The following is a 121896-nucleotide window of genomic DNA, read 5'->3' on the forward strand; positions in this document are numbered from 1 at the left end:
CTACGTCGTAGTCCCCAGACGATACACGGGAATCTAATCCAATGGACATGTCTGTCCTTAGTTACGGTGTACCTATAGTCCATGATCCATCTAATATCCTAGAGACCGTATACCGGGTATGGTGCTGTAAGACCTATACAGTTTTTAGTCGAGTCTCGCTCTAATTGGATTCTCCCGGAGAACTCTTTCTCTCTCAATCCGAATAACCCTAGCCAGGGATTTGTTTGAGCAAAAACACATGGGATATTCCTCTCACGACGTTGAGAGCGAATGATCCTCTATCGACACTCAATAACCCTAGTAAAGTCGACTACTACTCTCAATGATCGGTTGTACTAAATTTGGAACATCCAAACGAATAAGTCCGGTATCAAAGAATAGAGCACTCATACAGGACGTCCTTGGTGTCTCAAGTCTAAGGACCAGATACACCACTGGGACTACGAAATCACTGTCTGACAATAATGCATCATCAACCATCCAACATTCCCTAAGCAGATCAATCAGTGAACTCATTCTCTAATGAGCACTTGTACTATATCCCCAGTGTCCCCACATGAGCAGCTATGAGACCAGCTACATCCATCATATGGACGGGTATACAACACACTAGTCTGTCCAAGTATCTCGATGTCCCTCTCGAGTAACTTATGACCAAGATTATTTAGGATCTGTATTTAAAGGTGAATCAGTCTCATTATCGTGATCTCATCATGACCCGATTTCCATTGCATAGATCCAAGGACGTCACAATATATATATATATGCAATAGTCAATATAAAATGATAAATGCCAAAATATAATAAGCAAAAATATTTTATGTCAAGTCACACGTACCATCACTCACGTGATTGGTTTGCTGGGCACCTATGACTAGCATGTTCGTCGCTCGTTTTCAATCTAATCAACTTTCTGTTTTATAGGTCTTTAGGGACTTGTACGAGGTTGCAACTAGGCTAACTCTTTACGGACACATATGTTGCAAAGGTGCCTCATGACTTAGGCAATCTCGGCTAAATTCAAAGAGTTGGCACATGGGTGCTTCACGACTTAGGTAGATCCAACTAAGTCCGCGATTTTGTTGCAAGGGTGCCTCGCGACTTAGACAATTCTGGCTAAGTTCGTGACATTGGGGTATCAAGCCCTTAATCATGATACTTTATGGTTAGATTTGAATGCATTGGACATACATGATACTTCATGGCTAGATTAAACTACGTCAGAAGTTAAAGATGTTTCATGACTAGATTCGATCGCATCGGAGAATACATAATAGTTGATAACCGGATTTAACCAGTAACATATACTACTTTTCCTTGTCGAAATATGATGCAACCATGCATCTGTAGCTCTCTATGAGGCCATTCAATTCTATGTGAACTATGATCCCTGTCGTGATTAAATTATTGAAGGATAATTTATTTATTTTATCACTTACTGATTTTTATCGAATAATATCTTTCTATTTAAAATTTAATCAGGTACATCTTGCAATAAATAAATAAATAAATGTGTCCTTGTTCTTTCTAGTTTGTTGGGTGAGTTGTGTCAAATGGAATGAGTAAATTGGATCAAGATATTTCATTTCTCGGGTCATTTATTCTCGCTTATTTATTATTATTATTATTATTATTTTATTATTTTTTTCTACCATCATCTTTTTTTTCTTTTTTTTGGGGGATAAAATGCCAATTAATCAGCCTATAAGTCTCAATCTTGATGCTATTGGAACAAGGCCGCGTGTGTCGTTGCTTTTACGTTCACATCGGATATCGATAAAAACATAAATTAAAAGTATACATTTATTACCTTATAATTTAGTATTTTGAGCTAATGGTTTAGAGTTTTATTAAGTTAAGGAGAACATAAATTAAAGAGTTTTTTTTAAGTATTTCGAGCAAAGTATTATGGCAAAAGACACGTCAAACTCTTTTCCCTCTCTAAAATTCAACCACGATAATTCATTCCTTGTTTTTATTCATAATAATCAAACACACATGAATCATAACTTGTGAATCATATGATCTCATATAAGTAGCAATTTAGTGCATTGTTTTAGACTTGTTAGAAGTTGACGTTGGAGGAGTACGTGGCCCCTGGTCTCCAACCCGCGGGGATGACGTTGGTGGCAACGATGGTCTTCCTCGACACGGCGGAGGTCAGCCGGATCGAAGCTGGACCATGCACTGGCGCGTTCAGCTTCCAAACGGCGCCATACGAAGACTGCATGGGCGTCCACGAGCTCCCCTGCCCCACTTCGGCGGCCGAGATTTCGCCGTCCCCATTAACGAACTCGGGGAGCACGGCGAAGTAGTTTGGGTTGGATCCGTTGTCCACCCTGAAGGTGACGTGAAAGCCCGGGTAGCTGCAGGGCACTCTACGAAGCCACAGGAGAGTATGTTAGGATAAGGGTGTTCGAGTGGCAGTTGAGTTCCGGGTTGGGGTTGTCACCTGGCGTATTGTATGTGAATGGAGCCCGCGCTGCGAAGCGCAGCGGCTTGGCCAGGCTTCGCCATGGCCCCGAAGGCAGCCCCGCTGAGGTCAAAATGGACGGCGTCGGAAGCACACGGGCCGCCGGGGCACTGGTCCGTGATGACCACGGTCACCGGCCTCCCGGAGCATGCAGGGTTCGCCGTGCACGCAACCTGATCCGATCAGTGCCATCATCAATCTGTCTCCCAGCATTATCTACGTTGCAAATGAGACAATCTAGCTAGCTGGCTAAGGCGTGTATACCTGATAGCAAGCACCACATCCCTTGCCTGATTTGTACAGCGAAGTACCACCTGCTGCTATCTTGGAATCGAACGGAGCCTTGGCAACCCCATCACCATATCCGCATGCGCCACCTGTATATATTATACACATACATGCTGATCCACTATTTCACGTATGCTCTCATGCATACTTCAGAACGTAACGCAGGAACATTGTAGACATTACCAGTACTTCCAGGGCCTTCGGCTTCCCCGTACCAGGTGGCTACAGCCGGCGACATGGCCAAGTCAGTGTCGGACGAGTTCATGCGGTTGTAGCAAGCGCAGGGGCGGAGCAGGGAAAGGAAACCAACGAAAACAAGAAGAGAAGAGAGACGACGAAAGGAGGAGGCCATGGCTGCAAAGACTTCCATTGCCTGAATCTAACTTTTCCTACGGTATCTTATAAGGAGACTATTTTGATGGTATTATGCTGTCTCGTTGGTGCCATCCTATTTATATTTAACTTTGAGAATATTTACATAAGGAAAATATTCAAACAAAATCCGTTTCTTATTTGCTTATTGCTTTGGTTATTTTGTATCAAAATTTGTGAATCCAGGAGGGAGACGAATTTGATATTTCTATTAAATCATGATTTGGTACGTCATTTGGAAAAGTTGTTTTTTTTATTTGAAAACACGGTAAAAAATAAAAGCTACTGTATTTCATTTGAGGACTTTCCTTTTGAAGCATTTCTTCCTTTTTCCTATCGATTGGGATTTCATTTCTTCCTCTACGACAAACTAGTTATTTGAGACAAAAATTCATATTCCAAAAGTAAGCTTGTCTCACGCTTAGGTTAGTATTTTTTTTTTAAATAATAAAAAAATCATAGAGTTTAGAGAACTCTACGTAAATTAAAATACTTGAGTCATATCAATGACTTTGGTAATTGTCATGAAATCTACGATAATAATTTCAAACGATTATCGAATATTACTTGGATACGAGAAGTCGCTTAAATCGTTGAACATTAAATCATCAAATATTACTTGTATATCATTCGTCAAGGTCTAACATGAAGGACACTTTATGTTCAAATTCAATCTCATCACAGATAATGGATACTTCATGAATTGATTAAACTAATAGCAACTAAGATTTCCCATGATAGCGACTAAGATTTTTCCAACTATATAAGAAAATATTGTTGCTCTGTCGAGGAAAATCCTCTCTCCTAATGTGTATAAATAGAGAGCACCATATTAAACACAGAGATATCTTCTTCATTTCATTCTTAACATGGTATCAGAGCCACTCTTGCCTTAGCAAGATTTCCTCGGCAACGGCAACTCTGATCTTGCAACCATTGCTGCTTCTGTGACACCCTCTCTCTTTCTTATTGTCTAACGTCACCCCGCTACCAGTTTTCTCCTCCTTATGTCAGTCGTTGAACAATCATCATAAGTTTGCACGTTAACTTGATGGGAACTTACCTTCGTACCTAGCACCCGGTGAGCAGTTATTTGTGGACTTGCAACTGTTTGTTCTACCTTCTAAAATCATTGTTTTCTCCTTTCTCTCTTTTCTCTCTTGCACTCAAGGTACTCGTTGAATTGCTTATAAAGCTTCCCTCTTCACGAGATGTTGGGACTCGTTCTATTGGGAAATCTTGGGGGTGACATCACATGTGTAACGGAAGAACAAAAAAATAAAATCCTCAATTTCCCAAAAAGATGTTCGTCGTCGTGCGAATATTGGTGCATAAAAATCCGCAAAACAAACTGCGTATAAAATAGATTATGTTACCGAGGGAGATTGTATATCCCTGTTTCCAAAGCAGATCTCTAGGAGAGGGTGAATGAGGTCAAGCGTCCTCCTCTCTAGCGGTGATCCACACAACAGGGTTGCAATGACGCTCCTCAAAACTCCAGGCCTGCTCTGAGATGGAGAGGGGGAGGAGAATAGGAGAGGCAAGCAAAGGCTCTAGCCTATGAACCATTGAATCCCTCCTATTTATAGAGGTCCCGTGTCAAACCCTAATGGATCCTCCACTATTGGGTATTAGATCTACATCCAACTATCCAAGCCTATTAGATTAGTGGATCTCTATCCAATAATCTCTTATGGGCTCTTATTGGATCTCATCCATATGATCCAATAATTTAGGAGCTTATTAGATATCCAATAAGTCAGGGGCTCTGATGGATATCTCATATCTGAATCAGTACTCATCGCAATACCTACCATATGTGTGTGACCCTCTAGGCCCAATATCGAGCTGGCCATGAGTCATACCTGTTAGAACATCGTTTGGCTCAATGAATTATTATCTCTATAATAATTCACTTGACTCATCGACTATGGACGTATTAGGCTACCACGCCGTAGTCCCCAAATGATACAGGGGAATCCAATCCATTGGACCTGTCTGTCCTCAGTTACTGTATACCTATAGTCTCTTATCCATCTAATATCCCAGAGACCGTATACCGGGTATGGTGCTGTCAGACCCACACGGTTTCTAGTCAAGTCTCGCTCTAATCGGATTCTCCCGGAGAACTCTTTCTCTCTCAATCCAAATGACTCTGGCCAGGGATTTGTCTGAGCAAGAATACATGTAATATTCCTCTCATGACGCCTGTTGAATCTCGGATTTTGATGATATAATCAATTGGTGGGTTAATTGATCTAATCCATATTATTGAGTTAAGTGTGCAGGATTAACTACGATAACCAGAAAACATAAAGCAAGGATACCGGAGTCAAGTTTGATGGACGTTTAAGAGTCCGAAGAATCGTCGGAGATGTTGCCGGAACCAACCGAGAAGAAATCGGGAACCTGTCGGAATTTTCGGAAGTTCGCCGAAGAGATTGTCGGAGGTTCATGGAGATCACCGAGAAGGCTCGGCTACTCGCTAAAGTCATCACAAGTTCGGGAGCTTGATGGGAGTCCGTCGGAGGAAGTTCGTCGGAAAGCTCGCCGGAACAAGACTCGACGTTCGCGGTTGAAAACTTGCTTAGGATGTGTTTTGTTATGTAGTTCACTTATAATTAGGATTAGGATTAAGAGATAATCCTATATCCTGGTTAGGGGCCAATTGGGCCCAAAGTCAAATTTGGTTTGGGCTAAAATTAAGCCAAACCAGTGAACCGGAGAGCCAGGCGGTGGCACCGCCCAGCACCCGAGAGTTGGGCGGTGACACCTCCTGGGCTGGGCGGTTGCTCCGTCCAGCACCCGAGCGCTGGGCGGTGGCACCGCTTGGCTGGGCGGTGGCACCGCCAGCATCGGGAACATAAGAGAATTCAAATTTTTTGGAGCCCAAATTTGAATCCTCTTGAGGCCTATAAATACCCCTCAAGTCTCAGCTGAGAATACAACTCTTTGAGCAGCAAGTGATTAAGAGAAAAGTCTTAGAAGAGTCTTTGCCTTTCTTGTTTTCAATTTGCTAGAGAGTTCTCCTCCTTCTTTCTTGCTGAAAATTTGTAAGAGGTTGAACTGCTTGTAAAAGGTTATAAGAGGGGTATTTGCCCTTCCATTTCAAGAGATTTGCTAGTGGAAGGTGGGAGCCTCATCAAAGAGGGGCCTCGCAAGTGGATGTAAGTCATTTGACCGAACCACTCTAAAATCGGCGTGATCTCTGGTTTGCATTTCATTATTGCTATACATTACTGCAAACCTTCTTACATGCTTTAGTTCCTTATTACCTTTGCTGCGCAACTTTAAGAATACGCTTTCAAGTTAAGCTTTTCAAGTTCCGTTCTTATCGTACGAAAGATTTGTCGAAACCAACGTTTTAATCCGCTACACTAATTCACCCCCCCCCCCCCCCCTCTTAGTGCCGCTCCGATCCTAACAACGCCGAGAGTGGATGATCATTTATCGACACTCAATAGCCCTCGTAAGGTCGACTGCCACTCCCAATGACCGGCTATACTAGATCTGAGACATCCAAACCTATAAGTCTGGTATCAAAGAATGAAGCACTCATACAAGACATCCTTAGTGTCTCAAGTCTAAGGACCAGATACACCATTGGGACTAAGAAATCACTGTCTAATAATAAGGTATCATCAACCATCCAGAATTCCATAAGCGGATCAATTAGTGAACTCATTCTTCAATGAGCACCTGTACTGTATCCCTAATGTCCCCACACGAGCAGCTATGAGACCAGTTGCATCCATCATATGGACGGTTATACAGCATACCAGTCTGTCCGATTATCTCGATGTCCCTCTCGAGTAACATATGACCATGATTATTTAGGATATGTGTTTAAATCTTATGTTCCTGTACACACAAGGCTCATCTTCGTTCTTAACAAAGTCATAAGATCTTATTGAATCATCAAATCTTATGTTCCAACTTCGGGAAGCTTGCTTTAGTCCATAAATGGATCTAAACAACCTGCACACCTTATATGGGCAGTCCTTGGATACGAATCCCTCGGGTTGTATCATATACACCTCATCCTCGAGGTTCCCATTGAAGAATGCAGTTTTCACATCCATCTGCCAGATCTCATAATCATAGTGTGCTGCAATAGCTAATAGAATTTATATGTATTTTAGTATTGCTACGGGTGAGAAGGTTTCGTCATAGTCAACATCTTACCTTTGACGATACCTCTTAGCCACTAGCCTTGCTTTATAAGTCTTTACCTTTCCATCTACTTCGATCTTTTTCTTAAAGATCCACTTGCAATCGATGGGTACAATACCTTCAGGCGCATTAACTAGGTTCCAAACCTTATTGGAGTACATAAAATTCATCTCAGAATTCATGGCTTCTTGCTACTTCCCGGAGTCTATACTCATAATAGCCTTCTCATAAGTTTGAAGATCAATATTCTCAACATCCTCTCTTCTAATATGTCCCACATATCTCTCAGGAGGATGTGATACTCTGCCGGACCTACGTAAAGTTGGAACTTGTGTATTTGGTACTTTAATAGACTCGGGCTGTAGAGTGGTGCTTGAGCTAAGTTCTCCAACCTCGCTCAACTCTATCATGCTCCCACTGTCTCCGCCAAGAATGTGTTCCTTCTCAAGGAACATTGCTCTCTTGGCTATAAAGACCTTTTGGCCCTCGAGATGATAGAAATAATACCCACAAGTTTCCTTAGGGTATCCCACGAACTTGCACTACTCTGTCATTGATTCCAATTTATCGGGGTTGTGTCTTTTAACGTGGGCAGAGCAGTCCCAAATCTTAACAACCTTAAGATCGGGTTTCTTTCCTTTCCATATCTCATATGATATAGACACTATTGACTTAGTTAGAACTCTATTCAAAAAGTAAGCTACGGTCTCTATGGCATATCCTCAGAATGAGATGAGTAAGTCAGCGAAACTCATCATGGACCATATCATATTTAATAGGGTACGATTTCTCCTTTCAGACATACCATTGAGCTGAGATGTATAAGGAGGTGTCCAGTGGGATAATATCCCATGGTCCTTGAGGAACTGAGTAAACTTTGTACTTAAGTACTCACCTCCTCGATCTAATCGAAGAGTCTTGATACTCTTTCCAATCTGGTTCTCCACTTTATTCTTATACTCTTTGAATTTCTCAAATGTCTCGAACTTGTACTTCTTTAAATACACATAATTATACCTTAAGAAATCATTAGTAAAGGTAATGAAGTAGGAGTAACCACCAATGACATGAGTTGACATGGGTCCACATACATCACTATGTATGAGTTCTAATAGCTTAGTGGCTCTCTCTCCAGTTCCACTAAATAGAGAGTTGGTCAGTTTTCCACGAAGGCAAGGCTCGCAAGTTGCATATGACTCATAGTCGAATGGATCTAGATATCCATCATTTAGCAACTTTTGAATCCTTCCCTCATTGATTCTTAGACACACTTACATTCATGATATGTAGAGTAGTGTCTAGCATAAACAAACCATTATGCAATGTTCCTTTCGTGATGATCTCATCATCTAATAATATTGAACAATCATTATTCTCAAAAACTAATTTATATCTACTAACTGTCAAACATAAAATGAAGATAATGTTTTTGATAATAGAAGGAACAAAATAACATGCATCTAATGCAATAATAGCTCCACTAGATAGATGTAGGGCGACCTCACCAACAGCTAGCTACTACAATAACTTTTGCTCCATTGCCCATCTTGAGGTCCATCTCGCCTCTCTTCAGTCTCCTTGGCCTTGCCAGAACCTGCAACGAATTGCATATATGATAAGCACTACCGGTATTCAATACCCATGTGTTATCATAAGAGTCTGACAAATTGAGATTGATCATGAATGTACCTGAAGCTTCTCCAAACTTCTGTTTAGCCCTCTTTGCAAGGTACTCTTTGCAGTTCCTCTTCCAGTACCCATCTTTGCCATAATGGAAGCACTGGCCTTTGTCCTTTGTCGGGTCTTTCTTAACAACCTTTGCTTTACCTGGTTTGCCCTTGCCCTTGCCCTTCTTAAGGGACTTTTCTCCTTTCCTTTTCTTTCTGGTCTTCCTAGTGTAGAGAACTGTCTTCTCCTTTTTGATAGTGCTCTTTGCCTCCCTCAACATATTGAGGAGCTATGGGAGAGTCACCTCAAGCTTGTTCATATTAAAATTCATTATGAAATGTGAAAAAGAATCTGGTAGGGACTGAAGCACAATGTCCATACATAAGTTATCCTCTAGGACCATTCATAGACCTATGAGTTTCTCTATCCACTCAATCATTTTTAAGACATGGTTCTGAACCGGTGTCCCCTTAGTCATTCTTGCGTGAAAGAGACTCTTAGATATCTCATATCGCTGAGTCCTTCCTTGTTCCTTAGACAGTTTGCGGACTTGTAGGAGAATGGATCTGGCATCCATCTTTTCATGTTATCTCTGCAACTCAGGAGTCATAGAGCCCAACATGTAACACTAAGCAAGAGTGGAATCATCAATGTACTTCATGTAGCGAGTGATCGCATCCTCACTTACCCCTTCCTCGGGCGTAGGCATCACTATATCAAGGACGTACACGATTTTCTCCGCTGTGAGAACAATTCTCAAGTTGCAGAGTCAATCCGTATAATTTGGACTAGTGAGGCGGTTGACATCAAGTATGCTAGGATTTGAAAGTGACATTTTCTAAAAATAAAAATGCACCAGAAATAAATAACATACAAATTTTGTAAGAAATAAACAGATATGAACTTCTATCTTAATATGCTCCCATTATTTTACTAGCGAGTCACGCGACACCCTTAGCACGTGAAACGAAAGTCTCCGACAAACTTCTAGTGGGGATCAAGATCCAATCAACATCTTAGTGTAACTTCGAGGGACTCGACCAATCACACTAAGCCCAAAAGGTAGGCAACTCTTGCCGATCACAACTCCTTGTGATTCTCATCCTGTTCGGCCTCCAAATCACCATAGTCTCGAGGGACTCGACCAACCATGATGTTCGGTTAAGTCAACATCATCGTTACAAGATGAGTCTGATTCGATGATATACCCTCGAAGGACTCGACCAAGTATACCATGTCCTCAGGTCACCGGTGACATCTCTATGTCATAGGCAAGATAGCGAATCACGATATAGGTGAGCCTCGAGGGACTCGACCAACTCAATATACACCGGGAATCGGTCCCTACCTATAACGATAGAAGGCCACATAGGTCAATCTAATTGCCTCACGTTTACCGACTTAATATTATCGAGAGAGGAGTTTCTATGATTTGGTCTCCTAATATGACATGTCACACATATACATATTTAATATATATTTACATCGCATGCTATATATATATATATATATATATATATATATATATATATATATATATAGTAGGTATATAAGTAATCACACCAAATGATCATGGACCACAGCCTAATGTGATCAGGCCCGAGCTAGTGGGCCTAATCACTCACAACAAGATCTATGTGTGCGACGGTGCATCTCCATACCTCGTCGGTTCCGTCGATATCTCGATGCATCTCCATGCATCGCGATCGTCCGTCTCATGGGTCCCGTTATCGCTTCCACGCTCCCACTACGCCTCCTCGTGTGATTACAACTTAATCATAGGCACGCAGGCCCGACAATAAACGAGAAATAACAATGGAGGTTCGTAGGATTTAATAATAATAATCACAAGTACACACATCACACGGTCCATGATCATATGTCCACTTTTCATGCATCACATGTATAAAACATCATCATGTAGGACTACTAGATAATAAAATAATAATTATTAATTAAAATTTTTAATTAATTAATATTTTCTAAAATCAGAGACATGCAATGAATTTTCTAAATTCTGAGGGGTATTTTCGTAATTTGGACAAAAATCAAAAGAACTATAATTTCTGAAATTCCTAGGGGCAAAATTGTCTTTTGCCATAAGATGCCCTAATGCCCTCTCCTCTGCTGCTACCGCCGCCGTCGCCATTTGGCCGGCGGCAACCTATGCGATGGGGGGTGGGGGGTGGGGGGCAGGGGCGCTGCCCTCGCCTACGGGCAGCTCGCCCGCAGGCGGCGCTGCCCCTGCAGGTAGGCACTCCCGCGGGCGTCGTCGCCTCCATGGGCGGTTCTGCCCGAGGGGCAGCGCCTGCAAGCGGTGCTGCCCCGCCGGGCGGCCGCCCCTGCGAGGGGGTTTTGCCCGCGGGAGCAGCGATCGCAGGCGTCGTTGCCCTGCGGGAGAAGCGGCCGCAGGCGCCTCTGCCCGCGGGCTGCCAGCCCCGCCGGCCGTAGGCCTACTCGCCGGCCGGCTGCTGTAGGTGCAGCGCTTGCGCATGCGCCGGCGCTGTGCTGCCGGGCTGCGGCTGCCACTGCAGGCATGCAGATCGAGGGCAGCAAATGATGCTACCCTTCCTTCTTATGCGTCAACGATTTTGACGTCAAAAGTTTATCCAAAACACAACACATGCAATTCAAAACCAATCTATCGCACGAACAACATGGCTCTGATACCACTGTTGGGAAATCTTGAGGGCGACATCACATGCGCAGCGGAAGAACAAAAAAATAAAATTTCCAATTTCCCAAAAAGATGTTCGTCGTCATGCGAAGATTGGTGCGCAAAAATCCGTGAAACAAACTACGTATATAATAGATTGTGTTACATAGGGAGAACTATGTATAGAATAGATTGTGTTACATTGGGAGATCGTATATCCCTGTTTCCTTGTAGATATCTAGGAGAGGGTAAAGGAGTTCAAACGTTCCTTTGGCTGAGGTGAAGAGGGAGAGGAGAATATGAGAGGCAAGCAAATGCTTTAACCTATGAACCACTGAATCCCTCCTATTTATAGAGGTCACATGTCAAACCCTAATGGATCCTCCCCTATTGGGTATTAGATCTGCATCCAACTACCCAAGCCTCTTAGATTAGTGGATCTCTATTCAATAATCTCTTATGGGCTCTTATTGGATCTCATCCATATGATCTAATAATTCAGAGGTTTATTGGATATCCAATAAGTTAGGGGCTCCAACATATATTTCATATCTGAACCTCTACTCATCGCAATGCCTACCATATGTGTGTGACCCTCTAGGCCCAATATCGAGCTGGCCGTGAGTCATACCTGTCAGAGCTCCTTCTGGCTCAGTGAATTATTATCTCCATAATAATTCACTCGACTCATCGACTATGGACGTACTACGCCACTACGTCGTAGTCCCTAGACGATACAGGGAAATCCAATCCAATGAACCTATCTGTCCTCAGTTACCGTGTACCTATAGTCCCTTATCCATCTAATATCCCAGAGACCGTCTACCGAGTATGGTACTGTCAGACCCATACAGTTTCTAATCGAGCCTCGCTAGGGATTTGTTTGAGCCGAAGAACTTAGTACCATACTCGCTAGGGATTTGTTTGAGCCTCGCTAGGGATTTCTAATCGAGTCTGCTCGTGACTCTACTATGACATCCTACCTTGTAAAGGCAAGCCAATGTTTCACATCGTTCAAATTCCTAGAAAAAACAATATGATAATATACACTCTTTTCATACCACAAGAGGATATCCTATCATTCAGAGGAATAACTTGGAAAGTCATAACTCAAAGCAGCATCCATATAGATCAACTGATTTAAAGGCCACTCGGATGGAAAACATTATGAGATATCTAAAGATTGAGGCTCTTCCCGACAAGACAACTGAAGCAAGAAAAGTACGTAGGCAACAAATGGGATGAGGTGCTTTATAAATGGTTCCCCATCGCATTCCTTAGTGTTTTGCTTCCACTCTACCAATGCCAACCTTCAAGCATGATACCAAGAAGTACGCCCAATGCTGTGATAGATGTCAGCATAATGTCAGATTCTAGAGACTACATGCAGTAGAGTAACTTCCGTCGATACGGCATGACCCTTTGCATTGTGAAGATTGAATATTCTAAGACTCTTCTCACCTATTATAGGATAGCGAAAATACATAATACTCAAAGTGGATTGTCTCATTAAATGGGTTGAGACCGAATTAGCGACAACCATAAAATGACAAGTCGAAGGATTTATGTGGAAAAGCATCATTTTTTTTATTTGGAGTGCCACAAGTACTAATCACAGGTAATATAGTTCGACAACACAAATTTAAAAAAATTCTATGATTCCTTCATAATCTACCTAAGATTCAAGTCAGTGATGCATCCATGAGCTAACGATCAGATTAAAATAACTAATCAAGCTATATTAGATGGATTAAGAAAAAGAGTCTTGAAAAACAAGGGAGTATGGGTGGATAAACTCCTAGCATATTATGGGGGTATCAAACTATGCTAAAAGTTTTCACCGGTGATCCCCTTTCTACTTGGCATATGGAATCGAAGCTCTACTCTCTCCCAAGATGGCATTATTGATTGTCCATACTTACACTTTATCAAGGGAAAAATAGAGGTCCAGCTTTGAGCAAATCTAAACCGAAGTTAAAGCCCAAGTGCATCTTCGGAACTTAGCACACAAAAGGATGGTGGCTAAAACCTTTAACACTAGAGTTCATCTTCCTTGACTTGAGGAAGAAGACTTGGTCTTAAGATGAATTAAAGTGAGTGACCCAACATAAGCCAAAAGTAAGCTGGTACCAAAGTGAGAAGGTCCTTATCAAATTACAAAAGAAACTTAAGTAAAAACTTATCGACTCTATGATACTCGTTGGGTCGAATATTTTCATGATTTGACATATCTCAAATCTTAGAAAATACTACCTTTGCTGTTGTTGCACTCTTTAACACACTCGTAGAAGAATTTATAATTTTCCCAAATGTGTGGCAAGATCTAAAGATATAATTTTCTTTGATTATAATAAAACTTATTTATAAAATAAGTTTTTATTCATGAAAACTTATTTATAATAAACATAAATTAAAAGTATATTATTATTAGTATCTTACAATCAAGTATTTTGAGCTAATGATTTAGAGTTTTTATTAAGTTAAAAAGAACATAAATTAAAGTTTTTTATTAAGTATTTTGAGGAAAGCATTATGGCAAAAGACATATCAAACTCTTTTCCCTCTCTAAATCTTCACCACGATCTTTTGTAATTATAATAGAACCATCAACCGTAAAATCAACCACGATATTATTCCTTATTTTTATTCAGAATAATCAAAGACCACAACTTGCGAAACATATGATCGATGCAGTCGACTTCTCTTGGATCAACAGTAGCAGTGACAGTAGTGTAATCCGGCGCGAACATTGCATTCTCCTCCCCGGCAGTCTGACATGCACCAAGTGTTGCAGGCGTCGTTGTCGGCGGCTCCCAAGCAATGCTCGGTACCATTCCATTTATGGTGATCCTTACAGCATAGATCCTGCGCAGTAGAATAATCTTGCATCCAATACAAAAACCTCATCAGTCTCTGCAAGTCTTGTATTCAATTGAACGAGGAAAAAAAATACAGACTCAAAAGAATAACATCTTACTGGAAGCAGCGATCAGCAAACATAGGATGAGAAAGGAAGCCACTCCAGCACGAGACATGGTTGATTGTATGATGGTAATAATAATAGGTTGCTTTGACTTAGCTCACTCCGAAAGAGATTATTTTGATGGTATTATGTTGTCTCGTTGGTGCCATCCTATTTATATTTTATTTTGAGACTATTTACATAAGGAAAATATTCAAACTGAATCCGTTTCGTATCTGCTTATTGCTTTCGTTATTATGCATCTTCCTAATAAGAAAATTTGCGAATCCAATTGGGAGAAGAACTTGTTATTTCTATAAAATCATTATTTGGTATGCAATCAAGGAAAGTTTTTATTTATTTGAGGACTTTCCTTTGGAAGCATTTCTTCGTTTCGGTTGGAATTTCATTTCTTCATCTATGACAAGCTATTTGGGACGGAAATTCATATGCCAAATAAGTTTATCTCACGCTTAGGTCAGTAATTTTAAAAAATAATAATGTAAAATTCAGAGAATTTAGAGAGCTCTAGATAAATTAAAATACATGAGTCGAAGGACTTTGTTAATCATCATGAAATCCACTAGAATAGTTTTGTGGGGGTGAGAAGTCATTTGAATCGTTAGACATTATAAGAAGTCGCTTGAATCATCTAGGCCTAATATGAAGGATATTTTGTGTTCAAATTTAATCTCGTCGAAGATAATATATACTTCATGATTGAATTCAATTATGTCAGGATATGAGATGCTTTATGGTTATATTTAATTGCATTGGATATACATTGGATACGATTATATTAGAGGTTAAAAATACCTCCTAGATTCGATCACATCAAAGGATACATGCCTCACCAATTAAGCCACATCACCTCACCAAGCAGCTAGCTGATGTGCTACTAGTCGACCATGCCACTTTGCTGTTTCCTATTTGCCAAGCACGAGACATTTTCCTTGAATGCTAAGCTTTGCTTGGTCTCATCGAAGCATAACGAGTAAATGTTGCAATCTGATGTGCAATCTTAATAGGAATATTCTCAAAAGGAATATCCATAGAAGAGTAGAATTTGGGTTGATTACGAACCAACTGCTAGTCATAGGTGTCCTGCAAGCCAATCATGTGAGTGATGACATATGTGAAATGATACACATTCTTTTTATTTATTTGATACTTTATCACTTTATATTGCTAGTTGCATGAATATATTGTGATGTTCATTCATCTGTGCAATGAGAATCATATCCTTATGAGATCACGATAATGAGACCGATTGGTCTTTAAACACAGACTCTAAATAATCTCGGTCATATGTTACTTGAGAGGGATATCGAGATAACCGGATAGATTGGTGTACTATATACACGTCCATATGATGAGGTAATTTAGCTGCTCATGTGAGGACTAGGGATACAGTGCAGGTGTTCATTAGAGAATGAGTTCACTGATTGATCTGCTCACGGAATGCTGGATGGTTGATGACACCTTATTGTCATACAACAATTATATAGTATTAATGGTGTATCTGGTCCTTAGACTTGAGATACCAACTTTTTGATACCTATGTATTATTTTTTAAAATTATTGACCTAAGCATGAGATAAACTTATTTGGCATAGATCAAAGTATAGTATCCACTTTTTGATACCAGACTTATAGATCTGGAAGTTTCAGATCGAGCATAGTCGGTCGTCGAGAGTAGCAGCAAACTTTACGATGGCTATTGAGTGTCGATAGAGGATCATCTGCATAGATCTGCCCTTAATGTCATGAGAAGAATATTTCATGTGTTTTTGCTTAGACAAATCTCTGGCCAGAGTCATTCAGATTGAGAGAAAAAGAGTTCTTCGGGAGAATATGATTAGAGCGAGACTCGAGTTGAAACTGTATGAGTATGACAACACCTTGCCCGGTATACAGTCTCTAGGATATTAGATGGATGAAGGACTATAGATACATGATAATTGAGAACAGACATGTCTAATGAATTGGATTCCCCTATATCGTCTCGGGTCTACAGTGTAGCGGCCGAATACGTTTACAATCGATGAGTCGAGTGAATTATTATGGAGATAATAATTTATTGATTCAAAATGAGTTCTGATAGGTATGACTCACGGCCAGCTCGATATTGAGCCTAGAGGGTCATACACATATGGTAGGTGTTACGATGAGTAGAGGTTCGGATACGAGATATTCGTTGAAGCTCCTATCTTATTGGTTATCCAATAAATCTCTGAATTATTTGATGTTATGGATGAGATCCAATAAGAGCCAATAAGAGATTATTTAGTAGAGATCCACTAATCTAAGAGGCTCGAGTAGTTGGATGGAGATCCAATACCCAATATGATAAGATCCATTATGGTTAAGTTGACAAGGGGCCTCTATAAATAAGAGGGAACCAAAGGGTCTAGGCTAGGTTTTTTTTAGCTACCTCCTCATATTCTTCTCTCTCCCTCTCCTCCTTATACTATAGCCCTTGAATGGACAACCCCTTCTTGATTGTGTGGTAGGAAGAGTTTTGGCCAGCGATTTGATGAGCGTCTTCACTGCCCATGTCATGTAGATCGTAATTCTCTTATGCATAATTTTTCAGTTTCGTGGGTTTTTGCGCATCAATTTTTACATGACGATAAAACCTTCTTTTTTGCAGGAAATTCTAGGATTTTGTTTTCTATTTTTTCATTGCGCATATGATGTCGCCCCAGATTTCCTAACACTAACCCCCTTAAGGAATATTCATAGAATATGTTGGTTTCTCGACTATCAGATCGAACTCAACTAGAATGTGATAGGCTTCCTAAAGAATCTCCAAGTTGGAGGCCTTTAATGTCAAGTCTAAGTTGAATGACTCTATACACATGAATATTTTCAAAAGGAATATTCTTAGAAGATTAGAATTTGGGTTGGTTCTGAACCAACCCCCTCGAGAAATATTCATAGGAATATTCATAGAAGATGTCAATTACTTGATCATATCAAACTCAATCGAAATGTGATAGGTTTCTTGAAAAATCTCGAAGTCGGAGGCAAACAATTACAACGATATTCTTTATATATTTATTTATATAATAATATTTTGTGTCAGAAGAATAAAAAGATAAATAAGTTGAACCAGAAAATAAAATGGTAAATTAAAAATAAAAAACAAGTTAAAATCTACACTCAAATCGACATATCCATTGTGGTATTTTTGTGTCACCATCTGAATGACACTATATAATTTTTGCCTTGCCAATACCACAAGCGTACACGCTATGACACGTCAAGTCAAAAAAGAGTAAATAAGTCAAGGTAGAAGGATAAAAGGGTAAATGAAAAAGAATAGGATTCAGTAAGCACACGTCCTGCCATTGGGTGGCCTCGAGGGAGATAGGAACGAGGAGAGGGAGAAACCCCCCCTCCCAATCGATGTGAGACGAGTGGAAGTGGAAAATTGAGTCTATGATTGCGAGAATTTGAGTTTTCCATCTTGCAAATTCAGCACTGAAGATTATGATTGGGGATATTAACTTGTTTGTGATTTATTGGTTTCAATGGTTTCATTTGTGGACTGTGTCTGCAGCTTGACTTGTCTATGATGGGCTTATTTCTTTTAGATTTTTTGTAGGGTCTAATTATGCTTATGTGAGACGTATGTGTTCAATATTTTCATGATCAGAAACCTTTAAATGTTGTATTTCTTTAGTTTAAGGTGTTTGTATTATTGGACATATAGACATGTCGGTGGCTTACTGTGGAGAGTTTGATGCCGATAAGGTGTTTGTTGATTTGCCTGAGCTAAACCATCATATTTGGATGTTTCGAAGTTTTTGCCTTGGTATTTCAATCTTGTTCTTCTGGCCTCGTGAAAACTCTGTAATTAGCTGAATATATGATACCTTGGCGATGCATGATAGATATCTTAGGAGTTGTTTCTCTTGTGCTGGCCGTTAGCGAACAAATATGCCATGGTTGATGAGTCAGTCCGGTTAGGTCCGTGGGTCGATGTCGGGAGCTTCATGTAAAGTGAGCTGGATGATGAGATGGTTGCGCCCTTGGGAAGGAGTGCGGGTGGGCATTGGTAGGGATTCGGGTCGGTTGACTACTCTTCTTTGCACAGTGGATGGCGTTCCCTGGGTTGAGACGCTCGTCGCTCGCGGATGGTCGCTTGCATGTAAAAACGATCTTCGTCGGGTGATTCCCGACTTTGGCCCATCCGACGAGCAAGTTAGTAAAGGATTTAATTGCCTTCTTTTTTTCTTCTCTCCTGGCCAGACGTTGGCCAGGGGCTTTTATACTATTGTGATAGGGTTGGTTGCACGTCGGTTCAGTGTGGTCGCTGACCCTTGTGGGATGGGACGACATTTCTGACCCGCTGGCGTCTTGGGGAATGTCTGAGCGGCATCAGACGACACCGCCCCAAGCTCCTGAGATTGTCGCGTCACATAGTGTCTTGATACGGAACCCGACTTAGCGTGTGTCGTAGGGTTCTGACGACGTGTGACATCGATTGTGACTTGACGTGTGTCGTCAACGGTGACTTATTTGGGGTCCAAAATAAACCCTATCATTGGCCGTCATTATTTTCTACCTCACTAGGTGAGGCTGGAGAGTATCATAAAAATCGAATGAGAACGCTGCAAGAGTTACTAAAAGATTGCTTCTTTTGATGAGCAAAATTATCACTGGTGTTTCCCGGAGCGTGCACGCAAATGAACTCGAATGGACAAGACTCCAGCCGAGAGATATCATGCGATCCGAGCAGTAGCGATCCTCAATCATAGTCCCGCAGAATGGTCAGCATACAAGATGTGATGGATCAGTGGCGATGACGCTGACGGCAGCGTCGGCAAGGGGCAGAACTCGATCGTCTCTTCCGGGCAATGCTGGTCCTGTTCCTGTGGACGGCAAGGCGAGTGGCTTTCACAAGCATGGCACGCTCTCGACACCTTGGCCACACCGAGCAAAGGCGGATTCCTTCTCCTGATCCCGAGTGCGACACACGCGGTTCGCCAGTGCTGCTGCTGAACCAATCAACGGAAGCATGGGAAGAACCGGTCACGTCAACCCTGCCCGGCTGTTGCAGCGCTGGTGGACCTGCACTGAACAGTGACTGCCGTCACAGGGATGTGTCCGTTCTCTCTTTCGTCGAGGTATGGGTGGTGGGGCATCGTGTCCTTGTGCGGGGCTACTGTGGAGCTGGGAGGAAGTCCGCGAGCGAGTGTGCAGTCTGTCGACAGGCGGGCATGGCGTCGCATTCCCCGCCGCCCCGCAACGCAGCCATCGATCGCCTGCGTGCATGTCGACTGATCCACGAAAAGACAAGCGAGAGAGAGATAGGACGATTCTGCTTCTCGTACGTCCACGCGTCCCGGTAATTAAAGGGGGGGGAATGATTCCACCGACAAAGCACGGTCGTCAGTAGTTGACTGCACTGTGCACACCACTACCTGATCAAATTACACTCAACAAAGGCTGTTTTTATCATTGCATTTACAGTAATCTTAAGCTCAGTTCAATCACGCACTATGCGACAGCAGTCCAACTCTGGTTGCATGTCTAAATCCAAATCACTGATCTCCTCATACAAAAGCTGTGAAGGAGAAGAAAAGTATCCACTTAGAAAGCTGGATTAGGTGGGTGTGCGTGTAAATAGAATTTTACTTTGTTCGTTATCACTTGGGAAAGCACGTAGTTTGGTTGGTGCCACGCCAAACATCAATCACCTCAGTATGGCATGCATTGCACAAAGAGAGAAGCTTCCTCCTCCCTGTCGCTCTCCGACTAGACAAATGGGCACTCGGGCTCGCCACCACCTCCTTATCCACCTGACGCGCTTGCTATATCTATACCGGTCTCATACCCCCGCATACGCTTCACCTGGACATGTTGAATGATCAAAGGCATCGCATCAACGCTGTTACTCCCACTACTATTACAGCAGCACCAGCGGATGATGATGATGATCATGAAGGCCCCAGCGACAACGACGAATTCCGCGACATCTATCCACTAGCTACCCCCTCCTACACCAGCCGAGGCCGCCGGAGGGAGATCTGGGACGGCGGCAGCAACCCATCGTCCTCCCTCTCGGTCAGGAGTGACGCCGCCGTCGTTGAGAACTTCACTACTATGAGCAGGGAGTTCAGCGCCATGGTCGTCGCCGGCTCCACCATGCATAACGACAGCAACAGTAGCAGCAGCAACAACAACAACGTCGATGGCGGGCAGAACCAGCTGGTGAGGATAGGGGAAGACGCTCTGGAGGAGACCAACCCCCTGGCTATCGTCCCCGACAGCAATCCCATCCCGTCCCCCCGCCGCCCGCCGCCGGGTGGAGACTCCGCAGCGGCCGATTCCGTTGACGAGCTCGCAGTGCACCTGGTAATGAAGGAGGAGGTGGAGTCAAGGATATCGGCGTGGCAGACCGCGGAGGTGGCCAAGATCAACAACCGGTGCAAGCGCCAGGAGGTGATCATCAACGGGTGGGAGAGCGAGCAGGTCGAGAAAGCCAGTGCTTGGTTGAAGAAAGTCGAGGTACCATCCATCATCAACGATATACCATATGATGTGAATGATATGATGCAGCTCTCAGCTGTTCTTGTGCATGCTTGCTTCGTTTTCATGAGCAGAGGAAGCTGGATGAGCAGCGGGCGAAGGCGATCGAGAAGATGCAGAACGATGTGGCGAATGCGCACAAGAAGGCGGCGGAGAAGAAGGCGTCGGCGGAGGCAAAGAGGGGAACCAAGGTGGCCAGGGTGTTCGAGCTGGCGAACTTTATGAGAGCTGTGGGCAGAGCTCCTTCCAAACGCTCCTTCTTCTAGTTCCACATACTTCAGGTTCAATATGCTGCACCACCTTTTACTCACTACTTCCTCTTGTTTGTGATAGGATTGTGAGGTTTGTGTGAAATTTCAGATGCAGACTGCTGTTCTTTATATGTGAGAATTTGCAAGTCTGAATGCTCGTTTGTGTTGTAATATAATGTCATATACTTTGTGAAATAAGACCAGTGCAGTCAGTTTCCACATTGTATCTATTTTCTTCATCAAACAGCTGTTCCTTGTTACTCTGCAATGTCTTTGCTGCTGATGTGAAAAGGATGCTGCTCTTACGATGACCAAGATCGCTGTGATTGCATTACGATTCGTGTTCCCAGTGTCGATAAGTCCTGCCACTCCGAGTCAACTTCTTAAAGAGCAAGGGACGTCATAGCCGTCCGATACAGATACATGACCATCCTGAAGATGATTGCTTTTTACAGCCGTCCGATACATACGCCGCCACTCCTGACCGTGCCAGTGCTGCACTCCGTCCACCGCCTTCCTCTCCATCTCCCCATTCTTGGCTTCTTGCTCCCGATTCTCCGGCGCCAATACCTACTAGGGCTTCCCTCGGCCGGCTCTCAAGGACGAAGCGAGAAGGTAACAATCTTGATTACCATCCCCCACTTCGTTTACTTCTCGAATCCAATCGCAATCTCGCGATTTCTTGCCGAAATCATCACCCCCTTCTCGTCTTGGATGCAACGCTTCCAAGCAAAACAACGAGATTTAGTGAAGTAACCCCTGATGAGAAGCGTGATTTCTTGTGCCGGACGATCTATTTTGTGGTTAGCAATCTCGGATTTTTCCTTTCTCTGTCTTTCGGTTTCTTTTTCTTGAGAAGAGACATGGTAGATCGATTGATTCTGTGTAGAAATCGCGCTGCTTTCCGGGCTTTTGTGGACATGGTGGACACGGACTTGAAGGGCGATACGATCAGCGAGCTTCCGGATGCCGTCCTCCACCAAATCTTGTCGTTTCTCTCGACGAGAGAGGCCGCGAGGACCAGCGTCCTGTCGACGCGGTGGCGGCCCCTGTGGTCTGCCGTCCCCTCTCTGCACTTCTACCAAGAGGAGTTCCCCCGGCGGGAATCGTTGCTGGAGCTCGTGGAAGGGGCATGGGCCGCCCGTGACGCCGACGTTACCATAAGCACCTTCCGTCTCGTGGTGTCGGAGAACATCGACCGTTGCTATGTCCGCAGATGGCTGGAGAACGCCGCAGAGAGGAACGTGGAGGAGGTCGAGATCGAGGTGTCCGTCGGCAGTGGCGACGATGGCAGCGGCATCGTGCCGGACTCCCTCTTCCGATGCCAGTCGCTCCGCAGCGTGAAACTGGTGTTGCCGCTATGGAAGGTGGTATTTGACGACGGTGCCGTCGGTCCTGGCAGCCTGACGACCATGCACCTGAAGGGGATCCAGTCTTGCAAGTCCTCCTTGGGCACGCTGATCTCCAGCTGCCCGGTACTTCAGGAGCTGCGCTTGGAAGATTGCTACTTTGACTTGCTGAAGATTACTGCAAACGAGCTCAAGTGGCTGACGGTGTCTCGCTGCATCTTCGACGCCTACAACGAGGTCGTGATCTCAACTCCAAAGCTTCTATCGTTCCACTACACTTCCGGGAAAGCACAGGGATGCTTCATTCGCGACATGGCCAATTTAGTCGATGCAAGCATCGTTCTTTTCAATCTGAGTCTTCAGAATTCAAGTGTTCGAGCATGGAGTGTCAGTGAGATCTTCAAGGGTCTTTCACATGCAAGCTCCCTAACGATTACATATCTGGGGAATCAGGTAGCTTTGCTTGGTGATTCATCCTCGAATCATATGCCTGACTGACTTCAATCTGTTTCCTAATGACAACCTTTGATCCATTGTTTGTCCAGCAGCTCTCTGTGGAGGAACACCTACAATATTTGCCTATATTTCTTAACCTCAAGTACCTCAGATTAAACATCTTGTTCTCCAGGGAGTGCATGGAAGCCATCGCCTACATGCTGAAGCACATGCCTGATCTGGAGATTTTGGTGGTACACAATGAGCTGGTAATGTCATGTCATGAAACTCTTAGCAATCAGTTTAACAGTTTCAGATACCTGGTTTTTGTTTGAATTTAATTACATGAACAGGCATTTCACATCGATTGTCCTGATACAGGTGTGGTACTCCATAATTGAAGAACACATATGGTGGACATCAAAAGAGCTTACCGGTGGAATGCTGAATCGACTCAAGGAAATCCAGCTAGGGAACTTTGGATCGAGCAACCATGAGACTGAGTTCATTGAATTTTTGGTGAAGAATGGAAGGATAGCACAAGATCACGATGGATCATCACTCCATCAAAAGTAATAGCCAGCTTAGTCCTGTTTCGGGCAAGCTGATACACATTGCCTGATTAATTAAACGTGGTTGGATGAATTTAGTCTTGTCAATGTTTCTCATCCTATATTTTCCAAATTCGTGAAAACAGTGACTCCTTTTTCTCTTTTGGAGTAAAAGAGGAGAAAATAACAGCTTACCGTGAGCTCTGCTGTTCTTGGCTATCTCACAGTACAAGCAGCGCCCGGGTCTCTACTGCAGCGATGAATTCTTGGATGCTCCTGTCATCTTCTCGTAGAGGGAGCTGTGAACAGGACGAGCTTTGTCGTTGCAGTGGGTGGAGTAATGCCCTTGTGCGAGTTTGGAGTGACTTTTTGACAAGCGTGTGGAGTGGTATGCTTTGTCTGTTTTCTAAAAAGTGATCGAAGTATTTGAGCTTTATATTTATCTGATGTTACCTCTCAATTATTGTTGTAATATCTCAATCTTTCTCAAATTGGGCGAAAGTTATGATCTTGATTAATATAATGAGGTCTACTCCAAATTTATGTTAATCATTTCATTTTCTCGCTTTGCAATGTCTCTTTGAGCTTTGATTCTCTTTGTCGTGGATTTGAGCGTAATCTTTGCTCCTCGTCTTCACTCGATGGAATCCGAAGCCAAGGAGTACAAGGACTCCAGAAAGAAAGAAAGCATGTTTGAGTGGTTTTGTCGTGGATGAGCTTCCATTAGTCTGAGAATGAGGATGGAGAAGCTCAAAGGGGAGAGAACATTATTTGCAGGTGTTACCTGCAACAATGCTGATATGAAGCTCTTTCTCGTCTCCCTTGTCCTTTTCTGCTCTTTGGTTATACTCATCGTGCAATTTCTTCCTTCTGAGATTACCATCTGCTCTTCCACTACATACAAGTGGTCATGGCCCCAATCACCACCTCATAACGTTTCTTCTGCCATTCGTAGCTTGATGAAGGAAGAGCTGACCTCTGATTCCGTGGTGAAGAGAGCTCTTAACGCTGTCGGATCCGCTGCTTACCTCTTCATACAGATGGGCGCATACCGCGGCGGCCCGAACAGCTTCGCGGTCGTCGGCCTCGCCTCGAAGCCCCTCCATGTTTTCGCCAAGCCTCGGTTCATCTGCGAGTGGCTCCCTCTTACCTTCCATGGCGACGACAACAGCTCTGTCACTGCCTCCGGTCACACCATCCTCCCCGACTGGGGCTACGGCCGCGTCTACACCGTCGTCGTCGTGAACTGCACGTTCGCGGTTGATGTCGGGGCCGATGGCACCGGAGGGTGCCTCGTGCTCCGTGCCACCACCGGCGGTGGTAGTGACCGGGCTGCGGAGACGGAAGAGAGGTTCATTGCGATGGAGGAAACTCCCGGAAGCGTCAACGTGACGATGTTTTCAACACCGCCGAAGTACGATTGCCTCTACTGCGGATCTCCGCTCTATGGCGACCTTAGCCCGCAGCGGGTGAGGGAATGGATCGCCTATCACGCGAATCTCTTCGGCTTGAAGTCGCACTTCGTGATCCATGACGCCGGCGGAGTCCACCGGGACGTGATGGAGGTGTTGAGGCCGTGGATGGAGAAGGGCCTCCTGACCTTGCAGGACGTCAGGGAGCAGGAAAGGTTCGATGGTTACTACCATAACCAGTTCCTGGTGCTCAACGATTGCTTGCATAGGTACAAGTTCATGGCGAAGTGGATCTTCGTCTTCGACATGGATGAGTTCATCTACCTGCCATCGGAAACCAAACTGGAACCACTGCTCGAATCGTTCTCCGGCTATACGCAGTTCACGATCGAGCAAATGCCAATGTCGAACACGCTCTGCCAATTCAAAGATTACGGGAAGACTTCGAGGTAGCCGCCATTTCATTCTGGTCCATATCAATTCTTGTTGCTTGCTTTATTCCTGCCACGTTATTAGACGTACACTACAACGGAGTACTCGCTATCTTCTCCCTCCTCGTATGCTGATTCCAATGGCTTTCGTGTGTGCTGCACGCAGGATGTGGGGCATTGAGAAGCTGGTGTACCGGGACGCGCGGAGGAAGGTGAGGAGGGATCACAAGTACGCGATCCAGCCGCGGAGCGCGTCCGCCACCGGCGTGCACCTCTCGCAGAACGTAGCGGGGCCGAGCCTTTCCGAAACAGGGGGTAGGATCAAGTACTTCCACTACCACGGCACCCTTGCCATGCGCCGTGACCCGTGCAGGGAGCTCCTGAACGCCACCAAGATCTTCTTCGACAACACGCCCTACGTCCTCGACGAGACACTGCGGTCGGTCGCCGGAGAAGTCAGGATGTTCGAGCTCAAGATGATCGGACCCCGTCTGGCTCACACACGAGAATGAATCATCAGACAAACACTTGGAAATAAAGATGTGCTTCGCTGTAAGATTGAAGAACAATTACATCAAAGAAGTAACTGGGAAGCCGGGGATTACTTGAAGTTACGTAGATAGATTGGAGAACTTGCACTGAAAAGGATTTACCAATGTTTTAGAGTGCACGAAAATGAAGATTGGTTAATACACTAAATGGGGTATTTGTATACATATAACCAGAGATAAAGGAATGTTTCATAAGGTTACAGATGAGATACAGGCAATCTTCATAAGAATGTTTACTTCATCTGCATCAACATGCACACCTGCGCTCGAAGCTATGCGCTCTGTGCCTCCAAGAGCGCGTTGAACTCCTCTCTCGCCTTCTGCAACCGCGGCGTGATGCAGGTAGAGGATGGCGATGCTGGATAAGAGATGGGCCCCGACGTTGAGAATCTCACGTGGCGGTTCGACGACGACGCCTGCGACTTACTCGAGCCGAACCTCGACGAGCTCTTCTTCAGAACTCCCTTGCGATCCCTGTCGAACACGAAGGCCGCACTGACAGGCGAGTCGGTGTCGTTGTGGCCGCTTCTGATCAACTCCAGTGGCAAGTCGAAGCAGGAGTGAACACCGTCATCAACATCACCGCCCAAAGCGGGCGACAACGACGACGTCCAAGACCCGCAGTCGAATTTCTCGAGAGAAACCGCCCGTGGGACAGTGCTAATCCTGCCCTTATCGATAGCCTCTTCTTCTTCGTCTTCTCGGGTGGCCTCCAATTTCTGCACCTGTTCGGCCTTGGGTTCCGCTTGGTAGGCCTGCAAGGTGACTTGTTTCTTCTTGTGGGATAAACCAGGCAAGAACAAGCATCCACACTTCACACTCTCCTCGCCTTGACGACGACGCAGTTCTCTGGGATCCTCAAAGCTGCTGTTCTCGTCTCTGGGCTCATCGACGACGCAATCTTCATTACCGGAATGCTCAGTGCTCGATCTTGTCGACAAAATGTCGATGAGGTCATCGGATGGCGCGGAGGATCTCCCCTCCCCGCACGACTTGCTCCTTCGCAGGGACATCCTCTGTTCCATGGCGAACCGAGAGAGGGCGGCCGAGTGCTGGCGAGCTAGATTGCTCCATTTCTTGGAACTCTTGTGGAACTTCGGCGAGGAGAGCGCAGAACCAGGAAGGCTGCAGCTCACAAACTTGGGCCGCGCGAGCGGCGGCAGAGACGGCAGATGCGTCATCAGATCGGCGGCAGCAGCGCCTGCCTTCACCATTTGCATCAACGATAGCGGATCCACCGATATCTGCTTCTCCGTCCCCATGGGGGAACTGAGCTTGCTGGAATCGGAATGCTCTTCGACGCAGGAATCATAGTCTGCTTCTGAGTCTGCACTCATCTGTTCTATGTGGTAAGCCGGCATGGTGCGCGTCGAAGGGATGCTACAACAGCAACAGAGGTCTCATCGGGCAAGGGATGCTTTCACGTATTTGAAGCTGCAAGGATTGACTTCAGCAGAATGGTGCAAGCACGTTGAGGTAGTGTTGTGCATGTCCTCGCCTGTTCTGGAACAGTTGACCCAATGATGCTCCAGGCAACAATGGTTATCCGTCATCTGCTTCATATTTTATATTGAGATCCAACCTGCACAGAGAACCTTGCAGCATCTCTAAGAAATGTCACCAAGAATGAGAAGAAAGGTGGACGCAGTTACATAAAATAATTCGATTGACATGCACAAATACTTCGATCATTCTCCACAATGATGACTTTAAAAGATGACACAGAGTTATTGTTTGCTAATTGAACGAAAGTACCAATTATCCTATCGATAATTTTTTGCAAAAACAGATATTAAAGTCTTGGAAGTATTTCTCCGACATTATAGACAAACAAAGAGTCACCTGGCAATATCTCAGATACATAACAGAACTGAGGATGTTGGATAAACTGGGTTATATACAATAATTAAGAATTTTGTTTCCTATAACAATTATAAAGAATAGACTTCAATTCTATCTCAAAGTATACAATCATTGTAACTCAACATCAGGTATTTATTACCATCAATTCTTAAGATATACCATATTGGTTAAAATATATATTCCTGGATACCATAAAACTGGAAGTCAATTCCAATTTTATTTATTTATTATTATAATTATTATTATCAAGGGAATGAGGATTGATTTTAATACTCGACTCAACTGGTCAATTGTCGGGATAAATAGGTATTACTCTTGTAATTAGACTAGTTTAGTATTTCGATTATTAGATTTAAAAAATTTAAATTAAGATCTCTATAGTTATGAAATTGAAACATTTAATCTTATTTACCAAACATTATCGACTTTACCGATATAAGATATAGCATGTGACAACCCGTGTACGAATAACATACAAATGATGAGCAAAAAGATAATTTAAACGATAGTAGTGGGCTAATTATATATTATTTCTGTAGTTGGGCCTCTTTAATATATTGGTTCCTAGACTTAAAAATTTTATATTGAAATCCTTATAGTGAACTATAAGTGAAACATTTAACTATATATACCCTAACACTATCGGCTTTATCAATGGAAGATACATCACGTGCATGAATGACATGAAAACGATAGATAAATATGTAATTTCAATTATGGTAGCAAATGGTGGTGCCATGGGTGGCTATTATGGTGATGGTCGATGATAACAACGTAATAGTTGACCTTGTCGATATCGATCCGAACATCGACGACGATGAGGAAGAGGAGATAAAGTAGATATGATAAGTTGATCTCAAAACCCTAGCCAAAAGGTCAATTCCCAATCTGAAAGCTAAGCACAATATGACGATTTGCTATTTCTTCGTCGTCTCGCTCGTCATATCCATCATTTCCATCATTCTTATACTGTTCCTAACCACCATAATGTCGGAGATGAGTGGAAAGGAGGATGAGGGTTTGTTATCTCTCATATTATTGGATCTATACCCTTTGAGCTTCTATTTTATGCGATGATCAGTTCTTGTCGTCCGATCAAATCCCCTTCGATCGCGAGTGGAGTTAATGTGGAAGTAGGTCAGCAACCATGCCATTGTGATCGAGGCATATGCATCATTTGTGTGCTAGCTAAAGCTCGAGAGCTTGAAGCAAGTGTGTATCTTTGTCGAGTTCGCTCGCAACCTCTCTTTCCTCACCACCCATTACCCCTTCCCAATTTTACTATGCCATCGGATGAAGTGATCATTTGAAATTTAAGCACGATATCTATGCAAATGCCTCACATACCTCCTCTTCCTCCTTCGATATTAATATAGATATAAAGTGGCACCAAAGGAGGCATAGTAGTGTGGCATCGATGTAGATACCTCACCACTCTACCTCCTGTTCCTCTTCGTCATTAATATTTGGATCGACATCAATAAGGTTGACAATCGCGTCATTGTCGTCAACCACCGCTACAACAATCACCCGCAACGCTATCGTTCATTACCACCATTGAAATTATTTTTTTGCCCATCATTTTTATGTTATTCATGCATATATTTTCACGTGTTGTATCTTCCATCGCCAAAACCGATGATACTAGAGTAAATAAGATTAAATATTTTATTTTATAATTATAAAAATTTTAATATAATTTTTTAAATCTAAAAACTAAAATGCTAAAGAGGTCTTACTATACGAAGCAATTTGTAATTAATCCGTTCTCATTATTGAAACTATCTTTTTGCTTGCACTATCTTCCGTTCATAAAATTAGAAAAGTCAGAAGAAATGAGATTAAATATTTTATTTTTATAATTATAAAATTTTTAATATAATTTTTTTAATTAAAAAATCTAAATGTAATGAGGTCTACGTACAGGAGAGAATAATCTATAATTAGCATGGAGAATAATCTAAATGTAATGACGTCTACGTAAAGGCGTCTCTCTTATTGTCCTCCAAAGTGAAAGAAGAGACAAAAAGTGACCCTTGTGGGCACCACATTTCATAAGCAGCTGCCTAAATGCCACATTAGCGGAGACGTAACCGGGTAGTCGTTTCTCTGTTTCGGACAATACCGTCTTTAAGTATACTGCTTTCCCTCGTTCGTTGTCGTCGTCCTCGTCGCCCCTGCGCCGCCGTCTCACGTGATTCGGTCTTTCTCGCAGGAGTCGTCCGTCCATCGATCATCGATCAAGAAAAAAGATACAGATGGAGAACGTCTTGGGGCTTCTACGGGTGCGGGTGCTGAGGGGCGTCAACCTCGCCTCGAGGGACGCCGGGGGCAGCGACGCCTACGTCGTCCTCCGCATGGGCGATCAGGTGATCTCACCTCCCCCCATTACTTTCTCATCTTCTAATTCTTTGATTTGCCTGCCACCACGGTGTTTGATTTGGCTCTGACCATGACACTTTTGTTGGTGTGGAGAGGGTTTCGAATTTTAGATTCTTTCTCCTTTTGGGGGTCCGCTGGTTAAGGTTGGTCTTTGATTATAGAGCTGCTGATGGTTTTCCTCGAATACAAAACAGCAAGATCCGTCTTTGGTGATCTATGGGAAAATTTTCCGGCTATGGGCACGACACTCGGCGCTGACCTGTTTGTGTCGTCAAGGTTCCTTCACCTGAATCAGGTGTAGCTGGATTTTGCATGACTAAAGTCTATTAATCCTTTTTTCGGTAGCTTTCTTTTAGGGCTGAAGATTAATTGGTTAAGTCTACTATGATTTAACCATAAAACTTGAAGAAAGAAAAAGAAAGCTATGGATAACATTATAGAATGTCAGTTTAAGTATGGTATTAACAGTCTAAGAGAGGAGACAAGTTCTCAAGATCACTTTCTTCTTCTTCCTTGATTGTGGCTGGTCAACTTCATGTTTGATTAAGTAATTTAGGGCATCCAAAACCGAGTATGGGCTCAACTTGGCCTTTTGTATTCCCTCTTGTACACTTTCGAGCAGGATTTTACAGTCATCGATTCTCTGGACCTCTGAATCACGTAGCCGGAGGAACATTTATATGCGAACAGGTCGAAACATTATGAAAAGTTCATGTGGCATAAAAAAAATTTGGAGAAAGTTAACTGTGCAATCAGTGAGATGCAAAAGTTGACAAAAGGAAAGGTTCTTTTCATGAGTTTTTTTTTAAAAAAAATCATGGACAGGCTAATTTTACGTAGTTTGGAATGAGGTGAACTGATACCCATGTTCTCCCTACTGTGTTAGATGACATATTCAGACTAATCTGAAAAGGCAAGCGAGAGAGTGAAATGTACAAAACTTGGCTATTGCTCATGCAAGCCATGGTTTATGAAGTTAGCCATGTAAAGTTGTTCTCTATAACTTTGTCATATTTTATGGAAACTTATTGTGGATAATGGTGTTAGTACCACTTGATAAAGTTTTGAGGTAGCAACATCTTCAATTGACAGTAAAAAGCCATTTATCAATTTCTCTTTGCTTTAGTCGGTGTCGCATAATTGATTCATATGGAATATCTGATTTCATAAATCCAATATGTTGGTGCTCACTCCGTTTTGTATTATCTTTTATTTGAGTAGAAATTGAAGACCAGCGTAAAAAAGAATTGTCTAAATCCAGAGTGGAACGAAGACCTGACTCTTTGTGTCACAGATCCCATTCAACCACTTAAGCTTGTAAGCATCACTTCTCCGTTGATATGCTGCTATTCTATTATTTCTATATTTTGCTTTCTAGTGCTGAAGGGTTTGTTTGTGCAAGCCAAGCTTCTTGCTAGTTATTTTGTCAATATTGGATGAGCTGAAGTTACAGACAGCCATTATGCTGCGGGTATTAACTAAGCCATAATTATAATTTCATGGAGTGTTGAGGAAATGCTTAAAGAAGATCTGGTTCAAGCTTGAATCGAGTTTGGACTTGACCTCAGTTTAAATTAAGCACAAATATTTGTTAATAACAATTTGATGGTGTTAGGTTCCTGCTTAAATTTGGTCCAAATTATGCTTGACAAGACAACTATATGAATTTCAGATGGGCTGGGTATGAAGAGAAAGACAACTATATCGGCAATCAATATATATATATATATATATATATATATATATATATATCATAAAATGGTAGGTATTGAAATTTATTGCGAATCATATGATAATCCTAGGTCATTCAAGCTCACCTCCTTTACATCTTTACTTTTAGCCAGTTATGTGGTTTTTGCATATAAAACTGCAAGACAAGTAGACAGTCTGAGTCTTGCAGACAGATCGAGGGTACACAAAGGCACTCAAAAAAAGAAAAAGTGTGAGGTAGATACTGAATGTCTTCGGTTCAATGATGGGGTATGAATGTGTAGAACTGTGAACTTACAAAATTTACAACCATAATTTTCTATCTTGTTTTCTCTTAATAATCTTGAAGGACTGTGAAAGAAAACCATGTTTTATCTTTAGGATTTTCATTTTTAGTTTCAAAAGAAAATTTTCAATTTTTAGTTTCGTTTTTAATATCATGAAAGATACAATTTTCATTCAAATTGACTAGTGAAAGCTACTAATCATGAGTTATCAAGTCCTACAACTAGTTCTTACTTTGTTGTTGATGTGGATTTACAGGAAGTTTATGACAAAGACACATTTACACCAGATGATATAATGGGTGATGCGGAGCTTGACATCCAGCCGTTCATGGATGCTGTCAAGATGGATTTGGCAGGTATTCCAAATGTCACCATAATCACAACGGTGAGACCAAGTAGGCAAAACTGCTTAGTCGACGATAGTCATATTTCTCGGAAAGATGGTTCGGTTGCCCAAGATGTTGTCCTTCGGCTCCGAAATGTGGAGAGTGGTGAAGTGGAACTGCAACTACTGTGGGTTAACATTTCACGTGCTCAAGACATCTAGCAAAGCATCGTCATAGATCTGCCCTCCCTCTTGAGGAGTCTTGGTGAATTTGTCTAGTGGTGGTGCTTCTGATCTCGCATAGTATGAGCTCAGATCTTGGTGAACAGTCTGTTGAATCGTAAGTTTGACAAAACAAAAACTCAACCATGTATCTATTTCGTAATGTTATGTACTTGTGTTTGTTGTTGGTGCTTTATGCATCACCAGGGCTCAGATCTTGGTCATGGGTACCTGTTAAAGCATAGATTTTGACAGGAATAAAAGGTTCCAACATCAATCTTATTCATCTTTACGACTTCATTTGTATATTGCTTGAACCTCCTGCTTGAGGAGGTTAGACCGAGATGTCTACATGCACTGACAGGGTAAACTCGGTACAGGTTACTCGAAGCACTTCGCTTCTGGTAGAGCTTCTCCTTCGAAGGCATCTTCCTCCCCGATCATGGCGTTGACACTCTCCCTGTTTCCCTCGTCGGAAATGTCAACCTTGGTCCACTGGTACAACTTATTTCCTTGCTCCAATTCCCCTACCTTCTCCGCGACTTCTTCTTCCACCTTGGACCGAACAGGTTCTTGAGTCGGTTCTTCAGCTTCAGCTGGCTTCTTCTGAGACGGCACAGGTGGAACAGCGTCCGCCTGCTTCACCTCACCCAACACCTTGCGGAAGTTTGGCAGGTTGACCATGGTCCAGTAGTATCGCTCGACATGAGGGAATTCTGCAGTGAAGCTCTTGGTCATGATACAGAGGAATCCAAGATACAAGTTGCACGCCATGATAATATCAGACAAGGTCACCGAATGACCGACAAGGTAAGTTTTCGATGCGAGATGGGTGTTCAGAGCACGCAGTGCCCTCTTCAACGCACGCACTGCAGCTTCCTCAGCCTAGGAAATGGCACTCCCTCTTTTAGTGGTATCCATATATGTACAAGATTCATGGGAGTATACATGATCATGTCACTGACCGCAGCAAAGTAAGGCTTAAGCCCATGTCTTGGATAGAACCACTGTGCGATATTAGGATCGATTTCCGTGGATGCAAAGTCAATCCATTGCTCGATCAGGGCCTGTTACCATGATATCAAGCATGTATACTGTCGTGAGTCCATGAGAAGCTTATGACCATAGTAAGCTGGAAACTTACATATTCGAAGAGTGAAGAGCCATAAAGAGGGTTGTCAGCCTTCAAGCGAGCAACTGGAAGACTGAGAAACATTAGCTTTTAAGCTCTTACAACTTGGCATTATGCATGCAGCCAATTCGTACCATAACGAGCTATTGCATTGCTCTCGAAGATGGGACCGTCAGGTGTCTCCAACAAAGGAACCTACAGTAACATAAACCAATTAAGATTACCGAAGACATCGAATGCAGTGACATATGGTTTCGGGCTATCGTCTCTAATTTTAAGGCGATTTGAAGTGTTTTGCTTCCCAATTCTCAACCTTGCCTATAGGGTTCATTTTAAGGAACTCAGGAGTGGTGTTGGATACACCCATTTGGAAGTTCTTGGCCATCTCGATCTCAACCCCACTGTACTCAGCTGCAATGAGTGCTTTGATCCCGTTCTTGTTCGTTCTCGTGGCATGCAACACCTGGGAATAAATGTATCGGTGATGGTAATTAGACCTGCCATATAATCAACCCCAATTCTCAACCTTGCCTATAGGGTTCATTTTAAGGAACTCAGGAGTGGTGTTGGATACACCCATTTGGAAGTTCTTGGCCATCTCGATCTCAACCCCACTGTACTCAGCTGCAATGAGTGCTTTGATCCCGTTCTTGTTCGTTCTCGTGGCATGCAACACCTGGGAATAAATGTATCGGTGATGGTAATTAGACCTGCCATATAATCATTGTTGATCCTGTGTTGAATCCTCGAGTGGACTCACCAGCGCCATGCAAGAAGAAGGCTCCGGACCTAAAACAAAAACCACATCAAAGAAGACATATATATATATATACACGAACCAAGAAGAGCAAAAAGAGAAGGAAGAAGAACCCGGAGAGTGCGAGAGGCCATTCCCTCCCGTACGCCCTTATATAGGAACGAGATGAACAGTAGGTCGCACCAAAGAAGAAAGGAAGCGGTGGCTACTGACAATGAAGCACCGGTGCTCACTATCCTGAGTGCCTACAGTCCACGGATAGCGGAGAAAACGACGTCCATGGGGTCAACCGAGTGGGAGAAGGAACACACAGTAGCTTCATCGTTCTCTGGAACTGTTGATGATAAGGGTTTTGCCGAGTGGGAGAAAGGAGGAGCAGATCGTGATGATGAGAAGCGCGAATGCTTGTGATCCATTATCTAACACCACCGAAATGGATGGATAGGAAGGTTGGATGGAGTCAAAATTAATGGATCCGTTCCATTAATTGTGTCACTCAGATCACTCATGTTCGTGTGGTGGGCGGCTCAACAGGGGAAAAATTAGGTGCATGTTTGATGGTGGTGTGGAGATCCGAGAGCTTCTCAATGGGGAAAGATTCACCTTGCCACTTTAAATTACAACTGGACATTACCACAGCTTATTGCTGATACTGTTGTCGTTTCCTAGTGCCATGTTTCGTGGGTGAGAAGGATAAACGCTTGGAAAGAACATGAATGAAACATGCTGGCATCCCTTCTTCTACTCCGGCCATCGATCATTGTAGCTGCGGTCCCTCGCCGGCGACAGAAACTCACAGCGGAGCGCCACCCACAACAAGGACTCTCGACATTAATCCATAGAACCCCTTCGATTAGATGTTTCCAAGATAGATTAGGTAGATAGATAGATAGACGGTTTGGCTCCAATCAACTCAAGCAAAACTCTACATTAATATGCATTTGCATTCCTCTGTACCCTCCGAATCAATGGGTTCTGTGAACTCACAAACAAGTTTTCCTAAAATGTTGATAAACAAAATAGCCTTCTTGTGGAACCACAAGCCACCAAAATAAGAAGGATGAAACTTGTTATTCACAATCTGCTTGACCAACATTCTTTCTCTATAATTTCTACAACAAAACCTGAAGCAGGCTACTACGAGAACGACGACAATGACAACAACCTCCTATTCCTTAAGGAGAGGGTAAGGAAACAGGTAGCAGTAGCATAATCATCACAATGACTCCTTTTCCCTAATCAAACCAACCAAAAGGGAGAAGAAGTAATACAAAGAATAACATGTTCAAAGAACTGGTACATGACACAATCTTGAGGATTCAGGAGAGTAAGTTGGAACCACTCTCGGCGTTGTTGCGAGCTTCATGTGGCCGATAGTGCTTCGTCATTTGAACATCACGCCCAAACTGTGTCCGGGCTTTGGCATATGGAGCTTCCCTCGCTACAAGAGAACAAGGCCGATAAGTTAAGACAAGGTTAGAACAGGACGTCATGTGACGTCTTCTCTTTCGGAATTTATCGATCCACAACATTTACCAGCTGCAATCTTCCGGGCACGAAGGATGTTCTCCCGTCTTTTCCACCAGATCAGCACACAGAGGACCACTAGCAGCAATGCAAACAGGGCACCAAAAGCAATGCCAATTTTCACGGCAACCGAGAGATGGGGACCACATGTAGGTAATCCAGGAATTCCGCATAGACCTGCATTACCTGTAAAACTGCACATTCCACAATAAGGATCCCGATAATGTGGAGCACACATTAATCAGATAACAATTAAGGGAATTCCATATCTCATCAATAAATAAATAGCCGAATGTGTCTCAGTGGCTATGTAGAGCTTGTGGCAGCATATCAGTGTCGGAAACCAAACTACTTGTTCAGTCACTAGCTGCATGAGGCTGATCATGAGTGTAGCTGCATTTAGAGATGATTGCATCAATGCAAAATGGGAAGAGCTGTTTTTGTTCATTGTTGCAAGTCCGGTGCTTATCAAGTGGTCCATGTCACCCCTAACTATGTCTAACCATCACTAGTATTGTAAGGGATTATTCCAACAGGAATCATGCATAGTTGATTGATTGATGTGAAACAAAAAGGAAGAGAGGAGAAGGTGAGAAAAGAAGCGAGACATGGAAAGACAAAAAAAGAACCCTCTCTATTTCAAGAGATATTAAGAGCTAATAGCTCGAAACATAAAGGTTTGATAAGGTTTCAAAAACTAGAATGCCTCACTAATCTTCCTTCCTTCCCCTTGTACAGATCCCTTGTATATTGAATCCCTCAATTACCGAATCAATGAGTCACAATTTACTAAGAGTCAAGCACAAATTACAATACATTTTAATTTCATGGTGCATTATTATAATTATCTCCTGGAATCATTTTCTTAAAATTTGATAGGATTGAGCTTAGAATTTATTGTCTTGGAACTTGGGAGTATTTAATGCTCACCATGCATCATTGACCCACTTAGAAGGGTGTCTCATAGGTCATAATCAGTGCTAATTGTGAAATAAATTGAACATATTGATCATTGGTAATTCATGCAAATTAAATTTGACAAGCGCACTCTTCATATTAAAAGGCAATGGATCAGAAAGATCACAGTTCTAGGCCGACCAATCAATTAGTTTCCTCCATTTACAAAAATGTCTTTTTCACCAATAATCTTTCTTTTTTTTCCAATCAATCAATATTAGAGACATATAAACTAGAAGATTTCCGATTCCAAACTCAAGTGAAGTTGAAAATCACTATCATTGACCACTTAAAGGTATCCACATTTTTAGTCAGCATTTAGTAATCTACTTAAAGTTGGTGAGATGAAGAAATAAGTTTCCAGCTTCAAAAGGCACTGCACTTGAGGCACCAGTAATCAAACTATTTACAGAGTGACAGCCCTCTGCATCAGAACTAGAGAATCTTAATCATGACTTAGATAAGCAAATACCAATAACTATTGTCTTAAGAGATTGTTCTTACTTGAAGCTAGCCCTGTGAAGTGGCCGTCCTCCAAGGTTTGCTGGAACTCTTCCAGATAATAGATTTCCATTAAGATTCCTGTAAGGAAATTAAGAAGCAACCTCAACATTAAATAATTTGCATAAAATTAAAAAAGATCTGATTGCAGTAGTCAATCCTACAGTATTTGCAATTTCATCAACCGGCCAAGGCTCTGAGGAATTGATCCATTGAGTTGGTTGTAGGAGAGGTCCCTACAAGGAAGTACATATAATTAGCAACTAATGCATTTCTTTGTTTGTGAACGATGGACTCCTGCACCAAAAACAAAAAGCATCTACTGTTTCTTTCCACATTCTAGCCGATGGACCTATAAAACTAGAGTCCTAACCTGGTCAAGATTTACTTAATGCAGAAAGGAACCAACCACATTTCCTACTTTGTCCTTTTATAACTTTAACTTCATAATTTTGGAATCTGTGTAAGATAGGAATCAGCAATTACATAGATAAGCATAAAAGAATCATGTTTCTGAATAAATAATGTTGCAGCTAATTGAATCAAATTATTGAACATAGCCATAGTAGACTTGACTCAACCTGATTGGATTAAGATGCTTGATGCAAATGTTTGGAAAGTAATAAACTCATCAAGTTAATTATTACTATCATATATCTCATGGAAATATCATCTTTGCTTACAGGGTAGGGTTGAATATGTTGACCTTCCCTAGAACTCATGTTGATGGAAACCTTGTGCATTTGTCATCCTTTTTTATACCTCACAGCTGAGATTTGGAGACAACATGACGTTTGCAAATGCAGATACAATTTCACTAAGAATACAGAATAGGAACGTAACTGAAATAATTACAATATAGGCACCTCTCAGGAAACAAAAGGCTTTCTGATGTGTAAAGGAGAAATCAGAACAATTTTCCATATTAAAAAAGGACAATTCGTTGTCTCAGTTAACATTCTTATATATGTCATCAAAATAGCTCTAATCAGAGAGAAGATCAGAAATGAAGCTTCATAGGGTAGACCAGTTTTGAGACAGCAATTGAATAACTAAAGCCAAGATGAAGATGCAATCATTGTGTAAACTGTCAAGATTAAACACGCATCAGCTTGTAAAATACTACTAGTTGAAATATTAGAAATCTGAGTTGACCATCCATCAAAGCCTTGCCAATTAGATCCAATAGTAGACTGGATGAACAAGGAAAGAACAAAACCCCAATGGGACAAAGCTTTCAGAATAAATACAAGATAGCATTACAAGGTTGCACCTTGTGTTGACGACAGAGAGCAGAAACAGATTAACTTACAAAATTTGCAATCCAGCAATTGTGCCAAGAGAGGATGGAATGCCCCCATATAGGCTGTTATCACTAAAGTTTCTTCAGAAAAATAAGGAAAAAAGAAAACATGTTAAGTGACTGGTTATTTTGGTAACCTTTCAAAAATAGTAACACAAATGCAGACACAAGTTAGTAAGATTGAATGAATTTAACATGAAAAGAACTGTTACACCAGATACTCCTATCCTGCAGTAAAATGAAACAAATACCATAACAATGATCGAGGAAAATCATAATATAAGTTACTCAGAAACAGAATAAAGAAAATAAAAGAAGCAAGACTTTGTACCATAAACAATGACCTACATGCTTTGCAAGTGCTGCAGCTTAGCAATGTCATTTGGCAAGAAACCTTTTAAACCCTGGTTGTCTAGACCTCTGCAAAATGGAAACATATGTAGTCAGTACTATATAAACTGTACAGAAGCTTCTCATTCAAAAGTTATGCACACATGCCAATGCATACTTAAAAGTTTGGTTGCCCAAGTTACCACAAACAAAAGATGAATAGAAGTCTTCTTAAATCATATTCTGAGCATGATTATTCAATGTCAACTCCAGTTGTCATTTAACAAGTGATTAAAGCATGTGCTAGAACCTCTATTTGGTAGTAAAATGGATACATCATATTAACTAAGAGATTCTACTTATCCAAGCAAAAAAGAGTTTTGGGTAATTATAAGTGCTGAATCTAACAGTTAAATATTTCAGAAGTATTAAGTTAAATTTCTGGAAACACTAAGTTTTATCAGTTGGGAGAGAGTCTAATAGCTTTTATTCTAAGCATAAAGCTGCATAAAAAAATAAAATTTAGATTGAGAAAGTACAGTCCATCTATAACCCATTTGACAATTTTGCGGTCAAAGTGGCAATCAACTCCACTCCAAGGATGTTGTTGAGGAACACATGGATCACCATTCCAACCAAAACGACGTGGAAGTCCCAGTGAGGTCTTCAAATTTTGCAAAGCTTTCACTGCAAAAGGCCATTTGGAGATGAACAGATACATTGTGAAAAACAGGTCTGCAGGTTCTGTACAAGTAACATGCTACCAACTATACACTTGTAGGTAGAGAAATTATTGAACAAGCTTCTAGAGGAGAGCACGAAAACAATTAAAGATGTGAAAGTAAAATTTTAGCCAAGTTGCATTCAATATAATTACAAAAATTATCAAATAGCTGAGGCCACTATGTTTGAAGTCATCTAGCATTCACTAAAGAGTCGTGCACCACAAGTCTACATTCTGCGCTTCGACTGTTTTGTTAGTTTTGGCACGCCGATCAAAATTCAACATGGCTATAACATTTGGTGAACAATTAAAATGTAACGGACAAAGTCACACCGAGAGATGGTTAAGGAAGCAAGTAATTGATAGCTTATTAAAAGAAAATGAAAATAGAATGTCAAACAAATATATTAATATGATAGTGAGGGACAAAACTCACAAAACAAGGATCAAGTTGGCTGAGAAATTCAGTCAGTTAGCAAGAGAAAAGAGAGGCCAGGACATATACCTTCCTTTGCTAAAGTTCTGGACTCTGCTACAATAACCTCAAATACCTCAATTGCGTTTATGATCGCATGACTTCCAGGTTTAGTTCGAAAAGTAATTGTTAGGGTCCTCCCACTTGCCTCAATAGTAGAATTCAGCACAAGGGCTGCATAACTTCCTCCTGTCTTTCGAATAATGTCAACATTTTCAAATGCAATATCACCATTTAGCAATATGTCGAAAACTCTTTGGCCTTCACCAGTTATTTTGGAATCAATTTCAGAAAGATGAAACCACACAGAATATTTTTTGTTTGGATCCACCTCCATTTGGAATGATAAATCAGGCTGGTCGTCATCGCCAACAATTGCTGACTGATAAAGATTCTCCGGGTAGAAGTTTGGCGATATCGATGTCTGGCTAATATTATGTTCAGTTGATGTAGGTTGACCAGAGTCCGGAAAAGATGAAACACCTAACCAGAATCTGTCCCCACCCCAGTGGTTGCCACCATAATCTTCATCAAACGCCGACTTTCCAGAACCGCATGTCATTCTTTTGGCTGTCCTAAGCACTGTTCCTTTACCCCAGAGTGGTCCAAAATAATATGCATTGTCATCAATTTGAAGGATTTCAATTGAAAGGATGGATGGATCGCCATGACCAGTGCTATGGAAACAAGTGGTGAAAGAGCTATCAGTAACAAATACATATGCCTCAACAAACGACTGCTCATCAATGTTGCTCCAACCAGACTTCAAAGAATATATTTGGGTTCCATCTATGGAGATATCAAAAGTAGGCTCACTGTCGAAACTGGGGTCTGCAATTAGCGCAAAAAACAGCCTTACTTGATAGTGTCCTCGAGGAACATTGTTGATTTTATAACAATTCTGCAGTCCATCAGACAGGGGGAAGTAGCGAAGTGTTTTCAGTGGAGGCTCGATGAAACTAGGGACTGTTGCATTTGCAAACTTTCCACTAGTATAACCGAAATCTCTATACCATAAGGTATTGGTAGGCTTAGTACTAATGTCGTCTCGAGCTCCGCAGCTAATGCGCATGGCATATGGTTCTGCTAAAAACAGGTCCATCAGAACGAAAACAATAAAGCATATGAGGCAGATTACACGAATAAACTTAATTACAATTGTCTCAATAATCTCTTGGACAAAATGCAACAATCGATAAGATCATCCTCTTGTAAACTAAACTCAGTCCAAAAGCAGCCAATCATTAATTGAGCATAAAGACGCCAACCCATTGTGTCATTCTGAGATCTAACATCACTGGAAATAAATCTAGTTTGACAAATGCAACTGGCAACAGGGCAACATAAAGATTAATTCTTTGGTCCATTCGAGTGACATGAGTAAGTGTTATGTGCAGAATAAGAGCCAAAATTGTTTCATACCTACAAAACAAATCTTTAAGGAAACATACCAAAGACTAGAATCAACATTTCAGGCAAGAATAAACAAACCCTAGAAAAGTGCCAAATGGTAAAAAAAGGAAAAAGAAAAAGGAGATGAAGGAAATCCAGTGACATAACTAGCAGGAGAACGTAGGGGAAAAGCGAGAGAAAGCAAGAACAAGAACAAGATAGATGCCTTGGAAGTCCAGATTGGGAAAGAAAGCTTCTTGATTTTGGCAAGTCCGAGGAAAAGAAAGGGAGGACCGTAGTCAAGAAGCGTACCCTTGTTCCGAGCAGCAGCTGGAATCCACAGGGAGATGGCTGATAGAATGATGCACCGGAGAAGGGGGCGACGAACTGCACATGGGAGCAGCATTCCGGCGGCTTCCCTTCTCTCCCCGCCCCTCCAGGAGCACACCCCTCCCCTTTCTCTTTCCATCACTGACACGAGCCTTAAATATTCTGGAGGCGTGGGGTTAGTTAAGCGATCAGTGCGGGACACACCAGCAACGGAGGGGCTACGGCGAGTGACTGCCGAGACATGGAACCCATTAAAGCCATGGAAAGCGAAGGGCTACGGTAATTACAGTGCAGCTCACGAGTGTGAGTTGGAGATTCTTTTGAGAGAAGTGGGGACGAGAGACGGAATACAAAATGAGGAGAACGGTGATGATGACGACGCGAGTGGTTTGTCCTCTTCTTTGGTTCTCGGCCGAGACCCAGCAGAGAGACAGACCACAAGAGAGAGCGAGAGAGAGGCTGATATGAATGTGGAGCTTTGGATTGGAGATCACGGGAGGCGAAGGTGTAATCGCGTAGAAATGATGCTACGGTGGTCTAAAAATATTATATTATATTTATATTATATATATATATATATATATATTATTCCTTTCATATTTACACTAATCAAGTGTTCAAATGTAGAAAATGTCTGTATGTTCATCCTATATGTGATTGGTATTAATTTAACTAAATTAATATATATTTTTTATAGTTAATTTTTATTTTCTCTACTTTAAAATTACTATAGGACCCTTTTTCTTTTCAACAAATATGTTCTTTATCTTATCATGTTATTTAGTATAATTGAGTGTGAATAAATCATACGAGACCATTTTTTTTATATATATTCTTCTTTTTTTTCGTTCGTTAGTCGTAGATAAATCGTCACTCACCCATCGTATTTTTACCTTTTTTTATTTTCAAGAAGGAAGAGAAGATAAAAATAGATGAGGAAGAGACAAATGAGCGATTGAATTGACCCGAATGATTCGAATCAATTTAGTGATTCAGCCAAAAAAAAAAAGATAAAATTAAAATTTATAAAAAAAAAACACCCCTTGATAATTTCTCAATAGAGTTGTGTAAGGATTTTTTAGGTAAACTATTCAAAAAAAAAACTAATAATAATATATGGAATATGTTATACCAATCACATGATCAAGCGTAGATCCCAAATCATTTATATCAGCATCAATCAGTCCCTCTTTTAAATCGAACTCGAGTTGATCCGTGCTCGATTGGCGATCGAGTTGATCCGTCATGAGGCAAATCAACTGAAAATTATTCTGATGATGGATCCATGAGTAGGTCAAGTGGCAAATCATAGACGCGTAGAGGGACCGACAAGAAGAAAAGAAAGGATACTAAAGTGGTTTTGTAATCCAATGTATTAAAGTGTGTATCACTAGTCCAACGAGAAGTAATGTCATGAAATTATTTTTGTAAAAAATAATTGACATAAAATTTACATGGTTCGATATTTATTATCTAATCAAATAACAATAATAAAATTCTCTAATTTCCAATAAATTTCTTTTCATACCTGAATTAATTAACCTCAAATTGATGGTATTCTTTCTTCGAGCTATCTGAATCCTATCAGGTCTTCAAAAATACTGACCAACTCTAACACTAGTATATTTATTTAACATCAAGGAAGAATATTTACATGATTTATTGCTAAGATCTTTGTGGATGCTACAGGCAGCATACACTTATTGCTTGATCAACAACCCAAAACAAAAAAACAACACAATACAGCTATTATAAATAGCTACAAAAGCTTAGATCATCACACACACTCTCAAGAAGATTAGCATGATATTTTGTCAAGAATAAAAATAAAAATGGGTAAAAAGGAAGAAGAGAAGACAATGCCACAGGATAGATTACTTCGGTGGTGGTGGTATGTAGCATGAATGAACTGTTTTGGGTCTCATGTAACATTCATCCTGTATAGACAAGCACCTCACTTTCTCCATCCTCGTCTGCGAGCTCTGTTCTTGTCCATTTTGTGCGAACAGTGATAACTATGAGGGCGCAGGTCTGAGAGAAGAGGCCACAAATCAGACCCATCCATAGCCCCTGCAATAGATAGAAAGCCATCGTCGATACTTGTTGTGTTTGGTTACCATGTTGTTTTGCAGGAGAGGAGAGGAGATGCTCACCTTAGCTTGGAAACCCAATTTGTAGCCGAAAAGAAGTGCCAATGGCATGCCGATCACATAAAATGCCACTAGATTAGTCAGTGCCGCCAGGTGCTGCCAGCCGCAGCCTCTGGAGACTCCTGCAAATCCCATCGATCACATAAGTTCTTGGATAAGTACTAGATTTGCCATCTAAATGTTTTAGTACCTGATAGGACTCCCTGAGCTGAGTCCAGGAGAATGGATACTGTGAGCAGGGGAGTCATGTAGGCAAATGCCTTTATGATCTCCTGGCTGTTGCTGAAAAAGCTTGCCCATAGATCATGGCCAAAAGCCAGCAGAAGAACCACCGTCACCTCGAGAAACACAGCCAGCTTCAGTGTCATTGACACCGCATTCTTGGCCTTCTCTACGTTTCGAGCACCGATCTCATTCGACACGCGTGTGCTGCGCAGCAGATTCACAGTTCAATTTACAGACTTCGAATGGGAATTTTAGAGACTATGGCTCCGAAATGAGAAGCGAAAAAGGGTATGCGATTCACCTCACAGCCGCACTGAATCCATATGTGACATTGAACGCAATTGCTTCTGTGTTCACGCTGGAAAAGCGGAGAGCTTAGACATATTTTGATCCAACTGCGAACGATAACAGGGGGTTTAAAGAGGTGATGAAATCATACCACATCGCGACCAGCGAGGTACTCAGTTCCGAGTTCTGTAGGAGCCCTGCGAGCAAGACCAAGATCTCGAACGCCCAGTACTCGAGGCTGAAACAACGGAGGAGATCACACAAAGAAAAAGGATTATGCACGGATGACTCTCCTCGGCCCAAAGAGTTGGAAGTCACCGAGTACTAACCACACCATCACAGCCGAGGGAATAGCCAACTTCATGCAGGGAATTATATGGTGAAAGGCTTCTGCAGAAAACCCTTCCCAAGTGTGTCTGAACTTTTTGGAGCAGCTCACGTAGATTGCCAACATTATAAAGGATATCCACAGTGATATGGAAGCAGAGAGCGACGTGCCCACAAACCCAAGGCCGAAGACATGGACTGTAGCGTATGTCAACCCGACATGGACGAAGAGTGGAACCACTGAGCACACGACCAGAGGGATCACCACCGTCTGCGTCTGCAGAAACCTCAACATGCACTGCAGGGAGCCGAATGCAAAGACGCCCGGAATGAGATACTTGAGATAAAGAGCCGCCATTTTCGACACCTCGGGCTCTTGGTGCAGCCAGATCAATACGGGTTCTGAGTAGTACCACAGCAGGGAGACGAAGATGGAGAAGAAGGTGGATATGATGATGGATGATTGCAAGTATAGCCCGAGCATTCGGTACAGCTTTGCGCCGTATCCTTGACCGCAGAGCGTCTCGAGAGCCCCACTCAAGCCAGTCTGAGAGAGCAAGTGGCATTAGGGCGAGCACAAGAGGCATCTTTAGTTGAGGCCAAACGTTGCTGCATGGATAGGAGTGCGGTGACGTACCATGAGGGCTAACCCAGAGACAGTACCCCAGGAGTTGCCGAGAGTGGAGCCGGCGAGCTCGACGTCGCCGAGATGGCCGGCGAACATGACGGAGATGAGGGTGATGGCGTAGTAGGACACGTTGGTGAGGATCATGGGGAAGGCGAAGAAGAGCTGAGCCCTGGCCTCAGACACGTCGATGAGCCGCGTCCACCATGCCCGTCCCTTCTCCTTGCCACGCAGCAAGGGAAGCATTGAAGCCATGGCTCCAAGTGAGAAGACTGCAGCGCTGGAGACGAGGCCATGAAGAAGAAGACTTATAGGTCAGGAATCGAATAATCCGATATTTTCTTGGTAATTCTTGGGGATTTTTCGTGGTTTCGATGGCACCACGTGATTTGCTCGACACTGGTGATAAAGTGGAGGAGAAGACGGTCGAGAATGGCATCGGCCCTGTCGATCCCAACGTCTAGTCCGACCACGTGCGGTGCATGGGCGAGCTACTGCGCGAGGGATTCACCTCTCCAGCCATGAACGACCTCCCACTGTTCCTAAGTAATGCCTCACTTTATATCTTTATCTCTCTGCACGACTCATCTGACCGATGGGTCGCCGCTTCCCTACCACTGCATTGATTGCACTGAGCTGCAATCTCTCTCTCTCTCTCTCTCTCTGACAATTTTTTTGACTGTTGGTTTCTTTGTCATCCGGAGCCATGTGAAAAGGCATGGGAGAGAGATTGATGTAGTTGTCCTCCAGATGTGAGAAGAGGCTCGCTCACAAAGGGTCCTTCAACCAGTCCAACTTAATAATGATCTCAAGAAAGTTTTGACGCATCCAACTGGTGCTACTGATACTGACGAGGGAATGCGGGATTCAAAATACAAAACATTAGAAATATCCTACCTACGTCACTCCCACACAAACAAAACTTTGACCTGTGGGATTCAGATTAACGCCATCTCATCCATACCAAGAGTTCATTAAGCAACATGAATCCTGACAACACCCATTTCATGCGGAGTCTGGTAGGTGGTGGCTAAAAGTGAGAGTGACCACCTTTATCTCATGTCAAAGCCCCTCTCATATGCATCTATCGCAATTATTTGGCCAACTCTCCCTCTTTCACTCCTTTTATCTCTTCAAAACCCCCCAAATCTCAATTGTCCACTGTTATATGTTATCAATGCATGATTTAGCCGTGAGAATCTGAGAGAGAAGAATTGATCGGACTTTATAATTGGACTAAATATGGTCTAAGTCCTGCCTGATCTATTGACATCGCTATATAGGATGAGATCCCAAAAAAAATCTTCCACTAATCGGGAATATTTGATCAAGGCACCTAAAGAACACACAAATAAGTCTAACCATGAGCAGATGGAATGATTGGCTCACCATACCGCATGTTAATTATTGATGTCGTAGATGCCCTTTCAAGAATACTCCCTTCACTTTATATCACCTGCCAAGATGTGATCTCCTCAATGCTCAAGTCATTTCAAAATCTTATGCAATAGTCCAAAATAAAATTTTTGATCATGAACAGAACATAAGAAGCTCTATAAATATTTATTTATAGAGGAATGATAAAAAATATTCTAAAGAATATTTTCCTCTCCAACTTTAGGTATAACATGGATAATGATATGGACCAGTGGGAACTATTCACCGTATCAGTAACGCTATCGATAATATAAGAAAAATGATTTGCCTAATATAGGAATGCATGAAATTGCGGCAAAAGTTGAGTGTGGTCAGCACAAACATCCGACATATGTCTAAAAGCTCATCTAATTAGAATTCATATGAACTGTATGAATGTAAATATTCTTCTCTCCTAAGTACCAAAGAGAACATTATATCATAGATAGAAGCAACTTTACATTGTATATCTTCCAAAACCATCATCCTCGTCCTTCTCATTCACATCTTGCTAGGTAGCTTCTCCTTAATAACGTGTGTTAGATCCTCAAGCCCTGAATGCTTCTTGGCAAGGAATTTGGAGAAACGAGATCCTTTGCCTTCCTGGTCATTCTTCTCTGAGATGGACTGCTTTGATTGGGACGGGGGAGGTGCCAATGCCCAAACAGAGGACAGGAGATCATTCGGTTCGTCCAGGACTTTTAGCATCGACCAGTCGTGTTCATCTGTGCACAAACATTTCTGTTTATGAAGTGTTTCTGAAGCCACAAGCACTAAACATAAAGAAGATTTGCTAAACAGCTCTTAGACCAAGTAAGAGGTTTAATCGATAAGCCACCTGAGAACCTGAATATGGGCAACAAAGCCGCACACGGAATGCTAAAATTCAAATGTGGTATGGTTCTCCCACCCCCATGCTTGGCGTTGCTGCAAAAAGGAGAACAAGTTGGTGAGTACAAAACTGTCTTGGATATTGTTTCCTCATACACACTTCACAACCCACTATTACCGGGGAAGAGGCACCAAGAACTGGTCAACAGTGGCTTATGTTCATGCAGCATACCTCGCAGTGTAACTAGGTTTAAGAAGAATCAGCACTCTAGGGATAACTGACCATCAAAGATTTTCTCAAATTTCCTCCATACCCTTGTTGAGTTCATGTTTCGAGTAGTAGTAAAAAAGATTCTCACTAGAACTGTGATAGCAAAGAAGGTAAATATGGCAGATACACAACTGTGGATAACAAGATTTCATAAAGATGCAATTTGAGCACTCATCAGTCCAGCAAAACATTAATATATTTTTGCACTCACTCTTCCAGGTCGTGTTTCTTGTGCAAAGAAGTCTTAGTGTAGCTGAGAAGACAAAGTACCTTGTTATTAGACCAATCATATGGCCATCTGAATCAACCACAGCACCACCACTAGCTCCTGGATGGACTGCAGCGGTTGTTTGAAGCATCACAGGTACACTTCTTTTCTCAGTTTCCACTACGCCAGATTTTTCAATGTGGAGAGGCTCTGGAACTCTAACAACATGTGATACAATTCCAGTGGAAACTGATGGCCAGATGCCTGCAAAAAGAAAAAGGACAAATAGACAATAAAAGTTATTGATGCCGCAGAAGAATAAAGCGTACCACAAAAATCTAACCAATATGTTCAAAGAAAACATAGGCGATCTAATTGCTTCTCACCGGATCGAGGTCCAAGAAGACCATGCCCAATAACATGCACAGGTAGACCAATAGATGGGCAATGAAATTCAGGATTGATGGGACAAAGTTGACATGGAACATGATCAAGCTGCAACAGCGCAACATCGATTGGTCCATTTGAGACATAAACCACACTAGCATCACACCAAAACTGGCGTTCCATGTTGTCCAGACGAACCGAGATTTTCCTATAGTTTTTGTGGCTTCGATTGAGCAGTGAAGCATCATGGGCAATATCCCCATAGGCACTAGAGCTTCCCGATGCTGACAAAAAAAATCTCTGCCTCTTGTCTTCACTTCTTTTTTCCTCTTGCTCAGAGAAACTAACACTCAATTCAACAGAAAATCTAGTGCTTTTCTTTACAAGATTCACTAATGATTTTCTGCCAAATCTCCATGGTTCCAAAAGGTGAGCATTTGTTAGTATGAGACCCTTTTGGTTGAGTACAATTCCAGAAGCCCAAGTCCCATCACCTACTGTAACAAGAGCAACAGAAGACATAGCTTTTCTGAGTGAAGGGACGAGGTTAGGAAAATCAGAACCTTCAGGTAAACATCTGATGGGCCCCCTGGAATTAGCAAGGTTCAGAAGTACCCTCCTTTCTTTGTTGATGTACCTGCCTGCCACTTCTTGTTGGACATTTTGAGGTTCGTTCTGCAGCCCATTTCCCCAGGCAGTTGCTATTGCATTCCATGTAATTACAAGCTGTACCCAGAAACACGATTTGCAAAATTCTCCAAGGACCATTGAAGTGAAATATTTTAAAAACCTTTTACCTGAATTTCTGCATTGCTGCTTTTTTGTCTCAATGGACTTGTCAGCATGCCAACAAGACATGCATGTCTATCGAAAACAGGACCACCTTCCATTCCTGATTCAGCAGATGTCAAACTTGACTATTATAGTGTTTCCATATAAAGTACATCAACAAGAAGTCCTCATTACTATGCAAAGTAGACATAAATATATATTCCCATTAACATACCAGGAAGACAACGAATATCAGCAAGTAGTAATGAGTTTTTAACAGAACCAGCAGAACAACAGTTTGCCACAACTCCAGAAGATATGCTGATTAAAAAAGAAGAATCTATTTGAAAATTCAATCAGCAATAAGAGACTGGACAGAAAGCAGCAAATTTGTTATTTATTCAGGTCTATCTCATCATAATCGATTATATTCTTTGTTTTTTCTCTACGTATGTCACAAAATAAGCTTCCTAGGTTGTGTTGATAATCACTCAATAACCCACACAGACAACTCATATTGATGCCATCCTGTCCTGTGATATCATCTCTTTTAAATATCATATAATATTTCCAACAAAATGGATTTTCCAAGAACTAGCAATATTATAGGCATCATATTGGTTACTGCCTACACGGTTATTTTCCCAGGGGAAAGTTGATAAGTGAAGTTTTATAAATCACTGGAAACAACTAATTGATAGAATTTTGATTTGCTACCAAGGGAAAGTGAAAATCAGTTATTCTGTTAAATTGCATAACACCATTACCTGTTGAGAAAGTGCGACGGTGACAGGATTCCAAAAGGAGAACCCATAACTAAAAGCAGATCTCCTCTTTGTTGAACTTCAGAAATATCTACATGCAGCATGTTCTGAAAACCATTAGAAATAGTTATGCTCAGGAGTATTTTTACCTGATTGTATTGGCAATCCAGAACTAGAAAATGCTGAAGTCAAGAAGATTCATTTTTCTTCACTATGAAATTTAACAAGTTGTTAAACATTAAAGGATTGGCAGCAAAAAAGGTCTACCTTGAGTTCTACTTTTGGAATTCCAAGAATCGCAATTCTTGTGGCTGACTCGATCATCTGCGAGAGAGTACTTAAACTATCAGATGAATATTTAGTCTAAGACTCAAGAAAAATCTGATGTATTTTTCAACCTAGCAAAGATCATTGCCATCCATTTGGAGTTGAATAAAAAAATCATTTTTTCTAGGAACAGAAACAAAATTTTCAAGCAGGAAACAAACACCAGCTTCATGCCTTAGAAATACATGAAAGAAATGATTAACTCCAAACTCATTTTAGGGAAAGAGAAATGGCTTATTGAATCTACTATTTTCATTTCAGATGCAAGCTGAAGATTTTGTTTCTAGATTGATAAGTAACAACATCAATAGCATTAATAACAACAAATAACAACATTCATCCATAATGTCGCAACTATCCAGTGTCGGCCACAAAAAATCTTTTTCCATCACTGAGCTCTGTACTAATATCTATGCAGTCACTAACAAAATCTGCAAGATTTTTCAATAGCAAAATGTACTCAGTTACATTAAATTGTAGCAAATTACATTACACAAAGGAATGATACTTAACCTATGTAAACTTAAAGGATTATTTTATAATGAACCCCAGAATATTATTACAACACATCAAATAAGGAATTGAAAGATGTTATTAGACACTGATCTACAATGGATCATATAAGATGAGATACCTCCCCTTTTCCCTCCCTCAAAATAGTAGAAATTTGCTTGTGTTGAAATAAAACCACTTAGTTATATGATGTGACTGTTAGAGAATACCAGCATGTGGTGTCAACAGATTACTTTTAGTGTTATTATAAATTAGATATTTTTTGTTCAATCTTGATTGTCAACAATTCTGTCTTGTCTAGGAAATTATTATTTTCAGTCAGATTGTTTCATAAAAGGTCTACAGTGCCATATGAATGCTACTGCAGTTGACAATTTACCTACAGACACATTTTAACCATAGTCCTTTAGACATTGCTTTGTAATGTTACAACTTTATTTGTATAAAAACTGACTACAAGGAGGCTCTGAGTTATCAAGTTGCATATTACAACTACTCGAAATGACTTGCCTACTTTTGATATGGGGCCAATCTCAAGTACGATTTCAAGAGAATGTGCCAAATTATATACGTGCAGTAGGAGTTTTACATAGGACCAAGAGAAGTATGAGGACATGCAATCTAGTTCTTTCTTATGTGCTCTTCTATTTCTAAATCATACACAAGCTAACATGTAGGATTGATAATGAAATAGTCCAGAGCCAGGCTATCCAAGTTTGGACTCAGCCCATTACAGTTTGAAGGTCATCCAGAACTGGATCTAGCCTGGTTCCACAATAGCCCAGATTCGCTTATAATGGCTATCCTCCAAGGACATTGTCAGTAAAACTTGGAGCTGTAATCCATTGAGTCACAAATTTATGCAATCTTGATCTGGCCATGACATGTAGTTAAAGGCACTTTCTTTTATGATGTTATTTATAAGTTTTCTGAAGGTACATTTCAAAAAGTTTAGTGCGTAAATTTGAAGTTTCATGACTTCCTAAAAATCAGATACTTTTAAGAGGGCCTTCGAGAAACTCTTAAGAGATGGACCCATTAAAATTGGCATGGCCACCATATATGCCAATTTATACATCCTCATCAATGCTTGGCACATAGAACTCACACCTTCCAATCTATCAAGGAATCCTTATGAAGTTACAATTGGTAATGACAACCAATGAAAATTTTACCTATGTGATGGAATGCCTTTGTCTTACCTAAGGTAGTATATGCAGAAAACTCACTATAATGAAATTCATCAAAACTAATTGTAATAATTCATCAAAATTCATTAAAATGAAATTCATTTAGCCAGGTTCACCCAGATTGAGTTAGCTTGTTCCTTCATTGACAGTGATCTTTTACATGCAAAGTTGCAACTTTTATAACCATCAAATGAATAGATTTGTAGGTGTGAGATCTTCTCTCATATTTTGAAGCACGAATTTAAGTTAAATACTTCAACTAAGACATGAAATTTCAAGCTTAAAAGAAACAAATAACTTGTTAATAAACCACATTTACCCCTGCCTGAGTGTCACCTTCCCTAGCCGCCAAGGACCAACCCACTTCCCATGAAGAACTTTCTTGCAAGCCACTGTCACCTCCAAGCAATGATAGAAGAGCAACAGAAGATGCAGTAACATCGACCTGGTGCAAATTGGAAAATTCTGAAATGAGAAAGCTGTATGGAACTTGTACAGACTATGTAGAATTCTGTGAACAAGAAAGCACTTAAGCCAAAAGAAACATCAATGATGACATAGCTTCAAACTGTGATTTTCACTAGCAAAAGGTTGATATGACAGCATGCAAGAATATCTCAATAGGAGTTTTAGACTAAATATGATCATGATATTAGCTTGCGTATATGTCGAGATATATTGCAGTACAGTCAAAATATTGTTGATAATACAACAAAGTGATTGTTCAAAATGTCAAGAAGGTAAGCAACGGTGATTGAGACAGACGCTACTTTGGAGTATTGAGGATAATATACATTTTCCAAGCAAACACTCAACGATACAGGGGATGACAGAATATCTTTGATGTTCAGGGAATAAGCTGCTTGTTTAGTTCTTGACTTCTCTCGAGTTTCCAACTCATAAAATGAAGCTACCTTCTGAGGCTTTTTATATACTTGAGCTAGGATGAGGCACAAATAAATTCAATGGAATAGAATCCATCAAACGAAAAATATAATACCTGGAGAAGCAAAGCCACATTCTTACTCTTTTGAGCACATCAAACAAGTGTCAGTCGAGAAGGCATAAAGTTCGACCTTTGATTTTAGTAATGAGGAACTACTGTCCTCCACAAGGGTTTCTGGCCTTAGCATGTATCTAGTCCAACAGGGTTCAAGATCAAGATACAGAGGATCACCTTCAATGAGTTTATGTTACGGACCTTAATGTTATAGTCCTTTATTTCATATCCGCACCAGAACATAAGCTATTTTGTCTCAATATATTGCGGCTGATATATAGAAAAGTGTATTTGTAATCAACTATTTTCTTTATCAAACATGAAAAGCATGAGATACCAGTCCCATGAAAATAAAATCTCACATGAAAATTACATTGAGTAAACCTATACAAAACATGAAGAGGCACCTCAGAACATCAAATTTATCACTATCTGTATGTGCCATGAAACACTAACAGCAGAAAAAAGGTCTACCAATGCCATAAGTTTACAGTTACTCCAGCGAGGAATGGTAGCAGCCCCATTGCTGCTTGTTCCCTCCTCCTTGCCCTGCAAAGCAGAAGCCATTATCAAAGTCTACAATATTACAAAATTTGTATTATCTTCAAGAAGAAATACAAGAAGCAGATTTTCTGCTGCTGTTCCTCTACCAACTCATGCAACCAATTCAACGTTCCATAAATGGTTCGTCGACCTGCATACCTCTATGAGAACATCAATACGAGCAGCTGGAATCAATTTTGGTGAAAATTCCTGAAAACGAAAAAAAGACAGTTTTGTGAATATTGCTGAAAAAAGATAACCACTGATTTGAACAAATTAAAATAGAAAAACAAAGAGACCAAAAGACAAGAGAATCGACTCCTTTCTGGAAATAAAAGAAGGTTCCTAAGCAGTAACCTGGGCGGTCTTGTTTCTGTATTCCGCAGTCAGAAAGGGCTCCACCACCGAAGCAGGGGTGACGACGAGATCGCCAGAGTGACGATGAATGCCACACACATGATCGAAGATGGGTGGCCGATCGTTAAGGCAACCGTCAGGAAACAAAATCCCCGAGGCTGAAAGGGTTGTGCTCCCGGTCCTGAATTCCAATCATCGGCGATCATCAATCTTAAAATAACTCAAAATAACACAATAGAATGCCAAATTAAGGCATTCGGGTCCAATAAATATCCCAGAAGACGAAAATGAAAGCTTCAAAAGTATGATTAACTGATGGAGGTGGAAAGCGTGGTTGCGCATCTTGAGGCCCTTGGGGTCCTGAAGGATGAACGAAAGGAAGTCGACGAAGTCAGATTACAGAGTTCACGGGATTGACGACGGAGTAAAGAGGAAGAAGAAGAAGAAGAAGAAAGAGAGAAGGAGGAGCTACTCACGGGGCCTTGCGAACGGACCAAGACCGAGAAGTTGCGGGCGAATTGGGCGACGTCCGGCAACGACTCCATCGACTCCGTACGAACCGAGGATCGAGCCGCGAAGAGCGAGGTGAATCGGTGAGACGCACAAGTCTTAAATGGGGGATCCGCTCATTATGGGCCGAGATGGCGGATGATGTCCCAACAAGGCCCGTTTGGCTCAAGGTCTGCATCACGATTCGCGCCAGCGATGAGAGCCACCCAAGAAGATCTCTAACATCTTGGAGAAACTCGTATGAGTTCATAGAAGCTGGGTGAGACGTAATCAGTGTTGTCCTTTACACATTGTATCAAATACAATATATCATACAATATAACCTTTTTAAGAGGTTTCAAAGAAAAAGATATGTGCAAAAATACTCACGAAAAATACGAGACACGTTCGGCATGAAAGAAATCTGCTGGATGAGAGACTGTTTGGAGGCCGTAACTCTCGTAGCATCAGCTGAGAAGCTTAAAAGGAAAAGTAAAGATGCAAATAAACAACCATCAATAGCAAATCAGAAAAAGGATGTCAATGATGATGATTCAGTATATAATCCAAATACAACAACATAGCCTAGCAATAATACGAACAGGATGTCTAAAGCTGCTTATCTGCTATTATTCAAAAACCACTAGTGAAAAAGCAAGATGCAGCACCTACCATTACTTGTTCATCATCATCATCATCATCATCATCATCTGGCATTCGCCATTTGTAGGGCTAAAGCAGCTAAACTTAGCTGCCACCTCCGGAACAATACTTCTGTCCTAGGACGATCACTTGGAGCTTGTCATAACCGTAGGATATTTGCACCGGCACCTTGAAGAGGGATTTCACACCCTCATTCTTTATTATCTGCGAGAAGGCATCTAATGAGCTTGCGGTACTTGACAGCTTCACCCGATGTCATCATCATCCTCCTACGGACAGTGTCTATTGGGTAGGAAGCAAGACCAGCACCGATTGTAATTCCCCATCCAAGCAAGAAACTTGCCAAGAAATTGTCCTGAATGACAAACATATTATAAGAGTAGAGAAAGTAGAGCAAGCGGATAAGAGACATATAATAACATAAACAGACACATGATGGTATTTCTGTAATCTGCCAAGAAATTGCATAGCACACTTCTTATCATGCATTTTATGTCTGACAGCAATACTTGGATTCAGTATATGTTTCAGCATCGTCTTTCATGACTAACCTGCAAGGGGCCAACCAGCACGACTGGCTTTAAAGAATCATACAGTCCAAAGTAGAGCCCTCGATAAACAAAGATACCGACACATGAGATGTTGAAGCCCCGGTATCGTCCCACAACACCATCAGATTGTACAGTTTTCCTGTAAACATCAACCAGGCCATTGAACTAACTGTCTTTCACCTCCCTTCTTGGCAGCCTTGGCATCATTAGCTAATCGGGTCCTGGCATAATCAAGGGAGTATACAAAGAGATGGGAAGACGCACCAGCTGCACCTCCAGAAGCTAAATTACCAGCAAACCATTTCCAATATCTATCTTTATCTTTTTTGAAATTGAACATACGCTTGAAGTAATCCTTAAACGCAAAGTTCAGTGCCTGATGTATAAAGAGCATGTAACTGTCAGACACTGCGAAGCAAAACCAAAATGCAAAAGGAATAGAAGAGAAGATTCGACCTGGGCAGGAAAATAACGAAGAACATTTGCGGTGTTCCCTCACCACAATGAGAGGAAACCTTCATCCTTGATTGTTCGAGAAAAACACTCTGTAATTCCCTTATATGGTTCCGAGAGTCGACCAGCTTTAATCATCTCATCTTGGTTCTGAATCAGGAGTTTCACACGCTCGATCGGAGCAGCTGCCGTTTTAGAAATGGCAGCAGAAACACCACCCATGAGAAAATCTATAAGAAATCCTGTAGAACCTTTTTCCTTAGGTGCACAAGCAGAGACAAGGGTGATGGGTGTCATGGATGAGAGACCAATAGTCCCATGACAGTCCTCATATGATTTAAGAAGTGTGCTCTGCAAGTGGTAACTTCCAAGAAAATTGTGGATGATGATGGTATTTCTGGCTTGTGAATGAGGATGCTGCTCATGGAAAAAGATCAATTGCCCATGTATCTTTTGTATGATACATGGATGGAGTAACTCATCTGCCATTCTGCTACATGAAATTATCAGTAGAGATTTATCAGCTAACAACATAAGAATGCTAATTATGAAAATTAGGCTGGATCTCCAAGAGGAAATTCATATCTTAGGTAGCACCAAAAATTTGACAAAAGTATATACGACATACATAAATAGTTGTTTTTCCTTACAAGTACTAAATGCTTAGTATGAATAACACAGTCTCTGGAAGTTGTTTGGATCCAGATAAGGCAGACAAAAGCAATTACCTAAGGAACCTATGGAGTTGACAAATGTATACTAATCGGACTTTTTCCACAGGATTCAGTTTCAGCATACATAATGAAAACAATTTTCATGTATACCTTGCACAGGTTGCCTAAGATTTTCAGTCTTATAACAAACAAAATTAACAATCTTGACAAGATACTCATTCATATTTTCTCTTACATTTAACTTACTAGATTTATGTCTTTAATTTTTTTTCTTTAAAAAAATATGAACTTTGCACCATGATACTTCCTATACTCCATGTCAAGCACTTCAAAATTCTAACATCTAAATTACCCTTCTGCAATTCAAAAGCATAGCCACAAATGATCCCAAGTTTGACTTCTAAATGCATTAAGAAGCAACTTGATGAAATAAAAAACTTTTACACATTACTAAGGAAAACTTTTCATCCACTTAAAGTTACTAATTAGAGTACATCATTTGAAAGTGCTGGTAAATGTTTGATTTCTTACCTTTGACTCAAGAAAAGGACAAGAAATGAATTTATAATGTTAAATTTTAGACTACTGAGATAGTTCTTCTCGTACCAAATGTCAGAAAACACTACATGAGTGTTGCTATTTGCTAGCTGAATAAACTGTAGAAAATGGACCAAAAAAATGCAACCTTAAATAATAATGACAATTAGTGAACAGTAAAAACTAACATAAGTAACATTCTTTCAAATGAATACTGCAAATACCCAATAACCGTAACGTATTCAACCTCATCTACTAGGCTGGATTTGAACTCGGGTTGAAAGTTCAAACTCTACACTTGATGTTAGTGTATCTTCTGCCACTTGTTAGTTCCAATAAGACTACAAATTAGGGGATTTCATCGCTTGTCGTTAAGAGTGGCTTAGGAAATTTGCGGTCACTCTTTCAGCTTCCATTTACGTGCTTTGAATTCCCAATTATCGTCAAACTAAGATCTATGTGACTAACCTGAAGCATGGAAGTCAAGTTCAAAGCAATTCCATGCGTCGATTAGTATCTAAATCCTACTACAAGTTAGCACAAAGATCCATATAAAACAAGTGAAGACAGCATGAAGAAGGCTTCACGTATCATCTGACAGGATTACAACGACAGCTATCAGATCTACACCAAAACGAAGCGTCACACCGCAAGCAGTGACGGGATCGGCGGGACAAAGGGTCCGCTACACATCACAAGTAGCTCTCGCCAGAACAGTCGATCAGATCAAGTGATATACCGAAAAGACAAGGAAATATTCAAGAGGAAGATGTCACCTAGGATGGGGACGAGAGAAGGGGCGACGACGGCAGCACTCCTCGTTGTTCCGAAGAGTCTGGGGGAGACGAAGCGTTGAAGAGGCGACGGGTGTCGAAGGATGGCTAGACATGGTCGAACCCTACTATGCTAGCAATTGTTGGCGGGACTCGTTGTACTGTGAAATGACCATTATGCCCTCGGTCTCGGAGGCTAACCTCTTCCGGTGTTCTCCCGGCGGCCTATCTCTTATGATATTACTTATATGCCCCCGGTTTCAGTAGCTGATCCACAATTGTTAGCTCGTATAAAATGACTATTGTACCCTTAGTCTGAGAGACTAATTCCTTCACGTTTGCCGCTTTCCGGGATGATGTCAGGTTCAGTCTCTTGTTCTACGGACGATCACGACCAGGAAGGCACGTATCAAATTTGGAACGTTGGATCATGTAACGACGTTTAAATTGATGATTGATTTAAAGAACAATCGACAAATGCTTTTACAGCTAAATACGATAACAAGATTTTACTCCTCTTTGTGCGTCGATCAATTTAATATTAATAATAAAAAAATAAATGTATGAATTATAATCAATCGAGATGATCATAACGAAAAATATCCTTCCGGCATGGTTGCAATGTCATTTCTCAAATGCTTCAATGATGCAACACAGGAAGGAACGAGAAAACATAAACATCAACCTGGCAATCTCATATATAAGGTCGAAGCAAATTAAGCAAGCTCAGTCTAGATTTCATGTGACCAGATAAACATCTGTAGACCATAAGCTTAGCCATTTTAGTGCTAATAGTAACAGAAAGAAAAACTAGCATGTAGGAGGTGGAGCAGATGAAAAGAGACTTTTGGATAACAAGTCCAAGAAGGGTTGAGATATATTCTGGTTTCTTGTCTAAGAGATATGGGAAAGAGCACATTTATTTACAACCTATTTTTCGCCAAAACTGACTCAGTTTACTTCACCATTCTTTCGAAACTTAGGAGCAGATGCATCGGAAAGAGATTATAAATTTAAGACATCATCCATCAGAGCCAGCAGCATGAAGCCACGAGACAACTTGATCTATCGATGGCCTGTTCCGCGGATCTGGGCTGATGCACTTGCAAGCAGTCTCCAGCACTGATAAGAGCTGCTTTTCGTGGGCCTTGTTCCAAATTACTGTATCGAACATCTGCTCTTCCTTCTTCTCGGATTTCATCTGAAGCACCCACGAAACCAAATCTTTGCAACCTTTCGCCTTGGAAATATCCACAGGCCTTCTACCGGTGAGAAGCTCCAATAAAACGACTCCGAAGCTGAAGATATCACCCTTCAGAGTAGCCGTCAATGTTTGGCTGTACTCAGGAGGAATGTACCCTAAGGTTCCAACCAGGTCAGTGGTGACATGAGTTTTGTAGGGATCGATAAGCCTCGCCAGGCCGAAATCTGCCAGATGGGCTTCGAATCTATCATCCAGCAAAATGTTGCTTGATTTAACATCTCTGTGGATGATGTTGGGCTCACAGATCTTGTGCAAGTAAGCCAATCCCCTTGCTGATCCTTGGGCAATCTTCAACCTGACCTCCCACTTGAGTAAAGATCCACCATCAGCCCTCTCATGAAGCCAGTAGTCCAGACTTCCATTTTCCATGTAGGTGTAAATCAGCAATCTATCATTCCCACACCTGCAATAGCCTTTCAGGGAGACGAGGTTCTTATGCTGAGCCCTGGAGAGTGCTTCCACCTCTGCACGGAATTCTCGTTCCATCTGTCCACAGTCACCAGAAAGCCTCTTGATTGCAGCTTTTGTACCATCTGGAAGATATGCCTTGTAGACCAGCCCAAATCCTCCACAGCCAATTATATTTGATTGGTCAAAGTTATTTGTAGATTTCAGAAGATCATTGATCGTAAGCTCTTTCGCATCAGAGTTTTGAAAGAAAAGTACCAGCTTGGAACCCAATTCGGATGATGTATATGATCCATCTTCCAATTCAACCTCATCTACTGGAACACCAGCATCCTTCCGCGACATTTTAAACAAGACAACAGCTAAAAGAAATGCAATACCAACACCGATGCCAATAGTTATATTAAGTATGCCGGTTTTTCCAAACTTATTGTTCATATTTGATGGAATTTCAGGACTCAGCCCCAGTGCTTGAGTTTTGTTAGAAGGACATGGTGACCGACACAGTCCTGAGTTTCCATCAAAACTAGAGTTGGAAAAACTGAAGAATTGGCCCCCGGTTGGAATCTCTCCTTTCAAATTGTTATGGGCTACGCTAAACTTTGATAAAAAATTGAGCTTGCTCAAGGATGCAGGAATAGATCCATTAAGTTCATTGTATGACAAATCCAGTACCTCCAGATTTGACATCTCAGAGAGCGTATCTGGAATGCTCCCTGTGATACTGTTATTGCTCATGTCTAAGACATGGAGTGCCTTCAAGTTCCCAAATTCCGGCCAAATCATCCCGTTGAAGCCATTATCATTCAAGTACAACGATGGAGGAAAATTTGACAGTTGATTGTATTGCAAACCGCTGATGCTCTGATTGCGCTTAACATATAATGGCAAGCCAATCGAAGACCTTGTTGCTGAGCTGCTAATATTAATCAGACTCTTCAGCTGTGTCAAATTCTTGGGGATTTCACCAGTCAGGGAATTGTTTGAGATGTCCAAGTAAATTAGATTATCAAGCTGCCCGATCAAAGGAGGAATTCCACCGGTCAAGTGGTTCCATGACAAATCCAAGACTTGCAACCTCTTGCAATCCAATAGCCAGAGCGGGAGTTGGCCAGTAAGGGCGCAGTTTCCAATAGCGAGAACCTCCAAGTTCTCAAACCTCAGAGGAATGTCAGGAATCTCTTCTCCGTGGAAATTCTTGGTGAGGATAAGTGTGGTGAGGTTCTTGCACCTTTGGAGGATCTCCAAAGCTGTCCATACATTCTGGAAGCTATTATTAGACAATGAGAGCAAAGTAAGAGATGCAAGATTCCCAAATTCCTCGGGGACCTGACCAGAGAGACCGTTCTTAGCAAGGCTTAGGGTCTTTAATGCTTGGCAATCGGAAAGGCTAACAGGAAGATGGCCATAAAAATGGTTTGTGGCGAGATCAAGTGATGTGAGCAACTTCATTCGTGAGAAATCAAGATTAATGGAACCTGAAATAGAATTGTTCCGGAGATCAAGGTCCCTAAGCATTGCACAGAGTTCCAACGATCGAGGAAGGGTTCCATTGAAGGTATTGCAGTGTGCAACCAACTGCTGGAGCTTGGTAAGGTTTCCAAACACATTGGGGAGGGGGCCGGAGAACCGGTTACCCGAAACGATGAGTGTTCGAAGGCTAGAGAGCTTGCTAAACCTCTCGCCGAGCTGTCCCGAGAGATCGTTCGAGGCGAGCGACAACTTCTCCAATGCAACGAAATCGAAGAGAGAGTCGGGGAGGTCACCTGAGAGGGAGTTGTAGCCGAGGTACAGCTCCCGCAGCGTCGCGCTGCACTCAGCTACCGTTTCGTCAGGGAGTGGCCCTGAGAACGAGTTCACCGACAGATCAAGAACCTCGATCGCTGCAGCGCCGGCACAAATGTCGGGATGGATCGGACCCGCGAGCGAGTTGTTGCTGACATTGAAGACGGCGAGAGCAGGCAGCGATGTGAGGTCCGGAAGAGGCCCGCTGAAGTTGTTGGAGGACAGGTTCACGGCCCGCAGCGCCGTCATGCGGCCAACGGCAGCGATCGACCCCGACAGCGCATTGAAGCTGAGATCGAGAACCTCGAGCCGGTCCATGGAGCTCGCGAGGACTCCGCTCAGTCCGCGACCGGAAAGGAGGAGCTCCACGACGCGGCGGCCAGGGCCGGACGATCGACCGCTGGTCTCGGAGCAGACGATGCCGTCCCAGCTGCAGCAGAGCTCGGGGCGAGACCAGTTGGACAGGATGGAGCCGGCAGTGAGGTTTCCGGCAAATTCCGCGAGGGCTTGCAGGTCGGCGGGGTGGCAGGAGGAGGACGGGCCGGCGAGGGCCGGGCAGAGCGAGCAGAGCAGTAGTGCCCATTTCAAGAAGAAGGTTGTGGGAGAGGACGAAGCCATGACGAGAGGGAGACAAAGAAAGGAGGAGGAAGCAGAGAGTGAGGCTTAAATACTCGATGGGGGGAACTCATGCATGGAAGAGGTGGTCAAAGAAAGAAGGTGAGAGTGCATACATCCCAAGGAAGAGGAAGAGGAGGAGGTGGAGGAGGAGGAGGAGGGGAAGAGGGGGGGCATGGAAAGGAGAGAGGGGGAGGAGAAGGGGGCTTGTGGGTGAAGCAATGGTTCCCTTTGGGCCCAACACAAGGCCACCTTCTATGCCACCATTTCTCCTCTCTCACTGCCTCCTTTTCTTTATGCCAACTTTTCTTTTTCTTGCTTTTCTTTCAAGAGCTTCTTCTGGAGAAGGGAATTGTTTCTCTCATGCTACCACCATGTGGCTCGTTCAACAGAGAAGAGAAGAGGCTCTGTTGGCCTGCACAGAAACATCAAGCAAAAGCTTAAAGAAAAGGAAGGAAGCAGAGAGCAGAGAAAGCAGGAAGAGGAGGAGGTTCTTTTTTGGTTTGGGTTTTGGCTGGTAGCTAGTGATCTTTGTGGGTGTCTTCCGGTGGGACCCTCAAATAAATGTGGGTGGGTGCTGACCCGGGCAGTGCCTTCCAAGTGCATGCAGTCCTCCTTTCTTTAATGCTCGCCCCTCTTCTTCCTCTCCTGCTGCCGTTGCTTCCCTACCTCGGGCCGCTCAGTGCTCACTTGGGTGCGTATGCTATTGCGGGTGTGCATTTAATGAGCGAACCGAAACCGGTCCGATCCATCAACCAGAAAAATGAACCGGATACCAAATCACTCTCCCGGAAGCAAATCAACCGCGTCCTAAGAAGAACCGGACCGGATTCGATTCAAGGGGGGGCGACCGTCACGCGCAAGAGAGGGACCGGTGGGATTCCCTGCGTTCTCGGGTCAACTGGTTTGCGTGCCTTTTGAATCATTGCATGTGAATCCCACTAACTCTCCCTTTTTCTTTATTGCCTCCAATGGAGGGAAGGCCGGAGGGTGGGGGAGGGAGGAGAGTAGTGGTCTCCGAATGCATCTGATGGGCTATTACGTCTTTGGATTTGCTACGCCTCCCGTGATAAGGACATATTAAAATCACTAGCTACCCAAGCGCATGGCTGTACAAGGAAAACAATGGTCAGACTTCTCAAGGCAGTCAACTCCTCGGGATCACCTACGGAGTGATGAACAAGCTGTTGCTTTATCTTCCTTCAAGCAAGAGCAGCAGATAAAGTTGCATCCATGTCTCTGACTCTGTGTTCAATGGATGCGTATGTTACGGCTGCTGTTCATCCCACAGTCATCACAACTTATCTCCTGCAGAGGCCATGGATGGATGGCATCCTTGAAGTGCATAGAATCATGATGAAGACTTTGAATCACTGGCCATTGCAGTAGGCAATATGAGTGTTTAGAATCATGATTTCTTGGACCATAGCATGGCTAGTTAGCTAAATATCCATTATGGCATGGATGGGTCCATAAATTTACATGGAGGAAGGAAGCTAGGTGGAACTGTTGGCTCACATCCTACAGAAATATTACTTGTTTCACTGCTACTTTAGCTGTTGCATGCTCTGAAAATTTTGCTCAGGTACAGGTATGATAGATTGTCAAATAAGAAGTGGGTGAATGCCACTTTCTTAGGGGAGCAGTTTGAGACAAGGTTGAAACTCTGATGAAGTTTCTGATAGCTTTTCTGAGAGATGAAATGTTCATTAATCATATTCAACATGATTTTGGTGCCAATTATTATATTTCCCCAAGCATCTGTATAGTGATTTATTTGATTTAGTTTCTTGTCTAAGGATTCTACCAAAAGAACATGAGGCCAAGAGTCAAAAACAGAGCCCCAGTTGCCTATTTTCTTCCAAGAAAATGCTTGTTTATGTCACATTGAGATCCCAACCACTAAGTTAGGCATATGCTTGCACCTGTATTCAACTTTTAGTTTCTACCTTGAAAGAACTGATGCCCCATGAACCCAATTGACTACTTAACAGCATATGCTTCAGAATGCAGCAGTACTTATTAATCCCCTAAAGATGAAACTTCTATGATATAACATTGAAGAACTTATATGCTGTAAATGTAAAGCAGACTGTTGAAGTGAATGCAGTATATAAAATCTAAGATCCTAGAAGATTAAAGTATGAGCTAAAGATATTTGTGTGCTCCTCGTAGCCTACTAGTTCAAGATAGTGATCACTACTAAAACAATGCAAGATAGTGGTGTTGGTCTATGAACCAATTGCATGGCAGAGGTTGGCAATGATCTATGGAGCCTCAGCACTGAACCATGAAAACTTGGTTTGATGCAGCCCCAGGAGGAATCCAAGTGAATCATTCATGGAGATTAAACACCACCTTCATAATTCAAAAGCTCAAGCAATCTCGATGTGGAGAGGCTAACCTCTGCAGCTGAGATCTCAGAGGAGTAGACAAATGCTGAATACTTATAGTCCTACAGACTACAGAGGAAGGTTCCCAGACAAGAGCTAGCCAACAACATGGGACTGAAGGTGATGGAGAAAAAGAAAGGGACAACATGTGGACTTGGAAACTGGAACTTGTGGCCATTAGGATGATGCCCATCTTCTCTTCAAATGTTGCAGCGCATTACTTGATGGAACATTATGACAGAGCGAGAGAAGAGAGACTTTAATGGTGCAGAAGAATGAGGTCAATCAATGGAGATAATGATTGGGAAGAGAAAAGGGAATCTCAAGAGGATGAGTAAGGTTGCAGAACAAGAACAACCCTTTCCACTTCAGCCGTTTCTATTATTTCTTTCTCATCCTTGTAAACAGAGAAATTTTCCAGGCTTGTCACTGCTTGTGAAAGGACAAAAGAGAGAGGCTGTCAGAATTTAGGAGAGGTTGTGGTTATTATGAACATAGAGGATACTGAAAAGGGCAGTCTTCTAAGAAGTGATTTACCCTGTTAATCTATAAACCACTGAGAAGACTAGTTAAGAATTGTGTTGGTGAAAGAAAAGATCTAACATCTCAACAAGTGTCTTGTGCAGGACTCTATCATAAATCAGTCTTGAGATCTATATATATGAGCAGAATTTACTAATACAACCCATGATTGGCAAATCATCTCAAACCAAATCTTCCACAAGATTCAAAAAATTTATTCTTATGAGCATATCAAACCACACTACGAAACTGAATAGGAACTTTAGAGTGGGCGATCACCCACAAGTTCTGATTACAGACAACATCGAATTTGATTCCAGATACTATGTAGTTGGCCCTTATCAACATATTACTCCCCCATCTAAAGCAAACTGAGAGAAGAGGGGAAGCCAAGCATGGTACAGGATCCTGCCAGACACCTTCTTTTGTATCATCTGAAGCCGGCACCCAGATGAGAGTGAAGACTTATGTCCAGCGGCAACTCAACTTCATCTAAGAGCATTGATAAATGCCAGAAGCGAATCAACGTCGCGCTTTTCGGATGGATACTTGATCGGCCTAGATGTGTTTTTGGGGAAAAACAGGATCGTGGGGAAGCTTCCCAATCGTAGCTCTTTCTGAGCAAATGGCTTCTGGTCGCCATCGGCTCGGAACTTCCCAACCTTGATGCCGGAGCCAACGAGTTTCTCAGCCAACTCCATGTAGGATGTTTCCATTCCCTGAATTATGATAAAAAGTCCATCAGTCTCTTGCAAAATCATCAGATTCACCTGTATCATCACAGCCTTAGTGCGTCCAAAATTGTCTCTTACCTGACAGAATCGGCACCAAGGAGCATAGAGGACAACCAGCCATGGTTCCTGGCGCTTCTCAAGTTTCAGCAAGTTTTCTATCCCAGGCCTGCTAAGGTTAACAATGGCTTGGGTCTCAAAAATGTCTACTGTTCCGTCAACACCATTGGCGGCCGCAACCCCGTTCCCATTCGCACCCAATTTTCCTGCCTCATCCTGCTTAAGGTTCCCCTTGTGGAGTCCACACTCCTTGGCCGTCGCATCTTCCCACCACCATCTACCTTCCCGCTCATGTTGGCCGGGCAAGACTGGTCTGGTGCAGGGCTCACAACCAATAGAGACGTAACCCTGGACCCAGAACAAGACGTAGCAAGAACTTGAGTATCTATAAGAAAGCATCAGCAGAACTTCTTGCAATTTGAATCCTGGGAGAGCTTACCTGCGAGTGCAAGGAGTTCACAGGAACATTCATGGTTCGAAGGAAATTCCATATGTCCTTTCCCTCCACATCTGCAACTGGATTCCACTTTATCAAGCTACCAAGGCCGTCGACCCCCTCAAAAACAGGATCTACCTGCAGAGACAAATCGACAAGTTCAATACTTGAACCTAGGATATGGAACTATCAGATATATTGCACCTCTCATTTATGGAACTTTAATTCCTGACATCGTAGAAATAACAGATAGATACCTGCACAAGAGGGATATTGGCTCTGGTGCCAGGAGACTGATCCTTCCTCTGTCCAGTGACCCAAGCACGGAGGCCCTTCAGCATCCTTCTCAAAGGCCTCACCTTCCTCACTCTGCAGCACTCCTGGTGCCCATCTTCATAGAACGAGAAGAGGCCTTTGCTTCTAACAAGGGCCTGCACCTCCCCGGCATCTGGGAACGTGTACTCGATGTGGATGTCATAGTGTTTCTCTACAGCATCAAAGAACTTGTATGTCTCCGGATTCAACCTCCCTGTATCAAGGCTGAAGACCCTAAATGGCCTGCCGGTTAACTTAGCATACTCTATCAGAGCGACATCCTCTGCTCCACTGTTAGACAAAACTTCAAGTTAGTATCCTGCCCTAAGCTTACAACTAAAAAGAAAGAAACTATTAAGGCTTTTCATTTCACATCTTTGCAACAACAAGTGAGTGTTCTTGATAAACAAATTAAAAACTTGGATCTCACTTCAAAAAAAAAAAAAAAAAGTGAGTGTCCTCTAAAAAAAAGAAAATTGATGAGGATTTACTCAAAAATTTTCCATAATCTATCAAGTTATCTAATTTAAGATCTCATTATGATTCAACTATTGTAGACTGCCACCACCTTACCCTCCTTTTCAAAGAAAGATAATAATTTGTTGAAACACTTACCATAATCTCTCAAAATCATTAAACTCAAGATCTAATAAGGTTTCAACTACTTCTATGAGCAAGGAGGAGGAGGTTTGAGTTTACTAGTATTACCTAAAGTTTAACCATTTAGGTCTATCAAATTAATAGTTCTCCATTGGGTAACAACTTTATTTAGGAGAAATATCATTTCTTAACCTGATTACATAAAAGAAAATGCTTTAGATAAACATTGCATCTTTGGACTACTAAATCATTTAGAAAGTAAGCACATATCAAAGAGCTCCTAAACAAAAAATTATATTATACTTCCACTTACATGTAATTGAATACCAACAGTAATTATCGTGTTGCAACCAGAAACTAAGACGAGAAACAAAAAAGGGTAGAGAACGGAAGCTCTTTTTAACCTGAAAGCAATTGCGATTTCGTTTCCGAACATATCCAGAGCCCTATCCATGATCTCCAACGGCGAAGCGTTCTCGAGCGCCTTATTTAGCTCCTCATAGTCCACCGCTGCTGATGGCGCCGTAGCCTCCTCCCCTACCGCAGCGTTCGCCGCCTCCGCCACCGCCGCAGAGGGGACTACCGAGTCGTTCCTCTTGGTGGGTTCGACGGCACAGCACGGCCGCGCCAGCATCCGCCGCGGCCGGGGACCACCGCTCGCCGCCGACGTGGCAATCGACGGCTCCGGATGCCTAATGGACGCAATTAAGGCCGCTAAAAGGAGAAAAAAAACATTTTTTTAGCTCAGAAATGGGGAAAGGCGTAATCTTAAGAAAGCGGAAGACGGAGCAAGTTAATACCTTTGAAGTCCCCAGAGAGGAGGGAACGGGAAGTGATCGAGCTCGAGATAGCCGCGGCGGAAGCCATTACGGAAACAAAATCGAACAACCAAACTAGCCAAAATTCCTACGAAACAGAGAAGAGATTTCACGTTCTTGGGAACGGAAGAGTCGGAGGCCAAAGCATAAATAGTGCAAACCATGGGAAGCAGGCCGCCTCGGTTCATTGAATCGGGACGGTATTCCGGGCGAACATGGAACTTGACACGTGGCATCCGACGGATGGTCCGATCTCTCGCCAGACGAAGGCGCTGCCGTCGCTTTTGTTATTTTATGCCACAAGTAAAGAGTGGTTTATAATGCCACAAAATACCACACTACCGTTTATTATTTTATGTGGAGCAAAATGCTTTAAAGTACTCAAAAAATGACAAGCATATTCTTTATTATGTTTGATTAGGCAATTTGTATACTCCAATGAAGAATCTCACTTTGTTGTCAAGGGAGTCAATTTGGGCGGCCATGTGGATCTATATATGGCTGTTCAAATTAATTGCTATATCTACACCGCTAACATATGACAATATTTGATCATAATGGCAAATTCTCAAAAAAAAAAAAATATTTTTAATTTTATTATGATATTATTTTTTATATTTATGAGAGGACATCTCTCTTTTTTTTTTTTTAGATTCACTGAATATTCTTCTCCCATTTTTTTTTTGTATATCTATCGATTAATTTTAGATAGATCCATTGAATCAGATACAATGTTCTGTTTATAATATTTTTTAATAGATTATAATTTATTGAAAAATAGTACCATGAAAATTAATTTACTTTTTTTATAAAAAAAATCACCCAACACATAACATCAACTAATAATATTTATTAATCTCTGTTTGTTGTGTTGATGTCAATGGGTTAAAATTGCATATGTAAAATGATGCATTTATTTATGCATAGAAATCATAAAGCCCAGTCCTTCATGCGATGGATGGTGTGATTTCACTTGGTTGGATTTCAGTGTCACGTGATGCCCTCGTGAATGACACATGGATACAGCACAGAAACCATACATCTTCGTTAGTTTTCTCCTCCTCCTCCTCTAAGGAGAAACACATTATAGGGTTCTGTAAGGAAGATGATTGGATCAAAGATCTGAAGCCATTATTTATGATTTATATGACAAAATCAGAACATTATATACCATGGAAATACCCCCCAAAAGAAAAAGAGCTTGGCGTCGGAAAGCAGCAGTTTTGGTGGGTCATGAGAGAACACAGGATGTGTCCACGTGATCTACCACTTGCAAGCCATGTTGTGCGCAGTCGAACGCTGTCAATCCTGCTAGATTTAGACGCTCACCACATCCACAGGCTCAGGAAGGAGGCGAGCACAGGTAAGTGTAGCTGTCGCTGTCAGTGTTGGATGAGACGCGCTCTTCCAACGTGAGAATCCAAGGATTCATCGCCAACATTGATGAGGATGACCAACTTATATGGTTGTTGCTCACCAGATTTGAATCATTTGTGTCACTAATCTTGTTGCTTCGTCCGCCTCTCATGGTCACAAGCCATGGTAAAAGAACTTACGGATGAGCAGCAGCAGCAGCAACGACAATGGCAACAAGAACGACTCCGACAGCAGCGGAAGACGATAAAAAGTCTCTTCCCACCAACCCACCAACCTCCGTTCGGGAAAATAATGCCATCGGTGTTTCCACTTTCGACCGGGGATAAATCCAACTACAGTCCGACCCCCAAAAAGGGATCCTCATGGGAGCAAACCCCTTCCCCTTCCTCGCTCTCCTCTTAGTCTTCCGTTCTCTGCCTGCTGGTAAAGTATGATTGAGCTGTGATCACATCTTTAGCTCTGGATTCTGTTGTTACTGATGATGCTGAGGTTTGCATGGGTTGTTTTGCAGTTGCAGCAGCAGCTAGAGCGGAGCAGCCGTTCGTGGGCGTGAACATTGGCACCGACGTGTCGAACCTGTTTCCGCCGGCGGACCTCGCCGCCTTCGTCGAGGCGCAGCAGATCAAGCACGTCCGCCTCTACGACGCCGACCCGGGAATCCTGTCGGCGCTGGCCGGTGCCGGCGTCTCCGTGGCCGTCGGCGTGCCCAATAACCAGCTGCTCGCCCTGGGCTCCTCCCCGGCCACCGCCGCCGCCTGGGTCGCCCGCCACGTCGTCCCCTTCCACCCGGACACCCCCATCTCGGCCGTGGCCGTGGGCGACGAGGTCCCCACCGCGCTGCCTTCGGTCCTCCCGCTCCTCCTCCCGGCCCTCCGCTCCCTCTCCGCCGCCCTCGCCGCCGCCAACCTCTCTTCCATCCCGGTCTCCACCCCGCTGCCATTTTCCGTCATCCTCGACCCCTTCCCGCCCTCCCAGGCCTACTTCAACCAGTCGCTGGCCAACGGCTTCCTCACCCCCCTCCTGCGTTTCCTCAACGACACCGCCGCGCCGCTCATGCTCAACCTCTACCCCTACTATGCCTTCATGCAGGGCCGCGGCGCCATTCCCCTCGACAACGCCCTCTTCAAGCCCCTCCGCCCGGCCCTCGAGGAGGTCGACCCCAACACCCTCCTCCACTACACCAACGTGCTCGACGCCATGATCGACGCCGCCTACGTCGCCATGCGCAACCTCAATTTCACCAGCGTGCCCGTGCTCATCACCGAGACCGGGTGGCCTGCCAATGGCTCCCGCCGTGACGAGCCCTATGCCACCCGGGAGCTCGCCAGCATCTACAATTCCAACGTCATCCGCCACGTGCTCGACCGCGCCGGCACGCCGCTGCGCCCCGAGGCCACCCCCAGCGTCTACATCTACGAGCTGTTCGACGAGGACCTGCGCCCGGGTCCGGCGTCGGAAGCCAGCTGGGGCCTCTTCTACGGCAACGGGACGCCGGTGTACCTGCTGCACGTGGCGGGGGCCGGGGGTTTCCTGGCCAACGACACCACGAACCGGACGTACTGCGTGGCGGCGGAGGGGGCGGACCGGCGGGGGCTGCAGGCGGCGCTGGACTGGGCGTGCGGGCCGGGGCGGGCCAACTGTTCGGAGATACAGCCTGGGGAGAGCTGCTACGCGCCCAACGACGTGACTGGCCACGCCTCGTATGCCTTCGACAGCTACTACCAGAAGGAGGGGAAGGCCGCCGGCTCCTGCTACTTCCAGGGCGTCGCCATGGTCACCACCACCGACCCAAGTGCGTCAATTAAGCTTCTCTTTAGCTCAATTACTACTATTACAACCTGTTTCCATTGCATCATCTTAATTAAAATGTTACAGTGTTGCATTGCTTTAAGTTTACTGGTAGCTCAAAATCAATAGGAGTGAATTAACATCAATGGCTTGCTTATCAAAGGCCAAAAGCAAGCAGGTAGTGCAATTGAGTTTATTGAAAGGAGAGTTAGGTGGACTGGTAGGAGTAGATTTGGGTACCACAACAAAGAGATGGGACACTGAGCTCAGAGGAGAACAGCAGAGCAGCGCAGAGTGTGCTGGATCCTTCTGTAAATCTTGTTTGTTACTGCTTGCATCTGAATGCTATCCCATCAGAAGAACTCTGGTTGTGGAGGCCTTCTCACCTCTACCACAGCTTAAACAAGTCCTTTTAAGCTACTCTTCTACGTGAGGGTTGTCATTTTTGTACCATTGTTCAGCTACTGAGTTCTTCTGAAAGTGAGGGAAATCTGTTGCTTTTCTTTGTGTGCTCTCTCTTATCAGGTTGATTGTTCTAGGGCTAATGGGACCGTGGCCACAAAGGCATTAAACCAACCATGATAACATCAGGCCTATGAACAAGAAACCATTTGTTACTGATCATCTTTATGAACGATATTAGCTGTCTCAATTATTGAATTTTGAATTTCTTTTCTCAAGTGTAATTTTTAGTAGTGTGATTAAATACAATATTGTTTTTCTTATATAATGATTGGGTGTAATGGAAGAAAACATCTGTTATCGATATCTGATGTGTGTATCTTGCTTGCTTACTGACAAACCTACAAAGCCATTAACTAAAGATGAGAATGAGACAGCAGAATTAGCACAATCCTCCTCTTCATGTACTTCGGTAACCAAATATGAACCTATACTGACATTGAAAATCTCAATAGGCAAGAAAGAACAGAAGTCAGAAAGATTTGGTGTCCGAAAAACTCAGTGGGGGTCCATCGTAACAGGTTATCATGATTTCAAGGGAGGTCCATCACATTAGTCCATTGTACATTTAGTAATGGTTTTGTAAGACTCATACAAGTGCTGCATGACCGGATGTGTTTCTTTTTACTAGCTACTGCTTAAAAGATTCAGACTATGTTGAGGAGATAGCTGTCTTAATGCATCTGTTTGAGAAATGTTCTTCTCTGGCTGTTGTGCATCGCAATTAGGCCATTCTATGAAGTCCAAAATTGTAGTTGCAATTGTTTAATCGGCACCATATCTTCTTGCTTTACCTTTTAGCTATTTCTTATGGTACAAAAAATTCTAGTTCATTATTTTATCTTTCATTATGAGTGTATTACCTTATTATTGACCACTGAAAACACCATCATGCTACCTCGCAGGTCATGGGGATTGCATCTTTCCTGGAAGGTGAGAACTTTAATAGTCACTACCTTTTAACAGTTTTGACACTGCTCTAAATGCTCTAATTTTGTCCATTGGCATTTCAAGTTGTAAAATAAGACTACAGAAATACGCTAGAAGTTAACAATGATAGAAGTACAAAAAAGTAATAAAAGTCATTATATGGTTGGAAAAAAGAAAGAAAATATTAGAAGCTAAAACTTATGTATAGATGAGGAACTCTTGAATATATTTTTTGTCATTTTTCTTTAATTTTTCAACTACTTGACCACCAAACCCCCTGTCTTTGATCCAAAAATGATTGATATAGTTCTAGTTTCCAATTCGATTATAAAAAGACATGGAACAGTTTGTTGTTGTTGTTGTTATAAATCTGATTACCAATATAAACCTTATTGGTAACATCCTAAATAATGAAAATGCTATTTCTTCTAAACTTTGTTGTTGTATCCAGCAAGCAGATGAATGTTACAGGAGCAGGGATGAATACCACTCTAGCCAGTAAGGCCGGGATACCCTCCGTACTGAGACTAAGAACTGGAATAGAACATGACCACATTATCCCCATGATCTTAAGCATAATGTTGGTGGTCTCTACCTTGTCATGGAACCATATGTCTTGATGCTGGCAGCAATTAACTAATAGGATCTTTCGCAAACATTTCGAGGGAGTCGAGGTGCGATGTCCATTCTCTATGGAAATTTTGTAAAAGCCCCTGAATCGATTTTCTTCATTCCTTTTGTAATATTTGTTCTTTCCATAATAAAATTTTGTTGTTCTTCTTTTCCTTCTATTTCTTTCTGTTATATGGTTCTCTGAATCAAATCCGAAAGAAGCTATATTTGAGAGGTTATTTGTGGTGATTATTTACATAAGCAGCTCATTGTAGTATCTCTTCAGCTTCTATCAGTTCATTTTGTCCCCAAGTACTTGGTTCACATGATACATCTAGAGTTAGTCTTGGCAGACATCATGACTAATAATTCATGCAATTCTCAGTTGCAGATATCTTTTTTTTTAATCTTTCATCAAAATCTTTTGATCTAATAAAGAAGCAAAAAGCCAAAAACATTTATTTTACCTTGGAATCAATTTTTTATCTTTCATCAAAATCTTTTGACCTAATAAAGAAACAAAAGACCAAAAACATTTATTTTACCTTGGAAAACTTGAGGGATGGCATTGTTGAATTGTGTTGGTAATGCTTTGCTGAAAATTATAATATAGTTTATATTATTAGGATGTCAAAGAAGAATGTACATTTTAATCAGTCCTACCATGTTGTTCTAAATAATGGAGTTATTGGAATGCATGGAAATGGAGGGAATGACATCAGTGACCAAGAAAAAGGGTTGATGACCTCTTTAGATACCAACCGGATGAAGTTGGCACATCAAGATATCATGAGTGAGAAAGATGAAGTTGTAGTGAGTGAGGCTATATGGCAACATCACAAGGATAGGAAACTACCATTCAGACTGCAGGATCAAAAAGCACTTCAGATTTGTACTGTCAGCTTTATTTTGGATGCTTTAAGGAAAATGTGGTACCACTTTAGATAGATTGCATGATCAAAGCACTTTTAGCTTGGTCCTCTCAACTTTTACTTGTGATGATTGAATAGCATCAATCTAGTTTTGACATGCATGATCAAAACCAAAACACTCAATGATCTCTATTAAGAGACACAATAAGTCAATCTATGTCTTAGCTTGTCTCTAATATCTATATACCTTAGTCTAATCTAGTAGTGAAACATTAGATAGGGCTAAAGTTTAATCTAGTGGTGGCTGATCTGATAATTTCATCAAATTAATTATTACGACATAATTTAATGAGATAATTGATTTATTAATTTTGTTAAACTTTAATCAATCTCAAAAATATGGCTAATTATATATTACCCTCTATATTTAGACTTTATTAGCATCGTGATTTTTATATTTTAAAAAAAATTATATTATGATTTTTATTATTTTCAAAGTAAAATAAATAATCATATTTGTCTCAATATCATGAATTGTATTGATGAAAAATATAATACGTGGCACTGATAAGCAAAAAGATAATTTCAATATCTTTTTTTATTTTCGATTATATTTTTACCTATCACTTTAATGTTGATTAAACATGTGGTATCATGTGTTATGTTTTTCGTCAATATAGTTGATGATGTTTTTCGTCGATATAGTTGATGACGTTAGGACAAATAAGATTATTTATTTATTTTTTATTTTAGAGATCATGATATAAATTTTTGAAGTATAAAATTTATAATACTAATAGGTAAGATATAATTACCCGACGGGGATCGGAAACCTTCACGTGCATGCGAGTATTGTGCATTCGATTAGTTCTTTACCACCTCACTTTTATAGGCACTGCTGCACATGCGTTGCTTCTTTGCGATCCCAAAGAGCTCCTTTGTTCCCTCTCAGCTGAGAGGACTAAAAAGATGCATCTTTTGGTCCCGTCTGCAGAACAAATGTAGTGGAGCTCCATTTGCTAGTAGCTTTTACTGCTGCCAGTTCTTCCTCTTCTTACCTGTCATCTGTTAGTTTATTGGTATCAAAGCTGATCTAATATTCCAATACGATGATGAGAGAGCTCGAGTATAAAAGGACTATCAGTGCTTCGGATTGTGACACCGAAAAATATTATATACAATTCAATGATGGTAGGTCTTCTCCTTTCTTTACAGAAGGGTGGGGTTAGTTTTCTATGAAGAGATGGCAGTGGAAGTGGTGTGTAAATTGATTGTGCCACTTTTAATCCTGATGCTCAAGTTAAACCAAATCACTCATAATCCCGTGCTCAAAGATCACTCCTAATTTCAATAATTCAGATTCTTAATATATACATAATCAAGTCACAAAGACTCAATTTTTTTTCAATATATATCATAATTATATCATCAACTGATATAACTGATCCATTTTTTATCGATTCATTTCTCATTACGATGTTCTTATCCCTTTTTATAGATTATGTATTAAAATATATATATATATATATATATATATATATATATATATATATATATATATATATATATATATATATATAAACAAAACATTGACAATTGAATCAAATCAAATATATGATTTAATTTTTTAAAAATAATATTTTTGATTAATATACTTCCATTATTATATAAATTAATCACTGTAAAATCTTCCTTCAGGATTTGGATACAAAACTAAATAATTATTATGTTACCATATGATAACCTTAAAATAGAATGAGAGATAGATAATATTGATTTTGAATCACCATCATAACAGTTTAATCATAGAACACATCATTCTCAAGTTTTAACTCCAGTCCTGGAGATGCATACATGAGCTTCCAAAATGGCTACATAAAACTGACATAAGAACAAGTTTGCCAAGACGAAAGATATGTGCCTAACACTAGCATTTGAATGAGTTGTCCGAATGCACCATCATCCTGACATCAAAATGAGTCATACCCATGTAAAGAACAACAAACCCAATTAATTGTGTCTTCAATCAGAAAGAATATTAATGAGACAGCATCCACTGATGCACATTTGAAACTCAAAATTTCATTCATTAAGTTAAAATAAACTATTAATACTGAGATCAGATGATACTGACATTAAAAAAATTGATTACAAGTCAGTATTAACTATCATTGATGTGTCCTTTAAGGTTTTTCGAGCACGCCAGTAGACAGCATTTACAGATTCGGATGTCCCGACCTGTTAAAAATGAAATAAAACATCTCGAAAGATAAGAAGATTGAACACGGACAGCTAAAGGCATGATTAATCAAAAGAAAATAACAGTAATATCATCACCTTCTTTTCCAAGAGGTAGTAATCTCTCCACAATTCCCTGTTCTCAGGATAGATGCCCAGAGCTGATTCATACAACTTGCGAACACATGTAACACCAAGATTATCTCCGACAAAGATGAGGTTTTGTTCAAGCTCCATACAATATCTGAAGAATTTAAGACTCGGATGGGGTAAAGCTAGAAATCTGCAGACAGGTGTCAATATACCCAGAATCAGCTAGATATACGATAAAATGCCAAAAACTGTTACAACAGAAACAAAAATGAATAGACAAAATGCATTATAATCAATAATGAAAAACAACCTAGTTCAGAAGCACTACTTAGAACAGAATACTGAGCAGCATAAACCAGATAAGACAATTATGACATTTGAAACATAAGTTTGACATAAAAGGACATCACACATCGACATACTTCATCACAACACTGTAAAACTAGTACATATCTCAATTTCTTGTCAAAGTAGAAGCATTAAATCACAAAAAAAAAGATGTGAGATAGCCAACCTTCAATGGTATATGAAGTGCATGTGGGATATGCTCCAGTGGTAGTTTGGTCTTGCAATTATATGTGTACTTGAAAAACAGCGGAAAAAAAGGAACAAGGAAGCATAAAGTCCCTGTTATTTGTGGTTGGCTGTATGAATCTTTCACTGATAAAGTTCCATAAAAGATAACATCACTAGTCAAAGTAAGAGTCATCAAATTCACCTTTTGTTGAGGCATGCTCTACCCTTTTTCATGTTGCCAATGCTGATTGGCATACCTCATGTCACTGATGCATCTGTGAGCAGCTTTCGAATATATTCATACTATCTTAAATGGTTTTCTCTTATTTCATCCTCAATCATAACTCCCTACCTATTCTATAATTATAGGTTCTTTTTTATTCTATCTTATATAATAACCCTGTACATCAATGATCCATATTAACACTCATTTCATTTATACTAATTTCTAGCACATGTTATATTTGAACTGGCTAACATTGTAATCTACACAATATAGATGACTGTTGAACTATAGAACATGATAGTTGAACAAGGTTACAAGAAGGGCAACAGATAAGGATGATGAAATGGGCAACAGATGCGGATGTTGAACATTTCAGTCTTTTAAGGATTAACTGTTACTGAAGAATTCCAAAGTAGGCACACATCTTCATTCTAACTTGAGACAACTGGAATATGAGACCAACATCACTCCGATGTCCTCAAACCACTCAATGAACCACATAGCACTTGAGTATAATACCAAGTCCTCCAGATCTCAAGCTTCTTTTAATATTCATAATCGTGTTTACTACTGAAGCAGCTAAAGCTAATTGATTATGTGTCCTATTACCGGATGATGGCTATCTTATTACCCTGTTATTAATCATAAGTTGATTTAACTATCATATATGTTAAACTATTAATTAATAATTAGGAACTATCTTCTGAGATCAAGTGGTAAAAGGATGATCTATGGAGCTGACAAGAAAAGTAATCAAAAGCAAACTTTTTTTTTTAAGGCAATGTGAGACGAGACTATAGAAAAAGAAAAGCTCTACAGAAAGAAAATTTGCAACATACCTCTTATACATCACTCTTGCTTGCTGAATACCCTCTCTTTGGAGAACCCAATTCACGACAGCAGAAGAAACAGATGTTCCAGAATCAGTACCACTAGCTTTCCCCAATGCAAGCATTAAAAACTTCACCAGCTTTTCAAAAAACCCTTTGTTGTTTGAAAAGACTTTCAGTGCCTTTAATACATTGGAGATAGAAATAAATTACTTAAGAACCTAAAATAATAATCGTTACCAAATTTAAAAGAAATAAAATGAAACATGATAACTATGCCTTTGAAATACATTGGAGATAGAAATAAATTACTTATGATCCAAAAATAATAATTGTTACCAAATTTAAAATAAAGAAAATGAAACATGATAACTATGCCTTGAAAATTAGGGTTGATCATTGTTTAAACTAGCCAACAGCTATCCAGTAACTCAGCTGTCTGGACTTTATTCAGATCAACTGGATATGAAATCCAACATCAATCACAGCCATACTTTGACAAAAGAAGGTGACAGGGCTAATTTGAATAATCAGGATAGACTAGTGAACCTACAAGGTTCAACAACAACACGAACTTCCTCTAGTGATGTAAAACTAGAGAGAATCACAAACTACTATTGGGAACTGTTGGAAAACTAAGCAGATACCTTCTTAGAACCCATATTTAGCACATTCAATTCCACAACAAATGTGGGGAGAGGCGCTGGGGCTCTTATATTTATCCAGAAAACATATAGTTCTATGCAGCACGTAAAAGTGAGGTTGTGGTCATTATACACTGAGCAGAACAACAGAAAAACGACAATAAGTTGTGGTGACTATGCATCCAATGAATTAAAAGGGCATTTGTTTATCAGCATAGCTTCTGCCAGATATGACGTGTTTTTCATTAAGGTTTGATATAAAAGTTGCTCAAAATATAAATGAGGTAAACATTTGACCAAAATTGAGCAAAATGCAGGTTACATACCATAAGCCACAAATACTCAGTTTCGGAGATGGATAGTCTAGTCAGCACATCTTTTAAGAACTCAAACACAGAATGCAAGTCATCCTTATTGATCGGAGAAGATTTATTTGTAAACCATTTGATCTCAATTGAAGCTCTCAGAATCCATAAATTTGCAGAGTTCGGAAGTTTACTGTTGCAAAGTTTCTTAGCAAGATTCTTTGCTTCATCTAACCTCCCAATTTGCAAGTAAAATGAAACGTACTGACAGGCAAGATCTGCTGTAAGGCATCCACAGGATTCTGCCTTTTCATAAACCTTAATGATAGATGATACAAAGTCTCGATCATCGACAACAGCATTACTCAGAGCAGAAGTTGAATCTTCACCATTAGAAACCAAAACATCCAGCCAAAACTTTGCATAAAGAGAAAACATCTTGGCAGTTGGCAAGACATTTACAGCCTCCTCATAAACCTAAAGCATATATCAGTAATCAAAGTACCGTAAAGATAATGTTTACCAAGAAGCATATATATGTTATATTAAGATAAAGAAATGCAATGAAATTATATGGTTCAAGTATGAATACGCGGATGGTTAATCTAGGAGAACTAATTTTGCAGAAAAAATAAACAGCAATCTCTTTTTGTAAGAATAGCATATCATCAGGACACTGTAATTAACTCATAAGCTGTGTTTGAATAATCTCCTAGTCCTGCCAGCAAACTGAAGTTTTATCGCCAAATGATACTAAATTAAGAAAACAATGACATATCTCCAAATCATCACTCACCTGAACAACTCTATCCAACTTGGACAGAATTTTAGATCTCTCTGAATCCTTCAGTTCTGAAATGTCACCAATTTGCAAGCTAGCAATCCAGTCCCAGTAGTTTTCGTCGTGTGAGAAATCTTTCTTAAGATCTTCCATTACCTCAACTTTCAATTCATCATAATGTGCTAAATCCACAGTATCTAAAATCTCCAAGAATCGCTGGCGCAAGCTCAGACTTGATGGATTAGCCTCAATGGCTCCATGGTATATGGTTTGGAGAACCAATGCACCTTGCTGCAAGAAAAGTTCTTCTCCCTTATCCAAACTACCTTCTTGTGCGTTGGATCCTTGTTCTTCATTCAAAGGCATGAAAAGATCCCTGTTCTCTTCTTTCCACCGATCAGCATCACTGTTGTTTCGCTGCAACAATTTAACATCTTCTCCTAGAGCAATTTTTCGAGCCTTCAGTTTGTTGAGATAAGTGAGCTCCATTCGGAGATACTCAATCCACAGATCCTCGGAACTAGAACAAGTCCTGAGACCACTCTGCATGAGAGCACGAGCTGCTGCAACATTTAAATTTTGGTCAAACTCCCATGCTGCAGCATATATCCAAAGTCCAGGGACCTTTGGATGATATCTAATTGCCTGTGCTAGCACCTACAAAAATATAGAACCAGATATATTGCTTACGTTGCCAATTAGCAGCGTCATCAATGGATCAATGAACGAACAAAAACAATATGCTTGAAGAGTTATGCATGAACTTAATGCATATAGGTCAACATGAATGAGCATTGTTTCTATTGAATTTAAAATAGACAGAAGTTCATAATAAGTTAGAAACATCAGCAAACTGGCAATTTCATTAACATGGAAGCCAAAGAAAAGGGTTTCTCACAATAATCAAGCTGTCCCCTTTTTCATAAAAAAATTGTAGCTTTTCTAATAGGAAAAAGCATGCATATACAACTATAAATAACAACAGGCAAGACAAAAGGAGCATTTTAGAGCTCCTTGGAAATTACTTTTGTTCCTCTTTTTAAATTATAAATCTAATACTACGCCATGTCTAGTGCAGACTAGATGATCACAAGAGAGCAGCACAGCCCAAAACTAGCATCACTCTGTCCTAATCAATCATGAATGAAGTGGAAAAGGAAAAAAAAGGTAAAACAGATATCATCTTTGGTACCTGCTTCATCCGCCCATGTCTTTTTTCTCGGCAAAACTCGAGGTATTTGAACCAGAGATCCAAATCGGCCTTGTACCTCACCGTGGCCATCCTGTAAATATCCAAGATCCTCAAAACGCCAGCGATATCGGAGATAGACTTCTTCCACTTCTTAGACATCTTCTTCTTCTTCTTATGTTCATCAGCCCCTTCGTTCTCCTCCCGCGCTTGCTCCTCCTTGATCAGCTCGCCGATGATGGCGCGCTTCCGGAGATTGCGAAGGGCGTCGAGCTGCTTCTCGTAGTCGATGTAGGCAAGGAAGTCCTGTTTCAGCGGGGACGGGCGCTTGAGACGGTACTCAAAGTCGCGGCGACGGCGGACGATCTCGGCGATCTCTGGGCGGGAGAAGAGGCCGCGCCGCTCGAGATCGTCGAGCTCGTCGGTCATCCGCTCCAGCCGGTACTGCACGACGTCCGCCATGTTCGCCTCCTCCGCTGCGTCCCGATCCCGGTGGCTGTGACGACGGCCAGGCGGTGCGTGCAACGCAGACACAAGCGGACCGAAATTTCGGGTTTTCTGACGACGCTTGATAGGGTTTATGCCAAGCGCAGTACCCCGTCCACACGATCGTTCGTCGCTACCCTGAAATCTTACCTGCTTTATGAATGGCGAACTCTTGTGGCGCTTCTGCGGGACCCAGTTTAGAGAGCTCAACTGGTCCAATCACATGGCAGGTAGCTTACTGATACATAAACTTGTCTGTAGGTAATCGATAAATTAGTCTAAGGTCCGTTTCAGCATTTTACCTAAAAGCCCAAGCCCAAATACGAAAGCCCGAATCTTAAAGACCAAAGGTCGGTTGGCATGTGACGATTTGCGGCAGACTGGGATCATTGGTTCCGATTACGAGTCCAATCCGATTCAATAATCACGTAGAAAGTCAAACTTGAGTTAGACACAAACCACTAATCCACATCGATTCGCAGAGGGAGATCCTTTGGTCAACACAAGCGACTAATCTACAATTGTTGGCTTCAGAGGCCACTCGTTCAAATCCTCCCAAAGAAGAGCAAATCAAACTCACAGCTTCATCTGCCTGCTTCCCATCCACACATACACCTCCGATTTCCTCACCCTCTGTGCCATGAATTATCCAAACGGTCTTCACCCTCCTCCTCCCTTCCGCCCTTCTCTCTCTCTCTCTCTCTCTCTCTCTCCCTCTCTCCATTTCAATCCTCAAATAAACGCTAACGAGTACACACAAAATCTCCTTTTCTGATATATGATGATGAGCCTCTCGGCCTCAGCTCACTCCTTCCTCCTCCTCCCTCCTTGCCGTCCAAAGCTCGGTTCCATCTCTTTCCCTCACTCCCTCCTCAGACCCATCCACACCCCTCCCCCCGCCCTCCAACCCTTCCTCTTCCCCCGCCATCGCCGGCGCCGGCGGCGCCGCGGGGGACGGGAGGGCAGTGGTCATCCCTCCGCCGGCCCCACCGCCGCTGTCGGCGGCATCGAGGGTCCCCAGTCCGTCGCTGAGGCCGCCTCCGTCCTTGCCGCCATCATCCTCGTCCACGAGGGCGGCCACTTCCTGGCCGCCACACTCCAAGGCATCCGCGTCAGCAAGTTCGCCGTCGGCTTCGGCCCGGTGCTCGCCAGCTTCGTCGCTGGCGGCGTCGAGTATTCCCTCCGCGCCTTCCCCCTCGGCGGCTTCGTCGGGTTCCCCGACGATGACCCCGACAGTGACGTCCCCCCCGACGACGCCGACCTCCTCAAGAACCGCCCCGTCCTCGATCGCATCCTCGTCGTCTCCGCCGGCGTCGCTGCCAACGTCGTCTTCGCGTACCTGATCGTCTTCGCCCAGGTGCTCACCGTCGGCCTCCCCGTTCAGGAGCCGGTGCCCGGGTTGCTCGTGCCCGAGGTGCGCCCCGGATCGGCCGCCGCGCGCGACGGCCTCCGCCCCGGCGACGTCATTCTCGGGATCAACGGGGCTCCCGCGCCCTCCGTCTCGGACCTCGTCGATGTTATCAAGACGAGCGCCGGGAGGAATGTGGCGATGACGGTGGCGAGGGAGGGGACCAAATCTGTGGAGCTCTCGGTGGTTCCCGACGAGAACACCGACGGGACTGGGAGAATTGGAGTCCAATTGTCGCCCAATTATAGGCTTTCCAAGGTCCGGGCGAAGAACCTGGCACAGGCCACAGTGTTTGCTAGTAGAGAATTCTTGGGGTTGTCTGCCACAGTGCTCGATGGCCTGAAGCAGACCTTCTTGAACTTTTCTCAGTCGGCAAGCAAGGTCTCCGGCCCCGTGGCCATAATCGCAGTGGGCGCGGAGGTCGCAAGGTCGAGCTCCGATGGGCTGTTCCAGTTTGCCGCGGTGATCAATCTTAACCTTGCGGTGATCAACCTTCTGCCATTGCCAGCCCTCGACGGTGGGTCACTGGCACTTATTCTTGTGGAGGCAGCCAGAGGTGGGAGGAAGATCCCGCGGGAGGTGGAGCAGCGGATTATGTCGTCGGGGATCTTGGTGGTTGTGATGCTGGGGCTTTTTCTCATTGTTCGTGATACGCTGAACCTGGATTTTATCAAGGAGATGTTGTGATGGGAGCTGCAGGCTGGTGTTCATCAAGGTTTGGATAGAATGGAGCTGTAATGGATTGGAAATGACACTGGACTTGGTCCTGCTCAGGTGAACAAATAGATTTCCTGTTTCCTCCTTATAGTTCACTTTGAATTGTTAATTGTGTAGCTTGTTCATCATCTTGTGAAATAGCAAAATTCTTCTTGATGAAAGATAGATATCTACTTATGATACCAAGAACCTTTTTTTTTGTTTCTTACTGAATTAATTACTCATTGCAACTTTTCAATCTCAAAGATCATGCTGTTTCTTGACTGACTACTCTCCTCTCTCTGTTAATTGAACTTCACAAGTATGTGAAAATTTTGTAATCTGCTTTGTAATTTCTCTGTATTACATACTGTCCTGCGCCATTGTTAATTGTTATTTTTAAGATGGAAGTATCTGAAAGTTAGAGAATAGGGTAAATTTCTTCACTTGTTTGGCAATTCCCAGAGCTTATGCTTGTTGTATGGATTCATATATGGATCCATTTGGTCCATAGTGCAGCTTAAGCAACATCTTCCATTCTGCTATAACTTTTGAACCCAAAACATCATCTTTGTACAGGTATCTGCCCATGCAGCATCTGACCGCAACATGCCATGTTAAACTGGCCGGCTGTTGGTTTGGGTCAAAGTCCCCATCTAGCAATATCCTTTTTAAAATTTCTAGCTGATGCCAGTAAGTTGGTTGCAGTGTTGGCAATCTTTTCTAGTAGAACAATTTAGTTGTTTCTTTATAGCCTTGCCAATTTAGAGCATGCAAATGGTCCCCTGGACTTGTCGCATCATGATGTTATTTCTGATCGTTTAGTAGTGCCTGATCGATTGAAGTTAGGAGCTTATATGGATAATCAATAGTATATCATAATGCAGTCATTATAATTTCCAAATTAGATGAAAAGATTTGAATTTCACTCTAACAGGTATTCTAGTTTGGTGGGCTTCTCTGTAGGACTTTGTCTAATGTACCTGGAAATGTTTAATTGCCATGAATGTGCTTCTGAAATTGTGTATCCCATGATATAACTGGGGTTTATTAAATTGAGGATATGGTACTATGATTATGAATATATTATGTAGGTTGGGCTTCAAGACATTATATCACATACAGGATGAGAGTTCAGCTGCATTAAGATTGGTGTGAGTAGGAATGATTTAGAAATGCATCGTGACAAGCATCCCACTTCCATGCATTGTTAATGATCATGGAAGTGCAAAGCTCCTTTAATGACCTAGTTATTCTCTGGAATAACCTTACTCATTTTTATCATTCTCTTTAATTTAAAATTAGTCCACTAAATGCTGCATAAGATATGGATTTCATATGACATGCTGTATAAGACAACACTGTTTAAGCAGCATAAACTGGAGTTCCAAGGAGCATACTGATACTGTAAGGGTAGATGGGTTGATCATGCAAGTTGGCAAAATGGCCTAAACATGAATAGAAAACATGGAGGATAGTCCTTAAACATGACATATAACAGGATGAGGCTTTTTGGTTGATCATACTTTACCATGATTGAGCTTGTACTTTCCATGGTTGGTCGTACTTTTCGGTCCTTAAGCATGACATATAACAGGATGAGGCTTTTTGGTTGATCATGGTTGATCATACTTTAACATGAAGGACTCTTTGGATTATCACAAGCTTGTAGTTTCTAGGATCTTGTAACAGATAATGCTTATTATTAGAATAAAGTCCTATATTTAGATTGTTTCCGACTCAGGTTTTACAGAGACGATGATCTGGCTTGTTTACGCTATGAAATTGTGTAGACTTTTGTCGCCTACATGGCAACATAATTCCACTTGGTTTGTGGAATTCAAGTATACTGTATGATTTTCATCTATTTATATATTCCTTGTTAATAAATCTCTGTTGAACTAATACGAGAAAAAAAAAATCTTAGTGCTTCACCTTTTTTAATTGTAGTTCTTGCAAATGTATGTATCCTACTAAAATTAGTTCCTTTCACTGTCAATTTGATATTGCAGAATGCCTAACTACAGGGCTACAACTCAAATTGTAACAATCATTTCCGACCAAGTTCTTGCTATTAGTTGACTTAGAACCTTGTTAAATCCAATTGCTCGATTATTAATCTATTATTTAGTACGTTCAACTAATTTTATTGTATAGATGTGCTGCTTGAGAGGCCTTATTCTCATCGATGTTATTAAACTAGAACTTTTACCTATTTATTAGTTGATGCATTTGATGTTGTAGTGCATTAATATAATGTCACAGCATCATCTAGGAAGTTATTTATGTTACAGAACCAAAGAAGGTCATACACTTCATTAAAGCATACTCACACTTGTACATGATTACTGTGCAAACAAGTTAGAAAAGGCATGCTCAGGGTTTAGCTTATTTGTCTTCTATTCCCTTCTTTTTCTTGGTGCAGAAGAACAAGTATATTTATGAAAGCAGCATGAATAAGACTTTACCATGATGTCCATCAGATTCTTATTCATGAGTCCATTTCATTGCAGATTCAAAAGAATATTGAATTCTTATTATTACAAGTCTGAGTTGAACAAGACCATCATACATCATACATCCGATCTAGACCATCATATATGGAGACTAGACACCAACATGATCTTAAAATAAAAATTTAAGTTCACTAAGTTGTGGGCTTAATGCCTACAAATATAGCTTGATTGTCTTCAAACCTATAGAAACATGAGATTAATCTGTAGCTGATTTTGCACCCCATCAGACAAGCTAGCTTAGCAGAATCCCATCGTCTATCACTTTACCATCAGAAAAAAAAAAAAACCCTCTTTTTTTTAGGCTGCATCTCTCAACATTTATTAGGGATCATAAGAGAGAACAAGAAGAGCCATTCAAAAGGCTCACAAAGGCCAAAAGCCACATCCATCTTAGAGAAGACACAATGAGTCAAGAACAAATCTGCAACAATGTAACAAAAAACTCCCAGCTTTTCTAGCCCAAAACAACAGCAATCCAAACCCTGTCAAGGCAATAGTCCAAAGTTAATTACATAGATTTTTATCTTCCTCAGAGCAGCAAGGAGCAGAGAAGGCTCTTCATGCAGAATTACTTAATACTAGGAAATCAGTGTCAGATCTCTTGAGTGATGGAAGGAGACATTGAGAATTTGAATAAGAAAGAGAAATTTAATATCTAGCCCTTGTATATTTGCTGTGTACATCTCAAACAACAATCCAAAATAGTTAAAAATATCAATCATACAAGTTGGGATTTACATAAATCAAGAAATGTCACATCTCTTTTATATGATAAGATTAGGTAACAGTTCCCTGCAAAATGTGATCAACATCATAATCAAGTAATGTTATATCTTTTCACATAGTAAGTCTTTAATGAATGAAAAAAGAAAAAGAAGGTGCTTAGAGATATGTTAGAACATGGTGACAATAGCCTACCCAGCTAAAAATAGGGCACAGTATTGTAGAGTTGAACCTGATGAGTCAGAGCACCACATAACTTTCACTATCTTGCTCTCTTCTGACAAGTCTAGCATGAGGTGCCACAACTGTACGACAGCTGCCAACCCAATCCTGCAAGAAGCTGAAGACTCCACAGAATATGTGCATTCAAAGAAACTAGTCAAGTATATCAACTGTGGGAGAAATATGTGGCTTGAAACAAGCAGAAACCAAGCCAGGCATATATTTGTGTGTGCATGGTGAAGGTATCCATGGTCATGGAAACTAAATGCACACTACTCTGTCAACAGAAATCACTGAAGGAGAAAAGTAAAAATCAGCTCATGTACATCATCCCTGGAAATGAGCAACTTCATTTCTCAGAACCATACCAGACAATGAAGCTGCTTACATGAGCCATTGGAAACAGTCTATATAAGAATCTCCACATTTGATGTAAGTTAGGTGAACCCATGATTGACACCAATTGATAGCTTGTGCACACAGATAGTGGAGATAACTTTTGGAAACAGGTAGAGCTTTTGCCATCAAAGTAATGTCAGAAGTATCATTGACTCTAAAAGCTCCCTACCAAGGAAGGGGGCCAACAATGGAACCATCACCAAATGTGAGTGGAAGTGGGTGACAATGCATGGCAAGATAGCATGTATATATAACAATGTATTCCCATCACCACAAGACTTCTCCCCAAATCAATCATAATCCTGTGATCACATTAGTCATGATAAACCTTTTCTACTATTCTAGGCATTGACACCCCAGTCATTAACAAGGCTTCTCTTTTCAGCCAACTAAAATTAGCTCAACCTAGGATGTCATGATCTGATATCCTTGTTGTCTATTCATCTTCTTTCTTGCAAACTAGGTTGCAAAAACTGAGAAAGACAGAAGACATGTTGATACAAACATTGATTACATACATGAGATTTCAGAACCAATCAAGCGTTACTTGTTCAGTAGTTGAGAACTCCTGGTTATGGTGCATGGTAAAAACGAAGAAACACAGATTTCACTACTTACTATCCAACACAACCACTTGGTACAAGTTCATACACAGTAATTAATTGCAACTTACTTCCAACTATGAGGTCTAGAACAATGAGTTACATGCCGTAAACATACACAGTATGAACTAACCTTACTGTAGAACCAATGCTCATTTACATGAAGGTCTAACAGATTCCTGGCATATTGTTCCATGGCCACAAGCTGATGTTCCAGTCTTGATCTGTGGATCCGGCGGAGAGGGAAGAAGCCAACTGATGTATGTCAAGTCCGATTTCATCGCTCGTCGTGACCAATGACTGCCCGTTGGAAATGTCCCTGCCATCGCTATTGCACCAGTCAGGAATCATTGACATCGTTGATACCGGGATATCAAGTAGTGTGGCTATGTCATCTTTCGCAAGACTAGCATCGCCCGGTTGCTCACTTCTGATCTTTGTTCCTGATGGAACCATTGGCCAATTAGCAATGGAGCATTAAGTTATGAGTTTTAACAGCTCTACAAATGCTGATAATATGCTTCTCAAAAGAAGAATATAAATCATAGAAGAAATTGAAATATCTATATGCATCAGAAAATTGGAGGGAGGAGCATGAAAATTATGGTTGGCTTTGAGAAGCAGTCTTCAAATTGTAGGACCAAATGCTAATTAAAAAGGGGAAAGTAGGGCCATGAAGAACATGGCCAAGTGTTGCTGCGTGGTGATCTATGATTTGGTTAGTGAAATAGAAGTGGACACTTGAGGAAGGCCTCAGAAGAGATACATAGAAAGAGCTGAAGAATTAGGAAAAGGCAAGTGGAGAGAAATAGATCAGAAGGGAAGGAATCATGAAGAGTACTAAAAGGTAAAAGCAGTCAGTGTCCTGCAATTCCATCCATCTTTGTCTGTCCTCAGACACAGACCTGCAAGGGAGAATATTTCCAGAAAAGAGAGTGGCATAGAAGAGTTCAAAGAGGCACTCAGAGGAGGTACCAACATTTACACTCCATGCATTCATTCACAACCTTAGCAATGCTGGAGAAACTACACATATGTCAAAGATGGACTGTAGACTTTGTAGGAACAAAAGATTACAAATCTTTTGAAGTATTATTTCTAACTTTAGGCATGATCAAAGAAATCAGTACTCATATTATTTCTAATGCTGAGATTACCATTGCATGCAATAGGAACAGGAAAGTAGGTTGATCAAGCTAACAAGAAAGATATGACGAAAAAACTGCGAATTCAGGCATTACTCTATGAATTCAATTTTAATAGGAACTCATTATTACTAAGCATGAAACAGAAACAGAGGGATTAGGTTGGTAAGCCTCACCCATGCAGCAATCGAAGCCTTCGAACTTGGCAGAAGAACAGCCCTGAGAAGTCTCGTTAATCCCTTCCCCATCGTTACCGCGATCGCAGAAAAGCTGTTCCCACCTCGTGCCATCCTCGTCAGCCTCCTGCAGCTCTAAGAGCTCCGCAATTTTCATATCCTCTATGGTTTGCGTGTCCTGCAGCAGAGCCTCTAATAGGCCGCAACTGCTCGGCTCGTCGCTGCGGCCGACGGGCTCAGCGAACAATTGGCATGAAGGGAGCTCCATTTTGACGGCAAACGCTGGCAAAAATGGTGGCGGCTGATTCATAGCGTAATTCCCCAACCCTAGCTGCTGCGGCGGCTGGAACAGAGAAGTCGGGGTGGGTGGCTGGGAGGCGGGTGAGGGCGGGAACCCGAGACCGAGCTCTGAGGCGAATGGATTCTGCGGGAACGGGGAGAGAGTGATTCCCGACAGAGGGCGGAAGGCGATGGGATCCACCAACGGGGGCAGCTGCAGAGATGGGAGCTCCGCGGCGAGCTGCCGAAGCGTTACGGGCGACGTTGTATTAACCTGACGCTGCGGGTCGTGGTGGTGGTGGCCGTCTAATCTGGCGTCGTCGTGCATCTCCGGTGGGTAGATAGGTAGACCAGCACGTTGGCGCCGCTTGAGGCGGGTGTTCCAGTAGTTCTTGATCTCGTTATCGGTCCTTCCGGGAAGCTGCCATGGCCGAAGAAACGAAGGAGATGAGATTTTGCACGAAGAAGAAGAGGGAGGAAGGTGGAGGAGAAGAGGAGTACTTGGGCAGCCATGCGGGCCCATTTGTTTCCGAGCTGGGCGTGGAGGCGGAGGATGAGGAGCTCCTCCCCGGGAGAGAAGGATCCCTTCTTAAGGTTGGGGCGGAGGTGGTTGGCCCAGCGGAGTCGGCAGCTCTTGCCGCAGCGGGCCAGCCCGCTGTGCCGCTGCACGGCGTTCCAGTTCCCCTCCCCGTGCCGCCGCACGTGCTCCACCAGAATCGCGTCCTCCGCCGGCGTCCACGGCCCCTTCTTCAGCCCTTCTCCTCCTCTGCCTCCCCCCTTCTTCCCCCCTCCACCTCCTTCTCCGACGGCGGATCCCTTCGCCACCGCCTGCTCCACCGTCGATGGCTCTCCTCCTTCCTCGCCCGTCATGGCTTCTTCCTTGCTTGCTTTCCGTTGAGCTCCTCCGAAGGATTCCATATTTATATCTACTCCTCTATCTGTATCAAACAACCAACGGAAACAAAATACGTATATATATAGATAATCAAGCTAAGATAATTAAATAAACAAAACAGAAACAGGAGGTGGCGGTTGGGGGCCCCACCTGAATCACGAGGGCACCACCTGGCAGTGGGTCCAGGCCAACAGGTGGGGGCCCGCCCTCGTTTCGTATAGGGTAAACGGGGAGCAGACACGTTTAAACGGGGCGGGGTTGTTTAGGTGGGTATGGAAGGGAGGGAGGCGTTTTGGTTACACGTAAGATCTGAGTGGCGCGAAGGGTGTCGATGCTGCCAACGAGGACCTCCGGGGGGCGGAGGGGCCCAGGGGATTAGGATCGAAATGTTACTAATCGCTATAATTACTCCACTAATCGTTTGATTGATTGGGAGCAGAGACAGCGGGCGAGGGAAGAGGTGGGCCATGGAGATCGGTCCGCGTACGCCTGGGTGACCCCACACGTGGTGGCCCGCCTCCCTCTCCGCCTCGGCGCTGTCAAACACGACAACAACACGTTGCTCCTCGCCCTGCCCACCAGCCCTCTTCATTCCAGCCCACCGCCACCTGTCCTTCCCCTCTCCTCCCTTCAGGAGAAACCAGCCAACACAACCGGTCTTATGGGTCGGCTCTTAACTCGTTGCGAAGCCATGAATGACACGCAGGTTCTCTTATTTTGATAGCATATGAATCCTATCTAATCACATATGATTCGAGAATGTCCTAATTCCTTTGTGTTTTTATTTTATCTCTCATCACATATGATTCATGTATTTTATCCAAAATTGTATATAATAATTGTTGGATCAGAATTAGGACATCATTTCTTGGATTTATCTGACGCCAATAGCATGATCTCCTTCTAGGCTCCATCCACTTAGCTCTGGATTCAATGTTGCCACTGCATGCATTGCCATTGGAGGTGCACAAGGCCTTGTCATTATTCGAGCAACAAAGCACAAAGGCAACTCGAGGATACAACAACGAAGTTACGTGGAAATCATGTTCCACATCGAAAGTGAATAATATTAAAATTGACTTATAAAGATCCGATGAGTATATTACTATTAACTTTAGCTTAAACATTTTGATCAGTGATTTAGACCGAACAAAGTTAATAAACTAATTAGTCCATTAAATTCAGATCATGATATTTGGTATCAGAGCCAAAATGATTACCCGTAAACGGAGTAGTATTTCTCTACTGAACATGTATCAGTAGAGAAATAAAGAGAAATAAAAAATATTTCTATCCAAAATGATTAGCTCAAACCTTTTCTGTCCAAAATGATATGAATTTTTTACAAATTCAAATTTTTTTATGACTATTCATAGCATATATTCACTATAATATTGCTTGTTTATTTATTTTTAAAATTTATTAATTTATTTTATAATGTGATGAAATAATAATTTTATTGGACCAAATAAAAAGGCGTAATCAAACAAATTCAATTTGTTGATAGACATATAATTGACAGATTTACAAGTAGTAGGATTGACATTTCAATAATTTTTTTTTTAATAGGAGAAGAAGTTTAATCTATGGAAGATGGATGTGCTATTATCTATTTATATATTTATTTAATTATTTTTTATTCATCATTATTAGGGAGGAAGTGAAAGATCGATTGTGTCATCATTAAGAACACACTTAATCCCATATGTGCATTCTAATTCTGTTTTGATATGAAATATATTGATGGTCGATTATCATTCAACACATATTCATCACATGAAAGTTATTATGAATAAAATTATTTGAGCGTCAAAGGGATTAAGTCAAAAAATTTCTCTCGACATCAATCTTAATGCAAGTGATGCCTCAGGAGCTTAACATTTTCACCTTAAAGCTACCTAAGTAACTAGGTTAGAAATTCTTATGCCCTCGAAATCATATTGGATTAGATAATTCCCTTTCAATTTGCCTTTAAAGAGTTGTCTTAGAAGCTTGTAAAGCTCAAATAGTTTATTTTGAAAGATGCAATCAATTTATTTTGATTTCTAAATATAATTAAAAAAAAATATAATTATAAAACTCTAATATTTGAATTAATATCGATCGCTATCGTTCGTGTATTCCAAGTCATCTCAAATTTGACTCGAGTGCTCATTTTTTCTATTTGATTTGACTTAGACGAGTCAGATAGATGATGATCTTCCGCTTATTTCCATCCCAAACACAATCGGTGAATGCAAATTTGATTCTATGGATCTGAGTATATGCAACAAGAAAAAAAAAGAAAAAGAAAAAATCTTCACGGGAGTTGAGAGATGTTGAGAGCAATACTATTTGTGTGCATCAACCGATGGGCTTACTGCATAGAAATCTTCACGGGAGTCAGGAATCACCTGTCTCATCATCATCCCTCGACTACTGTAACATCACCCACTCTTATCCTTCAACCCGTTTTATTATTATCACTAGCTAAATAAAAACAAAAAACAAAAATCCTAAGTTTTACCTCTCTTATTTTTTTATTCCTATAAACGTAATTTATTTACTAAAAGGTAAGATTACTCTTATTATCATTGGCTCCGTTGATTATTAGTTTCGCCTTGTCATTCTGTCATGATCGTTTTTACCTCGCTATCAGATATTATCCTTGTCCAACAATACTAACGATACCTCTAAATCACTAAAAGGTTTCGTTATCTTTCATCATGCTTTGTCTATACATCATAAGCGTCGACTTTGGTAAAAGGTAAACCGATTGAGAGAAAAGAGACAACCATGACTAAGCTTTTCCTCTATCTTCATTGCATGGTCTATCATGTTGCAAACTGCCCACGCCTCCTTCTCGAGTTTTTTTTGACTATTTTTTATTCCTTTGATTGCCGAGAGTAAAAATAGATGGGGATGCGATCATTTTAACAGAGATGGAAGATGAAAGCCTCACGATACGTTAATAACGACATATGAGGTGCATAATGACAATAACATACAGAGTGACAAACGAGGATACGATAACAACGAATTTAGAAAAATTAAGGACACTCTATATAGGGATGAATTAGAAAAAAAAAATTTATGAAAAAAAATAAATACCTTTTTTGAGAATTTATTTTTTATTTATTATTATTATAACAACACTCCATAGCATGAGTCGAAGAGTGTAATCTTCAAAGACGATGAGCTGAAATAGAAATAACGTAGAGATATTAAATATAAAAATATTGATAAGAAGATGTTGATGTGGCCACCATTCGTCGCCATCTGATGCGTGCAAACTACATACAACATGCCAAGTTATAGAAGATATTTACATTATACAACAAATATTCAATAAAATAACTTATATATTATTCACTGCAGACAGACACTTGTATGGGCGGAGGCGACCAAAGTCTCGCCGGAGCTTATGTCTCGTGCCTCCTCTCAAGTTCGTACAGAACACGAGAAATGTGGCGTGCCCTTATCACCACCTTTCCATATAAGGCTAGAGGACGTCTCCCAACAGAGACCGGCAGTGACCAGCCGGCCCCCCCGCCGTTCCCTCCCTGTGCAGAGCCTCCGACCGGAGACACGTCCTCCCGCCGCGTGGAAACTGCCACGTGCCTCGTCTCATCGGGCCGCGCAGTCTTCGTGCGGGGAACTCCGCGTTCCCTGTCTGAGACGATACAGGAGAGGTCTGCCCTCGTCTTCCGCTTCCGCTTCCGCCATTTCTCGCCCAATTTACGGGGTTTTTATGGTAATCGAATAAATCGAAATAGGGGTCGAGAAAAAGCAAAAGGAGGAGCGAAGCGAAGAGGCGACAGAGAGAAATAAAGACAAAGCAGAGGAAAGAGAAGCGAAGAGAAGATACAACCTCCTCACCGGATCCCTCGCTCTTACCCGAAACCCGATAAAGCAAACCTCGACTCGAGAGAGTAAAGAAGAATATAATCAACAAAAAAAAAAGGGGAGAAAAAAGAAGAAGAAGAAGAAGAAGAAGAAGAAGAAAAAGAAAGGGTGGGTGAGATTATATCATTTCGTTGCCTTCATCGCTTCTCCGCTCTTCCTCCGCACTTCGTTTCTGCTTGGGACAAAGAGAGAGCGAGAGAGAGGAATGGAGGAAGAGAGGGTGAGGATCGAGGAGTACGCGCACAGCCCGGCGCACTACGCTGTGGCGCTGGGCGACTCGGCTGCCGTGAGCCGCCTCATCGCGTCGCTCCCCCGGCTCGCCCACCCGACCGAGGTGGCCACCGAGTCCGACTCGGCGCGCGAGGAGCGTCTCGCTGCGGAGATCGCCGCCGTACTCGACCGCCGTGACGTTCCCCGCCGCGACACCCCGCTCCACCTCGCTGTCCGCCTCGACCGCGCTGCCGCCGTCGCCGCGTTTACGGCCGCCGGCGCAGACCCGTCCCTCCAGAACGCAGCCGGATGGACCCCGCTCCAGGAGGCGCTCTGCCTCCGGCGCCGCCGCCTCGCGCTGCTGCTCCTCCGCCACCACCGCCGCTCCGCCTGGGCCAAGTTCCGCCGCCGCCTCCCGCCGCTCCTCGCGGCACTCCGCCGCGTCCCGGACTTCTACCTCGAGCTCGCCTTCCACTTCGAGAGCCCCCTCCTCCCCTTCCTCCCCCGCGCCGCCCCCTCCGACACCTACCGCATCTGGAAGCGCGGCGCCGACCTCCGTGCCGACACCTCCCTCGCCGGCTTCGACGGCCTCCGCGTCCGCCGGTCCGACCAGTCGTTTCTCTTCCTCGGCTCCGGCGCCGGCGCTGCCGCTCCCCCGGGCTCCCTCCTCGTCCTTCACCGCGGCAGGAGGGAGGTGCGTGACGCGTTCGAGGGCGCCGACGCGGCGGCGCCGGCAGCTGACGAGGCCGACATTGTTTCCGACGCCAGCGCCTATCGCCCGGGCCTCGACATCACCGCAGCACAGCTGGTCGGTCGGACCAACTGGCGGCGGCGAGAGAAGACCGAGATGGTCGGGGAATGGAAGGCCAGGGTCTACGAGGTCCACAACGTGGTCTTCAGCTTTAAGACGATGAGGGCCGCTGCTGACGAGGAGGATGAGGACGATGACGATGGCGAGAAGCTCGTTGTCCCACTCGACCTCCATGAGGACGACGACGAGGGGTTCCTCGTCGCGGACATCCCGGAGATGCCTCCGCGGCACAGTTGCTATGAACCGAGGGGAAGGATGAGGGAGGTGGAAGAACTGGGGGGTATGGCGAGGAGGAGGAGTGTAGATGTACGACCACGGGAGGAGCACAAGGACTGGGTGAGGTTGGGGAGGGTAAGAGCCGGTAGAAGGAAGGAGAAGGAGATGGTGAAGAGCCTGCGACCTGTCGTGTGGCTCACGGAGGACTTCCCGTTGAAGCTCGATGAGCTGATGCCGCTGCTGGATATACTGGCCAACAAGGTCAAGGCGGTGCGGCGCTTCCGGGAGTTGCTCACCACCAAGTTCCCGCCAGGAACTTTTCCGGTTAAGGTAATACTTCTTGTTGTAAAAGGGTAAAACACTTTCTCTCGTTGTTTCAAACAATTCAATTTTTGTGCAGAATTAGAAGCTCATTCTGTTGCTTACCATTGAGTTTTATGATTTTGTTGCCGAATTCGAAAAACTGCGAATACACACAAAAATGATTTGCACTTCCTTTTGACTGGCACACAGGAAAAAGACTGTTTGTTGTCTGTTCTGTAACTGAAACTTGAAATGTGACCCATGCTCTCTTTTATATAATGCATTGGAGGGTGCCAAATGTTTGATTGCGACATCGTAGACCATGATGGTCTCCACACTAGCTTTGGAAGTATTGTGATATGCAGAGAACAATTTGGCACCAAAGCGACAATACATTTAAAATCAGGAAGCAAATGGTTGGTGGCTCTTCCGAGAATTAAGTTGTATTTTCATGAAAGCATATATTCTAGGATTAAAAGAAACCTGGAAGTGCATATGAGAAATTACTAGTTTGATTGATTACATGGTTGATTGGATCTCAATTTCATTAGTTAAAGTGATCTAGTATTGACAGCAAGTGCTATTTTCTTAATTTACAGACTAGAAGTCGCTATGATTTTGGTTGAAAGTCATGAAATAATGATTCTTCAGGATCTTAGTTCTATGGCAAAGTTCAGCTCGTTGTAATAGAACAACAATTGTGTAAATGGACAAAGTTGGATAAATATAATGATGTTTCTTGATTAGTTCTTTCTCCATATAATGTTCTCAACAAATATGTTCAGGTGGGATAAATGATATTGTTACATAAGGCAGGAAAAAACAGTATCATTTTGCTACCTGTTTTAATACAATGAATCTGCATCAAGTTTCAAGCGACACACTAGATGAGCAAAATAGCCTGCTCCTGGTTGCTAGAGTATAAATTTGATGGACTTGACATTTTGGCTACTGCAACCAATTGTGTTCTGAGTTTGATGCCAGTTGGGCTCTTATTCCAAAGTTGCCTGAGTTGCAGGATTGCCAAATTTAGAAATAATGTGATGGTTTATATATGTTGACCTCCCATTATAGATGTTCATTTATAATTGTGGACTTGGTGACCAGCTCTGCGGCTTATCTCATTTTGATGGAAAAAGGCTTGCTGACATTAACTGTTGGTTCCTTTTTGCTTCTTTTTAGTTCTTAGCTCTTTTTTGTTATATTAAAGAGTCTAGGAAATAAAAAAGATTAATCAAATGACTATCCTTTAAGGTCCACATCTGTCCTTTTTTTCAATCAATATAATTGTATTGTCTCGAACAATTTGTCTATACAATTTTCTTTTACACTTACAGTTTCAGTTGTAGAATATCATGATTGCCTGAAAAACTTTATAATTTCGTCATTTGTTGTTTTGTTCATTTCCTAAAGGCTGTCATTTAATGTTGGACTTCTAATACACCAACATGCAAGCAACCATCAATGCATTTCATATATGATCTGCAGAATAGAGGGCACCTGTAACTTGTGATCTTAAGCAATGGGTAACTTAGTCAATTGCCGTCCAATCACTTTGTTTTATCATCTAGGGTGGTTTTGGTTCTCTGCATCTAAAGATAAGGCTGCAGAGTCGAATCCTTGCATTAATAGCACAATCTCATGCGTGCAGCAAGATACAAATTCACTTTGTTGATTCGTTGATTCTGTAAATTCAGAATAATGCTGTATTCGATCATTATGATCAGCATTCAAGAAGTTATGGATCTAAGTGATTTCTTGCATTTTGTCATGCAGACTTTTTGATCGCATGACAGGATGCAAGGATGTTTGCACCATTTCACATCAATTATTGCATGCTATTTGAGTGATACAAGGAACATCCTGCATCAGAATTCCCGCATGAGCTAATATAAATGCATACCTATTTAGGGGAAACAAACACAACCTTGTGTAATGAATTTATATTTTTAACAAAGTAATCTTAAATACAAATTACATCACATGTTTAACATGTATTCATTTGGAAGTGGCTAGTTTGTGAGGCCACTCAAAACCTGATAATGCTCCAGACATATAGGTTTCAGTCAGAACTATTTTAGCTGCTGAAGTTTCAAGTCACATGTGACCTGCCAGTTGGTGGGTTGAACTCCAGCAACATCAAGAGTGAATTAGTCTTGCATGTAACTCACAATGGTTCTTTTATCATTGCACTGCAGTGGAAGTAAGTGCGACATCCTTTGTTCTGTAGCTTTATAAGGGCATCGTATGCACTTGCATATACTGAAGCAGCATCATGGGTCACATGATCATTGCTATGCAGATTTGTTGTATTTGGCCCGAGTGTGCCTCTTTAGCTGCATATTCAACTCGCATTAAATCCTTCGTCTTCTATTATTATTGAAATATTGTCTTTAGCTCTTAGTTTTATTGTTACTTGTCAATTGAATAGGTTCTTAGATGAGTATAAAATCCATCACATGCTTGAATAGATATCCAATTACACAGGTAGATTGTTTTTCCTTCTGAAACTTGAATATTACCATGAGTTTTCAAGTTTGATCCCAATTGTGTATGTTTTATTTAAGTTCTAAGTGCTCGCATCCGAGGCTTCGAGCAGCATATTTATGAGTTATCTCTGCTTGCTCTCTTTCTTCCTTACATTAATAAAGCGGTGGTATTAGAGTTCCATGTTTTTCGCATCCCATACTGCGTATGTTTCTCATTTTCCATGGATATTATTGCAGGTTGCAATCCCAATTGTCCCAACTGTGAGGGTTGTCATCACTTTTACCAAGTTTGTATATCTTCAGCAACCTGAACAGTTCTTCACACCACTCTCAAGCCCAAGGCTCTTACCTGTCCCAGAAGAAGATGAAGAAACTCATAAGGCTGAGACTCACAAGAGCTCTTGGCTATGGTGGAACACCTCTGCGGCCAAAACTTCTGCTAGCCGAACAAAATCAGTGAGTTCGTCTCAAGTGGTCGACCATGTTGACCCGTTTGACATCCCGAGCGACTACGCATGGGTTAGCATCCATTCGAAGAATCAAAGGACGAAGACCTCCAAGCCCAAAAGGGGAAAGCAGAAAGAGACAGCATGACTGACCTAGCAGATGATATCAAAGAGAGGTGGTGTGAGTTGCACAAGAAAATGTAATTAGCTCAAACTTTGTTAGATCTTTCTCACCAAAGCTAACTAAAGGATGCTTTCCAATTGATTTTAGCTTGGGCTATGGTTATGAAATCGCTGGTTTGACAGCACACGTGCCTTGAGATGTTTTATCATGTAAGGTTGGTTTGTGGTTGAGATGTAAACCGACAACCTAATTGTAGTGCCAGTTTTTGTAGTCGGATATAGGAATCCTGGATGTGGCTTTTCAATTGTGTGTGTGATTTGTTCACTGTGCTTCTGCAGCTCATGTAGCTCTGCTGGGATAGTTTCTCTTGCAGAATTGATTTGGCTCTCCATCCATACCTGCACGGTAAGTGAATCTTCAATTGTAGTTGTTGTTCTCTCACACTGACCCTTGTGTATCATCTGTGCTTTTAGACCCTGACTTGTGCTTGATGCATTTCTTTTGCTTTGGCCCTGCAGAATGCTTTGGGAGATGGTTACCTTTAGAGCAGCCATTTTGGGACCAGTGGCAGTACCATGGACATGCAAAAGCTCAACAAAATAATGTCTGCGGACCCTGCAAAAGGTCAGTCAAAGCTGAGCTGAGAGCCACTGTGATCTCCGGAATTTGTGCTATCTTTTTGTGATGCTGATTTGTGGATGTCTTGCTCATGCTAAAAGCTTATGGTGCTGAAAGGGGTCAACATGGGTCAGGTAATACTTGACCAGAATTCTTTTCGTTCTCCAGTGGAGTCAGATACGATCAATTAAAAGACATCTTTGAATCATTCCCATTTATTTGTATACTTTTTCTTTCTATTTCCTACATGGTTTGGATTGGGCTATTATCTCAGTATCCAAACTTTACCTCAAATTTGCATCTCAAGCAAATGTATGGCCATTCTGGGCGCAATAGTAATCAGTATGCCATGGAGATCTTGCCATAGTGTAGCATGTTGTTGTGATGTTATCCTCCTAACTTAGCAACGGTACTTGTGAACATTGCCATTTTGCAGATCATCGTTAGTCACAACTCTTGATGGGATAAGAGTCTAAATCACTAGCTATAATCGGAAAAGCCCAAGTCAAAATCAATAATAATGTACACTCATATGCGTTCCCTTCAATCCTTCGAGATCAAACAAATTAGGGGTGTCGCAGTCTCCCGAGTTTATAGATTCATCATTGAAGAGAAAAATCTTTGGTTCTTGCACATGAACCATCTTCTGCATCACAATTTAGATAGAGTGCAGGTGTTCTTGCTCCTAAGCTCCGTGTGCTCCTCTGTTCATCATGTTCATATGCTTCATCTGAAGCACCAGACCTAACAAGGATCAACCCTATGTTCTTCGCCATGTGGCTAACATCGTCTTCGTAAGATCTCATGCTGTGTTGTTTTACTGCACTGGACCGCTGCGACAGAAAGCATTCCTCCTCCTGCGACATGTCCACAGTGTGCTAACAATTCTACAGTTCCTTGAGACTCTCTGTCTTCCATTTCCCCCTAAGTGCTGCGTCCAAAATCCTTTCTTGGTTATTGAACTGCCATGAATTTATTCCACATATAGTGATAGATTGCTTTTTAATTATATGGAGGTTGCATGACATTTTATGGTGTTCATTACTTTTTCTTGGTGACCGATACGAATATAATGATGCATCGAAAATTATCGTTACTTCGCCGTCGTCATATGACCGACACCTTTGTCATCAGAAGAATGATATATTATCATCTTCTGGATGATATTACGGTCAATCTAGCTCTACAAAAATTAGTACATAGGATTCGATTGTATCTTAGGTCAAAGGAGTATTTAATTATGATCTCAAGTACAACATTTGCTCTCACTTGGACTTAGCATTTGATTAAATTCTGGGAACCTCTTATTAATTTAAAAATCAGAGGTGCCTTATTAGGAATGCCTCAACGCAATCTTACAGAGTTCGGAGATGTCTTCTCCCGACATCACTTCAGTCTGATATGAATGTGGAGTAGGACCTTAGCTTGCAACTTTTTCTTGAAGTTTATGATGTTTGAACTCAGCTATTCATGTCTGTAAATCAAACCTCTCTCTCTCTTATACATTCTTGCAGTTTGGTAGATCCAAAACTTCCACATATTCTATTTCCTTGTCAATCCATCTTAGCCTTCACCTTATCATCGACTATAGTGCAAGAACACTCATCTACATGACCAGTGATGACAACTTGTGTTAGTTGAATCACTATCCAACTAGGCCCAAATTGGAACCATAGACATCTCACCTACTTACCATGAGCAATCAGTCTAACAAGCATCAAAATTTTCTTGAATCTAACATGGCAAAAAGCATTTAGCCTCGTTCAAGGACCACTGATTTGACTCCAACTTGTCTGGGCAAAACTCTTGCAGGCTGCTGCATCACCATGCCCCAATCGTTTAGCCCCTCTTCAAGGTTCCTGACAGTATAAAGTTAGGAAGCTGAGCCATTGGATAGCTGTGGAACCAAATGAGGCAGATGCCATGTCCTTCCCAAAGAGATATGCTGTCTAGTATTTCTCTGATGTAGCTCAGCTCTTCATCACTCCATCAGTAAGATGTAAAGAAAATAGAAGGTAGAGAAAACAGTGCTCTTGCTCTTTCGTAAGGACAAGATTCCCCTGGAACTCCCAGCTAGCAGCAAATTATTGTGAGGAACTTGGTATAGGAATCTACTTTTGCCTACCATCATGCATGAGAACCTTAGGAAATGGTCCTTTATCAGATACATTTGTCTATGAAGAAGCATGGTAATGGCAAATCGAAGCCTTCGTATTTCTCTTAGTTTCATGTTCATCAACATGCAAAGCAGTCTTTCATCAGAGAGTGAAGAGGGATCAAAGATAGACTAGAATTCATACCTTGGATGAAGTGCTTGGAGCGAAGGAGAGATATTGACGCGGCTCAATCCAATTCCATGGCTATGTCAGCATCCAACCATGTCTTCGGATTGAGACACGCCAATACCTCTTGTGAAACAAGCACCGTCTGTCAAAAACTCAACCTCTGATCTCCTTGCCTCCATCATGAACACAGAGATGGTGGTTCTGAGTTGGATTGAAGAGCCAAGAAGCAAAGCTTGTGGGTTGGGAAGGAGAGAGAGAGAGAGAGAGAGAGAGAGAGAGAGGCAATGGAGGTGGTAAGGAGGGGCATCAACTGTGGAGAAGAAAGCTGCATGAAGCTTAATTCTTCGCGAAGAGCATCTTCCTTTGTGTAAGCTTTCTCCTTCAGTTCATATTTGGTTTGGCTTAAGAATGCTACAGAAAGGGAAACAGGAAAAGAAGATGAAAGCGGAGAAAGGGGATGTGATGGAGACAAAGATGAGATTGCCTTATGGTTATGGCGGCTACGCATATAGTGTTGTTCTATCTCACATAGTTTTCCTTAAGAAAAAAAATCTCCATATCAAAAGAAATTTTCTGAAACCATTAATCAAATATAAGGGAATTATACACTCTCTTGATTCAACAAAAATCTACGATCTCACACATTCTCTCTCATATAAATTTTGGAAATTCTTTTTTCTTAAATTTTTAGATGAAATCACTTAAAAGTACTTTTTTTCTATACCTCAAGGTCATCAAAACCTTGAATATGTATATAAGATGTTATATCACTACAACAACTTAATTCCTAAGGATTTTAGGTAATATGAAATCTGCTAGAATTTTGAAAATACTTATCAAATCTTGAGATATTCTACTGATGTGGGAAGTGCTTATAGTAGAATTTCAGTCATGTTTCTATGGCAATTTTAAGTAAATACTTGTTTTTATAACCATACCATTTTATTAGAATTAGCAGTGGCACCTCATACACATTCAAGGTTTTAGATCCAGATTGGATACTCTCTTTTGTTTGTGTCTGGATAGATTTTTCTGCTCACTATGAACACCACAAAAAACTATGTAAATTTTACCATCTTAAAGTGACCATGGGGCATTGAGGATCATAGCAAGAGGTGACAGTGGAAAGGAACATCAACTGTTACAGCAATTGGCTGCAATACTAGAGTTAAAGGGCATAGACCTGCAGGTATTACATGGGGCTGGCTACAAGGACTCATCCATGATGCTCTTGCTTGGAATCTGGATGGAGCCACAGAGAGAGAGAGTGAGAGAGAGAGAGAGAGAGATGTGGTGGGTGGGTTGCAGTAACTTCTCAGGGACCATCAGTTTCCTCCTCCTCTCTTGCACAAAGAACAACCACATACTAATACCCATAAGCTTCCAATCCCAAGAGCTGCTGGTGCTGCATCACTCTCATGCCACGAGGCCACCAGTTTGTGCAGGTGTGGCCTCATATTTCTCGGTTACAGACATCCTTTTCTTCCTTTCCACTTTCTATCTTTTGCTAAATTGTTTCTGGTTTGAGATGACGAACAAGTGTTTGTTAAGGTGACAGATTGATAGTAAAATGCAAGAAAAGAAGGAAGAAAGTTCCCCATTCTCTTGTGGAGGATCATCGCTTATTCTTAAGGTGAGGTTTCACTTGATTAGGTGCAATCCAGAGACCAAATCCTGTTCATGGTTGATCACCCTACAGTGGAACCTCATCCATAAAATAATCCGGCGGTAGAAAATTCTGCAGACACTCCACAGGAGTTGTTGCACAAGAGAGGACAGACACCTGCACTCAAAAGACTTTTAATGAATCAATGAATTGCTCTCGATTCTACTATTGCAGCTCTCATCTGCAAAAACTGAAGGTGCCCACGATGGCTAAACTTGGCAGAAAGTAGCAGCATTACTCCACCTTGGTGAAGGCCAGAGAAACACAAGCTATCCAAGAACAAACAGATGGTGAGCACTTCGACAGTGAGCGTGGAACGGAGCGTCGGGCCACATGTACTTCGACAACACTGTTTGGTGGATCCACCCATGTAATGATTGCAGAGTGGCGTAGAAGGAGAGCATTTAATGGCATCACGCGAGGTGGTGTCTCCTGCAGGACCGCTGCCTCCGCTCTGCTTCGGAACTGTCAATTGAAGCCACCGGCATTCATTGACGGTGGGGGCTCTGTTTCCCCTTTGTTGGTGGAGACTGCTTCTCTTCCTTCTTTGTCCTCACTTGCTCGGAATAGTCTGCTCTCCATCTGTTGGGCCGAGGATGCAGGCCCAAAGCCTACACTCACTGAGCTAACCTTGCGGGCCAATGGTTGAGGCCCAAATCTGGGCCCATGGTTCGTATACTCTACCCTTAGGCTCGTGGACGACGGCGCGTTTCGGCCTATGAACCTGGGGCCCTTTATGGAGTCCTTGGAAAAAGGATGGACCCCACTCTTACTTGCTGGGAAGAAACCCTGAATCCTGGCTCAAATATAATTGGAGTTGCACCTCGTCGTCACATCTGTATTAGTCTGGAACACAGTGCCATGGAGATTATAAGAGAATAAATAAATAAATAAATATATATATATATAGATAGGTAATCACACACACGTTACCTGAGTGCAGAAATGTGTTGTATTTCATCGATCAATGAGATCAAATAATTCGTAAAAGAAGGAAAAAAAGATTCTTCCTCGTGTCCTTTATTCTAATTTCTCGAGATGGTGAAGGAACCGTACCCTTAAAGGTCTAATGATGCATAAGAGCCTTTGTCGGATTGGACAATATGATTAACTAGTTAACTAATTGTTTGGACTCTTCGTTGCATAGTGTGGCGGCTTAATTTGCAATCGACGTCAATTGCGGTACTGCGACAGTGCGCAGAAAGATTGACTTAGTGGCCTCATCACGTCCTCTTTTCGGAGGAACTATAGTCGCATGGGTTCGTATGTAATGATCCCAGTGAATCCTCTTGTTCATGACGAACGACATGAAAGAAAGAAAGGAAGCATGGTCTTCCAAGAGACCAGAGAACACCTGGAAACCCCCACACACATCCGACTGCCTCTCTATCTGCTACCATCTTCTGAGAGAGAGAGAGAGAGAGGACTCCACTTCGTGGGGTTGTAGAGGAAAGGACCGATGGCCACTCCCATCACTGCGAATTCCCGGGTAATAATAATCCATGCATCAGTTCCCGGGGATAACGTTGGGGGCAGACTCTCCAATCCCTCGCGTCCACCTTATGCTCCCGCAACGCCAGTGGAATTCCCACCCGACCAGAGAACACTATTGCCATATGAGGAAAAAACAAGTTTGGTATCCTTTCTGTGGGCTGGCTGACTCCCTGCTCTGAGAGAGAGAGAGAGAGAGAGATCAGTTTTGCTTGCTTCAAATCACATTTACATCAGACTGGATTGATGTTTGCCCTCTCACTCGCTTCAGTCCTGTGGACACTTTGAGTCACCCCTCCCTACCTCCCACTTCCCTCATGGTACGCCCTTTAATTTATAGGTGGTGGTGGGGTGCAATAAAGAGACCCACCTGGTTAATGCAACCATCTCAAGAAGCCTATATAGTACTGATGTCTCCTCTGATCAACACAATCCTGATAAAGCTCGGTGATGAGCGCAGGAATCATGTGAGTGGGGAGGGGAGGGATCCTCATCTTGTGGAGCCTCAAGCTGTGACATGGTGACTCTTGTTTAGCTAGACATGGCGGACGGTGATGAGGACTTCGAGGAGGAGGAGGTTTGGGCAGTTGTCATGGAGAGGAAGGAAGCCAGCAGTCCAAGGTCTAGAAGAGGTAAGGATTCTTCGTGTCATGCTTCTGCTGCCGCTCGCCGCCTTCCAACCGGTGCAAGGATGATCCCGAGGTCCGCCGCGGGTTCAGAAGCAAGCGGTCGAGACCGCAAGCAATCTGCTCCCGTTAGCATCCCTGACTGGTCCAAGGTTTATGGGCATGGCCAGGGGCCGAGTTCCGTAGCTACCGGCGACGAAGACGGCTGTGATCGTCGCGGCGGCACCAGTGAGAATGATGAGGACGACGAGGACGACGACAGAGCCCCTCCACACGAATGGCTCGCGAAGAAGATGGCCAGGAGCCAGATCTCGTCCTCCTCCGTCTGTGAAGGCGCCGGGAGAACGCTCAAGGGCAGAGATCTAAGGAAGGTGAGGAACGCTGTGCTCACCAAGACTGGTTTCTTAGAGTAAGATAGGAGTAGGAGGAGCAGTGGCGATATAGTAGTAAGAGGAGAGGTTGATGTGGGGGAGCATGATGGCTTCCTGTGAACAGAGTACGTCAGTGCTGCTTTTGGGCTACGTCGTCGTTTGCTTTTCCTTTTCCTTCTCATGTTTGTTAGCTTCTTTTGCCTGGCAGCATTGAAATTTTGTCTGGTGAGTTGTGCGTTACCGAGCTCAGGGAGAAGACGATGAGAACTGAGAGGTTCTCTTTTTGGTGCTGTAGATCACTTGGCATGTGTAACCTCTGAACTACATGTCCCTCGCTAATACTATGTGCAAGGAATGTCTTTTTTTGCTCGAGGAAAAGTGGGTTCCCTTTCTTATTCTGTTGCCATGTGAATTGTTTCCCCACCACCATGTGCACTCCTCATTCTCTGCTCATCTCTTTTTTACTGTGCGTGTGGGTGAGAGACCGAGAGAGAGAGAGAGAGAGAGAGAGAGAGAGAGAGAGAGAGAGAGAGAGAGAGAGAGAATAGATTCTCGTGGGCCAAACTTCATACTCGTGTCTGCATCACCGCTGCACTAATCATAGAGCAATGACCCACATCAACTCAAGTCACTTTGATTTCAAGTTCACACATCTGGGTTCATACTACTGCTACAAGTTCAAAATGGCAGCTCCCATGACAAACTCACAGAAGAAGGTGGAGTTCATGTATAGCAGCAGCAGTAGGCTTCATGGCAGAAGTCCGACGGCAGTTTATTTGGAAAAGATTGGCTTAGTGCTTGCACACCAACTTCTTCTAATGACTTCTCCAAGTAGTTAGTACACCTGAACTACACGATAGACTATTAGAAATGATTGAGCCATCAAAGCCAAACACACACACGGCTGCAGTACTTGTACCAATGTGGTATGCATCGTAGCTTTTGTGTGAATGCTAATCCTAGAAAGCAAGTGGGAACTTACTTGATTTAGGTCTCTTATTCTCCTAGGCTCATATGTCATTTCATCTCGATCATACTTCTACCACCGCCAATGTGAAGGTTGTATCAGTACGAGTGCCAAAGCCAAAGCAATGCAACAACTACAACCGGTGAAGAATCTCCCACAGCTCCACATTGTTCCCCGAAGAATGTACTCTTCTTTACTCTCTGCTGCATCCTTTCCCACCGCATTCAAACGTTACCAAAGAAGGAAGGGGAGAATCGTCAAACGTGAGACTTCCATCAGACAAAATCTAGCCTTATCCCCGACCCAATCCAACCCTCCCTCAACCTCTCGTTTCCCTCGCTCGTCTTCCCTACTTCCTCACCATCCACACCTCCAACTCAGGCACCAACATACACTCTCCCCTTCTTCTTCTTCTTCGTTCCACTCGGCTTGTTGCTAGTGACAAGCATGTCTTGCTCCAACCTCACCGCAATGTGGGCTTCCCCAAAGACGTGCGACCTCGACCACCTCTCCTCGCCCCCTTCCGACTCCTCTCGGCCGCTCCCGCGCCGGCCTCGTAGCCCTGCCTGCCGCCTTCCACCGCCGTGCACTGCGGTCTCCGCGAGCTCCGCGACCACATCGACTCCGTGAAGAACACCCAGAAGATCACGGAGGCCATGAAGCTCGTAGCGGCGGCCAAGGTCCGCCGCGCCCAGGAGGCCGTCGTCAGTGGACGACCCTTCTCTGAAACCCTCGTCGAGGTGCTCTACAACATCAACGAGCAGATGCAGACGGAGGACGTGGACGTGCCCCTCACCCGCGTTCACCCCGTCCGCAAGATCGCCCTCGTGGTGGTTACCGCCGATCGTGGCCTCTGTGGCGGCTACAACAATAACATCATCAAAAAGGCGGAGCAGCGCATCAGGGAGCTCTCCGCCCTGGGCATCGCCTACACCGTCATCAGCGTGGGGAAGATGGGTAACAGCTACTTCCAGCGCCGCCCCAACATCCCCGTCGATCGCTTCCTCGAGGTCGGCAGCCTGCCCACCACCAAGGAGGCCCAGGCCATCGCCGACGACGTCTTCTCCCTCTTCGTCAGCGAGGACGTCGACAAGGTGGAGCTCCTCTACACCAAGTTCGTCTCCCTCGTCAAGTCTGACCCGGTCATCCACACGCTCCTCCCGCTCTCCCCCAAGGGCGAGATCTGCGACGTCAACGACGTCTGCGTCGACGCCGCCGAGGACGAGCTCTTCCGCCTCACCACCAACGAACGGAAGCTGACGGTGGAGCGGGAGACGGTGCGCACCCCGACGCCCGCCTTCTCCCCCATCCTTCAGTTCGAGCAGGACCCGGTGCAGATCCTGGACGCGCTGCTGCCGCTCTACCTCAACAGCCAGATCCTGAGGGGCCCTGCAGGAGTCGCTGGCGAGCTCGCTCGCCGCGAGGATGACCGCTATGAGCAACGCCACCGACAACGCCGTGGAGCTGAGGAGGACGCTCTCCATCGTCTACAACCGGGAGCGGCAGGTCAAGATCACCGGTGGGATATTGGAGATTGTCGCAGGCGCCGACGCCCTCTCCTAATTAGTCTGTTCCATTCTTCTTCTTCTTCTTGTGTTACAAGTCTTGTGCTACACGGGGCTGCAACTTATCCAAATGTTTACGAGGAAGGCATGCAACTATGAATTCTCAAAAAGAAGATAGATATATCCATCATCACCTTATTATTATGATTCCTTTCTTTAATTTAATGGAGGATAAACAGTTATAAAATAATGTCATAGTGAGAACATAACACAAAAAAATTGTCATATTTTAATGCAGTGTTTGCGAGATGTCACCATTATTATTACTTTGTTTAGATTCCAAATATAAGCGCTCTCTTTTTATTTGTTTTTATTTTAATTACTCCACGTGAGACATTATAACGGCGATGTGTTTATCGTACGATTATTTACACATAACACCAGACATTATAACGGCGCCGTCATTGCGACCGACATACCAAACAGACGCTACTTCATCTTGATACCAATTCGCGCTCGCCCTCCGCCGACGAGCGGTGGCGCCAACTCGTCATCTCCTCTTTGCCCCACGCGTTGCGCCACGCTCCGCTCGCGACATCTCCCCCCCCGTCGGCGTCATGTTCGCCCCCCCTCCCCCACCGCTCGATCTCGCTTGCGGGACTCGGCCCTCCAAAACCCTACCCCTCTCCCGCCTCCTCTTCTTGGTTTCCGTCAATCGTCTCGGCGTCTCGAGGTCGTTCGGTTCCCTCTCATGGCGGCACGTGTGTCCGGTCCAGAGTCGATGGGTATGTTCTTGGACATGCTTGGATTTGTTGTTCTTGATTCGGTTCTTTGTGCCGGATCTTTACGCCGAATTCTCATAGTATTACCATGATCTCACATTACGTTGTAGCAAAGAAAAACAACAAGTAATGTTGATATGATGTGTGAAGAGAAAGGTCTTTAAGATGCCTGGATATGGTTAATAGTTTCGTCCCCTTTTGTTAGTGCTTTATATCTGAATGCTCTTTTGACAACCAGATACTTCCGATTGTCTCATTAATATGTCTTACTTGACTGGTTATCTCCATAGATGGTGCTGCTGCAGATGTTTATGAGTATATCTTGACTAGTCCCCCAGAGCCTGGCGGTGGCGAATTTGGAAGCTTCTACAGTTCATCTGCACTGCATGATGGAAGAATTGGTAATCTAATTGCTGTTTTCTCTATCTTGGTATTGTGATCTCTAATGTGAATTATCTCATGCACTCCATGATCCAAGAATTTGTGATACAACTTCTATTTTCTTTTATCTTGATAATATAATCCTTAATTTGAATTATCTCATGCAATATTGTATTTTCTGCGTGTGTGCTTGATGAGCACATGTTGGAGGCCTCAGCATATATGTTTTACCCATTGGCATGCTACAAGGATGCTGCTTAGAATTTATCAAAAGTCGGAAGGTGATCTTCCTAAGGAACATATAAATCTAGGTTTGCACATGAATTTTGTTGGTTGGAGTGGCACGGTTTAGGATCCTCTCTAATATGTATGGACCAAATTCTCTCTCTCACTTGTACATATATTCATCTCACTGTCCATCACACCCATCTTCACATTTTAGCCATCCATTAAAGACAGGCGTCGGAGTGTGGGGGATCCCCTACCAACAGGTGGGTTTGTCTTGAATGGATGGTGGAGATGTTAAAAGGAGGAAGGGATGACTTGAGATGGAGGAAATGGACAGTACAATTGTCTATATGAATGGAGAGGATCCTAACCCAAGCCTTATGAGCCCTCCCATCTTCATGGCTCCTAAGTTGTTATGTGTAGACAAACAAAGTATAACAGAGACAGAAAGGAGTTCCTAATCTTGTAAAGGAGTTGCTCCACGTTATGGGATAGTATTTCTATATTGTCTACAAGGGAAAAAGTGCATATCTTGAAGGACCGTGCAATGTACTTTTTAAGTTTTGGTTCAAATCTAATATGACACTGCATGGATATATTTTACAACAGTGACACAGTAATGCTGTTTTTCAGCATCTAATTATGCAGCCATATATCTTGAGGAAAATCGTTGTGGAAATTTGAACCATGATTTTAGAAGACACTGGGTGTATAATACATTTGAGACATTGAAGAAGGAAAACAAAGATATGATAGTGTATTGGTTCAATCACAAATTTTCATTCCTTAAAGTGAGTTATGCAATGTGTTGACATATTTTTAATACTAGGAATCATTTCTAGATTGTTACCAGCAGATGTTGTGGATGCTACTGTTTGAAGATGGTCTCATTGTTCCTTGCACTATTTAATCTGTGACTAGGTGGAACAGGTGAGGGGAATGTGCAGGGTTAGAGGTCCTGGGTCTATTTCCTAATAATGGATATAATGTCTCTAATCTGTTCTTTTGGACTATGGATATATTCTTAAACATGCATTTGTTTCGCTGGCAGTGGTTTGAAATTGCTATTTGTCTGCTATATGTTATTCTCTCCTTTTTGTATTCAAATTGTTTGAATAGTTTCTCGAGTCTTCGTGGTGAAGGGTTTCATCTTGCATTCTGCTCGACATTGTTTAAACTAAAGCATTGATACTCATAAATAACAGTTGATAAAAAATTAAAAATCCATGTGCATGCATTATGATCTGACCTTATATGATCTTGGGATTCCAGGTAACCTGATTCTTGTTACAAAGATGCCTAGCAGGTAACCTGAAAAGAACTATATTGCCTTTCAGGTTGTTCTGTCAACAGCGCTGCCAGATATGTTCAAGAGCACTTACAAGGTGATTACTGAAGGCAATCCAATATTCATTTTAAATGTTGCTGATTGTTGGCACCTATATTGCATGATTGGAATACGGTATTCTTTTGTCGCAACTTAGTTCAGATACAGTTGTTTATGGTTTCTCTCCAATAAAGATAAATTCCTGATCTAAGAAGTTTCATACTTTTTCAAAGTTAGATGCCTTGGAACTATAGTACCAATTATGCTGTGCCTAAAATTCTGTTAGTGCTGAGGGACCATTTTCTTTCTTTTTCTTTTTAATAATGTGCTGCTTTTAATGTAATCCTCTGAGAAAAATAAATTAGTTCAGGACAAAAGAAAAACTTCGTTTAGTCCTGCCTTGTTTGAAAAGTGGATTATCTTTTTATCACTATCATAACATTGAGTTGAATTTAGTCCTCATACAGTTGCTCATATGTAAGTGAGTGAATTAATATTGTAAAAATCAAAAGATAAATGTATGGCTCCCAGGCCTTCAGCTTTGTAGGTTTGTCAGCATGGAGGTAAGCACTGAACCTTATCTACTTTTTAACCGAGAAAAGAGCTTCCAACAATGAAATTTTACATGATGATGTTCATTTGTGTTGAAAAAACATGTTGGCATTGGTTTGTTTCAATCCTGTCAATAGCTGGAGAGTTTCTCTTGTTCCATTAGTAAGAACCAAGCTGTCATGGTTATATTGGAAGCTGGACTTTGTCTCCTATAGTGTTCAATAATATTTGCTTCAAATATCTTTTTGAACATTTACAGCTCAGCTAAAATTTAGCTGCTGCTTGTAGCCCTACAGAATGCAGTTTTCTTTACCATGCTGAATTTTTTTTTTTCCAGAAATACAAAGCCGATGGGAAGGATATGATAGTTTTGGCTGAAGCAGATTTCTTCGGGAACCAAGTGCACTATGTTGTCGGTGAATTTCTCGTCCAGACCCATTGCAGCATGATCATCTGGTAGCTTGTTTTTTTTTTTTTTTGGTAAGTGTTCGTATTTTTTTGTAATTGAATCTTGTTTTCCATGTCAGGGAATTAATGCAGTAATTGCTTCATTAAAGCAATTTAATTGGGATGGGTATAATCCCAGTGTGGTTTAAACCAGGGGAGGATGCGGAGTCACTCGGCCTGACAAGTAATGAGGCTGTACACTATTGACCCTTCCTGGCTGCATAAATGTGATACAACTGTTGTTACGGACACTATGTTGTCTGTGTGTTGCGTTCAGAATGTTGAAACTACCAGAATTTGTTTATTCATGAGAAAGAACCACTCGTAACTGTGATTCTCTAAATGGAAGTTGTGCTTACTTGGTCAGTCAGTACAACTTTGGTGGATTTCATTGTTATACCCTTCTTTTTCTTTGTTGATGCTGCCGTCCAATATGTCCTCGCTGCACTGCAGGTTGAGCTCCAATCATGGTGGTAGACGGTAATCCCCGTCCATTGATGGGAGGAGAGAAGCGATCGATCCTCATCTCGGTCATGACTAGGTTTGGTCTGTCGGAATTATATCAGGAACATGTAATTTTTAAAGCATGTTCTTTTGTAAATATATCTTCGGAATGCAGTTCGCAAAAGATGACATCAAAGTGCAAAATACAAATATATTTTTAAAGCATTTGAAAATCCCAAACCGAAACTTACAAACAGATCATACAAAAACTTGGGTCTCTCAACTGACTCACCGCGCTGATGCATCATAGCTTTAAATCTAGCGGCAACTTATTTCTTTTTATAAATCTCTTCTCACAAGTGAAGTCGCTCAACTTTACAAATGTGAAATGCGCTGCAGATACAACGGCCCGAAACGAAATTGTCATGTCGATGAAGATTGCATTGTCATGTCGATGAAGATTGCGTGTACAAACGCTTCAAACCCCACCCCCACCCCCACCCCCACCCAACCCCTGATGTAATAATTCCAGACCTCTTAAGTTTTATCAACTCTCCACATTGCCTACATCAAAGTCAACAGGCATCATACATGGTGATTGGTATCGACATCAAATGAGCTTAGCTGGCTGCTGAACTCCACTTCTCATCATTGCACAAAACTCTTGGTAATTGATCCTTCCATCCTTCAAAACATAGAATTGACAAATGAGATAGAACCTAATGCAGCCCTTAAAACTACTGCAGAAAGCAAACTTACATTGTCTGTGTCGACTTCTGATATTATTTCTTTGATAGTAGCAATATCACCCATTCCGTGCTCCTGCATCGCGGATTCCAATTCATCTCTTGTGATAAACCTGTAAATCAGAACAGCAACATCAGATGCTGAGCTATTGGACATAAACTACTTGTATCTTGTGTTTAGTGTCGAAGAGTTCAGATGCAGGTTCCTGATGAGTATAAAAGACAAAGACGCACCCACTGTTGTCTTTGTCGAAATACTGAAACGCTCTGTACAAATGCTCATCTCTTTCTAGTTTGTGTCTGTTCATTGTGGCGGTTATGAACTCGATGTAGTCGATGGAACCATTTCCATCCACATCAGCCTGAAAGAAATCCACAAATCAAGCGCAGGGAGAGGTTGAATATAATAAATGACATCTCAAATTGTTCATATCATCTTACAGCATCCATGAGCTGTTTTACTTCAGCCTCTGAGAGCTTTGAACCAAGCCGGGCCAAACCAGTCTTCAGTTCTTCATATGTGATAGTGCCGCTCTTGTCAGTGTCCAAATTAGTGAACATCTGTTTCAGCCCTTGGATCTCTTCTTCAGAAAGATTTTCGGCAATGACCTGGAATTGGTTTCAGATTCCATTAGTGTTTGAAAATGAAAATATACCGTAAGCATTTTTTCACAACCAACCTTTAGTGCCAACTTCTTCAGCTTGTTCATTGCTCTGAATTGCTTCATCCTAGAAAGAACTGCACTATCAATTGGTTTATCTGATGCGTTTCCTCCTTCTCTAAGCCATGGATGTTCTGTCCAATCAATTACAGCATCACAACAAAAAATCGGCAATGACATATGTAAACTAATACACTATAATTGATGAAAAAGAACACAACAAACTTATCAACAGACCAAGAACTTGTGCTGCAGTTATTCTTTTCATTGGGTCCGGTGTCAGCATTTTCCTCACAAGATCTTTGGCACTGTATGATATCGATGGCCAAGGTGCACTTTCAAAGTCGATTTGCCCTTGCAATATAGCATTAAATATTCCTTTGTCTGTCTCTGCAAATCCAGCATAGCCACTTATAATAGTTCCATGTGATGTATGCTTCAATTGCTTGACAGGTCTATAATACGAGATACTAGGAAATCATGCATGTTGGCATCATGGATGATGTGGTGCATACCAGCCCAGAATGGAGGGACACCACTGAGAAGAATATACAATATCACTCCAGCGCTCCAAATATCTACCTCCTTTCCATAACTACGCCGTAGAACTTCAGGAGCAACATAATATGCACTTCCAACTATGTCCCTATACACTTTTCCTGGAGACAGCCCAATACCAATTCAGCAACATAGTTCTTACAACCACAGTTTAACAGCATAACAAAACAAGTATTCTACTAAAGCTCACTGACAAACCAGAATCATGTCAGACATTCCAAGTATAGGAGTTCAACAAGAATAAACTACATGAACCATGTCACATAGTTACAACTGAAGATGTGAGGACAAGTTAAAAATATAGTTAGCCAAAACACATGATGATGACAGTAGTTCCACTAAGAGAACAGTAATATTTTGCCCTAGCACTAATAATGTTCAAAATTCGGTACTGGAAAAAAATCTGAACTTTCCTTCAAAGATTTTTAACGTCATGGAATGCAATTTCAGCTGAAACCAGTATTTATCAGTCTGACTGCTGCCCAGTTCATGAACCAGGTCCATTTCGGCCAAAAGTAGCCTAGTATAAGGCATACCAGGCAGTACACTTAAAGACCAGGTGGAGGTCAAATTTCGACCATTACCTATAGGTGACGGTCAATTTGACTGTTGGTTACCTTTTGGAGTTTATTTAAGCCCCCCTCTGGGCTGACTCCTCTCCCCCATTCTCACCCTCACTCACTCTCTTGGTTTTTTGTATAAGCGTGGTTAAGCGCACTAATTACCTCACAAACAGATTAGGGAAGGTTTATTTGGATGAGGGATTCAATCTTCTATTCCGTCAAACTTTTCTTTAAACCAAGGTAACCCATACCCTATTTTTCTAAGTTAATTTCATTTAATTAGCTTCAAGACTATATGTATCTTTGCATGATTAGGCATTTAAGGACTAAATGTGTAGTAGTCCATGCATACCTAATTAACCCCTTCTTCATCCATGTAACGTTAACCCAACTAAGGGCTTATTATTTCATGTACAACTAATTAAGGCCTAATAAGAGTTTGAGCTAATTAAGGGATCTGAATGAATCTCACCAAGACTCATTTGGATGAAGTCATAAATATTAGTAGTGGTGCAATTATGAATTACTTTAAGCTTTGTTATGTTTTTTTTTCCTAAGAAAAATTATCAAAGAGCAACAATCTTACAGTCCAGCATGAACACATGCTGGTCGTTTAGAGCACCACCATCATTGGCAGTACATCGATTAGGGAAGAAGCCTATCATGTCTAACATAACATCTGGCTGGTGGATTTCCATTGTCATGAAATGCACAACAGTTCTGATGGAGATAAGTGCTTTCCGAGAAGAACTTCAAGCCCAAAAAGCACTAAATTTGCACAAGAAGACCATCTGGGAGGAATTTGATAGGCGTGCAACCAAAAAACCGATCTATCATAAGTACGAAGCATCACAGCGATGATGTCGACCCTAAGTTAGAAGTCATCATGTGTTTTCTTGAGGTATCAATACATATACAAAAATGCAATGAAACATCGATCGAGCGATTCCTAGTACGAGTATTACAGTGGCAGCGGCATTGGAAGTGGACCAAATTAACACATGCACACTCATCAAACAATCAGTCTAGATGGTAGGTGACACTAGCGTGTCCAATGTTCAACTGGCTTGCTAAGGCAAAGGAGATGGCAAGACAACCAATTGATCCTTTGGACATGATTGATGAGCAACTGCTTCAGTCCGATGATGAGTCCCATATACCATATGACACAGAACCTTAACAACTATAGTGCCCTCTAACCTCCATGCCACATTGTTCTTGTTGATGCCATGGGAGTAGTTCCATGCATGAGTACCATGTTGACATACAATTTCAACATATTGAGGACCCCAATCCACCGACCAAGGACTCGCATCATTAGTTTGACGGAAGCACGTACGTACGTACCAATATATCACACATCGTACGTACGTACGATGTGTGATATGGTTCTTCTTTGATGGGTCCATAAAGAGGAAAATGGAGAAACAAGAGGAAAATGTGCGATATGGTTCTTCTTTGATGGGTCCATAAAGATACGGATTTCTGCCTTTGATCCTTAACCAATATATATTTTGATTTTGTATTCTATTGTTTTATAGATTATATTTACCTTATTGTTATTTAAATTGATTATTCAATCCAAGAAAGGGGTGAAACAATCATGAAACAAGTTTTTTCAAAAAATAATTCTAGCTGATTTTTTATCTTTTTGTAAACCATTATTTACCAATGTACCAAGTGTCATTGGTCCATAATTCCCCAACAAGGGTCATATCACTAGTCAAAATAAAATAGCCTCAAGTATATTTCTATTATTTATAATGAAGTTTCCCTTATGTCTCCCTTTGTCTCACCTCATATCACTAATCTCAAGTGATTCAATCATCTAGCTACGGCATCTAAAGGTTTCTTTTGGACATTTCCATATTTTTTTGGAATAGTCTGCCTTCATTTTATCTTTTATCAAAGATAAACCTCATTGTTCACTAATGCATATATGTTTTAATCTATATTTACGAATAACCCCACGCATCCATCTCGACATCCTCGCATCAACAATACAAACATTGAACATTTTTTTCCAATGACATTACATGAAAACTTCTAACGAGGAAAATACTCCGTAGAATTACTCATATGAAAAGTATAAGCTTGATTTTCTCATACATTTGCATATAAAAGTACATGTTTGTTTTTTCACCTTTGACCAATTCTTACATCAACAATCTGTAATGTCCCAACAAGTTGGAGTCAACTATAAGATTTTCTTTTTCATTATTGAGCTCTATTTGAACCTATATCACTAGTCAAATGAAGAGCAGTTATTATTGTTTTGTTGTTTCCAAAAAAAAAAATTTCTTAGATCTCTCTACATCGTCTTGTACCAATATTCTCAGTTGACTCCCATAGTCCAACTGAAACATTTGTATGTCTTCTCCAGCCCAATATCCACATCTTAACAACACTAGCTTGATATATATGTCATTTTCTAAATTCTAACTGCCCAATATTTTGATCTATAACTCATCACTAGCCTTATAATTGTCTTAGAAAGTTTCCTTTTTAATCTAAGGGGCATGTGACAATCACCTCTATGGCCATCCATTGCTTACAAGACAAAAAAAAACAAGTATTTTGTTTAACTTTCTTTGATACTGAGGGTTTAAATATAGAGTGACAAAAAAGACACTTATTATGTTATTATACAAGGTTGATCGGATAATTAATCTACGACATTAAGAGTTTCTCTCAGAATCCATATAGCACACATTTCTAAATAGTACATCTTATAATGCTATGTAGATGTGGTGGAAGCTAGAAAGCCGAGAAAGTAGATTCGGTAACAAAATTCTCCAAGTCACAAAAGATGAAATGACAAAAATCTGAGTAAAATTGCACAAAAATATGCACCAGGCACAAGACATCCATGAATAAGGATGAATTTGCCAGTCTCGAGGAATTAGGAAGACAAAATAAAAAGGAAGCCAGACAGCAAGAATGATATGAAAAGATATTTGGCAGTTAATATAAAAAAAATAGATATAATGGAAAGGGTAAGCGAAAAAATGAGATTCAACCATGGTATTAAGATAATCACTTCTATTTTTCATGTCAAAAAAATGACAAGTATCAAAAGTCATTCTAGTGATTTCTTGGTGTCTCTAATAAGCATATAAGATCCAAGTAAACATTTACCTGGAAACTCTTTCTGTAATCATAAGAGTTCCAAACTCCATTTACACTGCCTAGTAGTATCACAATGAACAACAATGGGTTTTGTAAAACAAGCAATGCTGCATAATAACTTTCCTTAAAACAACAATAGATGCATTTATAGGTTGCATTTATGTACTTTATGTTCTCTTCCCCCTTTCAGATAAGTAGAATCTGTGGATGATGCGAAACCATCGGCACATGTTAGTCAGGATTTCCTTTTCAGGATTCAAGAAATACTTAGCATTGGCCAAACATATATAGATCATACCAGGGGGTTCATCACTCAATAAGGAAACTTCATTAACTATACATGGTAACATAGCAGATCAGAAAAAGAAAATTCTTTCATGTAAAGCATTGCAAAAGTCTTAGAAACTGGCTTGGCATTTCCATCTCTAGATTTTTTTGCCATTCTTGTAAAGCACCATGTCCATCATTAATCACTTACGTAACCACTAGCCTTCTAAGAAAATACTATTGTATGTTCACATTTCCTTCTATGGATGTACTAGTAGCCTTTTCTTCAATTTCTCAAAAGGGTACCTCGAGTCCCAAATCCATTTAACTACAAACACCATCTTGGAAATCCTAACAGTAATGTCATTGAAGTAGTTTCTTCTCTTGATTATTAAGAAATAAAAGCATTTGGCAAAACAAATACCAAAAAGATGAAGAAGACTACTTGTAGACACCAAGCTTTATGGCTTCTGCAAAATCACTTAAGCCACGAGATGACTTTAAATCATCAGTGGAACCATAATTGTGGACAATATAAAAATTAGTGAATATTTCTACTGTTTAATACAAAACAAAAGAAATTCCTATGAACTAGTTTTGTACATGGCAACTATTAGTCTTTCATTAGTTTTCACATAATCAATTTCAAGGATATACAAGCAAAATCCAATAAGCTCAAGTGATGATTAAACTTCATATATCCTGAAAGAAGGATCTGTCTTAAAGATGTAAAACAAGAATAAAAGCAATTCCATGAGCAACAACAATTTTCTCATGTGATTCTGCTATTTATGCAAGAAAATGAAAAAAAGAAGCTCACCTTCCTCGATGAAGACCGAAAGCCCAAAATCAGTAGCCTTTAGCATAGCATTTTCATCCTTTGTCGCCAACAAGAAGTTTTCCGGTTTAAGGTCCCTATGCATCACCCCCATGAAATGGCAGATGTTCACAACATTAACAACTGCCCGGCAGATGGTCGCTGCCGCCCACTCCGAGTAATTCCCCTTGGCGATAATCCGGTCAAACAGCTCCCCTCCGGCACACAACTCCATGACAAGGTTCACCGAATCTTTATCCTCATAGGCCCCCTTGAATTCGACAATATTTGCCTGCCCTGTAAGGTGCTGCATGATCTGGATCTCCCTCTTGATGTCCTCCCGGTCGCTCTTATTGGACAGCTTCCTTTTAGAGATGGACTTGCAGGCGTAACGGAGGCCAGTTGCATTCTCGGTGCAGAGATAGGTCACGCCAAATTGGCCACGGCCCAGCTCCTTCCCGAAAGTGTACAAGGACCTGACATCCTCGAAGGGCTTACCAAGGATGGTCTCGTGGACAATCAGGGGAGCCTTGGTGACCGCAGGGGGAGGGTGGTGGGTCACCGCTGCCGCCGCTGGCGGCGGCCGTGGTTGGTGCTGTTGCTGATGGTGGTGGCTATGGTGGGTTTGAGGAGGCGGTTGCGAAGGCTTGGCCGGCTGCTGCTCTTGCAGCTCTCGTCCTTGTGGAATTTGCTGCTGCGGCTGATAGGGCGGTTGGAGTTCCTTTCGGTTGGAGTAGCCATTGGTTCTTCCACCGCCCGCAGGGTGGGCGTTCTTGCTGAAGCACTTGCCCATCTATCGCCAAGAAGATCTCAAGAACAACCCCCTCCCTGCCCAAGAAAACAAGAAACCAGGACTGGTTACAGACTGTCCTCCCTGAAACCACCTGCGGCGAACTCAAGAACCAAAAGGAAATATCTAGGTTTCAAGGAAAAGCCACGACAAGGACCGGCTCAATTAGTCCAAGAGCAAACCGCGTCCAAGAAAAAGAAATCCCTGCCTTGACAGAGCGGGCTCTGACCAGTTCAAGATCCAAGAGCGCAAAGGAGTTATCCACGCGCAAGAGAAGCCGGGATCAGAGCCAGCTACAGCAATCCAAGAAGGGGAGAAGGAAGGGAACTCCCCAAATCAAGAAGCGCCGGATTGAAGAACACCAGACGATAAAGCACAAGGAGGAGGAGGACAGATGAGAGGAGAGGAGGTTTGAGATTGCGCACCCGTCAACAAATCCGACCTTTGCGAGGTTGCCAGCCGAACGAGGAGGCGAGGTTACGGATGACTCGTGGCTTGAGGGTGTAGGCGGAGATGGGAAGAAGGGGGTCGTCAACGGTGGCAGTAAATAAAGAATTGTGGGCGTGACAGAGATGAAAGCCATCGTGACAACAACTATTGAATATAAAATAAATAAATATAGATGAATTAGAGAGAGGATGGAAGAGAAAACCACATCACAAGAGTGACTTGAAACTAAGGTCACATACATCCCATGCTGTTGTTTCTCATAAATGTGGAAGGAAGAAAGATATGGCAGTCGATCCAACCGTAGGTACCAATAACTAACTGCCTGCCAACGAGATGACTCGAATCGTTATAAATGCTACAATGGAAATTTTAACACTTGTAATCCAATTTTTTTCCCCAAAAAATGGTTCTACGATAATATATATAATAATAATAATAATAATAATAATAATAATAAGTTGTGCAGCTTATTACAGAGAAACGAACATACAATCGTACGAGATAAATTTTAATTTTGTTTCCACGAATGGTGACAAAGTTTGGTACGATTTTTGTTCTTCTTCTACAACAATAATTGTCACAGACAATTGTTGATGGTTTCTTCTTTGTTTCGTATGAGATTTTGCCGGTCTCAATAATTCTCAAGGAGATCAAAAGAAAAGAAGCACGCGCACAGGAGGTGAGAGGAAGCAGCACGTGAGATGGGACCAGCGCGGTGACT

The 121896-nt window shown here is 42.1% G+C and overlaps 19 protein-coding genes and 2 pseudogenes across 34 annotated transcripts; 9 read left to right on the forward strand and 12 right to left on the reverse strand.

Annotated features, from left to right (window-relative positions):
• Positions 1 to 1938: 1938 nt before the first annotated feature.
• LOC135605013 (expansin-B15-like) lies at positions 1939 to 3125 on the reverse strand. The gene is made up of 4 exons (XM_065094682.1): positions 2945 to 3125; positions 2738 to 2850; positions 2453 to 2646; positions 1939 to 2378 (listed from the first exon to the last, which is right to left on the reverse strand). The coding sequence occupies exons 1-4, from the start codon at positions 3111 to 3113 to the stop codon at positions 2066 to 2068; spliced, it is 789 nt and encodes a 262-aa protein (XP_064950754.1). The 5' UTR covers positions 3114 to 3125; the 3' UTR covers positions 1939 to 2065.
• Positions 3126 to 20387: 17262 nt separating this feature from the next.
• LOC103975605 (remorin 4.1) lies at positions 20388 to 21609 on the forward strand. The gene is made up of 2 exons (XM_009390614.3): positions 20388 to 21111; positions 21207 to 21609. Exons 1-2 carry the CDS (start codon positions 20461 to 20463, stop codon positions 21396 to 21398), a joined length of 843 nt encoding a protein of 280 aa, XP_009388889.2. The 5' UTR covers positions 20388 to 20460; the 3' UTR covers positions 21399 to 21609.
• Positions 21610 to 21670: 61 nt separating this feature from the next.
• On the forward strand, positions 21671 to 24267 carry LOC135583387 (F-box/LRR-repeat protein At3g58900-like). 4 transcript variants are annotated; one of them, XM_065096383.1, is made up of 4 exons: positions 21671 to 21998; positions 22254 to 23185; positions 23278 to 23436; positions 23549 to 24267. In XM_065096383.1, the coding sequence occupies exons 2-4, from the start codon at positions 22304 to 22306 to the stop codon at positions 23741 to 23743; spliced, it is 1236 nt and encodes a 411-aa protein (XP_064952455.1). In that variant the 5' UTR covers positions 21671 to 21998; positions 22254 to 22303; the 3' UTR covers positions 23744 to 24267. The 4 variants fall into 4 exon arrangements, with proteins under 4 accessions (XP_064952455.1, XP_064952453.1, XP_064952454.1 ...); XM_065096381.1 differs by having other exon boundaries at positions 21679 to 22186; positions 22273 to 23185; XM_065096382.1 differs by having other exon boundaries at positions 21679 to 21998; positions 22273 to 23185.
• Positions 23967 to 26171, forward strand: LOC103975608 (galactan beta-1,4-galactosyltransferase GALS2-like). Of its 2 annotated transcripts, none has more exons than XM_065096380.1 (3): positions 23967 to 24106; positions 24674 to 25579; positions 25728 to 26171. In XM_065096380.1, the coding sequence occupies exons 2-3, from the start codon at positions 24678 to 24680 to the stop codon at positions 26071 to 26073; spliced, it is 1248 nt and encodes a 415-aa protein (XP_064952452.1). In that variant the 5' UTR covers positions 23967 to 24106; positions 24674 to 24677; the 3' UTR covers positions 26074 to 26171. The 2 variants fall into 2 exon arrangements, with proteins under 2 accessions (XP_064952452.1, XP_009388895.2); XM_009390620.3 differs by lacking the exon at positions 23967 to 24106 and adding an exon at positions 24378 to 24495.
• Positions 26172 to 26384: 213 nt separating this feature from the next.
• Positions 26385 to 27473, reverse strand: LOC103976270 (uncharacterized). The gene has a single exon (XM_009391473.3). The coding sequence runs from the start codon at positions 27471 to 27473 to the stop codon at positions 26385 to 26387; it is 1089 nt and encodes a 362-aa protein (XP_009389748.2).
• Positions 27474 to 30122: 2649 nt separating this feature from the next.
• LOC135586469 (protein C2-DOMAIN ABA-RELATED 4-like) lies at positions 30123 to 33187 on the forward strand. The gene is made up of 3 exons (XM_065096393.1): positions 30123 to 30344; positions 31579 to 31674; positions 32611 to 33187. The coding sequence occupies exons 1-3, from the start codon at positions 30234 to 30236 to the stop codon at positions 32899 to 32901; spliced, it is 498 nt and encodes a 165-aa protein (XP_064952465.1). The 5' UTR covers positions 30123 to 30233; the 3' UTR covers positions 32902 to 33187.
• Positions 33148 to 35373, reverse strand: LOC135605855 (elongation factor 1-gamma 2-like). Of its 5 annotated transcripts, none has more exons than XM_065096392.1 (7): positions 34974 to 35373; positions 34794 to 34822; positions 34347 to 34709; positions 34168 to 34228; positions 34046 to 34098; positions 33867 to 33968; positions 33148 to 33786 (listed from the first exon to the last, which is right to left on the reverse strand). In XM_065096392.1, the coding sequence occupies exons 3-7, from the start codon at positions 34416 to 34418 to the stop codon at positions 33283 to 33285; spliced, it is 792 nt and encodes a 263-aa protein (XP_064952464.1). In that variant the 5' UTR covers positions 34419 to 34709; positions 34794 to 34822; positions 34974 to 35373; the 3' UTR covers positions 33148 to 33282. The 5 variants fall into 5 exon arrangements, with proteins under 5 accessions (XP_064952464.1, XP_064952463.1, XP_064952462.1 ...); XM_065096391.1 differs by having other exon boundaries at positions 34904 to 35373; XM_065096390.1 differs by having other exon boundaries at positions 34347 to 34822.
• A 428-nt stretch (positions 35374 to 35801) lies between these two features.
• LOC135605854 (receptor-like protein 4) lies at positions 35802 to 42724 on the reverse strand. Of its 3 annotated transcripts, XM_065096385.1 has the most exons (9): positions 42312 to 42483; positions 40638 to 41690; positions 39948 to 40095; positions 39427 to 39498; positions 39088 to 39159; positions 37940 to 38011; positions 37779 to 37856; positions 36327 to 36511; positions 35802 to 36231 (listed from the first exon to the last, which is right to left on the reverse strand). In XM_065096385.1, the coding sequence occupies exons 1-9, from the start codon at positions 42466 to 42468 to the stop codon at positions 36110 to 36112; spliced, it is 1959 nt and encodes a 652-aa protein (XP_064952457.1). In that variant the 5' UTR covers positions 42469 to 42483; the 3' UTR covers positions 35802 to 36109. The 3 variants fall into 3 exon arrangements, 2 of the variants coding, with proteins under 2 accessions (XP_064952457.1, XP_064952458.1); XM_065096386.1 differs by lacking the exon at positions 39088 to 39159; XR_010484572.1 differs by lacking the exons at positions 35802 to 36231; positions 36327 to 36511 and adding an exon at positions 38149 to 38234 and having other exon boundaries at positions 37799 to 37856; positions 42312 to 42724.
• A 1332-nt stretch (positions 42725 to 44056) lies between these two features.
• Positions 44057 to 46241, reverse strand: LOC135605856 (protein DETOXIFICATION 18-like). Its single transcript, XM_065096394.1, has 7 exons — positions 45957 to 46241; positions 45322 to 45866; positions 45144 to 45230; positions 45006 to 45062; positions 44670 to 44908; positions 44483 to 44601; positions 44057 to 44399 (listed from the first exon to the last, which is right to left on the reverse strand). The coding sequence occupies exons 1-7, from the start codon at positions 46197 to 46199 to the stop codon at positions 44262 to 44264; spliced, it is 1428 nt and encodes a 475-aa protein (XP_064952466.1). The 5' UTR covers positions 46200 to 46241; the 3' UTR covers positions 44057 to 44261.
• A 990-nt stretch (positions 46242 to 47231) lies between these two features.
• LOC103975600 (glyoxysomal processing protease, glyoxysomal) lies at positions 47232 to 55489 on the reverse strand. Of its 5 annotated transcripts, XM_065096397.1 has the most exons (15): positions 55402 to 55482; positions 54999 to 55313; positions 54523 to 54703; positions 54325 to 54375; positions 54097 to 54171; positions 52942 to 53067; positions 50860 to 50916; positions 50596 to 50699; positions 50064 to 50149; positions 49855 to 49949; positions 49057 to 49783; positions 48733 to 48934; positions 48199 to 48287; positions 47822 to 48085; positions 47232 to 47400 (listed from the first exon to the last, which is right to left on the reverse strand). In XM_065096397.1, exons 2-14 carry the CDS (start codon positions 55280 to 55282, stop codon positions 47862 to 47864), a joined length of 2301 nt encoding a protein of 766 aa, XP_064952469.1. In that variant the 5' UTR covers positions 55283 to 55313; positions 55402 to 55482; the 3' UTR covers positions 47232 to 47400; positions 47822 to 47861. The 5 variants fall into 5 exon arrangements, with proteins under 5 accessions (XP_064952469.1, XP_064952468.1, XP_064952470.1 ...); XM_065096396.1 differs by lacking the exon at positions 47232 to 47400 and having other exon boundaries at positions 47714 to 48085; positions 55402 to 55489; XM_065096398.1 differs by lacking the exon at positions 47232 to 47400 and having other exon boundaries at positions 47714 to 48085; positions 52948 to 53067.
• Positions 55490 to 55582: 93 nt separating this feature from the next.
• On the reverse strand, positions 55583 to 58839 carry LOC135605858 (ADP,ATP carrier protein-like; annotated as a pseudogene).
• A 497-nt stretch (positions 58840 to 59336) lies between these two features.
• On the reverse strand, positions 59337 to 63243 carry LOC135605859 (phytosulfokine receptor 2-like). Its single transcript, XM_065096400.1, has one exon. The coding sequence runs from the start codon at positions 62735 to 62737 to the stop codon at positions 59684 to 59686; it is 3054 nt and encodes a 1017-aa protein (XP_064952472.1). The 5' UTR covers positions 62738 to 63243; the 3' UTR covers positions 59337 to 59683.
• A 2600-nt stretch (positions 63244 to 65843) lies between these two features.
• Positions 65844 to 68753, reverse strand: LOC135605861 (5'-adenylylsulfate reductase 3, chloroplastic-like). The gene is made up of 6 exons (XM_065096402.1): positions 68592 to 68753; positions 68196 to 68505; positions 67134 to 67482; positions 66880 to 67014; positions 66462 to 66788; positions 65844 to 66368 (listed from the first exon to the last, which is right to left on the reverse strand). Exons 1-6 carry the CDS (start codon positions 68656 to 68658, stop codon positions 66138 to 66140), a joined length of 1419 nt encoding a protein of 472 aa, XP_064952474.1. The 5' UTR covers positions 68659 to 68753; the 3' UTR covers positions 65844 to 66137.
• Positions 68754 to 69934: 1181 nt separating this feature from the next.
• On the forward strand, positions 69935 to 73957 carry LOC135605860 (glucan endo-1,3-beta-glucosidase 1-like). Its single transcript, XM_065096401.1, has 4 exons — positions 69935 to 70409; positions 70498 to 71778; positions 73142 to 73169; positions 73618 to 73957. The coding sequence occupies exons 1-4, from the start codon at positions 70349 to 70351 to the stop codon at positions 73784 to 73786; spliced, it is 1539 nt and encodes a 512-aa protein (XP_064952473.1). The 5' UTR covers positions 69935 to 70348; the 3' UTR covers positions 73787 to 73957.
• A 2684-nt stretch (positions 73958 to 76641) lies between these two features.
• Positions 76642 to 82028, reverse strand: LOC135605862 (uncharacterized). Its single transcript, XM_065096403.1, has 6 exons — positions 81476 to 82028; positions 80299 to 80940; positions 79524 to 79979; positions 78563 to 78735; positions 76988 to 77171; positions 76642 to 76888 (listed from the first exon to the last, which is right to left on the reverse strand). Exons 1-6 carry the CDS (start codon positions 81932 to 81934, stop codon positions 76799 to 76801), a joined length of 2004 nt encoding a protein of 667 aa, XP_064952475.1. The 5' UTR covers positions 81935 to 82028; the 3' UTR covers positions 76642 to 76798.
• A 498-nt stretch (positions 82029 to 82526) lies between these two features.
• On the forward strand, positions 82527 to 84918 carry LOC135583408 (probable membrane metalloprotease ARASP2, chloroplastic). The gene is made up of 2 exons (XM_065096405.1): positions 82527 to 84140; positions 84642 to 84918. The coding sequence occupies exon 1, from the start codon at positions 82737 to 82739 to the stop codon at positions 84051 to 84053; it is 1317 nt and encodes a 438-aa protein (XP_064952477.1). The 5' UTR covers positions 82527 to 82736; the 3' UTR covers positions 84054 to 84140; positions 84642 to 84918.
• A 3497-nt stretch (positions 84919 to 88415) lies between these two features.
• LOC135586471 (transcription factor MYB97-like) lies at positions 88416 to 91029 on the reverse strand. Its single transcript, XM_065096404.1, has 3 exons — positions 90626 to 91029; positions 89846 to 90545; positions 88416 to 88967 (listed from the first exon to the last, which is right to left on the reverse strand). Exons 1-3 carry the CDS (start codon positions 90992 to 90994, stop codon positions 88693 to 88695), a joined length of 1344 nt encoding a protein of 447 aa, XP_064952476.1. The 5' UTR covers positions 90995 to 91029; the 3' UTR covers positions 88416 to 88692.
• Positions 91030 to 94400: 3371 nt separating this feature from the next.
• On the forward strand, positions 94401 to 99807 carry LOC135605863 (uncharacterized). The gene is made up of 2 exons (XM_065096406.1): positions 94401 to 96471; positions 99171 to 99807. The coding sequence occupies exons 1-2, from the start codon at positions 95110 to 95112 to the stop codon at positions 99525 to 99527; spliced, it is 1719 nt and encodes a 572-aa protein (XP_064952478.1). The 5' UTR covers positions 94401 to 95109; the 3' UTR covers positions 99528 to 99807.
• Positions 99808 to 106011: 6204 nt separating this feature from the next.
• Positions 106012 to 106922, forward strand: LOC135605864 (protein S40-7-like). The gene has a single exon (XM_065096408.1). The coding sequence runs from the start codon at positions 106105 to 106107 to the stop codon at positions 106600 to 106602; it is 498 nt and encodes a 165-aa protein (XP_064952480.1). The 5' UTR covers positions 106012 to 106104; the 3' UTR covers positions 106603 to 106922.
• Positions 106923 to 107370: 448 nt separating this feature from the next.
• On the forward strand, positions 107371 to 109236 carry LOC103975589 (ATP synthase gamma chain 1, chloroplastic-like; annotated as a pseudogene). The gene has a single exon (XR_010484573.1). The product of XR_010484573.1 is annotated as an ATP synthase gamma chain 1, chloroplastic-like (transcript).
• Positions 109237 to 113390: 4154 nt separating this feature from the next.
• Positions 113391 to 121431, reverse strand: LOC103975586 (calcium-dependent protein kinase 2). The gene is made up of 9 exons (XM_009390597.3): positions 121151 to 121431; positions 119939 to 120763; positions 115117 to 115260; positions 114839 to 114991; positions 114620 to 114735; positions 114381 to 114548; positions 114174 to 114301; positions 113953 to 114052; positions 113391 to 113878 (listed from the first exon to the last, which is right to left on the reverse strand). Exons 2-9 carry the CDS (start codon positions 120726 to 120728, stop codon positions 113804 to 113806), a joined length of 1674 nt encoding a protein of 557 aa, XP_009388872.2. The 5' UTR covers positions 120729 to 120763; positions 121151 to 121431; the 3' UTR covers positions 113391 to 113803.
• Between the last annotated feature and the right edge of the window lie 465 nt (positions 121432 to 121896).

This window comes from Musa acuminata, chromosome BXJ2-2, assembly GCF_036884655.1.
Source record: "Musa acuminata AAA Group cultivar baxijiao chromosome BXJ2-2, Cavendish_Baxijiao_AAA, whole genome shotgun sequence".
Classification (NCBI taxonomy): Eukaryota; Viridiplantae; Streptophyta; class Magnoliopsida; order Zingiberales; family Musaceae; genus Musa; species Musa acuminata.

Coding starts and splice junctions, on each gene's coding strand:
- LOC135605013 (XM_065094682.1), bottom strand. CDS start 3,113: ATGGCCTCCTCCTTTCGTCGTCTCTCTTCTCTTCTTGTTTTCGTTGGT. Junction 2,851..2,944: donor CGAAGGCCCTGGAAGTACTG/GTAATGTCTACA, acceptor TAATATATACAG/GTGGCGCATGCGGATATGGT. Junction 2,647..2,737: donor GATGTGGTGCTTGCTATCAG/GTATACACGCCT, acceptor TGATCGGATCAG/GTTGCGTGCACGGCGAACCC.
- LOC103975605 (XM_009390614.3), top strand. CDS start 20,461: ATGTTGAATGATCAAAGGCATCGCATCAACGCTGTTACTCCCACTACT. Junction 21,112..21,206: donor CTTGGTTGAAGAAAGTCGAG/GTACCATCCATC, acceptor TTTCATGAGCAG/AGGAAGCTGGATGAGCAGCG.
- LOC135583387 (XM_065096383.1), top strand. CDS start 22,304: ATGGTGGACACGGACTTGAAGGGCGATACGATCAGCGAGCTTCCGGAT. Junction 23,186..23,277: donor TTACATATCTGGGGAATCAG/GTAGCTTTGCTT, acceptor TTGTTTGTCCAG/CAGCTCTCTGTGGAGGAACA. Junction 23,437..23,548: donor TGGTGGTACACAATGAGCTG/GTAATGTCATGT, acceptor GTCCTGATACAG/GTGTGGTACTCCATAATTGA.
- LOC103975608 (XM_065096380.1), top strand. CDS start 24,678: ATGAAGGAAGAGCTGACCTCTGATTCCGTGGTGAAGAGAGCTCTTAAC. Junction 25,580..25,727: donor GATTACGGGAAGACTTCGAG/GTAGCCGCCATT, acceptor TGCTGCACGCAG/GATGTGGGGCATTGAGAAGC.
- LOC103976270 (XM_009391473.3), bottom strand. CDS start 27,473: ATGCCGGCTTACCACATAGAACAGATGAGTGCAGACTCAGAAGCAGAC.
- LOC135586469 (XM_065096393.1), top strand. CDS start 30,234: ATGGAGAACGTCTTGGGGCTTCTACGGGTGCGGGTGCTGAGGGGCGTC. Junction 30,345..31,578: donor TCCTCCGCATGGGCGATCAG/GTGATCTCACCT, acceptor TTATTTGAGTAG/AAATTGAAGACCAGCGTAAA. Junction 31,675..32,610: donor CCATTCAACCACTTAAGCTT/GTAAGCATCACT, acceptor GTGGATTTACAG/GAAGTTTATGACAAAGACAC.
- LOC135605855 (XM_065096392.1), bottom strand. CDS start 34,418: ATGGCCAAGAACTTCCAAATGGGTGTATCCAACACCACTCCTGAGTTC. Junction 34,099..34,167: donor CAATGCAATAGCTCGTTATG/GTACGAATTGGC, acceptor TCAGTCTTCCAG/TTGCTCGCTTGAAGGCTGAC. Junction 33,787..33,866: donor TTAAGCCTTACTTTGCTGCG/GTCAGTGACATG, acceptor GCCATTTCCTAG/GCTGAGGAAGCTGCAGTGCG.
- LOC135605854 (XM_065096385.1), bottom strand. CDS start 42,468: ATGGAAAGAGAAAGGGGAGGGGTGTGCTCCTGGAGGGGCGGGGAGAGA. Junction 41,691..42,311: donor AGCTGCTGCTCGGAACAAGG/GTACGCTTCTTG, acceptor TGTTTTTAGCAG/AACCATATGCCATGCGCATT. Junction 38,012..39,087: donor ATTGCTGGATTGCAAATTTT/GTAAGTTAATCT, acceptor ACTTCCTTGTAG/GGACCTCTCCTACAACCAAC.
- LOC135605856 (XM_065096394.1), bottom strand. CDS start 46,199: ATGGCTTCAATGCTTCCCTTGCTGCGTGGCAAGGAGAAGGGACGGGCA. Junction 44,602..44,669: donor AGCTCAGGGAGTCCTATCAG/GTACTAAAACAT, acceptor TGGGATTTGCAG/GAGTCTCCAGAGGCTGCGGC. Junction 44,400..44,482: donor AATTGGGTTTCCAAGCTAAG/GTGAGCATCTCC, acceptor TATCTATTGCAG/GGGCTATGGATGGGTCTGAT.
- LOC103975600 (XM_065096397.1), bottom strand. CDS start 55,282: ATGAACTCATACGAGTTTCTCCAAGATGTTAGAGATCTTCTTGGGTGG. Junction 50,150..50,595: donor CCGTCGCACTTTCTCAACAG/GTAATGGTGTTA, acceptor TTTTTTAATCAG/CATATCTTCTGGAGTTGTGG. Junction 48,288..48,732: donor ATGATTGGTCTAATAACAAG/GTACTTTGTCTT, acceptor TCCTTTTTGCAG/CAACGCCAAGCATGGGGGTG.
- LOC135605859 (XM_065096400.1), bottom strand. CDS start 62,737: ATGGCTTCGTCCTCTCCCACAACCTTCTTCTTGAAATGGGCACTACTG.
- LOC135605861 (XM_065096402.1), bottom strand. CDS start 68,658: ATGGCTTCCGCCGCGGCTATCTCGAGCTCGATCACTTCCCGTTCCCTC. Junction 67,015..67,133: donor CCAATATCCCTCTTGTGCAG/GTATCTATCTGT, acceptor TTGTCTCTGCAG/GTAGATCCTGTTTTTGAGGG. Junction 66,789..66,879: donor TGAACTCCTTGCACTCGCAG/GTAAGCTCTCCC, acceptor TTCTGGGTCCAG/GGTTACGTCTCTATTGGTTG.
- LOC135605860 (XM_065096401.1), top strand. CDS start 70,349: ATGGGAGCAAACCCCTTCCCCTTCCTCGCTCTCCTCTTAGTCTTCCGT. Junction 71,779..73,141: donor GGTCACCACCACCGACCCAA/GTGCGTCAATTA, acceptor GCTACCTCGCAG/GTCATGGGGATTGCATCTTT. Junction 73,170..73,617: donor GATTGCATCTTTCCTGGAAG/GTGAGAACTTTA, acceptor TGTTGTATCCAG/CAAGCAGATGAATGTTACAG.
- LOC135605862 (XM_065096403.1), bottom strand. CDS start 81,934: ATGGCGGACGTCGTGCAGTACCGGCTGGAGCGGATGACCGACGAGCTC. Junction 80,941..81,475: donor GACATGGGCGGATGAAGCAG/GTACCAAAGATG, acceptor ATATTTTTGTAG/GTGCTAGCACAGGCAATTAG. Junction 76,889..76,987: donor ACTACCTCTTGGAAAAGAAG/GTGATGATATTA, acceptor CATTTTTAACAG/GTCGGGACATCCGAATCTGT.
- LOC135583408 (XM_065096405.1), top strand. CDS start 82,737: ATGATGATGAGCCTCTCGGCCTCAGCTCACTCCTTCCTCCTCCTCCCT.
- LOC135586471 (XM_065096404.1), bottom strand. CDS start 90,994: ATGACGGGCGAGGAAGGAGGAGAGCCATCGACGGTGGAGCAGGCGGTG. Junction 90,546..90,625: donor GGGCCCGCATGGCTGCCCAA/GTACTCCTCTTC, acceptor CGGCCATGGCAG/CTTCCCGGAAGGACCGATAA. Junction 88,968..89,845: donor AGGCTTCGATTGCTGCATGG/GTGAGGCTTACC, acceptor TGGTTCCATCAG/GAACAAAGATCAGAAGTGAG.
- LOC135605863 (XM_065096406.1), top strand. CDS start 95,110: ATGGAGGAAGAGAGGGTGAGGATCGAGGAGTACGCGCACAGCCCGGCG. Junction 96,472..99,170: donor CAGGAACTTTTCCGGTTAAG/GTAATACTTCTT, acceptor ATATTATTGCAG/GTTGCAATCCCAATTGTCCC.
- LOC135605864 (XM_065096408.1), top strand. CDS start 106,105: ATGGCGGACGGTGATGAGGACTTCGAGGAGGAGGAGGTTTGGGCAGTT.
- LOC103975586 (XM_009390597.3), bottom strand. CDS start 120,728: ATGGGCAAGTGCTTCAGCAAGAACGCCCACCCTGCGGGCGGTGGAAGA. Junction 114,736..114,838: donor AACTGCAGCACAAGTTCTTG/GTCTGTTGATAA, acceptor TTGATTGGACAG/AACATCCATGGCTTAGAGAA. Junction 113,879..113,952: donor CAGAAGTCGACACAGACAAT/GTAAGTTTGCTT, acceptor TATGTTTTGAAG/GATGGAAGGATCAATTACCA.